Source organism: Bos taurus, chromosome 1, assembly GCF_002263795.3.
Source record: "Bos taurus isolate L1 Dominette 01449 registration number 42190680 breed Hereford chromosome 1, ARS-UCD2.0, whole genome shotgun sequence".
NCBI classification, from domain to species: domain Eukaryota; kingdom Metazoa; phylum Chordata; class Mammalia; order Artiodactyla; family Bovidae; genus Bos; species Bos taurus.
In genome coordinates this window covers 119,073,041-119,217,219 of record NC_037328.1, presented here as the reverse complement: position 1 = coordinate 119,217,219, position 144,179 = coordinate 119,073,041, and the positions used below count along the sequence as shown (strand labels likewise).

The 144,179-nt window shown below is 39.8% G+C and overlaps 2 protein-coding genes across 5 annotated transcripts; one reads left to right on the top strand and one right to left on the bottom strand.

Moving 5' to 3' along the window:
- The first annotated feature begins 25,925 nt into the window (after positions 1-25,925).
- On the top strand, positions 25,926-66,821 carry GYG1 (glycogenin 1). Of its 2 annotated transcripts, XM_059884999.1 has the most exons (8): positions 25,926-26,127; positions 28,828-28,963; positions 30,907-31,081; positions 31,371-31,533; positions 44,740-44,866; positions 62,983-63,202; positions 65,639-65,689; positions 65,965-66,821. In XM_059884999.1, the coding sequence occupies exons 1-8, from the start codon at positions 25,941-25,943 to the stop codon at positions 66,136-66,138; spliced, it is 1,233 nt and encodes a 410-aa protein (XP_059740982.1). In that variant the 5' UTR covers positions 25,926-25,940; the 3' UTR covers positions 66,139-66,821.
- A 12,748-nt stretch (positions 66,822-79,569) lies between these two features.
- HLTF (helicase like transcription factor) lies at positions 79,570-143,010 on the bottom strand. 3 transcript variants are annotated; one of them, NM_001192286.1, is made up of 26 exons: positions 142,783-142,978; positions 141,448-141,655; positions 132,178-132,344; positions 128,961-129,094; positions 128,334-128,431; positions 126,797-126,871; positions 126,446-126,637; positions 123,308-123,403; positions 117,394-117,469; positions 116,230-116,232; positions 116,100-116,190; positions 114,433-114,512; positions 114,303-114,347; positions 113,333-113,422; positions 105,924-106,021; positions 100,512-100,655; positions 99,006-99,144; positions 98,176-98,311; positions 96,478-96,657; positions 92,338-92,462; positions 91,694-91,872; positions 90,432-90,557; positions 90,004-90,116; positions 89,484-89,664; positions 83,824-83,904; positions 81,198-81,835 (listed from the first exon to the last, which is right to left on the bottom strand). In NM_001192286.1, the coding sequence occupies exons 1-26, from the start codon at positions 142,800-142,802 to the stop codon at positions 81,683-81,685; spliced, it is 3,030 nt and encodes a 1,009-aa protein (NP_001179215.1). In that variant the 5' UTR covers positions 142,803-142,978; the 3' UTR covers positions 81,198-81,682. The 3 variants fall into 3 exon arrangements, with proteins under 3 accessions (XP_005201874.1, XP_010799799.1, NP_001179215.1); XM_005201817.5 differs by lacking the exon at positions 116,230-116,232 and having other exon boundaries at positions 79,570-81,835; positions 114,433-114,515; positions 142,783-143,010; XM_010801497.4 differs by lacking the exon at positions 116,230-116,232 and having other exon boundaries at positions 79,570-81,835; positions 113,333-113,419; positions 114,433-114,515; positions 142,783-143,010.
- Positions 143,011-144,179: the final 1,169 nt, after the last annotated feature.

The following is a 144,179-nucleotide window of genomic DNA, read 5'->3' as shown; positions in this document are numbered from 1 at the left end:
TCACAAAATCTTATTTTGTTCACCTCCTATATTCACGAACTAGCTACCTAAGTAATCATATTCCTCATACATTTATATTAAGTACTAAATATATGTAATTAGAAACTCTCTAGGGAAACACTACCAACATGGTGAAACCAAATGTGAAAAATGTACACACCTACTTGGACTTCTAGCAGTTAAGCTAATAGATCTGAAGAGCTTTATAAAAGTGAGAATGAGGGATGAGGGACTTCATAAAAAAGAATGAAAATGAGGGACTCTTCTGGTGATCCAGTGGTTAAGACTCTGTGCTTCCAAAGCTAGGGGCATGGGTTCAGTCCCTGGTCAGGAAACTAAGATCCCACATGCCCCATGCCACGAAAAGAAAGTAAGAATGAGAAGTTGCATTTCTTCAATTTTCAGCACCAACATCAAAAGCTGGGCCACAGCAATATTTTGCCCACACAGAAAGCTCCCATGGGTGCCAATAAAAACAAAGACAAAGTTTAGAAAGCCTTCATTGTTATGGAGAAAATATAAAACCTCATTCTTAAATAGAAAGGCTTCCACAAGAAGCTAAAATAAAAATCCTTTTCACATTTGGATGTCTGTTGGGCTTGCACAGAGTCACCCAATGGAACTCAACTGTCAGGACGGTGTTATATGTTCGTTCTTTGAAGTTAGCACTTGCCAGCTTCCTTGAAGTTCTGTCTTTTAAAATAATAATAGTCACAATACAGTTAAAAAGAAGAGATGCATATAATCTGTATTCAATTCATATTCATATTTCACCTGGTTTTGGCAGAATGAAGCATGGACAGTAGGGCAGGTGAGATTAGGTGGCAAATCGCCAACTTCCATGGCCTCTCCTGATTCGAATTCTACCTACCTTTATCCCTGCAAAGTCAGGCTGTCCTGGCCACACCATTCATGTGAAGCTTGGGACAAACCTTGCTCACAGTGAAATGTAAGCAAAGGCCTCGCCCGACGTAAAAAGCTGAAGCCCTGATGTTCTTCATGCCTTCCCAACGGCTGAAGCCTGTAATTCCATTGTTGTTGTTCAGTCACTAAGCTGTGTCTGACTCTTTGCAACCCCATGGCCTGCAGGACACCAGGCCTCCCTGTCCCTCACCATCTTCCGAAGTTTGCCCAAGTTCATGTTCATTGCGTCGGTGAGGCCATCCAGCCATTGCTGCTGTTGCTGCTAAGTCACTTCAGTCGTGTCCAACTCTGTGTGACCCCATAGACGGCAGCCCACCAGGCTCCCCGTCCCTGGGATCCTCCAGGCAAGAACACTGGAGTGGATTGCCATTTCCTTCTCCAATGCATGAAAGTGAAAAGTGAAAGTGAAGTCACTCAGTCGTGTCCGACTCTTAGCGACCCTACGGACTCCAGCCTACCAAGCTCCTCTGTTCATGGGATTTTCCAGGCAAGAGTACTGGAGTGGGGTGCCATTGCCATCTCCGACCCAGCCATTATCACTGTATAATTACTAAAGCTTTCTTCCTTCTCAGTAAACCTGCAAGAATTTTGAGGAAAGATAATGTTTTAAGCTATCATGTATATCTTAGCACAAAGATTTGAAATTCTCCCATATTTACAGGGCCAGGCAGGGCTGGGAGGGGCTGAAGCAATGGCTCCACTCACCTCCAGCCAAATGGAGCTGTGTAATACAGCCCGGTGCTACAAAGCCTTCTGATTTTTCAAGAGAAGACAGAAATCCAGATTTTTATGTGAAACCTCCCATTTATTAAAAAAAAACGTTGGCAACTACAATAATTTCCCTATATATGAACTTTCAAGTTGCAAACTTTAAAAAACAGGAATGTACATTCTATCAATGTCAGGCATGAGTGAAACTGCAGCTTGTCCTCCTCTCCTATTGCTGACGAAGCTTCAGCTCTACCATCTCCCACCTCCTTCCCCTCCTCCAGTCAGTAACTCTTCTTGCCTGTTCGTTCAGTGCCAGCCCCTGTTTTCCAGCTGTTGTACTGTACTGCTGTGCTTTTCAAGGTTCTGTACTGTAGGATTGAAAATGTTTTCCTTATTTTTTTGTGCTTGTTTTTTATATATTATTTATGTGCTGTGCTGTGCTGTGCTGTACTCAGTCACTTTAGTTGTATCCGACTTTTTGCGACCGCATGGACTATAGCCCGCCAGGCTCCTCTGTCCATGGAATTTCCTGGGCAAGAATACTGGAGTGGGTTGCCATGCACTCCTCCAGGGGATCTTCCCAACCCAGGGATCAAATCCTCATCTCCAGTGTCTCCTGCATTGCAGGCAGATTCTTTGCTGCTGAGCCACCAAGGAAGCATATTATTTGTGTGAAAAGTATTATAAACCTATTACAGTACAGTATCATATAGCCGATTGCTTTACTTGGGTCCCTAGGCTAACTTTGTTAGAACCTACAAACAAACTGGAGTTATGAACACACTCTCGGAGCAGAACTCATTCTGATGTAGAGGGCTTACTGTATTCTGATTTGTTCAAACATTGTACAGACCAGACCAGACCCACCTGCAGGCCAGCAGTGAAACAGGCTTGCCTCAGTACAGGGCAGGAGAGAAGAGAAAAGTTCCATGTACCCAGTGACCAAGGCAGGGGCCAGGGGCAGGGGGAGTGGCACTTCCAGGAGAAACCAGAGGTTTTGATGCTGTGTTGACCAAAGATGGGCTATATGGCAGCTTTCCTGGGTACCACCCTGCAGAGAGGAGGAAGAGACCAGATGGGAAGAGCAGCTTTGTCCACGCCTATCAACTTCTACTCCAGTCAGGCCCACACTATAATGTTCCTGGGCACCTTTTAAAATATATAAAGTATAGATTATGGCAATGCTGATATAAACAAATATGATCCAGGCTAAATTATATTTGGGGTTTTTCCTTCTGATTTTGAAAGAAACTAAAACATTTTCTTGGGCCCCTGAATGTATCATGGGTCTTAGACCCTGGCCTCCTATGCCTGAGAGATAGAGCTGAGCTGCCTCCAGCTCAGCAGTGCTTGGGTTAAACACTGGTTACTCTTGGTTACTAAGTGTGTGTCACTGTGAATATGACAAATGGGTAGTCATGTTAGAAGGTAGATATGTTATTGCGGACATAAGCATGGGCGTTAAACATAGATCATACAGGTTTGAATGCCAGCTCTGTCATTTACAATTTAAGTGAAATTAAGCAAGTCATTTATTTTCTCTATGACTTAATCTCCTCATCCATGCCATAGGAGTAATAACAGTACCAACCTGAGGATTGCTGCAAAGATTAAATGAGTTAATATATGTAAGAGGTTTAGAAAAGTACCTGACAAAGGAAAGAAACAAATGCTAGATATGTCCTGTTGTACCCTGGTGGCTCCGACGGTAAAGAATCTACCTGCAATGCAGGAAACTGGGTTTGATCCCTGGATTGGGAAGATCCCCTGGAGAATGGAATGGCAACCCACTCCAGTATTCTTAACCCGGAGAATCCCATGGCAGGCTACAGTCCAGAGAGTTGCAAAGAGTCAAACAGCATGGCTGAGCAACTAACACTTTCACTTTTTTTCCCTCATGACTATAACTGACTGGCTTTAAGTTTCTGATATTAACAAAATTATTGAGTTACCATAGAAAAGCTCTTGAAGAACCAAACATTCTCAGGTCATTAAGGCAATAGCTTTATCATGATTTCCTAAAGGTAGCTTAATGATATAAAATTCAAGAGATAGAGGAATGACCATGCAAGCTTGATTAATGTTTTTTGGGGGGGGAGGGGCCACGTTTCATGGCATGCAGGATATTAAGTTCCCTGACCAGGGATCTAACTCACATCCCTTGCGGTGGAAGTACACAGTCTTAATCACTGGACTACCAGGGGAGTCCTAGGCTTGGCTAATTTTTAATATTTTATCTACCTTCTATCAGCTTCCCTTATTTATCTATGAAAGAAATTCAAAGTGGAGACTTAGGCTTAGAAACTTACCCATGAATTTGTCTTACAAACTGAAGATTTGTGATCTTGCAAGAAATATGCTTTGCATTCAAGTGCCTAGCAGCTTTCAAAGCACTTGAATATTAGACAACGGTAAAATGTCCATTCAAAGCATCTGAAAACCAGAGAATTTTGAAAACTTCATGCCCTTGGGAAGACTCAGAGTATCAATCTCTCCTATTGTGCTGGTATTATTATTATTATTAGTGATTCAACAGTGATTTATGTTGTGATTCAGACTTGTTGAGTGAGAAGGAACCTCTCAAGTTACCAATCAATTCCTCATTTGGCTGAGGACACTAATGCAGAGAGAATTCAGTTGTTTCTTTGAGGACCCATTGGTTAGTCTCAGGCTCTTTCTCTGTCCCTTCTACTTCTGTCATCATTTTGCATGTATAGTTTATTCTGAATTCTTTTGGACAAATTCCTATCTCTAGAATTGCTGTAACTAAAGACAGTTGTAGACTTTTGTGCAAATTTTACATTTCTTTCTGGGTGGAAAACAAAAACAGTCAGTGCACAAAAATACTTGTTGAATGAATGAATGAAAATTCTTAAAGCTTTTGTTTCATATCATCTTACAATCTCTTTGTTGAATTCCTAACCTTTTATAAAGTAGGAGGAGGAAATGGAGACCCTGGTGTATGATCATATCAGCCTATATATAGTCCCTATGGTTGAAACTACATGTGGTTCATGTATTGTGAAACCATGCAGGATTTCTATTTCCCAATGTTTAAAGATTATATTAAAATGAGTGTTGTTTGATTTCAAAAGAGCTGACAAAGATGTATCCAAAGCCACATGATGTTGTGATTCCTGAAGACAAGAATAAGGGTGGTCTTGTGAACTTGTGGGCTAAGCTGAGCCTGCATTCCTATACTTAACATAATGTACCCTTAACTGCTCAAAATTACCAACAAGTTATTATTCTCATCTAATCTGGAGGAAATGGCCTTTTAACTCTCTTCATCAGCCAAGGACAAATTCATTTTTCAAGATATATCTTTTATGGCATAAGTTTCCATTCCCAAAAAAACAATCAGCAAGATATCTCTTGCAGATTTGCAAAATACCTTAAAATTGGTAATTCCCTCCCATAGCACTGTTAGCTTATTTGATAGTAAAGGTGCCAAAGAAAGTTAGAGGCATATTATGGGATTTTAGGTAACTCACATTCTATTTGCTTGTCAAGTCCAGTGAGTCGTACTGTGTTCCTAATGTACAAGTAGATGTCCGAATCTTTCTTTGGGCCAAAATAAAACAATGAATTGCATCTAAAATAGCTGCTTTGTTAAAAATCAGAGTCATTTGTAAACAGAATGGTTATTTCCTTATGGCAGAAGAACAAAACCCATTCCTAACCTATGCTCACATCTGATGTTCAGCTCTATGGGCCCAAATGCAATTCTGGAACATAAGCCATGTCAGCATTAAGTGCTGAATATAGGCTAATATATTAGGTCTTTATAACTGGACTATTAAGTCCATTAACATTTAATGAAACAATTTTAACTTTACCCACAAAAACACTCACAATGAATTTCCATCAACTCCCTAAAGGCAAAACAATGTAAATTTGAAAGAAAAATAACTGTGAGGCTTTGCTAAGCATGGATGATTTCCATTGGACAGGTTAAGTCCTGGATTTCTGTTTCAATGCGGTCCACATTTGATTTTTACTGCAAAGATAAACCCAAACTGGCAATTACCCTTGGGTTACCCTACCAAGTAATCTCAGCATGAAAACTGGTGTTTTTCTTAATACAATGTCACATATAGTGAATCAACTAATGTAATTTCACTAAAAGTCTTAGTAATCCATTTCAAAATTGTGCTGTGAAACATTATCTTTTAAAATATCACGTTAATTCCTTTCCCTTCATAACCGTCTCCGAGTAAAATTACATTCACTTTGGTTTGAATGATTAATATCTAGAAACCCAAGTCCTTTATAGAGATCCAACTGTCACTCTGCCACAGAGAGATATATATGGAACACAAATAAAGTATTCATTCAGTTGTTCTTTACTCTGCTACCTTTAATGCATGTATACACTAAATTTAGGTTCATTCTGAACCTCTACTCTGAACCTTTTTATAAATATATTTTTTTCCCAAGGCCTATTTGGAAACTTCTAAGGTAGACAGAAGTGAATTTAGTCCTTTTATCAAGCTCTTAAAAAATAATAATAAACTAATCTAGTCTTCTTTTCCTAGTGTGATGCTACTACCTGGACTGTTCTATAGATTTAACAATCTGATATCCATGCGTGCCAAACTTGATCCTTTTGAAAACAGCTCTCCATCAGTTAAAAATAAAGAAAAAGCTGCAAACATCCATGACTTATAGTCATGTTTTTGGCAAACTTATTTAATAATCTAGTGATTAAAAAATAAGTCACTTTTTTAGAACATCTGTCTTGTAAAACCTCACATGGCAGCTTCAGTGATTTGAATACCTTTGAGAAACCTGAACATCTAAAGGAGTTAGTGGAACTGACGCGGTCGAGGCAGTGAACATTTGACGAGGCAATTGTAGAAGTTGTAAATGCACCGCAGTAGGAAGCAGCTTTCCCTGGACTTCAAAGCAAACGGCAGTTAATTATCTAGCTTTCAGGAGCAGTGTGGACCTACCGTGACAGCTGTTAGGCGAGGATACACGGGCATCTCCACCACTGAACATCAGCTCGTGTCATTGTTCAGCTTGGATCTCATTGGGAAGAAATGCTTAAGGTCTCAGCTTGGCTCAATTCAAATTAGTTGAAGAGTTTTCCCAGATGGTTTCTCAGCACAAGCTTATTTCTCAGCCCAGAGCCTATGCTTCACCATCATCTCAGAGCTGCCATCGACTTGCTGTTTGCATATGCTTAAGCTTCATTTTTAATGCCATGCATGGGATACATCTATTTGAACTTTCTCCACCCCATCATTATTGTGAATTCAACCTGGAGGTCTTAAAACTTTGGTTAAAGAAAAAAATACTGCTTCTTTTTAATCTCTCTCTCTCTTCCACTCCTTCCCACACACTCTCCTCATTTTTTAACTGACAGACAAGATTGATTGTTTCTGCCTGGTGCCTAACAGGTGGGGTGCCTTGGGGTGTTCTCCATGGCTGGCCAAGTATAGTGGATCCAACCATTATTTGCTTTGCAGGACTCCTGACGGTCTGGCTTGGCCGTGCATTCCCGAAACATCCACTTCTGTCTACGGCTACATCAGGCTCCAGGTCAGCCATGAGAAATGCTTAGAGCCACTGATTTCACTCTTGGCCTTTCCTAATGCCACCTCCCAATCAGGGATTGTGGTCACAGTTGTGTACTTTGCTGCATCTGGCATCTTTTTTAGATCCCAAACTCATCCTTCTTCAATAATATCGAGTGGTCCATAAGCACAAGGAGAAGGCGATGGCACCCCACTCCAGTACTCTCGCCTGGAAAATCCCATGGACGGAGGAGCCTGGTGGGCTGCAGTCCATGGGGTCGCTAAGAGTCGGGCACGACTGAGCGACTTCACTTTCACTTTTCACTTTCATGCATTGGAGAAGGAAATGGCAACCCACTCCAGTGTTCTTGCCTGGAGAATCCCAGGGACGGGGGAGCCTGGTGGGCTGCCGTCTATGGGGTCGCACAGAGTCGGACACGACTGAAGCGACTTAGCAGCAGCAGCAGCATAAGCACAAGGGATCTACCCTTGAGGAGAGAAAACAAAAAGGAAGTAAAAAATATATTCCTTTGATTAGACCCTCTCAGAGATAGGAGAGCACAGAATTTAAAGGTGGAGGGGGGCAATGAGAGGCAGAGTTATGAGGATCAAACAGCTAATTAGGAGAGTTGAGAGAAGGAAAACTTTTCTTAAAAAAAAAAGAAAAAAAATGAGGAAAATTGAAGTTCCAAACTTTTCGATATGACCTAACCTTATTATTTCATTCCTTTTAGAAAAGTTCTGTGTTTAATCATTCTAAGTTAGGGAAGTCTTGCTCTTAAACTTGAAAAAAAAAAAACTTGAACAAAAATCCTTCAGCAACTGCTGACGTCATTGGCATTTGCTTCATTCGGCCCCATACTGTTTCTTGACACGTCCAAAATCCCAATGAGGCCTCGCTGATTTCCCATGGTTGGTAGCTATGTGAGTATACGCTGAATCATCTGGGAACTTCAGAAACCCAGGATTCTTCTTCCACCTCCAGGAAATAAATATCGAATGCTTTCATCTTTCTAGCGTGCAAAATGTTTTCAAGCTGCCTGTAAGATGTGTGGTACAAGTGTTTCGACAAAACTATCATACAAACATATTATCTTTAAACATGTTTCTTTGCAGTTTTCAGTTCATCTTACAGGAAGTGCTGAGTAGAAATTGGCTTTGTATCTTAACAGCCAAATTACACAAGAGGCATGAATCTTTAATGTTCTTGGTTTCCTTTCATGACTTTGCTTTCTTCATAAAAGGGTCTAAATACCTCTGTAAAGCATGCTGGATAAATTCCCAAAGTGCCAGGCTGCTGGCCAAAAATACTCAAAGGTGAGAGGCCACAGCTGCTTCCTCCTTTCTAGGGGAAAGGGTACAAAGGTGCAGGCCGCTGGATACTGGACAAGTACGTGCTTCCCAAGTGTTCTGGCTTTGTCTTCTGAGGAGATGCTGGGTAGACTGTGTTTCAAGCAAACTGCTTTATATGGAGAATGCAGAGTTAGCCTGACCTAGGTTTTCTAGGTTAGGTAGAAAGTGAAGTCGCTCAGCCATGTCCAACTCTTTACAACCCCATGGACTGTAGCCTAGCAGGCTCTTCCGTCCATGGGATTTTCCAGGCAAGAATACTGGAGTGGATTGCCATTTCCTTCATCAATAAAGTATAAAAGATGAAATTGGAAATATACTTTAAAAGTCATATGGTCCACAGATTTGATCCAAGAATATCTGATATAAAATTCTTATCAAGGGATCTTATGTTTGAACACCACTGGGGCAGAGTATCTACTCTTTGTTAAAATAGTCTGTACATATATACACTCAATTGAAATTCATATCAGATAAATGGATAATCTTCATAATATGTGAAAAGCTACTATACCTCACAATAAAAATACCAATAGTCCAATAGAAAAATGGGCAGAGGATGTAGAAAGAAAAAGAAACATAAGTGATTCAAATATAAAAAGAGAAGATACACTCAACCTTGCTTATAGTAAGAGAAATACAAATCAAAACTAGACTGAGATACAACTTTTCAAATATTTCATATATGGTGTGAGTATAAATTGGTACAATTGCCTTGTGAAAGACACTGTCAAGAGAATGGAAACATAGGCCCCAGACTGGGAGTATGAGTATAAATTGGTAGAATCCCAGTAGAGAGTAATTTAAAATAAATTAAATTAAATAAAGTAAAATAACAAATTATTGTGTTATTCAGTTCTGTTTGATTCTTCTTTTAACTCTATTAAACTCGCTGTGTTCATCCATTCTTTTCCTGAGTTCTTTGAGCATCTTTACAATCATTTCCTTGAACTCTTTATCAGGTAAGTTGCCTATCTCCACTTAGTTCTTCTGGGGTTTTTATCTTGTTTGTTCATTTGAAATATATTCTTCTGTCCTCTCATTTTGCCTAATTTGCTGTTTTTATTTCTATATATTCAGCAGGTTGGATACATTTCCCAACCTTGGAGAAGCTGCCTTTTATAAAAGTCATGCTATGCATCCCAGAAGCATACTCCCCTCTGTCACTAGATCGACTCTAGGCGTGTCCCTTATTTAGGCTGTGAGGGTACTTCTGTTGTGGCAAGCTGACGACTATGGGCAGTCTGGAAGTTGTGGCAGGTCCTCAGTCCAGTTGGTTGCCAAGCTCTACCCTATATGGAGGCTGTCGGTTGCTGGTGGGTGGGGCTGGATCCTGGGACAAACGTAAGCCCACTGGAGAGTGGAGCTAGGTCCAGGGTCTCTAACTGCAGGGCCCTGGGGTAGGTTTTGGCCCACTGGTGGGTGGGGCTGGGGCCCAGGTGGGCCTAGAACTGGTGACCACCCCCTTGTGGGTAGAGCTGAGTCCCAGGGCTTCTGACTTCAGGGTCCTGGGGGTCAGGGACTACTTCCATGTAAGTTTGCAGACCAGGTGCTGGCCCCCTTGTGGACAGGGCCGGGTCCCAGGGCGGCTGTAGGCTCAGGGATCTTACAGTAGCAGGCCTCGTGGTAGATGGGGGTGGGTGGTTCCTCAGCTTTACTAGTCGCCTGGTCTAAAGTGTCCCAGCGCAGGTGCTGACAAGCTGGTGGGTGGGGCTGGGTCCCAGTGCTAATAAACCAGAGAGAAGGTTCCAAAGTGATGCTTGCCAGCACCAGCGTCCTCATGGTATAACACGCTCCCCAAAATGGCTGCTTCTAGCATCTACGTCCCCAGGATGAGCCCCAGCTTTTTGGTACCCCTCCAAGAGGCTCTCCAATATCAGCACAGGGTCTCACCAGGCTCCTTTTAAATCGCTTCTTTCTACCTGGGTCCAAGTGTGATGTGTGCACCCTTTAAGTGTGCAATCTATTTCCCACAGCACTCTGGTTCTCCTGAAAATAAGTCTTGCTGGCCTTCAAAGTCAAACATTCTGGGGGCTTGTCTTCCTGGTGCAGGACCCCCAGGCTATGGGACCCAATGTGGGGCTCAGACCACTTCATCTTTGGGGAAAAACATGGCAATTTCAATTATCCTCCCATTTGTAGGTTACCTACCAGTGGTATGGGTCTTGACAGAATCAAGGCTCCACCCTCTCATACCTGTCTCATTGAGGTTCCTTCTTTATATATATATATATATTTTTTCAACTGAGACAATTACACAGTGGTGTATTTATTTTTAGGGCTTCCCAGGTGCCATAGTAGTAAAGAATCTACTTGCCAATGAAGGAGACTCAAGACACTCAGGTTCTAGCCCTGGGTTAGGAAGACCTCCTGGAGTAGGAAATGACAACCCACTCTGGTATTGATGCCTGGAAAATTCCATGGACAGAGGAGCCTGGTGGGCTACAGTCCACAGAGTAGCAAAGAAACACAACTGAGCACACACACACACACACACACACAATTTATTTTAACCTTGAAAACGTGGACTCAATTTTCAATCTTCTTGAAACCAACAAAAGTATAAAGAAAATCCTATAAAGTCTCCAAAAGAGAAAAATCAAATCTTAAATCAATGGGGATTCCTGTATTAACCTCTGCGTTCCATTTTTTTCCTTACGTAAACTTCACCTTTAACATCAGCCATGTCTTGATTACTTGGCTTCCATTTTAGGCCTTAAACTTTTAAGCCTCCAATCCAAAAAGATTCTGTGAGCAGGGAATACATGGTGCTGTGTCCCAGGTCTGTCAGAAACACCCAGCTGTCCTTATCAGCTGAGCATATTTCTTGGGAACTGCAGGGCTTTCTGTGCTGTGAAACATTTTTCTCCTGACCTCGAAAAGTATCTAAACACCTTTTCTAGGTAAATACTTGGAGAAGGCAATGGCACCCCACTGCAATACTCTTGCCTGGAAAATCCCATGGACAGAGGAGCCTGGTAGGTTGCAGTCCATGGGGTCGCTAGGAGTCGGATACAACTGAGCGACTTCACTTTCACTTTTCACTTTCATGCATTGGAGAAGGAAATGGCAACCCACTCCAGTGTTCTTGCCTGGAGAATCCCAGGGACGGTGGAGCCTGGTGGGCTGCCGTCTATGGGGTAGCACAGAGTCGGACACAACTGAAGCGACTTAGCAGCGGCAACAGCAGCAGGTAAATACTATTTCTTTCAAAGTCTATTTATCTAGGTCTGTTGGTCAAATTTCGAGAACCGGTATCTTTGATACAAGCCATTCTTCTGCTTGCCCCTGGGGTGGGTACTGCCTTTCTTACAGACATCGCCTTGCGAGTTTCACTTAACAGTGGTCACACACTTTTTTCATGAATTTGATTCTAGCCTAACACACCAGAATCCTAAGCAGTATCACTTCAGGGCAGGTGCTGGGCATCTTTGCCTCATCTCCCTTTGGGAGAACCCACTGGCTTCCAGAAAGGGCTGCCCTCAGTTGACACCAACTGAACATGCCAAGCAGCTCACATGCTGATTTTCTGATATGCCCGGGGAGGTTAGATACCATCACCCCTCCTAAACTTTTGGCCAGGCCAGAAGCCGGGTGAGTCCTAATGATGTACCATGACAGAACAGGTTTTGGCTATGGGATCCTGTTTGGCACGGAGAGGTGTAGTATCAAATTCTGACGACAGCTTTTGGCTCTGTAACAGTCAAGGAAGATCCTGGGCTGCAGGAGGGATTTTCCTAATGTAAACTGGCCGAGAAAAATCTTCAGTTCAAGGTCAGTCTGTGCTGCACGGAGCCAGTTCACCCACACACCCTTCAACTACTGATTGCAAGTCTTTCTGAAATACAGATATTAGGAGACTGTGAGTCCTAAATCCTTTCCAATGAAGGTTAACATGGTGGGTACTTGAGTAAATTTTTACAGCTGTTTAATTCCAAATCAAAAATTATCTCAATCATCCAACAGAACAAAATCTGAAATGTTTGGGGAAATGTTTGCTGCAGCTGCTAAGTCACATCAGTCGTGTCCGACTCTATGTGACCCCATAGATGGCAGCCCACAAGGCTCCTCTGTCCCTGGGATTCTCCAGGCAAGAACACTGGAGTGGGTTGCCATTTCCTTCTCCAGTGCATGAAAGTGAAAAGTGAAAGTGAAGTCGTTTAGTCGTGTCCGACTCTTAGCGACCTCATGGACTGTAGCCTACCAGGCTCCTCCATCTATGGGATTTCCCAGGCAAGAGTGCTGGAGTGGGGTGCCATTGCCTTCTCTGAGGGGGAAATGTTTATCTGGTCACAAAGAACTTGAAAGTTCATCAGAAGCAAAAGTGAAAGCAGCCAGCTGCATAACTTTAAGAGCCATGGCAAACAAACCACTACAATATTGTAAAGTAATTAGCCTCCAGTTAAAATAAATTAACTTTTTAAAAATAGAAATGAGTTAGTATTTTCTAGCTCAAGGACCTTATTTTTCTGTACAAAATAATAGTAAGTCACTTTTTCCTGCCTTACTGGGAAAAAAATGTTTAAAATACATATTTGGGGGGGAAAAAAACCTTAAATAGTCCTTAAAAAGTTTTAGTACCAGGACTGAGGAGATGTCTGCTTGTACATAAACACCTTTTCAATTTGCAAATGACAACAATAGCACTAGGTATTCATGTTTCTAACAATCATGTTACTATAATTGCTCTATGTGCAAAATAGTGATACCTCAATCAATGTATCCTCTGAAAACGTGTTGCTTTACTAGGCACTTCGTTTTAAAAAATCTTCAGCAGTCATTTCAAGCCAAACCAAACGTACTCATATATGACAAAAATACCTCTGGACACAGAGTCTTCTTTACTGGCTCACAAAAGACAAAGACACACATTGAAAGTTATCAGTCTCTTAACCTCTCGGTTTCATCATTTTTGTTTACCAAATGGAGCTACTAGTCTTTTGCACAGGCTGCTAAAAAATGAAATGAGATCATATATGTAGGACTTCTTCTTTACTGTGCCTGATATTAATTAGCACTCAATATAAGTGTCTCTCCTCCATCAATCAGAATTTACTTTTCTAACTGTAGGTGACATATTTGTCATCAAAAAGAATTTCAGACTCGTGGAGGTATTTCAGGGTTTTAGGACACTCCAAGAAATCATTAAGCCTTCATTTAAATGACCCCTCCCTGGAACCAGAAATACACAACAGGATCTATTCTAGCAGCTGCTTGGGAATCATAGGGAGGGAAATCATGTATGTCCTTTAACAGCAGCTTTTCCAGCACCTTGGAGCTTGCTTTACTCTTAACTCACCCCTTCTCCTTCTCTGCCTGCCCATGGCCTGGGAGCCTCTCTCAAGCTCCTTCTTGCATTCATCCATCTTCTTTTACTTTCTACCTTTATTTTTATTCTTAGAGATCTTAGAGAGCTTCTTCAAAAATCCAGTGCCCATTCATTCCTCCACTTCCCTTACGTCAAAAGCAGCAGCAGATGGTGGGGTACTGTTGATATATTGATTGTCTTCATTGGAAATGAGTATCTCTGAGGTCCTAAATTCTGAGGAATGCTTTGCTTCCCACTTACATGGCAGTGAAGCAGCACAGCTTAAGGAGACCCAGATTTGCTACTCTCTACTAAAATAACCCTGAACAATTTCTTCTTTTCTCCATATCTGTTACGTCACTGGTCATATACATTCCACATGAGCTAAAGAAAATCATTTTCCTAATGGAAAAGAAAAAGACAGGACAGAAACCAAAAAATGAAACTTTGTTTTCAAACATTGTGCTCGATAATACATCCCTCACCCTCATCCTCACCTTAGAGGTTCAAGGTTGAGACTGAATCAGAGATACAATGAGTCTGAGGGATGAGGTATAGTTCAGTGATGTGAAGATGGCTCTGAGTTAGGTGGGGGTGCTTGTTACAGCCTTTAATATTTTTAAAACTAGAAGCTTAGTTTTTAAAAAAGAAGACTAAAACTGTTCTAGATTCCCAGAGTGGCCTTGTGAAAATGTCATGTATCCAGCTGGATTAACGATTGGCTATTTTGAGGATCAAAAGACACAATCCATGGGAGAAAACTTTCTATAATATATATTGTGACCTTGAGGTTTGGTAATGTTTTCTCTGTCTATGTTTTCTGCTCTTTGGGCAAAATCCCTGCAGTTGACAGAGCACTAAGACTTTGGATTGTAATGAACCTTGGGGTCATCTTTTCCAGTCCTTCTCAAATGAGTTCCCATGTGTACACATGCTGGACAAGTAGAAGTGAATGACACTGCCATGCTTATAAAAAAGAAATTCTGCAGTGATACACATGGGGATTTATGTCCCCTTTTCTCTCAGTGAACTATGAATGGACATATGATCATCTTAAGACATAATTGATTTGTATAAAAACAATAACTTCTGTTCTTCATGATTGTATCTAAATTTGGCAATGACCTTTGAAAGTTAACTGCCATTCCTATAAAGCTAAATGTTTCTTTATAAAATTAAATATACCATACTATACAATCCAGTAATCCCACTCCTTTGAATATTCCTGGCAGCTTTATTAATAAAACCCAAGTAGAAGCAGCTCCAATGTCCACCGGCTGAAATAATTACATTGTGGTATATGCAGGCAAAAGAATCCTACTCAGCAATAGAAAGGAATGAATCACTGATATTCAACCACATGAATAAATCTCAGAAGCATCATGCTAAGTAAAAGAAGCCATATACAAGAGCCTACATACTGTATGATTGCATTCTATGAAATTCTAGAAAAAGTAAATCTATACAGATGGAAATCAGAGCTGTGTTTGGCAGGGGAGGAGAATGGAATTGACCACAAGATGCAATAAGAAAGTTTTGGAGATAATTGTGGTGATAGTTATATGATTGTATATTTGTTAAAACTCATTGAATTGTATCCTTTTAAAAAGTGAAATCAGATCAGATCAGATCAGTCGCTCAGTCGTGTCCGACTCTTTGCGACCCCATGAATCACAGCACGCCAGGCCTCCCTGTCTATCACCAACTCCCAGAGTTCACCCAGTCTCACATCCATCGAGTCAGTGATGCCATCCAGCCATCTCATCCTCTGTTGTCCCCTTCTCCTCTTGCCCACAATCCCTCCCAGCATAAGATTCTTTTCCAATGAGTCAACTCTTCGCATGAGGTGGCCAAAGTACTGGAGTTTCAGCTTTAGCATCATTCCTTCCAAAGAAATCCCAGGGCTGATCTCCTTTAGAATGGACTGGTTGGATCTCCTTGCAGTCCAAGGGACTCGCAAGAGTCTTCTCCAACACCACAGTTCAAAAGCATCAATTCTTCAGCGCTCAGCCTTCTTCACAGTCCAACTCTCACATCCATACATGACCACAGGAAAAACCATAGCCTTGACTAGACAAACCTTTGTTGGCAAAGTAATGTCTCTGCTTTTGAATATGCTATCTAGGTTGGTCATAACTTTCCTTCCAAGGAGTAAGCGTCTTTTAATTTCATGGCTGCAGTCACCATCTGCAGTGATTCTGGAGCCCAGAAAAATAAAGTCTGACACTGTTTCCACTGTTTCCCCATCTATTTCCCATGAAGTGATGGGACCGGATGCCATGATCTCCGTTTTCTGAATGTTGAGCTTTAAGCCAACTTTTTCACTCTCCACTTTCACTTTCATCAAGAGGCTTTTTAGTTCCTCTTCACTTTCTGCCATAAGGGTGGTTATTGATATTTCTCCCGGCAGTCTTGATTCCAGCTTGTGTTTCTTCCAGTCCAGCGTTTCTCATGATGTACTCTGCGTATAAGTTAAATAAGCAGGGTGACAATATACAGCCTTGATGTACTCCTTTTCCTATTTGGAACTAGTATGTTGTTCCATGTCCAGTTCTAACTGTTGCTTCCTGACCTGCATACAAATTTCTCAAGAGGCAGGTCAGGTGGTCTGGTATTCCCATCTCTTTCAGAATTTTCCACAGTTTATTGTGATCCACACAGTCAAAGGCTTTGGCATAGTCAATAAAGCAGAAATAGATGCTTTTCTGGAACTCTCTTGCTTTTTCCATGATCCAGCAGATGTTGGCAATTTGATCTCTGGTTCCTCTGCCTTTTCTAAAACCAGCTTGAACATCAGGAAGTTCATGGTTCACATACTGCTGAAGCCTGGCTTGGAGAATTTTGAGCATTACTAGCGTGTGAAAAAGTGAAATAACTGTATATAAATTATGCCATCATAAAGCATTTTAAAGAAAACGTAACTGCCAAAGAGATTCTCCTAATTTCAGCCTGATAATTAGCTAATTTAAATGGCAATCCATCAACTAAAAGATCACAAATATGATAACTAGAACTTGAAAGGTGAAAAATATTTGAAATACATTTGAGAAACTGGACAACCTTATCCCTCCCTTTTGACCATTATCATGTTGTTATTATATTACTGGTTAGAATAGATAATAAAACTAAGGCTGACAAATCAAGCCATTACTGTGTCTTTTTAAGATTTTAAACTAATTACAGGTTATTCCCATGTCTGGATCAGTTAAGCCTGTCTATGAAATTTTCATTTTACTGACAGATCACTGCAAAAAACTCGTCACCCAAATTGAGCTGAAATGTCATCTTCCTTCTCTACTCCCACAAAAACTCTGATCACTTAATTATTTACTAATTAATTCCACATTCTTTCCCCACTTCCAAAGGATCTCAGCAACTTCAGAAATAAATCAGGCAGGGTAATAATGGAGAAAAAAGGTTAAAGCATAAATAAATGCAGGGTGAAGAGCCAAGTAACTAATGGAAAGTTACAAATTTTGCTCTAAGCCTCTTGCTGCTGCTGCCGCCAAGTCGTTTCAGTCGTGTCTGACTCTGTGTGACACCATAGACGGCAGCCCACCAGGCTCTCCCATCCCCGGGATTCTCCAAGCAAGAACACTGGAGTGGGTTGCCATTTCCTTCTCCAATGCATGAAAGTGAAAAGTGAAAGTGAAGTCACTCAGTCGTGTCCGACTCCTAACGACCCCATGGACTGCAGCCAGTGGCCTAAAAAAAGAAAAAAAGAATTAATATAACTCAAAATGTCTATTAGATAATGAAAAAAAACTAAGTATTAAGGCGTACAACACTCTTTCTGATACCAAGACCAAGGTGAAAATTTTCCCATGGAGCCTCTGAAAGAGGAAATTCTGTGACACCAAGAAACATCTACAAGAGCCCATAGGAGGGACCTATTAACCCTAGTGGTCCAGTGGTTAATATTAATAATCTGCCTTCCAAAGCAGGGGTCACAGGTTTGATCCCTGGTCTGGGAACTAAGATCCTACAAGCCTCAGGGCATCAAAGCCCACATGCAGCAACTACTGAGCACGTGTGCCCTGGGGCCCATGATTAGAAACCAGATGAAGTCACAGCAGTGAGAAGCCTGCGCACTGCAACTAGAAAAAGGACATGTGTAGCATCAAAAATAAATAAAATTAAAAAAAATAGAATCCATAGAATTAATGCTTTCAAACCGTGGTGTTGGAGAAGATTTTTGAGAGTCCCTTGGACAGTAAGGAGATCAATCCAGTCAATCCTATAAGAAATCAACCCTGAATATTCATTGGAAGGACTGACGCTGAAGCTGAAGCTCCAATACTTTGGCCTCCTGATGTGAAGAGTCGGACGTGACTAAGCAACTGAACAGCAACATAGGAAAAGTCACAACAGTGAGTTTTTTGTGACATCCTTAAAACCATGGGAAAAGTCAAGAAGATAATGCCATTCTAGGAGGGGAACATGGTAGCTGGGCTGGGGGGAAGGTAGCAGGCAAGACTTACTTTTCACGTACACATATGTTTTTTAGTAGTGCACACCTACACACATTGCCAAACATAGGTTAGTACACAGACTGGAGAGGCAAGCCATCTGATTCAAATCCTAGCTGTACAAATTACTAGCTGCAAAATGTTGGGCAAGCTCTGAGCCTCACCTCTAAAGTAGGGAGTAGAGACTACCTCATCAGATTGCTGGGAAGGTTAAATGATTTAATGTGTATAAGAAGCTTAGCATCAAGTATGTGTCAGTCATTACTAACAATAAAGCCAAAGTGAAGATTTGTCAAGGTTGTCCTATGATGAGGAGAAGGCAATGGCACCCCACTCCAGTATTCCTGCCGGGAAAATCCCATGGACGGAGGAGCCTGGTAGGCTGCAGTCCATGGGGTCGCTGAGGGTCGGACACGACTAAGCGACTTCACTTTCACTTTTCACTTTCATGCATTGGAGAAGGAAATGGCAACCCACTCCAGTGTTCTTGCCTGGAGAATCCCAGGGACGGGGGAGCCTGATGGGCTGCCGTCTATGGGGTCACACAGAGTCGGACACAACTGAAGTGACTTAGCAGCAGCAGCAGTCCTATGATGGGCCAAGATATTGTTGCTTGTATGAAGTTAAATAATAATCAGATTTTAGCCAGGAATATAAATTTAGAGTATCTAGCAGATATGAAAATCAGCTGCCATGCCTGTGGGATTTATATAGCTAACAAGCCTGAATTGTTTGAGTTTTGTTATATGTTTTAAAAGGCAATAGAATAGTAAGCATTGCTGAAAGAAATTAAAGAAGATTTAAGTAAATGAAAAGACATCCTACGTTCATAGATCAGAAAGCTTAATTGTTGTCAATACTCCCCAAATTGAGCCACAAATTCAGTGCAAGCTTATCAACATTCCAGCTTCCTTTACTGTAGAAATTAATAAATTGATCCTAAAATTTATATGAAAATGCAAAGGATTCAGAATAACCAAAACAATCTGAAAACAGAATAAAAACAGAGAACTCACCCTTCCCAATTCTAAATGTACTACAAAGCTGCAGAAATCAAGAAACCATGGAACTAGCATTAGGATAGACATATATGTCAATGGAATAGAATTGAGTCCAGAAATAGAGCTCTCACATTTACAGTCAAATGATTTTTCAAAAGGTGCCAAGACAACTCCAAAGAGAAACAATAGTATTTTCCACAGATGGTGCTGGGACAACTCAATGTTCACACTGAGAAGAAAGAGGTTGGACCTCTACTTCAGATCACACACAAAAAATGACTCAGAATGGATTACAGACCGAAATTTAAGAATTAAAACTATAAAACTCTTAGAAGAAAACTTAGGGGTAAATCTTCATGACTTTGGATTAGGCAATGGTTTCTTAGATATGACACCAAAAGCAAAAACAAACAAACAAAAAAAGAAAGAAGTTTGATTTTGTAGAAATGTCAAACTATTTGCTACAAAATATACTAGCAAGAAAAGTCAACCCATAGAATGGGAAGATATATTTGCAAATTATATACATGTAATATATATCTGAAAAGGACTTGTATCTAGTAAAGACCTCTTTTTTCCCAGATTTTTTAATTGAAATATAGTTAGTTTACAATACTGTGTTAGTTTCCAGTGTAGAGCAAAGTGATCCGGTTATTTATATATATATAGTATATATGTATACACATATGTGTGATTCAGTTTCCTTTTCAGATTCTTTTTCACTGTAGATAATTGTAAAGCATTCAGTATAGTTCCCTTTGCGATACAGTAGCTCCTGTTGTTTACCTATTTTATATACAGTAGTGTGTATAAATTGGGCTTCCCTGGTGGCTCAGCTGGTAAAGAATCCTCCTGCAAGTAGACCTGGGTTCGATTCCTGGGTTGGGAAGATCCCCTGGAGAAGGGAAAGGCTACCCATGCCAGTATTCTGGCCTGGAGAATTCCATGGACTGAACAGTGCATGGGGCTGCAGAGTTGGACACGACTGAGTGACTTTCACAGTAGATATAAGTTAATCTCAAACTCCTATCTTACAAAGAACTCTTACAAACTCAAAAGGGTTTCCCTGGTGGCTAAGTAATAAAGAATCTGCCTGCAAATTCAGGAGACTCGGGTTTGATCCCTGGGTCAGGAAGATCCCCTGGAGAAGTAAATAGCAACTGACTCCAGTATTCTTTCCTGGGAAATCCCTTGGACAGAGGAGCCTGGGGGGCTACAGTCCACAGGGTCACCAAAGAGTCAGACGTGATTTAGTAACTAAACAAAAACAGTAACTTACAACTCAAAAATAAAAAAACCAACTCCGTTAAAGGATGGGTAAAGAGTTTGAATGGACCTTTCTCCAAAGAAGATTCTCAAATGGCCAATACCACTCCAAACCCATTAGAATAGCCATAATAAAAAAAAAAAAAAAAAACAATAACGTGTATTGGCTAAAAAGTAAAGAAATTAGAACTCTCCTACTAGTGGGAATGCAAAATGATCCCTATACTTTTGAAAAGTCTAGCCGTTCTTGAAATGTTAAACACAGAGTTACTAACTGATCTAGCAATTCTACTCTTGGTATATATCCAGGAGAAAGAAAAACATATATTCACACAAAAGCTGGGAAACAAATATTCATAGGAGCATTACTCATATAGCTAAAAAACAGAAATTACTGAAATGCCCATCAACATGTTTATCCATGATATGAATAATTAAAACTGGTATATCCATATAATGAAATATTATTTGGCAATGAAAAGAAATGAAATACTAATAATGCATGCCACAAGATTGAAGAATCACAAAAACATTTTGCTAAGTGAAAGAACCCAGTTATAAAAGACTACACATAGGCAAATCTCTATAGACAAGTCTATAGAGACAAAAAATAGATTAGTAGTTGACTGAGTGCTGAGGAAAGGGGAAAGAAAAAGGAATGATTGCAACTGGTTATAGGTTTCTTTGGGGTGATGAAAATATTCTCTACTTACATTGTGGTGATGTTTACACAACTCTGTGAATATACTAAAAACTAATTGTGTGCCTTTTTTTTTTTTTTTCGGTCACACCTCATAGCACGTGGGATCTTAGTTCCCAACCAGGGATGGAACCCATGCCGCCTACAGAGTCATAACCACCAAATGCCAGGGAAGCCCCTAATTGTATACTTTAAATAGCTTGATTTCACAGTATGTGAATTATATCTCCATCAAGATATAATGATACTACTTTAATGGCAAAAGCAAGAGGAACTAAAGAGCCTCTTGATGAGGGTAAGAGAGGAGAGTGAAAAAGTCAGCTTAAAACTCAATATCTTTAAGGGGAAATGGTGGAAGTAGTGACAGATTTCCTTTCTTAGGGCTCTAAAATCACTGCGGAGGTGACTGCAGCAATGAAATTAGAAGACAACTGCTTCTTGGCAGGAAAGCTAAGACAAACCTAGACAGTGTGCTAAAAAGTGAAGACATCACTTTGCTGACAAAGGTCCGTATAATCAAAGCTATGGTCTTTCCAGCAGTCATGTACGGATGTGAGAGCTGGACCATAAAGAAGGCTGAGAACCAAAGAATTGATGCTTTTGAACTGTGGTCCTGGAGAAGACTGAGTCCCTTGGACAGCAAGGAGATCAAACCAGTCAATCTTAAAGGAACTCAACCCTGAATCTTCATCGGAAGGACTGATTCTGAAGCTCCAATATTTTGGCCACTTGATGTGAACAGCTGATTCATTAGAAAAGACCTTGATGCTGGAAAAGATTGAAGGCAGAAGAGGGTGACAGAGGATGAGATGGTTGGACGTCATCATTGACTCAATGGACATAAATTTGGGAAAACTCCAAGAGATGGTGAAGGACAGGGAAGCCTGGCATGCTGCAATCCGTGGGGTCACAAAGAGTCGGACATGACTTGGCGACTGAACAACAACAAAACTTTCTTTTAAGGTAATGTAGCTGGTCACCAAGCTCTTGCAACTTGTGGAGTTGGAACTCCAACTCTTGAGTAAAGAATGGACTCCTTTAGGCCTCCAAGGATAATATATCTTGAAACTAAGCTTCCAGTTAGATATGAACAGGGTTGTGGTCACTGGCAACAATTCCAGGAATGGATTTTATGTATTATCAATTAAGGGAAAACTTTTAGGCTGTCAGTTACCTAGTTAGTTCCTGTGTTTGGCCAGATGCGGTGTATTTATTCCATGGACTGTCTGTGGGAACTCTTTGTGTCTTAGGGCCGCACATTGCCCTCTGCTCTTGATTATATTTCCAGGTCAGTTGTTCCCACCATCAATTAGCATGTGTGCTCAAGGGAATGCAAACTGATTTCAGCATTATCTTAAACAAAACATAATCAGGAAGGTACGTATCCTGCCAAAAAAAATTACATAATGCATTCCAAGGCCAACTAAAAATTAATTTGGACCAACCATGCTGAGTATATGGATTTAGCCAAAGTTTAAATGGTTAATAGTTCTGGGTACTCTTGTAGAATACCAATTTTTTTTTTAACCTTAAATCTTCTTTTAGGAATCAGAAAATCTACAAGTTTAAATTTCACAGAAAAACAATAAACAAATGAAAGTCTCAAACATCTGTCTCGGTACATGTATTAAGGTAGTATTTGCAGGTAGTATCTATCTACCACCTGCAAAGCCTTATAAGCCAGAACGTTTGAATACCTACTTGGTCCACAGCCTGGGACATCACCTGAGAGATCCACCCCAAACCACTGAGTCAGAATCTGCATTTCAGCAAAATCCCCAGGCAATTTGTGGTCACATTAAAATTTGAGACGCTTTGATCTCATAATTCACGAAGCTCAATGTGGAATAGCGTCAGGAAAACTGGTCAGTGGGTCACTATTAGTAATCTCAATTAAGACAACATCTAAGAATAGATTGTAGCAACCTCAAAATGCCCCTATTTGACTCAATGTGGTAAAAGCTGCAAAGTCTCTGTTTCTGTAACTCTGTTTCATGTAAATGTTTTTCTCATATGAAACACAGGAAAGGAGGCTATGGTGACTGCTTTTACTGAAACACTGCGGGTTGGTGGGGTGTGGGGTGGGAAGGGGGTTGGGGGGAGTGTGGAGCCGAGAGGAGCTGTTCCTAAGGAAAGCCTGCTAGTTCTAGTTGTCCACAGCTCTTCCTCTAGGCTTTGCCCTTCTGGCCCCAGAACCACATCCTGTGGGAGCCCAGTATGAATACTTAGACTTCAAGCAGCAGGTGGTTAACTGTCGTAAGGGTAGGAGGGTTCCTGGGTGAAAGAGGAAAACCTCACTCTCTCGAGTCCACTTATCAGTATGGAAAAGAGCAATTCAAACCTGAAAGCACCACTCTGTTTTCCCTTTCCCGGTGCATATGTGTGCTAAGTCATTTCAGTCGTGTCCAACTCTTGGCAACACCGTGGACTGTAGGGTTCGAGACTCCTCTGTCCATGGGCTATTCCAAGCAAGAATACTGGGTTGCCATTTCCTCCTCCAGGGGATCTTCCTGGCCCAGGGATTGAACCTGCGTCTCTTACATGTCCTGCTTGGCTGGTGGGTTCTTTACCACTAGCGCCCCTTTCCTCTCCTCAGGTAGGTGCAACTCAGCTATAGCCTTTTATCTTCCTTGCGTGTTTGCTAAGTTGCTTCAGTTATCTCCAACTCTTTGGGATCCTATGGACAGTAGCCCACCAGGCTCCTCTGTCCATGGGATTCTCCAGGTAAGAATGCTGGAATGGATTGCCATTTCCTCCTCTAGGGGATCTTCCTGACCCAGGGATTGAATCCTCATCTTTTTTATCTCCTGCATTGGCAGGCGGGTTCTTTACAACTAGCACCACCTGGGAAGCCTTATCGTCCTTAGAGAGCTCCAACTCTTCTAAACTTGTAGGCTTTGAGTAAGTGGTAATCCACTTACTGCACCTTCTCCCCACATTTCCACTTCCTTCAAAGGAAGTTTAGAATGCCAAGTAATCAGGCGGCATTCCGAAGCAAATGAGTGGTGTCAATTGCTGTGGTCAGGATGGGGGAAAGGAGTCAAGTCTCCCAGAGATGACATTTAAAATGCTGATTCCTGGGTTCTATTATTAAGATTCTGATTCAGGGGTCTGGGCTTAGAACCAAAAATCTGCCTTTTTAGCAAGTGCCCCCAAGTGATTCTGATGTAGGAAGTCCAGGCCTACACTTGAATAAACAGTGATATAATTAGTTTGGGCTTCCCTGGTGGCACTAGTGGTAAAGGATCTGCCTGCCAAAGCAGGAGACACCAGAGACTGGGGTTCGAATACTGTGTCAGGAAGATTCCCCAGTGCGGGAAATGGCAACCTGCTCCAGTATTCTTGCTTGGAAAATTCCATGGTCAGAGAATTCCAGGGTGGGCTACAGCCTACAGGGCTGCAGAGTTGGAAGGAGTTGTGTGAGTGACTAAGCACACATACAGGATTGGTTTGAGAATAGCAATACCACCTTAACAAATAAATCACTTATTCTAAAGCATCTGTTTGGTTGTTTCAATTGATGTTGTCAACTTCCTGTTTGGTTTCCATTCAGCAGACACTGAGCAACTATTGTTTGCAGAGAATTGTTTCAATACTAGCTGCTGCTTTCCTGTGTGATTGGACTGGATGGAAGAGATGGGAGAGAAGGGTATGATCACATCAGAGAACTATTTCTCAACTTCCTAGAAAAACGACAAACTCACCTTTTCATGATTTGTGAAACAGATTAACCTAAAAGACTGTACTACCCATAGTTTACTAACCTTTTGGGCACCAGAGTACCAGAGATGCCATGGTCTTGCTTGCAAGGTCAATTCTGTAACAAAACTGCTGCTGCTGCTGCTAAGTCGCTTCAGTGTGTCCGACTCTGTGCGACCCCATAGACGGCAGCCCACCAGGCTCCCCCGTCCCTGGGATTCTCCAGGCAAGAACACTGGAATGGGTTGCCATTTCCTTCTCCAATGCATGAAAGTGAAAAGTGAAAGTGAAGTCGCTCAGTCGTGTCAGACTCTAAGCGACACCATGGCCTGCAGCCTACCCAAGCTCCTCCGTCCATGGGATTCTCCAGGCAAGAGTACTGGAGTGGGGTGCCTTTGCCTTCTCCGGATGTAACAAAACTGCTATGGTTCAAACCCTACTTTCTCCACTTACATGATACGACCATAGACAAGTGATTTTTCTGTGACTCAGCTTCTTCATCTGTAAAGACTATAGAACCTACTTCATTGAGTTAACGTTTGACAATTCAATGAAACACTGAAATATCTAATTGATGCAGAGGACTTCGAGAATCTAACGTACTGAAAATGTATTCTGTTTTTAGGTTAAGGCCACAAAACCGCTGTGAGTACACTGAGAAATGCTTCCGGAGGGTGATTTGGAATTCCAGGTGAAGAAAGTGCAGTTAAACTTTACGTTCAGATGAATTATTCTAACTGGAGTGATCTGGGGTTTTTGTTTTGTAAAGTTCCCTAATCCTTGGCTTCTTTGGGAGTTTGTCCCTGGGATGCCACACTCTGCCGCTAAAATCCCCCTCCAAAGCCCCAGCTCACGGTCTCAGGCAGGTGCCCCGCGGGAGCCGGACCAGGACTGGAGCGGCCACGGAGGTGGACGCGGAGCCCAGCCCCCCAGTGGAAAGGCTGGGTGAGGACCGGGGTCCCGCAGTCCCGGGGCCGCCTCCCCACGAGGATGCCGGCGGGCGCGGGGAGCGTGCGCGGCCACGTGACGGCCGCTATAAGAGCGCTCCGGGCGGACGCTCGGCTCCCGCCGCGCCTCCTCGCCGGCCGCGCTCGCTCCCCGCGCCCGGCGTCTCCGAGTCACGAACTTGCGGCTGCGGCTGTGGCGGCCGCCCGCGCCCCCGGCTGCACCATGACAGGTACGCGCCGCCCGCCGCTGCCGCAGCGCTTCTCCCCCCGCACCCGGCCCTCTGCCCCGGGGGAGCTCCCGGCAGGACGAAGACCGTCGCAAAGTTGCAGGCTGGCCGCAGCCGGGCGTGTCGCTTCCTGCGTCAGCCGCTGCCTCGCCGCCCCGGGGGCCCGAGCTGCCGTCCCGACCCGGAGCGCAGCCGAGGGGCCCCCGCCGGGCAGCGCCTGGGCCCTCCGCCGAAGCCCCCGTTCCTGCTTCCGTCTCCTTGCCCTTCCTCCTGCGCGCACCGTGAAGGGCGGGCGGGCGGGCGGAGCAGCTGCGGCGGGCTGCGTAGGGGCGGGGAGCCGGCTCCTCCGGGGCGCCCGGCCCGAAGCCGGAGAGCGGCGGGGTCGCGGGGCGCCGCCTCCACAGCCCACGGGTTGGAACCTCTGGAAAGGGGCGGCCGCGAGACGGGCACACCGGCGGCCCCGGCCCGGCTCCTCGGCCGTCAGTCCCGGCGCTGGCCGCCTCGCCGAGCCTATTTTTAGGCCTTTGGGGCTGGGTTGCGGGAAGCCGGAGCCCGGCGAGCGCCCCCGGGGAGCGGGATCCGCGCGGTGGGAAGGCGCCGGCCCACTTGTTGCAGGGTGTCCGGGCCGCTCGGCGAGTCTGCCCCCGAGGACCGCAGACCGTGCTGTTGAGTCTAATAGTGGGGTTATTACAGCCACTGAACTGCGGAAAGATTGCAGAAGTCACCCGGAGCTCGGCCATCTCTGGGAGGGTTTAGCCTCCTCCCCAGCTGTCATTGGTCTTTCCTTTGCTAGGTTTGCCTTGCAAACCTCAGTTCCTAAGGTTGTCCTGCTTCCCTCTTCCTTTGGGAAATCATCCATATCCTTGCTTCCTGAAAGCCTTGAATCCTACTTACCTGTAAACTTTTCTCTTTGATCCCCCGGTGTGTGTATGTGTGCTAAGTGGCTTCAGGCATGTCCTGCTCTTTGGGACCCCATAGACTGTAGCCCGTCTTGTCCAGCGATTCTCCAGGCAAGAGTACTGGGGTGGGTTGCCATGCCCTCCTGCATGGTCCTGGAATCAGGACCATCTTTGAGTTGAAACATCATTCATCTTGCCCCAGGTTAAGCGCCCCTGTGGTGGGCTGACTAAAATATTGCTATCTTATGACGGGTTGAAGAAACGAGAACAGGCAGAGGTTGATGGGTATGTCAAGGGATGGGGGCCCTGTTCCGAGCTTTCCTAGAAGCAGATGACCCTGGAGGAGGGCGAGGTGCAGGTAGAAACTCTAGACCTTCTACTGCTTAACAGAGAATCCAAGGCTATATGTGAAGGTTGCCCTCAAATCTGCGGATGGGGACTGTGCTGGCTCACTGGACAGCCTACAATTTCCTCTTACTTCTCAATGGAATTTGCCTCCAGGCTCCACTGGAAAATGGGCAAAGGGAGGAAGAGGAAACCTAAGACAGAATCTGAGTGACTTCGTTACAGTGTCCCAACTGCCCAGTTGGGTAACAGTGACCCACGTGAGCCCCAGCAGCACTGGGTCCTTTGTGTTTGTATGCCCACCAACCTGTTTTAACGTTAAAATCCCTTTCGAGAGGGAACGTGTCCCAGAATCATCCTGGGAAGGACTAAAGAAATCCTAAAGGCTTGGCTGGTGGCCTTGGAAGGGTAAGGCTTGTTCAGGAGGAAGAATAATTCATGCATTTGCAACTAAGTGATTATTGGAGATTGATATTTGAACGTGGGTGTGTGTGTGAGAGAGAGGGGATTCCCTGGTGGCCAGGTGGTAAAGAATCCACCTGCCAAGCAGATGTGAGTTTGATCCCTGGGTCGGGACAGTCCCTGGAGGAGAAAATGGCAACCCACTCCAGTGTTGTTGCCTAAAAAATTCCATGAACAGAGGAGCCTGGCGGGCTACAGCCCAGGGGGTCACAAAGAGTCAGACAGGACTGAGCGACTGAGAACAAGCATGAGTGTGAAAGAGAGGGTTGAGGGGCCCCAGGGTACTGGGTAGGATGTAATGCTTGCTTCTCCAAGGAAAGGAGGCAGGTTTGCTAGAGCTTGTGAGGTAGTCCCTAAATCCATTCAACAGTGATGGGCCACTATTTAGATGGAAGCATCAAGGAGGGAAGGCTTCTTGGGGGAAGTGATGTTTAAGAGAGACTCAAAGTGTCTCTGGAGAGATGGTTGGGTGACTGTGGAGTCTTTGCTCCAGGTTGAGGAAAGAGTTGAAAAAGCCGGAGGCTTGGCACACGTGAGCACCAGGATGAAGAATATGGGCTCTGCTTCAGATGCTCTCAGTTGAGGTTGTTGGCTGGGTTTGTTCTTGACTGAGAATACTGTCTATGATACCTTGTAGGACAAACAGAAAATGCACTTCTTGATCTCTTCTCTACTACCTGGTAATTGCCCTCTGGGTGTTAAGCTACTTTGTCGTCTGAGAATTTAGTGTGTCTGGACTCTAAGTTAGATTTAATTTTTATAGCCTCTTGAAGGTTGCCAATGATCTCCTACTAACGAATGGTATTGAGACACTCTGAAAGTGGGCACTGGGTTCTCTCTCCCATCCCCCATCCCCCAAGAGGTTCTTCCTTTATTAATCGAGCAGGTTGATCACAGAGGAGTTGATTTTGCCCAATTATTGGTTGACCAGGGTCCTGGGGTCATGTTTTCTAGTTAGAATGATGTAATGAATACCTTCTGTTTTCCTTGTTTTAAGATCAGGCCTTTGTGACACTGACCACAAACGATTCCTACGCCAAAGGAGCCCTGGTCCTGGGCTTGTCTCTGAAACAGCACAGGACCACCAGGAGGCTGGTTGTGCTCATCACCCCACAGGTCTCGGACTCTATGAGGTGAGGACCTTGCTGCCGGGCTGTTGGTTGGGCTCTGACATCACCTCCGCTGTTTCTAGCATCAGTGGACCTTAAGGCCAGACCCTTTCCAGAGATTCAGTGCTGGTGGAGAACGATGAGAGCTGCTGAGTGAAGGATTCCTGGGTCTGAAACCTCTTCCTGGCTCTTGGGAGATGTTCCACCCAAGCTCCATCTGGGAGGTGGAGTTCTGGCCCTTGGGCTTACTGATCACAACCAGGAGTTGGGCTCTCTCATAGGCAGGTCCTCTCCGGGTGATCCAAGTGAGTGATTCAGTCCAGCCGTTCCCTCTGTGTCCTCCTCCTTCACCTGCATACCTTTCCCCCAAAGGGAACAGGGGCTATTGTTCCTGTTTCCAGCCAAGCAAACCTCCCTTGCCTTTGAAAGAAAGAAAGCAGTTCTTGCCTGGAGAATCCCAGGGACGGGTGAGCCTGGTGGGCTGCCGTCTATGGGGTCGCACAGAGTCGGACACGACTGAAGTGACTTAGCAGCAGCAGCAGCAGCAGTTTTCTCCACCACATCTGACACCATCTGACCTAATGATCTTTATTTACAATTCAGCAGACTAGATATTTTCCAAAGGGCTCTCTGAATTAGGGGTCCTGCTAGGAGAGACCCTGAGGGGTACAAGCTGCTTGTTGATTGGGTTAGTGCATATTACTTTTTTGGAATTAAATTTTGAAGTATCTCAATCAACTGCCTTGATCCTCATACTAACTTATTTAAGAGTATCTTGCCACACTAGCACCTCTGTATTGCTTTATTTTTGCGTTCTTTTATCCCTTTTAGAAGTTGAAAATGCCCCTTTTGTGACTCTTTTCAAAAAATATAAGCACATGCCAAGGACCCCTGAAAAAGAGGCATTATATACGCATACGTATATCTCACACACTAACAATCTTGTTCCTAAAGGGTAATTTAGGAAAACCAAATTACCCCCAAACTGTCTCCTATGTGTATGTCCTAATCTGTAATCACTTTAGTGAGGATACTGTAAGAAAGTGGATGTAGTCTTAGAAACCAAGAAACCAAGCCCCCTTTCCTGTGGTAAGTGGTACACCAATCATTTCTTTCCAAGAAATCAAGTTTACAGTGTGAACTGGAACATATTTTTGTACAGCTTTGGAGATTACTAGCACAATACCAGTTTTGTTCTCCATGCTTGATATTGTTATAAACTTTCAGTGATGATCTGTCTTTATCCTATGTTTTTTCTTGTGCTGAGTTTAGTGTCTCATCTAAGAAGTACACCCCGACTTCTCTCACCTCTGGCTTGCTTTCTAAAGTAAGTCTTTAGTTAATTTTGGGCAGAGATAGGTGTTATACCTCACAAACCAAAGTGAGTCTCTCATGCCAGGGGTGCTAAGCATATAATACATGCTGGTTATATTTGATGCAAAAGAATGGAAACCGAGTAATTGAGTCACTCAACTTCTTTTACGACACACAGTTTCAGGCAGTTGTCAGCTGCTTTAGCAAAAATTATTAGTTATAGGCGTCAGTGCAGATATTGTATGCCTTAACTCAGCATCACTTGGAAAAGTATTCAGCGGTCAGCAAGAAGCAGTTCTAATAAAATATCGTTAAAGACAGAGGCTGTTGAAAAGACATCTGACCAAACATGAGTTACATTTTTACAGGCTGTTTCACAATTTGACTGGTAGTCAGTGGTACGGAACTTCTTCTATGATAGTGTTTAAGACAAGTAGTTCATCCTCACCATAAGTCTTGGCATTTTAGTGAAGTTAACTGCACATGCAAATTAAAAGTTTGTGCTGAAGTCAGAACATACTTAAGAGACTAACATACCAAAGTAATAGATTGCTGTAGTTGTCAATAAGCTAATAAGAATGCAGTCTTATGTTGTCTGGGTCATTTGTTCTGAAGAGATGCTAAGAGCTGTTTTCTGGATTTTATTTTGACAGGAAAGCTCTAGAGACAGTCTTCGATGAAGTCATTATGGTAGATGTCCTGGACAGCGGTGATTCAGCACATCTAACCTTAATGAAGAGGCCTGAGTTGGGTGTCACGTTGACTAAACTCCACTGCTGGTCACTTACACAGTACTCAAAATGTGTATTCATGGATGCAGATACTCTGGTGAGTATGACTTTGATGGCTGGAGAGATGGATATAGTAACTGAAAGCGGTTAGGCATGTGAAGAATGCTGTCGGGACTTGACAGTAAAGTTCAGATAAAACTGCTGTTGTGAAAAGTGTCAGGTGTTGAAGGAGAGTAGGAGCAGTCTGCCTCACAGGTGTCATCTGAAGAGTTAAAGACCAGCAACAGATTGCATCTTATGTGTTGGAGAACTTAGGAAGGGTTATGCTATAGAAGAACAGTTCTGAAATGCTTTCCCTTCTCCCCACCCCCTTACCCTTGAATCAGGTCCTAGCCAATATTGACGATCTTTTTGAGAGAGAAGAATTGTCGGCGGCACCAGACCCAGGGTGGCCTGACTGCTTCAATTCTGGAGTCTTTGTTTATCAGCCTTCAGTCGAAACATACAATCAGCTGTTGCATCTTGCTTCCGAGCAAGGTAGTTTTGATGGTACGTATCTGTTTTCCTTGTATCAGATAAGCTGTGAATAACTTCTAGGGGCTGCTCTTCTCAGGGAGTTGCTACGTTTCCTTGTGTCTACAAGATAGTGATACATGTGATAAGCGTTTTAAGTCGTGTTGTTCTGGGAAATAGTGTGTTTTGTGTGTGTGTATGCATCTTTTTCCTATAGGTACCTAGGCTGTTTTACAGACTTGCCATTCATTGATCTTCCTGTGCCTAAATTGGAGTATGATTAAAGCAACCATGATTATTCAGGAATTCAAAAGATCACGAAACAGATGAAAGAGTTTAACAGCTGTCTTAAGCCTGAGTAAACTGAAGTGCAAGAACAGGAGGACCCAGAATTGTTTCTGTGGAAATTTGAGGAATAAATTTAGGCTCTCATTCTCAGAACACAGGCTCTGTGAGTAATCTTTGTCTCCAAATTTTCACTGTCTATAAGGAAGTGCATCAGATAGAGTGCTATCTGCAAAGCTAAAGCATAGAACCTTGGCAGTCACCATCCATTTTCCGTAAGGTGTATGTGTATCTATCTATAGCTGTCAATATGTGTTTATATAGAAAGGTTATAACTGTGATTTAGGGCTTCAGATCCTTTGGAGAATTTTGGTTAAATTAATTAGTTAGGTATACTTCTATTTTGGCAACCCACTCCGGTACTCTTGCCTGGCAAATCCCATGGACGGAGGAGCCTGTTGGGCTGAAATTCATGGGGTCGCTTTTCACTTTCATGCATTGGAGAAGGCAATGGCAACCCACTCCAGTGTTCTTGCCTGGAGAATCCCAGGGACAGGGGAGCCTGGTGGGCTGCTGTCTCTGGGGTAGCACAGAGTCGGACACGACTGAAGCAACTTAGCAGCAGCAACTTCTATTTTAGGCCAGCCTCTAAAATAATAAATAATAAGTCACTTTTGTTTTTAACAGCACAAACCACAAAACTAGCAGTTAGTATGCAAAAGCAGCTTTTTTGAAAATAAATGTTGATGGATCCTTTGAATTAAGAAAAGACCCAGTTGTATCTAGGAAGAAGGATTTGTACAAGGAGACCCCCTCTCAGCAGTGACTCTCTGTCAGATACTTGACACTGTGGCAGAAGCCAGGGCCAGGAGCATGGGGGTAGTCCAGAGCCCTGAGCAGACCCCAGGCCCTACTTTCCACTCCAAGAGCAGGTATGAGATTTGCAGTGAGTAGATCTTTTGACACCAGCAGGAATGACCATCCTCAACTGACATAAAGTTCAGCCCTGGATGCAGATATGGGGGTTCATCTCCCTTAACTAGTTGTAAAGTTAAAAATCACAATTTCAAATTTAAAGTTTTTGAATTAAAAATACATCTAGACGTTCATGGGATTGCTGAAATTAAGAAATTGGAATTTAAAACATTTTTGTGTGTTAGTCACTCAGTCATGTCCAACTCTTTGTGACCCCAGGAACCTTACCCTGCCAGGCTCCTCTGTCTATGGAATTCTCTAAGCAAGAACACTGGAGTGGGTAGCCATTCCTTTTTTTCAGAGGATCTTCCTGATCCAGAGATTGAACCCAGGTCTCCTGCATTGCAGTCAGATTCTTTACCTTCCCCACTAGGGAAGCCCAAAACAGTTTTAGTTAAATATTAAATTGAAATTGGGTTTTTGTTGTTGCTGTTCACAGAAATTGAATTCTGTTTAGTCATTTGAGGATTTGGAACAGCAGCTATTTGAAATGTCAATGAAAAGGAAGGAGAAATTTAAATCTCAATCTTGTTTCACTGTTTGACTAGTTTATATTCTATACCAGTAGTGCTAAACCTGGGGCGATTTGGCCCCACCCCCTGGGGACTTTTGGCAATGTCTGGAGACATTTTTAGCTGTCACAAGTGAATGGGAAGACAGGACTGGCATCTAGTGAGTAGAAGCCAGGGATGCTGCTAAACATCCTCCAACGCACGCCCCCACACCAAAGAATCATCCGGCTCAAGAGGTCAGTAGCGCCAAGGTTGAGAAATTCTGCTCAGTGCCAAGTCATTATGTGCCCTTAAAACAGTGAGCAAAAGTATCTGAGCCGTAATAAGTGGCAGCCTCTGACAGGAAGTGCATTTTTACTTTAAGCAACCTTAAGTGAGAAATAATGCGCTGAGTGCTCACTGTGGTTATGGCCAAATGTAACTTCTTCACTTCACTGACTTATTTTGTAGCTCCTGCTATTTTCCTTTCATATAAGGAATGAAAGTTATATTGGCATTTGAGTTCAAAACATGTATTTCTCTTGCTCACACAAAAATAGTTACCTTTGCACAGAAGGAAGATAAGAGTATTTTTAGCAGAAGTCCACTGTTTGTCTTAACCTTTGCGTCAGATTGTGGCTTTCTTCACCTCCTCTCATTAAATTTAAAGGAAGTAGCATAATCCTGCCAGAAATTTCATATATATTATCAGATCTAATAAGTGAGTCGCATGCTACAGTAGATCTAGCTGCCTAAAATGCACATGATTATAATTGCGTAAAGAGAATCCACTTTCTAATTTTGAAGAATACTAGATTCTGTTGTCGCAAGATCAAAGTTTGGATGCCAGTGTGCCGTGATAAATTACTGGGTTACAATTTCAGAATATAAAATGGTTTAATTAGCTGGTAGAAACCAACCTGGATCAAGTATTTTTTCTGGAACCAAGAGGTACTAAAGGAATTGATGGTCCGTTGTTAAGAAGCAAGAACGTGTAAAGAGGGCTCAACTAGAAAGCGCTTTCTGCTCTTTCAGCTAGAATCTGAAACCGCAGGCGATTCTCTCTGTGCCTGGGAGCACATTCATTATTCAGCAGCAGGGTTTCCAGGAGCTGGCCTTTCTGGAGGGTGCTCCATTTACTGGCTCGTTGGTGGCAAAGGATTTGAATTTTTTCTGTGACTCATGGAAATACCTAGTTGAAAGAGGTGAAAATTCAACTATGTAGATAGGAGCTTATGCTTATTCTTTTTTTAAATGTTATTTATTTATTTATATTTTTGACTGTGTTAGGTCTTCACTGCTGCATGGGCTTTTCTCTAGTTGTGAAGAGAGGGGGCTACTCCCTGGTGGTCGTGAGAGGACTTCTCGTGGTGGGTTGCAGTGGCTTTTCCTATTACTGAGAGGACTTCTCGTGGTGGTGGGTTGCAGTGGCTTTTCCTATTACTGAGCACAGGTTTCAGTAGTTATGGTCCCTCGGCTCGTGGTTTCTGGGCTTAGTTGAACCAAGGAACTGACGTCAAGCTCTCAATGCAAATGTCACGCCACAGGCTCTGAGATGAGCACTTTCAGGCATTTCCTTTCACTTTACCATACATTTTCTAATACCCGCAGATATCTCCCCCCACCCCCAGCCCCCAGGTGTACTGAACAGGGGTCTTCAGTCCTAGCATTTTTAGACTGATATTAAAGAAAACCTGTTTGCAGATACCTATAGCTCTGTCTGAATGTCTTGCAAGTTCTGCTTAATCTCCTCATACGTTCAACAAAAATTGATGGGGCCTGATGTCCACTGACAAGCCGCGTGGGCTGCTGATGGCTGAGTATTTGCAGCTGCTTCTGCAGCCCTTCTCATGTGAAAGAATGTGGCTGTCAAGGCTTCTAATCACCAGTCCTCTAATCACACCACACCCTTGCCTCTGACCAAGAGGATATTCCTAATATGGCAAATCATGCTAGGGACCTTGACATCTTTTTTCTTCCCCAATATCTATAGAGTGTTAGAAATTTCGAACTAGTGACTTCATACCTAACTCATGGCTGGCGTTTAATTTCCCACAATGAGGTGTCTAACTTCCTATGCTGTTAATATTTGTGGACTGTCTTGCACTTACTTCATAACCAACATTACATGTTTTCTGAAGAGTTGTACAATAACTGTTGCAAAACACATATACAGTAATATTTTATAGACTCTGACAAGATAAGGACGACTTCAGGACTTAACAGTGAGAAGGAAAAGAGGTGATGATTTTGTAGATACTAGTCAGCAGTTTTATCTCCACACATGAGAGAGTACAGTAAGGCTGATTCACTTGACTCTTCATTTGATTAAATTAATCTGGATGCAAGTTGAGATTTTTATTTCCTTTTCTCCCATGACTCCAGAGTATCCTAAATTAAGGATGCCTGTACAGTTGAAATCATTGTATGGCATCACTGACTCGATGGACATTAGTTTGAGTAAGCTCCAGGAGTTGGTGATGGACAGGGAATCCTGGTGTGCTGCAGTCCATGGGGTCGCAAAGAGTTGGACACAACTGAGCAACTGAACTGAACTGATACAGTCGAAAAGTTTAGTGCTTGACAGTTGCTGTATATTAAATTTTGTTTCCATGTGTTACCTTCAAAAACCTAAGTGAAAAATTAGAATTGATATTTTCCAATTTCAAGTATCCATCTTTTAAAAAAAATGGAATTCTTAGTGTAATCTAAATATCCTAAGCTTTTTTTGAAGTCATGACATTTTGGTGTGTAGTTGAATTTTCAAAAAAAAAAAAAATGAACAGAGTAAATTGGTGTAGAATGTTAGGTATGGTTTTCCTTCAGCAGAATCTAAAATCTGCTGTGAGGTCATTAAACTGTGTGTTCCCTATTCTGATTTTTAAGGGGTCACTGAGACCCTTAAACTGAATTTTTTTCTGTGCTTGGAAATGTAAACTGGGAGAGTACAATGAAGTTTTTAAATAATTTTAAAAGAGTTTGTTCTAAATTCTAAATTTTAAAGTGTAAAAGTGACCCCAGTGTTCTCTAACCTTTGCGATTAGTTTGGATTCAAGCTGTCCAAAAAAAGTAGTGAAGGAGAGAGATCTTCCCAGATAGTACTTGTCTTGTTCAAACCAGAGATGCTCAGAAATTCAGATGTGCCTCACCTGGTCCCCTGACTTGAAAGGTTCCACTTTGACAGGTGCTCATGGTAGGCTTTCCCCAGTGGCCCACAGACTAGGCTACTTGTGGCTACATAGGCCTTAAGCTGTGTTGGCAGTTGCTTTGAAAATTACTCTGTTCTCTTGTGTTTATATCATTCAGTAAGTAAATTTTAATGGATAGTTTGGGTAGTATATTGAATAAAGATGAAAAGCAAAAGTCATATCATGTAGCAAAATAAATGAGTACACACAGGTTTTAAGGGCTATTTTTATCTCACTGTACCTACCCATGAGTATTTTTTTTTAACTTAGCCATCTGTTTCTAGCCTCGTAACCAGCAGAGATCATGAACTCGAATAGAGACGGAAGGAAGAACTAACGTGTTCATGTGTACAGGCTCTTAGGGAGGTCATTTTACTTCTTCATTTATTCCTTAACAGTTTTGTGAAGTAGTCATTTATTTATTCATTAGTATATTAATTCAATAGATGTTTATTGAAGGCCTGCTATATGGCTGTACTGGGCACCGGCATCGATACAGTTTGGACAGCCTCTTGCCAGACAGTCTGGCAAGGTGTGAAGCAGACAGTCTATCTTGAAGCTATGGCTGGGTTGTATGAGTGTAGTTTTATGTCTTCTCTTCCAATGGATCACCACATGCTGCAACATTCATGAAAATATATCCTGGGAATGATACAGGATGGAGGAAAATATTATACTGGCTTTATTACAGATTAATTACTTAAAATGCATTGCCCTGACTAGAGAAAGCAGTTGATATATTCCTCATTTTAGAGATGAGGACACTTAAGTCTTCTATCTCTGCAGCTACTGTTTCTCCCCTCTAAACCATAATGTCTAGAAATATTTTGTCTTTTTATTGTTAAAATAGTGGATGTGTTTTATTTGATGAATGAGATATGGTTGATTTATAATATATATAAGTTTCAGGTGTACAACATAGTGAGTCACCATTTTTAAAGGTTACACTCCTCTCATAGTTATTACAAAATATTGGCCATATCCCTTGTGCCGGACAGTCTATCCATGTGGCTTATTTTATACATAGTAGTCGGTACCTCTTAACACCCTGACCCCTATCTTGTCCCCACTTTCCTTTCCCCACCGGCAACCCTTAGTTTTCTGTGTCTATAAGTTACTTTGTGTTTTTTAATCAGCAGCACAGTTGATAGTCTCAAATTGTTTTGTGGGTTCAGAAGTATTTTTGCAAATGATTAATTTTGTCTTTGTTTCTGTAATCCATTCCTATGGTATTGAAAAAAAACCATTTGAGCTCCTCATCTGGGGAAGATACTAAGTTTAAGGGCTAGGAATATATAAGTAAATAATACAGTTTTTTTTTTTATCCCTACCTGTATAAACCTTGTACACTGTATATTTTATGAGACCTTACATTTAACACCTAATTACACAATTATGTAATCGTGAATCTGATAAATTCAGCATGCTAAAAGAATCTAGACTTAGGAGGAGCTGCCTTAAATTGAGAAAGTGAAATTTAAACCACAAATAAGTGTTCCCTTGCATCTATGTAATTATTTAATAGCTTGATTATTTAAAATATTTTTTAAAGTGAGAAACAAAAGCTGAACATGAAATGGTAAAATAAATCAATCGTTCTTCGTTTAAATGGATTGAGGCCAGCGAGATGCAGTGATGCTAAGACCAGGGCTCAAAGTACCTGGATTCCCATGAGCCACCTGGGTTAATCCGATGATCCTTAGTAAACCTAATGGAAATATCCCCAAGAGATGGAACACTCACAGACAATAACTTAGTATCCTTGGCATGCTCTCTGTCGACAAGAGTGGTAACACCTGCCGAGCATGTTATAGGAATTCAGTGTTAAGGACTGAGTCACATTTTCATTTCAGCATTTGCCTATCTCTTGCTTATGTTGTTCAGTCACTAAGTCACGTCCAGCTCTTTGTGACCCCATGGACTGTTGCCTGCCAGGATCCCCTGTCCATGAGATTTTCCATGCAAGAATACTGGAGTGGGTTTCATTTCCTTCTCCAGGGAATCTTCCTGACCCAGGGATCAAACCTGCATCTCATGTGGATTCTTTACCACTGAGCCACCTGGGAAGCCCATCCCTCTCTTATAATATTAACCATATTTTGCTTTACATTGTTTGCTTGGTTTATGCTCTTCTACTCCCTGATTAGGTTGAAAACCATTTGAAAGCTGGAGCCTATTTTAGTCATCATCCTATAGTACCTATATGTAATTTATATAACCTCAGACATTTTCTATAGAAATGACATTTCTAAGAGTTACATTCTCTAATATAATAAAATTTAAAAAGGGTCATTCTCTAAAAGACCCTAGACCAGTGCTTCTCAGATTTTAATATGCAAACAAAGCATCTAAGGATTCAGATGAGCATTCTGATTCTGTGGGTCTGGTGGGATTGGGGACTTACTATTCCGCAGTTCTGTCAAACTCTCATGTGATGCCCCTACTTCTGGATCTGTGTGTTGAGCAACATGGTTTTAGGGGAACATTTCCTTGGGGCTGAGAAATTCAGGTTCATGTTTAAACCAAAATTCATCCCCCTACTCCTGCCCTGCTATTCACAGTAGGCAAGCCGGCTGCCAACAAACTATGGGAAAACACACAAAATACTTAAGCACTGAATGCTGCTGCTGCTGCTGCTAAGTCGCTTCAGTCATATCAGACTCTGTGCGACCCCATAGAAGGCGGCCCACCAGGCTCCCCCGTCCCTGGGATTCTCCAGGCAAGAATATTGGAGTGGGTTGCTATTTCCTTCTCCAATGTATGAAAGTGAAAAGTGAAAGTGAAGTTGCTCAGTCGTGTCCAACCCCATGGACTGCAGCCTACCAGGCTCCTCCATCCATGGAATTTTCCAGGCAAGAGTACTGGAGTGGGGTGCCATTGTCTTCTCCGTAAGCATTGAATAGTGCACACATTAAAAAACATAACAGCACTCAATTCTATTTCTGTCTCATAAAATAATGGACACAGTTCTGATAAGTGCTGTGATATGTTCATGTTTATCAGGTTCATGACTCTGGTCAAAAGACCTGGAAATACTGAGTGGTTGTAACGTTATCACTAGCACTTGGCCAGCCTGGGGGAAGGAAGATACAGAATTCTGATGTTTGCTTTTGTTGCAGAACAGGTGCCATGCGTCTCTCGTTCCATTTCCTTTCTCTCTGTCTCTCACCTGTGTCACCACACCCACGCTTGCTGGATCACAGCTGCTGGCGTGTCTGCTAATCACGCTTGTTGGTTCTGAGCTGATTGAGATGAACAGTGTCTTAACCTGTCAAAATAAATAAAGTTGCCTCTGGAAGCCTGACTAGAATGTACTGGACAAAAGTCCTGGGGTTTTCATTGGGAAAATTCAGCAGCCTTCATTATATCCTTGTATGTCTTATAGCAAAGACCTGCTTAGATTTGTATTCTGCTTTAAAGTGTGCTCGAGTTTAGGGACTTCTAATGAAAGGATATTGATAGCACCAAACACAGATTTTTCTAGTGAAACTAAAACATAGTTTTGTATGATCTTGAAATGTGCAGTTGTATATTTGGGAGAAGATGGTTAGATGGCTGAATTTAAAAATTATATAAGAAGCCATAGACTTCTAGGTGGTATTTAATTGTATTTTTAATCCACAACTTCTGACTAAAGGGTCACTCTTCATAGTCACATAATGAAGGCAGTGGCCATGGAAGTTTCATGGTCTATATGTTCTGTGCCCTGAGAGGTAGGGTCCTTGTTAACGGTGTAAGGATGAACCATTTGAATGCGTACCATTGATACACACATCTGCTGCCCTGTCTCTTCCACTTGTTGCTTGTTTCCTGGTCTAGCAGTGCTTCTCAGCCCTGCCATGGCACACAGCTGAGGGACTGATGGTATTCAGAGAGTACCTGAGAGTGAACGGAAGCGGCCGTTTGTGGCTGGAGGCAGCTGGCCAGGGACTCTGAGGGATCAACAAAACTCTTGACTCCTGTTTCCCAGGCTCACCCTGTTTCCCAGGCTCACCCTGTCCTGCTTTATACTTACTCTTCTGACCTTCGTGGAATCGGATTTCTTCTCTGCGTTACAATGTCGTCAGTAGTCATTTTAAGTGGAATTGCTTAATTTAAAAAGAAAAGTCTTTAAATATGGCAGGAAAAAACAAGTAGTAGAAAAAGATATGTAGTCTGATGCCTAGTTTTATGAAGTTCAAAAACAAGTGAAAACGCATGTATTGTCTGGAGATACACACTCACGTGCTCAAGGAAATCACGATGATTACAAACAAATTTCATAATAAATAGTTCCTTCTGGGATCAGGGACAGTGAAATTGGGTAAGGGAACCCCCACAGAGAATTTAAACAGTGTTGGTAATGTATGAGTTTTTCAGTTGGATATTGGGTATATTTAGTGTTGTTGTTGGAGAAGGCAATGGCACCCCACTCCAGTAGTCTTGCCTGGAAAATCCTATGGATGGAGGAGCCTGGTAGGCTGCAGTCCATGGGATCGCTAAGAGTTGGGAACGACTGAGCGACTTCACTTTCACTTTCCACTTTCATGCATTGGAGAAGGAAATGGCAACCCACTCCAGTGTTCTTGCCTGGAGAATCCCAGGGACGGGGGAGCCTGGTGGGCTGCTGTCTCTGGGGTCGCACAGAGTCAGACACGACTGAAGCGACTTAGAAGCAGCAATGTGTTGTTGTACGCTTTATAACCTACACATATATTTTTCTTTTGATAATATACTTCATACTGAAAATAAATAAGTGAAAAATGGAAAGAAAAGGTCTTGGCACAATTCTCATTCTTCCCCAATTGTATTATTAATATGCTAGAATTACAAAAATAATGTAACAATATTAAGGAAAAGTTGGAGTGAGGGAACATCGGTAACACCAATCCCCTCACACTGCTACTGTTGTTGGATTTATGATCTTCTGGTAGGAATGTGTATGTTCTTGGGGCTTCCTCAGTGGTAAAGAATCTGCTTGCCAATACAGGAGACCCAGGAGATGAGGGTTCGATCCCTGGATTGGGAAAATCCCCCAGAAAAGGAAATGGCAACCCACTCCAGTATTCTTGCCTGGAGAATTCCATGGACAGAGGAGCCTGACGGGCTACAGTCCATGGGGTCACAGAGAGTCATACACGACTGAGCACGCACTCGCACACACACACACACACACACACATTTATGTTCTTAGTTATAATCATAATATGTCATTGTTTATTTTTATATTACACAGTATATTGATGGTCTTTATAACCACTGGTTTTAATGGCTGAATAATGTTCAGGGAGTGGTTCAGTTCAGTTCAGTCGCTCAGTCGTGTCCAACTCTTTGCGACCCCATGAATTGCAGCACGCCAGGCCTCCCTGTCCATCACCAACTCCCAGAGTTCACCCAAACTCATGTCCATCGAGTCGGTGATACCATCCAGCCATCTCATCCTCTGTCGTCCCCTTCTCCTCCTGCCCCCAATCCCTCCCAGCATCAGAGTATACTAACCACTCTTCTGTGGTAGAAAATTCAAGTTGTTTCAGCTTTTCTGCCATTTATGTCCTTCTTCATGGTTCTTTTTTTCATTCTACAAATAACTTACCCATGTGTAAGGCATTCTGCTAGCTGCTAGAATTATAATGATAAGCAGAAAGAGCCATAATCTCTGTCCATGTGGAATCTAGAATCTAATGACTAACAGTTCTTGATGGCATTTTGCATTTTAGTCACATTAATTTTTGAACTTTAAAAAAAGTTTTTTGACTGAATTGTAGATTTACATGCAGCTTTAAAAAATGTATAGAGAAACCCCACATATACTTCATTCACACAGTTTCCCCCAATGGTAACGTCTTATAGAATTGTAATTCTGCAACAGGAATTGATGCATTGACACAGTCCACCAACCTTGATTCTCTGTTGAGCTACTTGTCCCTTAAGTAATGGAGGCCTATCAGAACTTTCTGATACAGAGAGATCACTCCATGTGAGGTCACTCCAGACAGTTGCTCAATGATGCCTTTGATCCATAGAGTTGATCGAAGGCATTTGGAAAGGATGGGACACACAGGATAGGTAAGGTACATTTGGACTTTAAGCCTAATGCCCTGATCTTACTACTTAGCTCTCAATATTAAATACATCTCCAGATCTTTAAAGTCTTTTTCAGAACCAAGAAAAATCAAATAATAATGACAGCCAATTCAGGTATGTTTAGAAAGGAAACTAGGTCTTAGTGCAAAGCGAACCAGGAAGGGAAGTATCTGGGGGGTTTACCAGCCTTGCACTTTGAAAGAGCAGGATTCTGCTTGCCTGTCGCCCTCCCTCCCTCCTAAGCACACGTACACACACCTGCACACACCTATGAACACCTGTACACCTGAGCTGCTATTCTGATTCACGGGAGACTCTGGTTCTGGGTGTTTCTTAGGCTCATGAGCCTAAGGTGAGAAGCACGTGGGTTCTGTAGTTGAATGTGTTTTGAAGTGATGGAGAAGGCAATGGCACCCCACTCCAGTACTCCTGCTTGGAAAATCCCATGGATGGAGGAGCCTGTTAGGCTGCAATCCATGGGGTCGCTAAGAGTCGGACACGACTGAGCGACTTCACTTTCACGCATTGGGGAAGGAAATGGCAGCCCACCCCAGTGTTCTTGCCTGGAGAATCCCAGGGGCGGGGCAGCCTGGTGGGCTGCTGTCTATGGGGTCGCACAGAGTTGGACACGACTGAAGTGACTTAGCATAGCAATGACTTTTTGGTTACTTGTGTGTTTATGACTTAGGTCTTGCTCTTAGCTGTTGAGATTTTTATTGTTTTATTTCTTTTAAACGAATGGCATGGTCCTCACTATCTAAGCAAAGTGTGAGGTCCAGGAACCCCCAGGGTCTGAGCAGTCATCGTGCTAGGTGTCTGTGGCTGCTGTTGACGTTAGCCCAGTGAGGACTGACCTGCCTGGAGGTGTGTTTCGTGGCGGAAGGGTGCACCAGGGTGCCATGGCCTGCTGTCCATCAGCCTTCCATCAATGCTGGGGGCTTCAGAAGCAATTCTACTAAGTTTGCTCTCTTTTGCTTTTGACTTTTTCTGTACCATTTCTCTTTCTTTAAAAAAAACATGTGCCATCTGACCTTTTAAAATATTTTTATTTATTTGTTCATTTGTTTATTTTTGGCTGTGCTGGGTCCTTTTGCTGTGTGGGCTGCTCTCCAGTTGTGGTATGTGGGCTTCCCATTGTGGTGGCTTCTCTTGTTGCAGGGCATGGGCTCTGGGGTGTTCAGACTTCAGTAGTTGTGGCTCCCAGATTCTAGAGCACAGGCGTAGTAGTTGGGGTGCACGAGCTTAGTCGCTCCCCGGCATATGGGATCTTCCTGGATCAGGGTTCGAACCTGTGTCCCCAGCATTGGCAGGCGGATTTTTTTTTTTTAATCACTGAGCAACAAGGGACACCCTGTCCCATTGCTCTTTAACCTAAAGTCCAAAATCTTTAACCGAGAACAGTCTAAAATCGAAGCCTGGGGTGGTCTAGTTGTGGCCTACCCCTTGGAGGCCCACCTGGTGCCAGGTGACCCCGCCCTACTCTGCAGTCCACTTACCCAGGCCGCCTTCCAGGTCTTCTTTCCATAGCTGCACGTTTTGCCCTCCTCAGGTCTGTGGTGCTGTGTAAGTGTTCTGCTTGGATCGCCATCTGCCCACCTTCTCTCCAGCTGCAGTTGTCAGCCCGCCTGTGCATCCCTCAGACACCCTGTGTATGTAGGCAGTTCTGGCTTACATACAGCATCCGCAGCCTGTCAGACCAAGTCTCAAGCCACTGCCACGTGCCTCATAGCACTCAGAACTTTGCCTCACTGCCCTCATCCCCATTTGCGATGGTGTTGTGGATTCTTGATTTGCTGATAGTGGTGCCTCCCACCCTACCCAGACTGTCCTAGAGATGATGGCTCTGTCTCTGCCCACAGCTGATTCTCTAGTGCCTGGGCTGGTGTCTGGCACATAGTAGCTTCTCAGTGAATATTTTCTCAATTAATTAACTCAGGGAGATGGCTGCCCTCTAAAATGTCCTTTGGGAGCATGACATAGAATTTGTTATTTTAAAAATGGAATTAGTGGGAATTTCCTGGCAGTCCAGGGGTTAGGACTCTGGGCTCTCACTTCCGAGGGCCTGGGTTCAATCCCTGGTTAGGGAACTAAAATCCCACCAGCCTTGAGGCACGGCCAGAAAAAAAAGCCAAAACAAAAAAAATAGAATTAGCCTATTTATAAAGGTCCAGTTATATATTCCTGTAAAATTACTGACCTGTCCTTGAAGTCCGTGACTGTAATTTGTTTGTTTCTTTCAGGTGGGGACCAGGGTTTACTGAACACGTTTTTTAGCAGCTGGGCAACAACAGATATCAGAAAACACCTGCCATTTATTTATAACCTAAGCAGCATTTCTATATACTCCTACCTCCCAGCATTTAAAGCGTAAGTGCAAGGGGTTTAACTGTGGTGTGGGATGGTGAGGGCAGGGGGTGCGGTTCATATTTGGGGAGGGGGGGGTGCCTCAGTGTCATTCTTGGGGCAAAAACAGGTGGAGACTTTGAGGAAAGTCCTTTCTCTCATAAGAAACTTGGCTGTGATGGAGAGGGGCCTTGCTGGTATTCATCACTTTACGTTTGGAGGAACCCAGAGGGCACTTTGCTGCCTGTGGGAAAAGGTTCCCATTGGTTCCTGGAAGCCAGGCCCTCTGATGAATCATCTCTCTGACACGGTCAAGAACACTTCTGCCTTGTACAAGCTGTTGAGCCTCAGCTCTCTAAAATGAGAGTGTGAACAGCTCCCTCTGAGGTTGCGGTGGGGGTGATATAAGATGAGTGGTGTCATGGTCAAGCGCAGGGCCTGTGGAGCTGGCCTCCTTCACTTCACATCTTGGAGAAGCCACTTCCTGGATGGTTACTAGTTACTGAAGTCGCAGCTTAGTAGAAGTCGTGCTTGTTACTGAACGCTCATCCTCGGTGTCCTCCAAAGGTTATTGTGAGCACTAAGGGAGGTGGCTCGGTCAGTCAAGAGTCTGCCAGCACTGTTTATAATAGCCAGGACATGGAAGCAACCTAGATGTCCATCAGCAGATGAATGGATAAGAAAGCTATGGTACATATACACAATGGAGTATTACTCAGCCATTAAAAAGAATACATTTGAATCAGTTCTAATGAGGTGGATGAAACTGGAGCCTATTATACAGAGTGAAGTAAGCCAGAAGGAAAAACATAAATACAGTATACTAACGCATATATATGGAATTTAGAAAGATGGTAACAATAACCTGGTGTACGAGACAGCAAAAGAGACACTGATGTATAGAACAGTCTTATGGACTCTGTGGGAGAGGGAGAGGGTGGGAAGATTTGGGAGAATGACATTGAAACATGTAGAATATCATGTAAGAAACGAGTTGCCAGTCCAGGTTCGATGCGCGATACTGGATGCTTGGGGCTGGTGCACTGGGACGACCCAGAGGGATGGTGTGGGGAGGGAGGAGGGAGGAGGGTTCAGGATGGGGAACACATGTATGCCTGTGGCGGATTCATTTTGATATTTGGCAAAACTAATACAATTATGTAAAGTTTAAAAATAAAATAAAATTTAAAAGAAAAAAAAAAAAAAGAGTCTGCCTGCAATGCTGGAGACCAGGGTTTGATCCCTGGGTTGGGAGGATTCCCTGGAGAAGGAAATGGCAACCCACTACAGTATTCTTTGCCTGGGAAATCCCATGGACAGAAGAGCATGGAAGGCTGCACAGTCCATGGGGTCACAAAGAGTCAGACATGACTGAGCCACTCAGCCTACCCAAGGGAGGCAATCCTGTGAAGAGCTAAGAGAGGCTGGCCTCCCTTTGTTGTTGTGGTTCAGTCACCAAGTCGTGTCTGACTCTTTGTGACCCCGTGCACTGCAGCACACCAGAATTCCCTGTCCCTCATCAACTCCAAGAGTTTACCCAAGTTCATGTCCAGTGAATCAGTGATACCATCCAACCATCTCGTCCTCTGTCGACCCTTCTCCTCTTGCCCTCAATCTTTCCCAGCATCAGGGTATTTTCCAGTGAGTCAGTTCTTCGCATCAGGTGGCCAAGGTATTGGAGTTTCAGCTTCAGCATCCGTCCTTCCAATAAATATTCAGGGCTGATCTCCTTTAGGATGGACTGGTTGGATCTCCTTGCAGTCCAAGGGACCCTCAAGTCTTCTGCAACACCTCAGTTCCAAAGCATCGATTCTTCGGCCTCCCTTAGCATTTAGTAATAGCAGGCGATGCGTCCTCTCTGGGAGGTGATCCAGCAATGCAGGCAGTCTCCCAGCCCGAGGAGCAGCGTGTGTGTTCTCATTCTGCCATTTCCGTGCAGCGTCGGGAAGGCTCTTGGCTTCAGTCCACCATATGTAAAAGGAGGAGGGAAGTAAAAACCTCCCTCGTCAGGCTGTTGGGATAAAGCAGTTCATATACATAAAGTGCTCAGCGGACATTTGCTGTTTTTGCAACGTGCTCATTTCACACTGTTCCCTGTGTATTTCTAATTCAGCAGCTAATACAGCCCAGTTAACAGCGCTTGTCTCCCAGTGAGGGCCAGGGCGCTGTCCTTTAGGCTCTGACTCATTCGTGTGCAACCAAGATGATGATTCAGGCTTCTTGAGCAGAGGCCAAGCTGTCAGGTTGATCCTGAGACGTAGCCGTGAGCAGCGACACTCTGCTGAGTTGGGCTAGGCTCGTGATCTCTGTATCCCGCATGGGCGTTCCTGAGTGAGCAGAAAACAAAGGGTCTTTCACGCCTTGTGTTTCATTATCCAAAGTCCCCTCTAGATATCTTGCCCCACGGTAATGAGCATGCCTGGGTTTTTGAGGCCAAAATGTTTCCTTTTGTGTTCTTTTCTGGGCAAACTCTGTCAACGTTACCCAGCTAAAGATTACAAGTATTTTGTGTTCTTTCCTCCCTAACTGTTCTCTTGGAGTGTGTGTCTCTGACATATTGCAGCCTCTTCCTTTCTAGAACAAAACAGACAGCCTCTCAAACCTACCAACTGTGGTCTGAGTAAGCAAACAGAGCACAATTCACTGTCAAGGGATGAAATAGGAGATGCGTTATCTCTGCCTCTAGTCCTTGGCCTTGTGAGGTACAAGCCTGTCTTGCTTGGAAGTGTGGACTTGATTTTCTCTAGTTTTGCTTTTAGTTTCAGATATACAGCAAAGTGATTATTTTTTTCAGATTATATTCCAATAAAGGTTATTACAAGATATTGAGTATAATTACCTGTGCTTTACACTATATCCTTGTTGATTTTTTTGATGTATAGTAGTTTGTTAATCGTAAATTCCTAACTTGTTCCTTCCCCTCCCTGTTCCCCTTCAGTAACCGTAAGTTTGTTTTCCATGTCTGTGAGTCTGTTTCTGGTTTGGATATAAATTCATTTGTATTATTTTTTAGATTCTATATATGAGTGATAACATAGAATATTCGTTTTTGTCTGACTTACTTCACTAAGTATAATATTTTCTCTGTGCCTGATTCTTTGTAACCCTTATTGCCTCATAACTAAAAGTGTTCCTACAAACCGTGGTCACTTTGTTGGTCACTCAGTCATGTCCGACTCTGCAACCCCATGGACTGCAGCACACTGGGCTTCCCTATCCTTCATTGTCTCTCAGAGTTTGCTAAAACGCATGTCCACTGAGTCGGTGATGCCATCCAACCATGTCATCCTCTGTCGTCCCCTTCTCCTCCTGCCTTCTATGTTTCCCAGCGTTAGGGTCTTTTCCAGTGAGCCAGCTCTTCAAATCAGGTGGCCAAAGTATTAGAGCTTCAGCTTCAGCATTCAGTCCTTCCAATGACTATTCAGGGTTGATTTTCTTTAGGAGTGACTGGTTTGATCTTGCTGGCCAAGGGGCTCTCAAGAGTCTTCTTCAGCACTATAGTTTGAAAGCCCTCTAGAACTGAATTGCTCTATAAGAGGGCAGTTGCTTAATTTAATTGACTAGCTTCAGCTGGGCAAGCAAAGGTGCGCGTGCAAAAGAGAAAGAATCATTAGTGGTGTGAGCAATTCTGCGCCTCCTTCCACTCAAGTCTGCTCATCGAGCTTGTATCCTGAGATGACTGTACTGGGGAAACATGAATTTGACATCCTCCCAATTGGACTTGGTTCCCAAACCATGTTGATGCAGAGTTTAAAGATTCATATTTTTCATGTAACATGGCCTTATTTCCACTCTGGTTCATTCAGAGATTCCCTCTGATTTTCATTTTCCTACCAACGTTGAACTTACTGTCCTTTTAGTGATAAGCCTGGTTTGCACAGACATTGCTTGTGTTCATTTTATTTTGACAAAGAACAAGAAGCAGGTAGAGCCGAGTTAAATTATTTAGGGAGAAGACAGACTGACTTGCTGGAATCTTGGCCGCCTCTCTCAGAATCCCAGTGGTTTTTATATCCTCTAAATGAATTTCCCAGCACAACAGTTTGGGATCTAAATTACCAAAATGGTTAGGATGGTTTCTTCTTCCTGACTCTAGAAATGAGTGCTAATTTTGGACATCTGCTTGGTGTATTGCCATAACCGTAGTGTAGATGACGCACTGGGAGGTTAGGAGCAGCCCCATCACTAGCTCGACGTCAGCTGGCGTGTGACCTGACGGGAGTTAACACTGCCTCCGTGCTGCTCTCCCTGGGGGGTGTCGGCTCCACAGTTTGGTAATGAGGCTTCTCAGAGAGATGCCTTCCCTTTCCCCATTGCTAGTTATTTAGGGAAGTGGAAACCAGATCACAGAACTCATTTTCCCTTCCCTTTGCCAGAAAATTCTTTTGTTTTATTTTGCAGATATCCGTCTCCAGAGAAATTTTTCCTTACATTTTTGTTACAACTGGGAATGGCTAAAAAGGCAGGCAGTTACATTTTCTTTTTTGTTTTAAGTTAATATAAAATTGTGGCCCAAATCTTTGAAGCTTCCCTGGTAGCTCAGTGGTAAAGAATCCGCCTGCCAATCCAGGAGATGTGGGTTTGATCCCTGAGTCAGGAAGATCCCCTGGAGAAGGAAACGGCAACCTACTCTAGTATTCTTGCCTGGAAAATCCCATGGAGCTTGGAGGGCTGTGAGTCCGTGGGATTGCAAAGAGTCTGATACAGTTTAGCAACTAAACAGCAACACAGTCAGTCATGAACTCTTGGGCTGCCATCGCTACCTGACCAAGAACCCTGTGCACCGCTGAGAACTCAGCTGGGCTCAGGATAGCCTTGCTGGCCTCCAGGACCGAGTGGCTCCGTGGTGTGCTGGCCTTCCCCAGGGCAGCACAGGTGGTGGCAGGTGGGATGAAACTAAGGAGTGGTTTAGAGGCTTCATGGAAGAAGTCAAGAATTTGGCCCCCCACTCCTAGCAACCGTGTGCCTTGAGAATGCCGAGACAGTATTTAGATGCCCCAGAGTCTCAGCACCTTGGATGTCTTACAGCAATGTAGGCTTTGCTCTTCCATGAAGTTTCTGCAAAAGGACAGCCTGACATGAATCAAAATGAACGTGAATTTGAGCCACAGGGGTAGCATATCTAAAGCCTTTCTCTGCAGACTGTTTGGGCAGAACAGAGCACAAAGGAAGCAGATGTACTAGTTTTACCACTTTGAATGGATTCTCAAACATAGCTTCTGAAAAACCAAATTAATAATATTCTCTGTAACAAAAGATCCTGTTTAATACTGCATAACTTGAGAACCAAAATGCTTGGCTTAGAACTTTTCAATTAATTTGTAATGTATGTGCTGAAAAACAAGCTCATAAATGTATTTCTTAATGAAATAATATTTCTGAAAGTGCCTCGCATAATGTTTGGGAAATAGCAGGCTCCTAGTTAATATTCGTTTCTTTATGTTTTCTCCATCTGGAGGGCCTGTTTTATCCATATAGCATAGATTTTGGCTTGTACATAATGCTGGGTAAAATCTCATTAGTCTTTTTAAAATCAGCCATTTAGTTCCATTTTTACTTTCTATTAAATCCATTGACTAAAAGCTGTTTCTGTTATATTATGCTATATAAAATTGACCTAAAGCAAAGATAAAGAATTCTATGGTATTGTTTCAAACCGCCATACATTTTAATTGGTCGAATTGATTGAATAAAGAAACTTGATTTGTCAAATAATTTCCAAATAAATATTTTTAACTTACCCTTTTTCAGTTCAGTTCAGTCAGTCAGTCATCTCCGACTCTTTGCGACCCTATGAATTGCAGCACACCAGGCCTCCCTGTCCATCACCAACTCCCGGAGTTCACTCAAACTCACGTCCATCGAGTCGGTGATGCCATCCAGCCATCTCATCCTCTGTCATCCCCTTCTCCTGCCCCCAATCCCTCCCAGCATCAGTCTTTTCCAGTGAGTCAGCTCTTCGCATGAGGTGGCCAAAGTACTGGAGTTTCAGCTTTAGCATCATTCCTTCCAAAGAAATCCCAGGGCTGATCTCCTTCAGAATGGACTGGTTGGATCTCCTTGCAGTCCAAGGGACTCGCAAGAGTCTCCTCCAACACCACAGTTCAAAAGCATCAATTCTTCAGCGCTCAGCCTTCTTCAGAGTCCAACTCTCACATCCATACATGACCACTGGAAAAACCATAGCCTTGACTAGACGGACCTTTGTTGGCAAAGTAATGTCTCTGCTTTTGAATATGCTGTCTAGGATGGTCATAACTTTCCTTCCAAGGAGTAAGTGTCTTTTAATTTCATGGCTGCAGTCACATCACTTCATGGCAAATAGATGGGGAAACAGTGTCAGACTTTATTTTTGGGGGCTCCAAACTTACCCTTTAACTTGAGTTTAAATATGATCTAAGACCTGGCCTAGTGATCTAATCTCAGAAACTATATCTACAGACCCAAAATATTTCTTTCCATTTGTTTACTGCTTTAGATGTTTCGGAGGATGTTCATATCCATTATTTCTTTCCCAGAAATGTAGCTTATTCACTAAAACCTTTTCTAGCCTCTTTAAAGTCAGTATTTTCTGAAAGTGAAATTGAACCTTTGGTGTCCTCATTTCGGTTGTGTACACATATTTCTGATGTGGTTGTTTTTCCCTGATCCCTAAGAGACCCCTGGCTCCAGTTCTGCCTGGAACTGCTGTCATTGAAGATATAGACCATCTGTGTTCATTTCTTTCCACACTCCTCCATCTTCACCTAAAACCCTGAGGAGCTGTACTTGGTATGGCTCTTATTTTTTCATCCATTTGTTGTCTTCTTACTGATTATCCAGCATGGAGCATATGGAGGGTGCCTGCCTTCTGCTCACAGAGGACCAGAAGAATGAATGAGGGTACTGTAATCTAATCAATGTGGCAAATGCTTAAGCATGCAGAGCTTCCTGTACATCCCATGGTACAGTCCAGCATGGTTTGAGTGTCGAAGAATCAAGTCTGTGGTTCCACGGATGTCTTCTTTCTCCTTTCTGGGTGTCAGGGGTGCCTGCCGGGCCCCAGGTGCCCCATGTCTCAGCATAGCCATCGGGTTGTTCTGACTTCACCTCTAAGCACCTGTCGGGTGGTCTGTCCTCAGATCTTACTGCTGCAGCCCATTCTGCTACCCGGGTCCTCATCATGAAGCGGGAAGCTTCCACGACAGTCCCATTGCAGCCTTCAGAGGCTGCTCTGACAGTAGGCACAAAAGGGTCTGAGGACATGGGCAGGACTCTGAGAAATGCTGTCTCACAGGAGAGGGAGCTCGTGGGAGGGGAAGAACGTGGGGATTGAGTGGAAGATTCGGGCTCTTCAGAGGTCTCAAGCTGGTGGGCTACAGACTGTATTTGTCCCACGGATATGTTTTGTCTTCCTAACATAATCTTTTTTTTAATTTTCTCAGTTATTAATGATTAAAATTAGGGAATTTCACATGAAATGCAAATTTCCAAGTCCTTAAAAAAAAAGGTCTTTAGCAGGATGTGGAAGAAGAATGTCAAAGATATTGTTACCAGCATGGGACCTAAGCAGCTGGAGCAGAGGAGCTGCCATTTCCCAAGATGGGGAAGACTGTGAGCAAAGCCGGTTATTAGGAGCAGGGACTGACCAGAGATGTATCCAGTGTGTGAAGTTGTGGGGCAAATATTAAGTTCAGGAGAGAGGTCGGGTAAGACATTGCCACACGAGTGTCAGCATATAACTGATATTTATAGCTGGGAGACAAGATGATATCAGCAAGAGAGTGGTTATGATACAGAAGAGTCCTGGAGACTGAGCCCTGAGACGGGAAAATGTGGAGCCATAAGAACAAGAGACCAAGACCAGCAAGGCAGGAGGAAACCCTGCAAAGTGAGGTTTTGCACAAGCCAAACAAAGAAAACATTTCAGGAGAGGGGGCAGTGATCCATCCATGTCAGTGCTATGGTAAGCCAGGTAAGAGGACCGCTGAGAAGTGGTCCTGGACCTAGAACGTGGGGTCACCAGTGACTTTGGCAGGGACACGTCTGGTGGAGGGTGGAGGAGAAAACCTTACCACAGCAGATCCTAGGGAAGGGAGAATTGGAACCCTTCTGAAGCATTTAATTAAAAGAGAGAAGAGAAAGGGACTCCTAACTGGATGGGAATGATGGACCAAGAGACAGTGGTGGTGGTGGTTTTTTAAGATGGAAGCAGTTACAGCGTGTTTGTGTGTTGATGGAAATGATCCAGGAGGGGGAGAGAGCCCTGAAAAACCTGGAGGGAGACTTGCTGAGTGATGCCCTTGAGAAGGTGAAAAGGAATGTGTCTGAGTGCACAGGTGGAGAGGTTGGCTTCAGACAAGGGGAGGACGGTTGTGTGGGACGGATGCAGGTAGGTGGCTGTGGTTTTTTGATCGAGTGAATGAATGAGCAGTCAGCCAGAAGAGACTGAGAGTGACACGCTACCCCCAGGAGAGTCTCCCTAGTGACCTTACCTCATGGGGCTCCCTCTGCTACTTTGTGAAGAGTAGCCAATCAGGTAGGTGGCGGAGTTGACACGGTCCAAGTTGAGGTTTTTTTTTTTTTTTAAATATTTGTTTGTTTATTTATGGCTGCACTGGGTCTTCATTGCTGCGTGTGGTCTTTCTCTAGATTCAGTGAGCGGGAGCTATTCTTCATTGCGGTGTGTGGGCTTCTCATTGCAGCGGCTTCTGTTGTTGTGGAGCACAGACTCTAGGGTGCAACAGGCTCAGTAGCTGCAGTGCTTGGGCTCAGTTGCCCCGCAGCATGCGGGGTCTTCAGGTGGGGAACCTGTGTCCCCTGCACTGGCAGGTAGATTCTTAGCCCCTAAACCACCAGGAAGTCCCAAGTTGAGCTTATTTAAGTCTGGGTTTGAGTACTGATGTTGTTGGCATTTCCAGGGCACAGTTGGAAGGGTTATTTAATTTAGCTTGAAAGCCAAAGAAAGATTGGGTGGGTCCCTGGAGGCTGCAGTTGATTGTTGCTGGGTAGCAGCTGTCTTCTGGTGATGGGAAAGGCACTCACCCCATGACCCCCCTCACCAGCTCCACTCTCTACATGACCAGCCCACCCCATGGGCACTTGGCTTTAGAACTCTTGATCTAGATTGTGAGTGGGTAAGAGGAGGAAATTTTTGGTGAGAGAGGAGAGGTGGCTGGCTGATCGACTGTGGGAATCGGTTTGGGTTTGTGTGTGAGAGGGAATCCGAGAAGATACGAAAGTGAGTAGCCACAGATCAGAGAGCATGAGTCACTGAAATGGTCCGAGGATGATTGGCACGGCGGCCACATTTCCTAGGGAAGGATTGGGCTGGCAGTGCTGCGTGTCTCTTCCTGGAACCTGCGTGAACAGTGCACGCAAAGAGCTTCGTGAGAATTGAAATTGCTCCTGTGTGCACCGTCATGGGTTAGTTCCCATTCTGCTCTGGCCAGTCCTGTCGTCTCATCCACACCTTACCGGCTGCATTTCTCAACTGCTAAACTGGTCGTGAAAATTCTATCTGATCTTTTGGTAACACCAGGTCACAGGGATTATTTTAACGGCTAACCTAAGCAGTATTATTGCTGGCTTGGGTTCAAACTATGTCTTGTGATCTGGACGTCACTTTTGAGATTCTATCAAGTTAAAATTAGAACACTTATTTTAAGAGATGTGTGCAAGCTGAGACAAATCCCCAGTAGTGGGTCAGAATGAATGGCTCTCAGTAATTTAGAAACAATTGTGATATGTACCCATTTTTTTTTTTTCCTGGCTGGTAAAATTTGGTGGATAAATCGGGCAGTGAGTCAGTGATTCTTCTGGTTATCCTTGCACTGAATCGAGGTCAGTTGAATTTGATCTTCTGATATTAGCATGTCCCCTTCTTGTTCACTGCCTACTTTGCTTTTGACTAAAAAAGCGACCTAAATTTTGACTGTCGTACCTGTTTGGCCTTTGGTAAGGGAGAGAGATACCACCAGAAAAATACTCTGGGTTTCTCTTCTCTAAGAAACACCCCTCCCCCAAATTTGCTTTTAAGCTAAATTGTTCTTTTAAGCAGAAGTAATTTTCCCTTTTCTTATGACCTGTGCCCACTGTTATTTCATTTCACATGGTTATTTTGGACTTTTTATAAATGGCTGAAGAGTAAGTTGGTTAAAATGATAGAAAATGATTTTTAAAAACAGTCCTCAGGGAACATGATTGTGACAAACATAATTACATGAAATCCATATCTAGATGAATGGAAATTCCAGATACAAAAACTGAGACCTTTTGCTCATCTCTTTTGCCAACAGACTGTTTTATCATGAAAGCTAATAGAGCAGGCCGTTCAGGCTACTGTGTTTTGTAATTAAATACCATTCTGTTTGTGCAGTGAGACCATGGTTACATAAACTGTGTAACTGACAAACCTTCATATGTGGTGTTCAGGGTTAGGCCTAATGAGGCCGCCCCTTTCGTGGAGCCCAGGGCAGCCTCTGGTGATCTCCAGGAACATCCTTTGGGTGACTACCTTTTGCACAACTGCTGAGTCTGTCTTCACTTCCTCCCACCTTTCTGTCTGAGCCCCATGATTCCCACTCAGCAGCTGCCTCTCTCCCCACCCTCGAAGGGCCCAGGGCAGAACTTTCAGTGACTCACCAGGCCTGTTCTTCTGTTCATCCTTGCTCTGAAACTTGTTTTTCTCCCACCCCTGTTCATTCCCACAGATCTGTCAGGTAGGTGGCACTGAGGTTAAAGTAATACCTCAGCACCTAAAAAACAAGTTCTGATTCCTGACTGTGCAGAAATAGGGCTGACTGTAGAATGAACCTGTGACATCGGAAGCCTCCGCACCGTGGGCTATAAGCCCAGCATCTTCCTGTCTCGCGTATCTCTCTGCTGTCACCTCCTGGATCCTCGTGAACTCTTCCAAGTCTGCCCCCCAGTACCCTGGACCCAGTCATTTTTTTCCCAAGAAACACCTCACATTGGGCATTTTGTGACTTGTTTTGTTGCTGGAATTTGAGTAGCTGTTGAGGGAGTACATCACACTGGGCAGGCTTCCACAGTTCTGCTCACCTCTTGACCCCCACCACCGCTTACCAGCAGCCAAGGGATTCCTCTCCTTTGAGCAGAAAGAGCAGTTCACCCCACATTTAGGACCCTTTTGGAGAAGGAAACGGCAACCCACTCCAGTATTCATGCCTGGAAAATCCCATGGACCAAGGAGCCTGGTGGGCTACAATCCATGGGGTCGCAAAGAGTCGGACACAACTGAGTGACTTCTGTGTGTGTTAGGACCCTTTAAGATCTCAGTTTCTACCTCTAACAGACTTATCAAAGAACTCTCTTAAAACCAACACCGCTCTATCTAGGCAAGGACCCTCCAGTGAATAGAATTTTTCACGTTGTTAGGGTGGAATGTGAAGTCCTAGAGAAAAGAAGTCCTTCCCCTGGCCACAGAAGGTAACGGTGACTTAGCATTAAAGAAACACTCAGGCACCGTGGATTCATGAAGGAAGAGCCCAGGCCTGAACCACAGTGAAATGCAGGGTATGGACTGTCCCCAGTGGCATTCCTGTTGACTAGGAGAAGGCCATGGGCCACGTGGGCAGGAATCCAACGGGCGTGAGCCGGGTGTCCAGGGAGGTGGCAGAGGGCTCTGAGCCACCTCGGGGCACAGGCAGAACCAATGTACGCTTCTGCCTCCCACAGACAGTGGGCAGTCCTGCAGGTAGGTGGGTTTGCTGCTTTGCGGTGGCATTCTGCTGTAGAATAGACCATTGTGCCTTCCTCTGCATGTGCTCTGATGGCCCAGTTCATGGAGTGAGGTGCTGGGAAGGCCTCTAGACACTGTCAAGCACAGTCCACTTGAGAGTCCCTAAGAAGCACCATCCATTTCTTGCTCTTGTTTTCCCCTTTCCCCCTAAACTTCATGCAGACTGCATCCTTCTGAGAACAGTTTTCAGACAGTGCTAAGTTGCTTGCTCTCTAGCTTCATTTCCTGTTAATTACTTCCTGCTGCTATGTCCTTGACTATATTGGGGATATTTCCAGGGTTCGTTTCCAGCTTTGATATTGACTGACTGTTTTATTAGTTGCTCAGTAATGTCTGACTCTTTGCGATCCCACGGACTGTAGCCCGCCAGGCTTCTTTGTCCACAGAATTCTCCAGGCAAGAATACTGGAGTGGGTAGCCATTCCCTTCTCCAGGGGATGTTCCTGACCCTGGGATCAGTCGTGGGTCTTCTGCATTGCCGGCAGATTCTTTACCATCTGTGCCACCAGGGAAGCCTGACTGTCTGTAGGCAAGGGGTTAATCTGTGGAGTGATACTCTGAGATTATGTCCTTAATAATTCTGGGAATGTCTTACAGCCTGGCTGTGGTGGAGAACCTTAGCTCTAGAGCCAGACTACTTTGCTGAAATCCTAGTCCTGTTATTTACCAACCACATGATTCTAGACAAGTTAATTTCTTCCTACCTTGGTAGGAATCACAAAGTTGTTTTGGAAATTAACTGAGGTAAACCAGGCAAATGTTAACCAGTGCCTGGCACACGTGAGTACTCAGTGCATGCTCAGTCACTTAGCTATGTCCGACTCTTTACGACCCCATGGTCTGTAGCCTGCCAGGCTCCTCTGCCCATGGAATTTTCCAGGTAATACTCAAGGGAGTTGCCATTTCCTCCTCCAGGGGATCTTCCTGACCCAGGGATTGAACCTGCATCTCCTGAATTGGCAGGTGGATTCTTTACCACTGAGCCACCTAGGAAGCCCTGATAGAAGTTAGCTCTTCCAATTACTATTGCCTAAGCATGTGTGAACTATGAGGAGAGTGGGCTGGAAAGGAATAAAGTTCATGCTGTATTCATGTTTTAATATTATTTTTCTTAGTGTTGCTGTCTCTCATGTAATGACTGTACATGACATTTAAATTAGGCTCAGCAGGTCATGGGTTGAGACATTGGTTAGTTAATAAAGGAGAAGCCTTTAAGTGCTATTGCTTCAGGCAGGGAAGTCGGGGCAAGAGGGGTGGATATCAGAGGAGGTGGGAGGGGGCCCCCCTCTCACGGGTGCTCTATTCTGGTTTTAGGCTTAAGTGTACCGCTAGGCTGAGGCAGTGCCTGTTGTCCCTGCCTGGCCCCCGCTGCCCCAGAACACATGTATCAGGTCTCTGGGATGGGTTGCCCCCTCATCATTAGAACATTTGTTGAAGGCACTTCTCTTAATCCTGCTCATCTTTCTCAGGCCTTGACTGAGCCTCTTCCGAAAATCCCTACCTGCAGTAATTGCTTTGGAATGTCCATAGCACTTAATGTCAGCACTGCCCTGCTGGCTCTGATGTGTTGCCTGCTTGTTCTATTGTTTCTTATTTTTATGTGGATGACTCATCTCCATGTTTGGATAAAGGCTCTTGGGGCTGCACACTGACCATAGTAGTGGTGCCTTACATGGAAGTGTTGGTTATTTAATTGATCGCCCTGGTGGTGGTTTAGTTGCTAAATCATGTCCGACTCTTGTGACCCCATGGACTGTAGCCTGCCAGGTTCCTCTGTCCATAGGATTCTACAGGCAAGAATACTGGAGTGAGTTGCCATTTCCTTCTCCGGGGGATCTTCCCAACCCAGGGATCGAACCCAGGTCTCCTGCATTGCAGGCAGATTCATTACCTGCTGAGCTACAAGGGAAGCCTGTCTATGCACAAATTTGAGCATTATGATTTATCCCTTCAAGAATAACATTCAGAGTTCTTGTGTGTGATGTGCCCAAGTATGTGAATGCATATAAAATATACCACATGTATAAAATAAAGAATATGCTTGGGAATCTCAAGTATCTACTCCATCATCAGAAGAAATGCCTTGAGGGGAGATAGTTATCCTTAGGAGGAATTAGACAGTAGGCTCTCTTTTTGTGCTTGGTTTTGGAGTAGCAGCGTGGCAGGATGGTAAGAACTTAGGCTTAAGAGAGGGACAAGACCCCATCGCTGCCACTAAATAGCCCTATGACTCTAGACAACTCAGCTCTAGGACCTTCCATTTAACACATTAGTAAAAATCTACCTGGCAGGACTATTATTATTCCCAAATGTGTCCTGAAAGAATTTGGACCCCAGATGTTGTTGTTCAGTTGCTCAGTTGTGTCCAAGTCTTTGTGACCCCATGGACTGCAGCACCCCGGGCATCCCTGTCCTTCACCATCTCCCGGCATTTGCTTAAATTCATGTCCATTGAGTCATTGATGCCATCCACCCATCTCATCGTCTGTCATCCCCTTCTCCTGCCTTCAGTCTTTCCCAGCATCAGGGTCTTTTCTAATGAGTCAGCTGTTCGCATCAGGTGGTCAAAGTATTGGAGCTCTAGCATCAGTCCTAATGAATATTCAAGACTGTTTTCCTTTAGGATTGACTGGTTGGATCTCCTTGCAGTAGAAGGGACTCTCAAGAGTCTCCAACACCACAGCTCAGAAGCATCAATTCTTTGGTGCTCAGCCTTCTTTATGATCCAACTCTCACATCATTACATGACTACTGGGAAAACAATAGCTTTGATTAGATGGACTTTTGTCAACAAAATGTCAGATAATGATAGCTATATAGCAGGTCTCTGACATTAAAAACAAAACAAAAAAACTTTAGGAGATAAGAAAGGTTACATGAATAGAGTTTGCATTGTTTTGATCTGCCCATCATGCTCAAGTACTTCCATTGCCTACAGGATACCTCCACTAAAATCTGACACTTGAACCCAACACCCAAGGATCTGTCCCATGTTACCTTTCCCTATCAGAGCTTTCTGAAAGTGACAGTCACTCAATCATGTCCAACTCTTTGCGACCCCATGGACTATACAGTCCATGGAATTCTCCAGGCCAGAATACCGGCGTGAGTAGCCTTTCCCTTCTCCAGGGGATCTTCCCAACCCAGGAATTGAACCCAGGTCTCCCACATTGCAGGTGGACTCTTTACCAGCAGAGACATGAGGGAAGCCCTCAGATCTTCCTCAGTTCAGTTCAGTCGCTCAGTTGTGTCCGACTCTTTGTGACCCCATGAATTCCAGCACACCAGGCCTCCCTGTCCATCACCAACTCCCGGAGTTCACTCAAACTCATGTCCATCGAGTCAGTGATGCCATCCAGCCATCTCATCCTCTGTCGTCCCCTTCTCTTCCTGCCCCCAATCCCTCCCAGCATCAGAGTCTTTTCCAATGAGTCAACTCTTCACATGAGGTGGCCAAAGTATTAGAGTTTCAGCTTTAGCATCAGTCCTTCCAAAGAACACCCAGGACTGATCTCCTTTAGAATGGACTGGTTGGATCTCCTTGCAGTCCAAGACACTCTCAAGAGTCTTCTCCAACACCACAGTTCAAAAGCATCAATTCTTCAGCGCTCAGCTTTCTTCACAGTCCAACTCTCACATCCATACATGACCACAGGAAAAACCATAGCCTTGACTAGATGGACCTTTGTTGGCAAAGTAATATCTCTGCTTTTGAATATGCTATCTAGGTTGGTCATAACTTTCCTTCCAAGGAGTAAGCGTCTTTTAATTTCATGGCTGCAGTCACCATCAACAGTGACTTTGGAGCCCAAATAAATAAAGTCTGACACTGTTTCCACTGTTTGCCCATCTATTTCCCATGAAGTGATGGGACCAGATGCCATGATCTTAGTTTCCTGAATGTTGAGCTTTAAGCCAGCTTTTTCACTCTCCTCTTTCAGTTTCATCAAGAGGCTTTTTAGTTCCTCTTCACTTTCTGCCATAAGGGTGGTGTCATCTGCATATCTGAGGTTATTGATATTTCTCCCGGCAATCTTGATTCCAGCTTGTGCTTCTTCCAACCCAGGGTTTCTCATGATGTACTCTGCATAGTAGTTAAATAAGCAGGGTGACAATATACAGCCTTGATGTACTCCTTTTCCTATTTGGGACCAGTCTGTTGTTCCATGTCCAGTTCTAACTGTTGCTTCCTGACCTGCATACAGGTTTCCTGCTTGTCTCTAATTGGAGGACACTCAGTCTGGCATATACATGCTCTGCAGCCCCTGCCTAGAAGACCCTGTATTACCACCTGGACCCAATGCCCGTCTGCTGTACAAGTTTTTAAGTCACATCCTCTCTCTCACCACCACCTGCCCCACTGACCTTAGCTGTCAGTGACCTCTTTGCCTCTGAACTCCTAGGGCACTTGCTGTTCCCATCTTCCTTTTGGCACTTGTATTCACCTTTATCATTATTTCGTTTTCCATGTATAGAGTCGGACACGACTGAGCGACTTCCCTTTTACTTTTCACTTTCCTGCATTGGAGAAGGAAATGGCAACCCACTCCAATGTTCCTGCCTGGAGAATCCCAGGGATGGGGGAGCCTGGTGGGCTGCCGTCTGTGGGGTCACACAGAGTCGGACACGACTGAAGTGACTTAGCAGCAGCAGCAGCAGATTATATACATAGGACAAACAGAATAGGACCATTCTTAACTCTTCCTTTTCTTATCTTATATAGTGTGTGTGTATTGTGAAATATAGTATATACACAAGAGGGTATCAGAAATGTTCAGTTTTAAGAAACATCCACCACTCAAGTTCAGAAGTGGACTATAACCAGCATCTTAGAAGCCTCTTTTTGTCTCTTTCCTATCACAGCTTCCCCTCTCTTCTCAAGATAACCAGTATCATGAAATTTATATTGATTACGGTTTTCTGCTCTTTAAACAGTACTTTTTTTTGTTTGTCCTTATGTAAGTAGATTCATATGTATGTATCCATATTTACATACATATGAATACATACCTGTATTCATATTTCTATTTGAATTTGTATAGTTTGTTCATATTTTAAAAATCAGTCATCTGTTGGCTACAAGATGTTTATAGCTACAGTTCATTTATTTTGGTTGCTGTATTGTATTCTATGATATCAGTATACCAGAAGTTGTCCTTAAGAAAACAGAATGGATAAGTAACCATCAGATTTCAGTGACATTCAACAGTCAGCAATGTATTTCTTGCTCATATGTTAGTGACTAGATTGGGACAGCTCTGATTGTCTCAGCTGAGTTAGGAGCCAGGCCACAGGTTTTGATCCACATCTGTTGTGATCGTCTCATTCTTCTGGAACATTCTTTTGCTGGCAGAAGTTGTAGCTTCTCAGGGAGGCTGAACAGAAACAACAGTGCTTTTAGAAGGCACACTGTCCCTTCTGCGCATTTCATCAGTGAAAGCAAATCATGCAACCACACCAATATCAGGGAGGCAGGAAAGAGATTGGGCAAGAAAGTGAACGTTCGCAGAACAGTGAACTAACCTGATGTGTGGCCATTCTGGTTGTTTCCAGTTAATGACTATTTCAGACAGTGCTGTGCCTGTGAACGTTTTATGTCTCCTATGTGCACGTGTAGGAGTTTCTCTGGGGTTCATGCCTAGGAGGTGAGCTTGCTTCTGGGTTGTAAAGCGTGAGCATTTTCAGCTTTCCTGGGTGATATCAAATGGCTCTCCAGGTGGTTGTATCTTCTCTGTCCTTGCATGTGTGCTCAGTCGTTTCAGTCGTGCTGACTCTGTGCAACCCCGTGGACCGTAGCCCACCAGGCTTCTCTGTCCATGGGATTCTCCAGACAGGAATACTGGGGTGGGTTGCCACGCCCTCCTCCAGGGGATTTTCCCAACCCAGGTATCAAACCCACGTCTCCTGAGTCTCCGGCATTGCAGGCAGATTCTTTACCACTGAGCCACCGGCTCTGTCCTTGGTGGATCAGTATTTGGTTGTTGCACTGATCCACTGTTACTTTGGGACTTTTGTGTGTATTTAACATACAATTGAGGACTTCTCTGGTGGCTCAGTAGCAGAGAATCTACCTAGTGTAAGAGCTGCGCGAGACTTGGGTTCAGTCTCTGGGTCAGGAAGATCCCCTGGAGGAGCGCTTGGCAACCCACTCCAGTATACCTGCCTGGAGAATCCCATGAACAGAGGAGCCTGGCTGGCTCCAGTCTGTAGGGTTGCAAAGAGCTGGACAAGACTGAGGCAACTTAGCACTCAGGCACAATGTACAATTGAATAATTTTAGAGGTAGGTCTAAAGTTTTTTCAGTGAGCTCAACTTTTCTAACCACGACTGAAGGATGGAAGGTGCACTGTCAGTGCTCAGAGTTCACTAACTGTTTCAACTTGTGTTCACTTGGCAGATTTGGTGCAAATGCCAAAGTTGTGCATTTCCTAGGACGAACCAAACCATGGAATTATACTTACGATCCTCAAACAAAAAGTATTCAGAGTGAGTCCCACGATCCCAATATGACTCACCCAGAGTTTCTCAGCCTGTGGTGGAACATCTTCACTACCAGCGTGTTACCTGTGCTTCAGCAGTTTGGCCTTGTCAAAGACACCCGCTCATATGTACATGTGGTAGGTTCTCTTTTTTTCCTTCAGGTAATTTGGTGTTTTGTTTTTAAAAACTTGGTATACGAGTAGAGACAGACTTTTTAGGGGTATTTTGAACAGAGACATAAGCAAGACTTTGTGGAAAGAAAACAGTGTTCATCGTAGAGGGGGAGAAATATTACCAGCAAAGATTAAAGCAGAAGTAGATATTGTGGCAGATTTCATTAGACTTGGGAGCACAAGAAAGGTTTTTAGAGGTTTAGACTGATAGATGTATCTGTATATATATCCATATGTTATAACTATAAAATCCTTAGTCCATTGTCCTAAGACTGTAAGATTATTCCTAAAGTAGTGGTTTACAAAAACAAAGAATGCCCCAGTTCATGTTTTAGAAGCCGCAAAAGTTTTAAATATACCTATTTTAGTTTTGCCATTTGTGTAGAAGAATATTTTTCAAGTGAAAATTACAATAACAGGAACATACAATAAATACTTTTCTGGGATTATTTTGAGTTGCTGTGTTTTATTCCTCTGGTTATATGGGATTTTAGAAAAATCCCTTTGTAAGAAGAAGATTACATAGTAACATTTACAGTTACATCCTTAAAAGATGCTTAGCATCTTTTCTGACTTTAAAGGTCTTCCTCTGAGGTTGGTTCTTTTGGAAGAGTTGGAGGACGATTGGAAATTAAACTTTTATGTTACGTATTAAGATATAAAGAATAAAACTAAATGGGTGAATTATAATCAAGTCTAAAAGATCAGTTAATTACCTTGCTATAATATAAGAGACTATAAAGTTAGATTTTAGTCATTTCACTTATGAGCACTGGTACTGAAATATACAAAGGAGAAAGTGAAAAACAACACATTCTTAGACTATTTGCTTTATATGGACCATGAACTAATATTTATACAGTACTTGGAATATTGCCTTGTACGTAGGAAGTGCTTACAAAAAGTTATCTATTCTTATTTAACCCTTATAACCACTCTGGCAAGTAAGTATTATTTTTGTTAATATCCCCTTCTTATATATTAAAATTAACTGAGACTTGGGAGAAGGCAATGGCACCCCACTCCAGTACTCTTGCCTGGAAAATCCCATGGATGGAGGAGCCTGGTAGGCTACAGTCCAGGGGGTCGCTAAGAGTCAGACACGACACGACTGAGCGACTTCACTTTCACTTTCCACTTTCATGCATTGGAGAAGGAAATGGCAACCCACTCCAGTGTTCTTGCCTGGAGAATCCCAGGGACGGAGGAGCCTGGTGGGCTGCAGTCCATGGGGTCGCACAGAGTCGTACACGACTGAGGTGCCTTAGCAGCAGCAGCAGCAGCAAAGAAGTCCCACAGCTTCTCCTAGTTATGTAACAGACCAGGCAGTAGCAGAGCTGGGACTCACACCCAGGCCTGAGAGACTGTGGTCCTTGTGAAGAGCCTTGTGAGAGGGGGACTCTCTGAGAGGCTGCCTGTATCATTCCTGTGGCAAGTGGAAGGCAGAGGCAGGACTAATCCAGGGGAAGGACAGGCGTTGCCGCAGCTATAATAGAATCCCGTGGAATCTACCCAAATACCTTGGAATTCTAGAATATTTAAATTCATACATATATACTCATACTTACATATAGCAACAGAAATAGGTAATAACATGTTCTGCTCTCCCATTTTCTCTGTTAAAAGCAATACCTGTATGTATTCATTTGCCTTCCTTTTTCTCTACTAATGGTTCTAGTCCTGTCACACCTGAGAGCTTCATGAAGGATAACCTTAAATGTTCTCTTATGCTACCACTGAAGTTAATTGCCCGTGTGGTGTGTGCTCAGTCGTGTCCACCTCTTTGTGACCCCACAGACTGTAGCCCACCAGGCTCCTCTGCCTTTGGAATTTTCCAGGCAAGAGTACTGGAGTGGGGTGCCGTTTCCTACCCCAGGGGATCTTCCTGACCCAGGGATTGAACCCACGTCTCTTGTGTCTGCTTCATTGGCAGGCAGATACTTTACCGCTAGTGCCATCTGGGAAGCCTGAAGTTAATTCCCCACCTGTATGTAATGAGATTTGAGCTTAATACCAAGGAGGCTTGCTCCATTCCCTGCACAGTTACCTTGTTCCTTCCACACAAGCCAGGGGCTGAGGGTTATGAACCAAGGGAAGTAAAGATGGGAAATGAAGATTCATTCAAAACTAAGCAGATTAACAGAAGCTACAGGAATAGATCTGACTTGGCAATAAACTTGAACAGGAAGATAAGTTTGGTGTATAGTCTCAAACCATTTAGCTCGCTTTTATAATGTGACGGCTGTATATGTGGTGCGGCTCTCTGCTTAGGTTCTTAGCTTCTGAAGTACCATTTTGTTTAAGTTCTCAACCTTTCTGAGCCCACACAGATCAGGAACTTATCATGAGACTTCTGTTCCCTTGTTCATCCATCTTACGCTTTCTAATGAACTGTTGCAGCTTTCAGACTTGGTCTATACACTGGCTTTCTCTTGTGGCTTCTGTAGAAAGGTATGCAGAACTTAAACATTAACCCTACCCAGTTAATTTGTTCCCCCAATGTTTTCACCAAGTCAAGAAGTCTTCATTTTGTTAGGAAAAAAAAATCACATGATCCTTGTATTTCCGTGTCTTTGTTTGTTTTGTTTCATGTAATACTTTTTGGTTTTTGCTACTTTGCATGATAATTCATCCTGGTTTTACTCACCTTCCTCAATTTATTGCGTTCTTTAAAATGGTCCGACTTTAACCTCTAAAGGAGCCTCTACTTATTCTCTCCTTTCTAGGAAAATGTCTCAGGAGCCGTATCACAGCTGTCCCTTGGGGAGATCCCAGCTCCAGCACAGCCTTTTGTATCCTCAGAAGAACGGAAGGAGCGGTGGGAACAAGGCCAGGCTGACTACATGGGAGCAGATTCCTTTGACAACATCAAGAGGAAACTTGACACTTACCTCCAGTAGAAACACTGCAGTTTTCTGTGGACACATCCACGTCACAGGCACTTGTTTCTGATACTTAGTACCTAGAGCTGGGTTAAGAAAGGTCTGTTACAGTTGCTAGAGGCTTTCACTAAAATTTATCAGATGTGGGGTTTTTTGCAAGACAACTGGTGAGAACTGGGCAAAAGTTGTTTAGCAATTCTGTTATATGAACAACAGTTCTGCTTTTTAACCCTGAGCTTATATTTCAGAAATTCTCAATTAAGCTGACTGCCAATGTATATGGTAAGGGAAATTCAATCTTAAGTTGTTAAGATAGCTGTATCAACTCTTAAAATGTGCCAAGCCAGGCTTCAGATCAGTCTCCTTTCAGAATGGGACACGCATGGTACATGTCTCTTGCTTGCTTGCTGTACCCCTCACTAGACCTGCATTTTAGAGTCTCCCAGAGGCTGCCAGAGTGATTGTAATTCTGCTTTCAGATAAAGACAGCCTGTAATAGCACTGCTGAGTGATTCATAAGCGTATCAACAAATGGTGTTAACCCATTTCCTAGTCTTAGCGTCTGAAGGTGTTCACCAGTTTTCTGTGTACAGTAAGGCGGCATGCTAAAATGCTTTGTTCCGTTCTGTATATCTGAAAACAGCAGTGTGATGGTTCCCTGCAATGGCACCCTGTATGAAAAATAAACACTTACTGCCATATCTTGGTTGTTTCATTAAGGACACCCACTCCTCATGGGGAAAAAAAGTATCAGGGAATTTTTCATAATTTGTAGAATTTGTATTTTTTTTTAATTTTTTTTATTTTTAAACTTTACAATATTAGTTTTGCCAAATATCGAAATGAATCCGCCACAGGTATACCCGAGTTCCCCATCCTGAACCCTCCTCCCTCCTCCCTCCCCTACCCTCCCTCTGGGTCATCCCAGTGCACCAGCCCCAAGCATCCAGTACCGTGCATCGAACCTGGACTGGCGACTCGTTTCATACATGATATTATACATGTTTCAATGCTATTCTCCCAAATCTCCCCACCCTCTCCCTCTCCCACAGAGTCCATAAGACTGATCTATACATCGGTGTCTCTTTTGCAGTCTTGTACACAGGGTTATTGTTACCATCTTTCTAAATTCCATATATATGCGTTAGTATACTGTATTGGTGTTTTTCTTTCTGGCTTACTTCACTCTGTATAATAGGCTCCAGAAAAATAAATGACCCAATCAAAAAGTGGGCCAAAGAACTAAATAGACATTTCTCCAAAGAAGACATACAGATGGCTAACAAACACATGAAAAGATGCTCAACATCACTCATTATCAGAGAAATGCAAATCAGAACCACTATGAGGTACCATCTCACGCCAGTCAGAATGGCTGCGATCCAAAAGTCTACAAGCAATAAATGCTGGAGAGGGTGTGGAGAAAAGGGAACTCTCTTACACTGTTGGTGGGAATGCAAACTAGTACAGCCACTATGGAGAACAGTGTGGAGATTCCTTAAAAAACTGGAAATAGAACTGCCTTATGATCCAGCAATCCCACTGCTGGGCATACACACTGAGGAAACCAGAAGGGAAAGAGACACGTGTACCCCAATGTTCATCGCAGCACTGTTTATAATAGCCAGGACATGGAAGCAACCTAGATGCCCATCAGCAGATGAATGGATAAGAAAGCTGTGGTACATATACACAATGGAGTATTACTCAGCCATTAAAAAGAATACATTTGAATCAGTTCTAATGAGATAGAATTTGTATTTTAAAAACCAGTGTAAAACTTGACACTGAAAGATATGCTTTAGAAATTTTTTTCTAGATACCTAGGGAAATCTACATCTAGTGCTTTCCAGTGATGGTGATGTATCTGATATGATAGATAGAGGAAAGGAAGATCAAGTTTATCTCATCTGTCACTCACATTTCATCTCTATATTAAGTGGGTACTCAAATTTTAGAATATTGTAACCTTAATGAACCTAGGTTCATTGTCAGTGTCTAAACATACTCAATAATCTTTCAGGACTATTAGAATCAGTATCAGACTCAGTGTCTTCTAGCATTTTTATCCGTGGCTCAAAATGATAGAAGTACCAATATAAAACATACTCATTAAATGTGCAGGTCATTCCAGGTTGCACGGATGGCAAGCTAGTAAAGGGCATGATTTAAATGACCTTTTAAATCTGAAGTGAGTAATCACAAATTATTCTGTTGAAGAAAGCAAGAGGGAAAACCATGACGAGAAGAAACTTTAGAAGCTGCAGTGGCTTTTAACCTTCAAGATCAGAAATAAAGATTCCTTTATTTCCACAGTAAGGGTGTGAATGAATGTTGGAATATGGAAACTTGGAGGCAAGACTGGATTGGGGGACCACCTTGGATGTTGGCTACCAGAAGAGCTTAAGAAGAGCCTGAGGACTTACCTCAGAGTGTAAACTGTTAAATAACAAATTATTTCTGAAGGTGAAATAGGCTGGTTAGTTGGACTGGTGGAAAGTGAGTTGCTGTGGTCTTCAAATACGTGAAGCACTACCAAAGATTTAAGTGCCTCTGTGTGTCAGGTCGGAGAAGGCAATGGCACCCCACTCCAGTACTCTTGCCTGGAAAATCCCATGGACAGAGGAGCCTGGTGGGCTGGAGTCCATGGGGTCGCTAAGAGTCAGATACGACTGAGCGACTTCACTTTCACTTTTCACTTCCATGCAAATATACAAATTTACAACATTTGTTTTTCTGAGTTACTTCACTCTGTATAATAGACTCTAGGTTCATCCACCTCATTAGAATTGAGTCAAATGTGTTCCTTTTTATGGCTAAGTAATATTCCATGTACCACTGCTTCTTTATTTATTAATATGTTGATGGACATCTAGGTTGCTTCCATGTCCTAGCTATTGTAAGTAGTGCTGCAGTGGACACTGGGGTATATGTGTCTTTTTCAGTTATGGTTTCCTCAGGGTAATGCCCAGTAGTGGGATTGCTGGGTCATATGGTAGTTTCATTTCCATTTTTCTTAAGGAATCTGTGCCTAATTTTAAAGTTGGTTTCAGCCCTACGTTGCTTTCACAGTCTAAATGGTTATAAAAATGTCTGATTTCAAGGACAAACTTGAGCTTATTCCAGAAATTACATCTACCAAAGCATTTATTCAGTCATCTTATTTTCACATCAAACACAATTTGGGTTGACATATACATTTATACAACACAACTCTGAATAATTCATTCAATAAGCACTTACTAAGTAATGACCATAGCACACATGTGATGGACAGTAGATACATAGGCATGTATAAGACAGACATATTTCCTGATATTCTAGTAGCAAACAGACTGAAAGAAACTAACATATATAATTGCAAATTATATTAAATAAAATACACTGACAAATACACTTGCCCCTGAGCAAGTCCAGCCCTAGGGTCTTCAAGAAAAGCCTACAAGATGCTGATTAAGCCAGAAAGAGAGGCTCTCCAGAAGCCAAAAGGGAGTGAGGAGAAGACTATTCCATTCAGAGGAAATTGTGGGAATGGGAGAACTGGGTGGAAATACAGGCTTTCAAGACAGGATGGAGAGGAACGTATTGCCTTCATAGATGAACGTTTGGGCTTTGGATTTTAAATTCAATAATGACTGAAGTTTTACTAATGTTAATTTATATGTAATGTTTTATTAATGGGAACTTACATACCAAGGTAAGCAGAATAGTATAAAGAACTCCCATCACCTACTTTCAACAGTTGTTTCATCTATGTCCCTATATCCCCATGAACTCTTCCCCTACCAAACTATTTGGAAGCAAATCCTAGATAAAAAAAAAACTCACATGATATACACCCGCTATCTTTAAAACATAGGGACTTCATAAAATGCTCACACCAAGAAACTTAATTCTAAATGTCCTCCATTATGTTGTGTTTTACTTCCACTTGATCTTATCAGGATCCAAGTGATAGCTTAAGGTGAAGGATGTCAGATTCTTGATCTCTGAAGAAGATTGAGCTTCAGGACCAGGGGACCAGATTTGATGACTCAAGAGCTTTTGTGTGGCAGAGTTTTATTAAAGTATAAAAAGGGACAGAGGAAGCTTCTGACATAGACATCAGAAAGGGGACAGAGAGCCCCCCACTCGCTAGTCTTATCAAGTCCTTATATACTTTTGCCAGACCCATTCCCACAACATACATCTTAAATTAAGATTAGAACTAACAATAGAAAGGTCTCACCAGACCCACTCCCACAATATACCTAAGATAACAAAACTAGTCAGAAGGTTCTTCTTAAGGAGAAACATGTCCTTCAGTTCAGTTCAGTTCAGTTCAGTCGCTCAGTCGTGTCTGACTCTACGACCCCATGAATCGCAGCACGCCAGGCCTCCCTGTCCATCACAAACTCCCGGAGTTCACTCAGACTCAACGTCCATCGAGTCAGTGATGCCATCCACCCATCTCATCTTCTGTCGTCCCCTTCTCCTCCTGCCCACAATCCCTCCCAGCATCAGAGTCTTTTGCAGTGAGTCAACTCTTCGCATGAGGTGGCCAAAGTACTGGAGTTTCAGCTTTAGCATCATTCCCTCCAAAGAAATCCCAGGGCTGATCTCCTTCAGAATGGACTGGTTGGATCTCCTTGCAGTCCAAGGGACTCTCAAGAGTCTTCTCCAACACCACAGTTCAAAAGCATCAATTCTTCAGACCACCTGACCTGCCTCTTGAGAAATTTGTATGCAGGTCAGGAAGCAACAGTTAGAACTGGACATGGAACAACAGACTGGTTCCAAATAGGAAAAGGAGTACATCAAGGCTGTATATTGTCACCCTGCTTATTTAACTTATATGCAGAGTACATCATGAGAAACCCTAGGCTGGAAGAAGCACAAGCTGGAATCAAGATTGCCGGGAGAAATATCAATAACCTCAGATATGCAGATGACACCACCCTTATGGCAGAAAGTGAGGAGGAACTAAAAAGCCTCTTGATGAAGGTGAAAGAGGAGAGTGAAAAAGTTTGCTTAAAATTCAACATTCAGAAAACTAAGATCATGGCATCTCGTCCCATCACTTCACGGGAATAGATGGGGAAACAGTGGAAACAGTGTCAGACTTTATTTTGGGGGGCTACAAAATCACTGCAGATGGTGACTACAGCCATGAAATTAAAAGACGTTTACTCCTTGGAAGAAAAGTTATGACCAACCTAGATAGCATATTGAAAAGCAGAAACATGTCCTTACATTGTTTATATTGACTAAGACAAAGCAATGTAGAATAAAAAGTTCGTCCTTTTCTCCCCCTTGAGAACTCCAGACCCCTATCTCCTCCTCGAGAGCCCCAGACCCCTTTATCCTCCTCGGGGACCCCAGACTTCCTATCAACCTGCCTAGGAATTGACTCTATCACAAGTAAGGCCCTTACAGTGCAACTGGTTGATATCTCTGATTCAGCTGTGTTTCCTTACACTCCCTTGTTTTGTTGTTGCCTTGCAATTTACTGAAGAAACCAGATTAGTTGTCCTTTAGTCTCTCCCACATTCTACACTTTACTGATGGCAGTTTGTTTCCTTGTATTCTGTATTTCTCATAAACTGATTCAGAGGACCAGATTAAGGTGTGATTTAATCTCGTTATGATATTAACTGCCATTAATGATCATTGCCTAGATACATTATCTCACTGGGGTTACAAAATGGTAATACTCTTCACTAGCTGAAATATTTCTATATACTTCCATTCATCAACAATCTGGTTATCCTGAGTTTTTCCTATTAAAGAGGCAGGATAAATGCTTTATTCCTTCCCTTTACTCACTAGTCAGTATATAAAATATGCAACTGGTTTCATAGCATCCTCCAAAGGTGGTTTTGAGGGGGTTGGTTCTAGTATCATTATGAATGAATTAATTTTAATATAGTTTGTTTCAGTCCAATGCCAGTCATCTTAAAGAAGGTCTAATTGTCTTACCTTTGTGATTTACATTTTAAGAACACTGCTTCTGAAGCTGGTGGAAAACAGCTTAAATGAGAACAAGAGTTGATTAGAAGGCAAATTAGTTCACTGTGGTGATCCTGGAGGGAGACAGTGGTATTCCAACACACCTTCCACCAGGCTGAAGGCATAAAGCTGCTGATGGATTGGATATGAAGAGAGAGGAAGGAGTAAATAAAAACTAGAGGCTTAAGCAACAGTCTCCAACCTGGCTGCTCCTGAAAGACACTGGAGTTGTAAGTACAGTCTCTCAGGCTTATCACTATAGATTATGATTCAGTAGACCTTGATTGAGGTTGAGGCCATAGTATTTCTATTCCAAGTACTATCAAGCAGTGACTGTGACCCAAGGGACATTTGAGAACCATTTGATACATTAAGAAGGTATTTACACTAAATAGGGAGTCAGAGCTTTCAGAAGATGCATGGTGCAATGTTGTTATATAGCAGGGGATTCAACTTGTATTTAGTAAAGGCTTTCCAGAAGACAAACTTGGCCCCTTGAGTGAATAGGCAATATTATCATAAATAACATCTATAAATGAATTGTAATATTTACCTCTTTAATGTCACTGAAATGTATGGAATTAAGCTAAGGAAGCGGAGAAGGCAATGGCACCCCACTCCAGTACTCTTGCTGGAAAATCCCATGGACAGAGGAGCCTGATAGGCTACACAGTCCATGGGGTCGCTAAGAGTTGGACACGACTGAGCGACTTCACTTTCATTTTTCACTCTCATGCATTGGAGAAGGAAATGGCAACCCACTCCAGTGTTCTTGCCTGGAGAATCCCAGGGACGGGGGAGCCTGGTGGGCTGCCATCTATGGGGTCGCACAGAGTCGGACACGACTGAAGTGACTTAGCAGCAGTAGCAGCTGCAAGCTAAGGAAGACTTGGTTTCCCCTTAAATAAAAGTCTGCCACAGTCTGCTTTTTTCCTACTACAAATGGATTATTAACTTTTTTACACTTGGATATGTTATGTGATGGGCTTCCCTGCTGGCTCAGCCTTTGATAATTTATTTCTGAGTTTCTGATGCTGAAATTTAATCTTCTTTAAGAGAAAACAATCTGTAAGAAAGCAATGAGGAAAGACAATATTTACTAGGTACTTATAGCTCAATTCTCATATCAGCCCTATAATGTATATATAGATTTCTCATTTCTCTGGTAATCAGAGAATAAGAAAGGTTAAAAACTTTGATTCAGATCTGTGTATGTTCTAAATCTAAAGCTATGCTCTGCATTAAACAAATGAATGATGAATACAGACAATGAGATCAGGGAAATGGGCCAAGAGATCAAGAGTATTCTCTGTATATACCCATAAATGCCAGAAACAAATAATGGAAAAGCTTTCATTTTGCTTGCTATGAAGATAAGGACAATGGCCTTGAAATAGGACTTGGAAAATACTTTTTACAAAAAGGCATTCCTAAATAGGCTGCCTGAAATTTTATAAAAATGAGTGGGTAAGAAAATTCAAGGATAGGGTTAAGTCATAAATTTTGGCTTGGACACAATTCAGCTTCACAATGTATAGACTTTGTATCTTAAAAGCCTATATAGAATTATCCTGTTTTCACAGTTGTTTTATTGGCCCAGAAGAGAGAAAACTTCTATGATATGACTATATAATACTGTGGTGTATTCAGGGTCGGCATCCTTTTAGAGATAAGGGCTGCGCAGAAGGAACCCTGGGGCCCGGTGTCACCCCTTCCGACCCCCCTGGCAGGAACCCGACGCTAGACCATCCAACACTTGCTAAAAGGTCATCCTTGTGTCTCCTTTGCCTCCTCCAAGGTAATTCCCAGCCATCCCTGCCCTTTCCCATTCACAACATGGACGCTCAGCCCCGTCTTGGTGCAGGGAGTCAGTTATTGCCCTCAGGCTTATCTTTTCTCTGTCTCCTGTCCACCTACCCTCAACACTTATCCTCCGCATTCCTTTCAGGCCAGTTGGTTCCTTCTTTTGTCCATACCCCCCACCTAGGCTCCCTTTCAGACTGTCCTCTACCTCAGCTCCCCCCACCCCACCATCAGTCGTGCAGGTCTGCCAGAAATAGGAAGATCTGTAATCCATTGCTCAAAGAGATGGGCCTTCCTAGCCATCCCCTCCCGGTGTGCAGGACCCTCCCAGCCCAAGTGGTTGTGCGTCTTTCCTGTGCTGCAGAAACCCCTCCTTTACCCACCTCCGTTCATCCACAGCAGGACATTACACCTGGAGTTGAGCTTTTCCTGGTGCTTAGGCGACTGAATCAAGAGCCAGAGAAGGCACGGGACCTTGATCTTGAGAGTTATCAGAGAATGAAGACATGCAGGCTTTTTTTTTTTTCTTCCTCAAAATTCAGATGCTTTTTTTTTCCTTCCAGATTTATTGGGATATGAATGACATGTAACACTGGGTAAGCGTAAGGCGTACAGCATAGTGATTTGCCTGGAAAATCCCATGGATGGAGGAGCCTGGTAGGCTTCAGTCCATGGGGTCGCTAAGAGTCGGATACAACTGAGCGGCTTCACTTTCACTTTTCACTTTCATGCATTGGAGAAGGAAATGGCAACCCACTCCAGTGTTCTTGCCTGGAGAATCCCAGGGGCAGGAGAGCCTGGTGGGCTGCCATCTATGGGGTCACACAGAGTCAGACACAACTGAAGTTACTTAGCAGCTGCAGCAGCAGTGAACATTATCTCCTACAGATACAAAATTGAAGAAATAGAAAAAAATACATCCTGCTTTCCTTGTGATGAGAACTCTTAGGATTTACTCTTGTAACAGCTTTCATATATAACATATGGTGGTATTAATTAGGTTTATTGTATATTGCATCCCTAATACAGGCTACTCTTTCGTACAGGAAGTCCTTCTTGGGATCCGACCACATTCCCTTAGAGTACTTTATCCACTCTGCCAGTATTTGAGCTCTTGCCCTATAGGGGCCATGTTTTTTACTGAGGCAACAGAATAATGGTTAAGAGCATGGACTCTGGAGCCAAGTTGTTAGATTCAACCCCTGACTACACCCCACTTAACTAGCTTACTGGCAATTTCCCTTCCATGTGTCTTGCTTTCCATTAATAGTTCCAGAATCAAATATGGAGTTAATAGAAATGTGCTGATGGCCAACGTATGTGGCCATCGACAGTACCTATTTCTTAGTATTGTTTTGAGGATTAAATGAATTCACGTCAGGTGCCCTTGGACTAGTGCCTGGCACAGAGTAAGGTGTTACATAAGGTATTCATTGTTATTATTAAGGTGGATGTTTTATCTCCAGTGCCCAGCAGTAGTGCTTCTAAAGGTCTTTTAAGTAAGGACTGACTTCCACTCCTCAGTGATGAGTACTAGCAGGTGGGGTTAGGGGAGACCACTGGACAGGCTGCTGGCAGGGAGGAAGCACAGTCACCCCCCAGTCTTCTCTTCTAGATTATAACTGGTGGATTAGGTGGAGTATTTTTCTTTAAATAAACTTTTTATTGTGGAATAACTGTAGATTGACCACAAAGCTGCAAAGACAGTAGAGTTCCCGAGGAACCCCTCAGTCTCCCCCCTCCCTGTGGGCATCTTGTGTTATACTGGTGTTTGTCACAACTCGGGGGCAGTGTCAGTCTGTTTCTGTGACCTCCCCCTCGCCCACCCTATCTTCTGATTTCACCTGTTGTTCCCTAACCCCTTCCTCTGTTTCAGGATCCCCCCAGGATGCCGAGTTACACTTAGTTTTCACGTCTCCTCAGCAACCTCTGGTCTGTGGAGGCTTTTCAGACTTTTCTTGTCTCCTGTGACTTTGATGTTTTGAAGAGTGCAGGTTGGATATTCTGTGAACTGTTTCTGTTTGGTTTTGTCTCATAGACTGAAACTTGGAGAAGGAAATGGCAACCCACTCCAGTATTCGTGGCTAGAGAATCCTGTGGATGGAGGAGCCTGGTGGGCTGCTATCCATAGGGCTGCACAGAGTCGGACACGACTGAAGCGACTTAGCATGCATCACTTAGCATACACCTATACTAAGCCACTCAACTCTTGTGATTTACTTATTCTGTGTTCACTTTGAAGTTTCCTTCTATAATGTCCAGTCTTCCAGCTACCACTTCTCACTACTGTTTGCCTAGAACAAAAATAGGAAGAGTTAAATGTTCAATAACAGAGCCTTTGAACACTAGGTCCTTTTCTATTAAGTATATGGATTTATTGAACTTTATTTTAGGTGGTTAGAAGCCTTTTTTGGTTTCTGTGCTCCTAGTTGGGATGAACAGAAACCTAGTCTTCAGATAACTAATACTGCCTTATTGTTGTGACCATGTAATATGCAATCCAAATAATTTGGAGCTCTCCACCTGTATCACGAGATCACAAGACTCAAGTCCTTTTTTTATAAAATTGAGGATATCAAAGCATCTTAACTAGGGAGTGAGGAGAATGAAATATATCATCTAGTATAGACTTTCTGTGTTTACTTATTCCCTTTGGTTCCCAATTGTTTTTACACTGCATAAGAGAAGAGCTCTAAACGTAAAAGGCTGACGTAACTTTTCTTTGGCTGTGCTGGGTCCTTGTTGCTGCACACGGGCTTTCTCTACTTGCAGAGAGTGGGGGCTGCTCTCTAGTTGTGGCGTGCAGGCTCCTCACTGCAGTGGTTTTAAAATCCTATGATGTACTATTAGGGAATAGCCCTTCCCTACCCTAACAAAAAGGGTAAAATAGTTTAAACATTCAGCAAACTGTAGCCTAGTTAATTTTATCTGCCTTTCTAAGACACTATTGACAGAATGCTGAAAAGATGGCAAACTTACTGAAAACATTTCAAAACATTAGTCCTGTCTCTGCTTTAGCAAATGGCCCACATATTTTAATAATATATAATCTCTCTGATGACCTTTAATATCACATTTATCACATTAAATACCCTCTTGGAATACTAGACTGGGTTTCAACTGTGCAAAGACATGCCCTAGAATTTATCTACCAATTTAAGAAATCATTTTGACATTTGCTGTTCTTCTAAGTGAAGTCCCAGTGTAGCCTAGTTATTATATCTTGGTTCAGATTAATAGAGGTGTCCTGTTCGATGTACATTTGAATCATATGCATTATTAAAATTATATTTTCATGTAAAAATTAATTTTCATATTTAAAAGTAGAAGCAGGTTTAAATCTGTCAGAAAATTCTTGATCAAGAAGGTTCAACACGGAGCTGGAAAAGAGATTTTTTAAAATCCCATCTTAACCTTTTGAAAGATCTGACTGGAAATAAGAAATCATCTGCCCTTTCAAAAGCAGCATATTATTATGGCTTCATCTAGAAGACTGTTCTCCCTTATTACCACACAGTAAGTGTAAATACATTAACATGGAAGAAAACATTATGTCTGCTAACAGGGTTTCTAATCAACACAGTTTCTCCCTCTGAAGTAGACATTACTGCAGGGAAGCCTCCCAACCATTATTCACAGCTATCAGTATCTTAAGATCTTTTTATTTAGAAGTAACATAAAAATGAGGTACTGAATTCCAGAATGTAGAACTTGTAAGGAAGGTTATACATACTTATTGGTGAATTAAATGAAGGAAAGCTGTTGTATTTCACCTTTTGAAAATATTTTCAAGTTTAATATGCTGCTGCTGCTAAGTCACTTCAGTCATTTCCGACTCTATGTGACCCCACAGACTGCAGCCTACCAGGCTCTTCCACCCATGGGATTTTCCAGGCAAGCGTACTGGAGTGGGTTGCCATTGCCTTCTCCACAAGTTTAATATAGTTGAAAACCTAAGGTTAAGCATTTGAATTCTTATTAATAAGCCAAACATATCATTGTCCTCATGTTTTTGATGAATCTTCTTTCCAAATACTAATGAACAGACCTTTGTTAAGGAATAAAAAACACACCAGTGAGTGGGAATGCAAACTACTACAGCCACTATGGAGAACAGTATGCTGCTGCTGCTGCTGCTAAGTCACTTCAGTCGTGTCCAACTCTGTGTGACCCCATAGACGGCAGCCCACCAGGCTGCCCCGTCACTGGGATTCTTCAGGCAAGAACACTGGAGTGGGTTGCCATTTCCTTCTCCAGTGCATGAAAGTGAAAAGTGAAAGGGAAGTCGCTCAGTCGTGTCCGACTCTTCGAGACCCCATGGACTGCAGCCTTCCAGGCTCCTCTGTCCATGGGATTTTCCAGGCAAGAGTACTGGAGTGGGGTGCCATCGCCTTCTCTGTGAGAAAAGCTGCTGCTGCTGCTACGTCACTTCAGTCGTGTCCGACTCAGTGTGGAGATGCCTTAAAAAACTGGAAACAGAACTGCCATACAACCCAGCAATCCCACTGCTGGGCATACACACCAAGGAAACCAGAACTGAAAGAGACACGTGTACCCCAATGTTCATCGCAGCACTGTTTACAATAGCTAGGGCCTGGAAGCAACCCAGATGTCCATCGGCAGACGAATGGATCAGAAAGCTATGGTAAACATATACACAATGGAATATTACTCAGCTATTAAAAGGAATGCATTTGAATCAGTTCTAATGAGGTGGATGAAACTGGAGCCTATTATACAGAGTGAAGTAAGTCAGAAAGAAAAACACCGATGCATATTAATTAACGCATATATATGGAATTTAGAAAGATGGTAATGATGACACTATATGCGAGACAGCAAAAGAAACACAGATGTAAAGAACAGACTTTTGGACTCTGTGGGAGAAGGCAAGAGGGTGGGATGATTTAAGAGGAGAGCATTGAAACATGTATATTACCATATGTAAAATAGATCGCCAGTCCAGGTTTGATGCATGAGACAGGGTGTTCAGGGCCGGTGCACTGGGATGACCCTGAGGGATAGGATGGGAGTGTAGTTGGGGGGGCGGAGGGTTCAGGATGGGGAACACATGTACACCCATGGCTGATTCATGTCAATGTATGACAAAAACCACTACAATATTGTAATTAGCCTCCAATTAAAATTAATTTAAAAAACCACACCAGTGAATGCCTTTGATATCCCCCAAAAGAAAATATGCATTACCTGAGTATAATTTTATTGGTACTTAACTGGTTTTAAACATAAGACGATTATTTTCTTGATATTCCCAATCGTGGAGCTGTAAAAAGGGCAAAGTCTATAATCCATAGTGGTATCTAGTATACCACTATACATAGCTGTTATCACAGCTCCTTTTTTTCTGCCTGATGGGAAAATAAAAATAACTGAAACCAATGTTTAAGATCAAGATACTTAAAATTTTAAAATATATACACTGAGTTCTAAACAAGAAAGTCAGTTAAACTGAAATTTAGTAAAATTAAAAAAGGGCAGGAATATGAGTCAATTTTTCTCAGCTACTTGTACTTTTTATGTACTGTCAGTAAAAAATAATTATATAAAATAGACATCTTAACAGAAATATGAGATTTATAAAGATTAAACATTCTTTAAAGAAAAGGTACTCATTAAAATATGGCACTGAGAAAGTAATAATTTTTGAAACTTTTATTAATTTTAAATTTAAAACAAAATCCAGTTTGAACCACAAATGGAAACACAGTATTTTCAATATATTTCTAAAGCTATTACTCTACATAATAATGAAACAGAGTTAACAGCATAAACATAATGTGAACTTTTCATTCCAGTAGTTTATATATTCTCATAGGACGAATTTGTTTTTTATTTAACACCACTTAATGGAACTATATAAAACCAAAAAGGTATTTTTTAAATGACTTGTCACATCAATGTGTTTAAAAACACAAGTCTGTAAATGCTTGGGTAAAGAAGCAGTCTTCACTTTACAGTGAGTTTGTAAGGTTTTGCCTTTGTAAGCAAGGAGAGTAGAGTGTGTTTTTTGCTGCAAACTCTTTTTATACTTAATCTTACAAGAGTACTGGTATATTGAGAACCCGTATATCTATCATGTTTTATGAGATCCTGATCAACTTGATTCTTTGTGCTGGTTCCTCTCTATCACTCCTTATGCTAGTGGACCAACCTCAAATTGTAATTCCATCTCATCGTCGCAGCAAGGTCTATTGGTCCTTTTCATCACCTGCTGCTGAAGAGAAAAAGGCCTGGGAAGATTCTTGCTGTCTAATCCACTGTTCCCTTAGAGCAAAGGATAGGGCTCAGAGAAGGGAAGGATTTAGCTGGTGATAAAATATGTGTTAAATCTAAGATGTGTGCCCTAGAAGACAACCCTGCCTCCAATCTCCTCTTATCTTTCAGTCAAGTCACTTCCAACACTGTAAGTAAAATATAAGGTGTTCTTAAATTTGTGTCATCAAACATGAAGCTTCTCCTGTTACAGTTATCAATTTCTTCCTTCTTTGGATTAAAAATAAAGTTTCCCTTAAGGAAAAAACACCACTTACTACCTAACCTGATTGATAAAGTTATAGATTGTTTTAAATATGACTAAAAGAGTTATCAAGAATTCTGTGGCAGCCACTGTTTGATTATTAACAAAAAAGTAGGAAAATGATGACTGATTCTATAAGTAGGTGTAAGGGTGAATTACTCAAGTTCCAAAATCAAACTCTGATTCTAAACATAATACCAAAGAGAATTCTCCATTTAGGGATTAAGATGTCTTTAAAAGTCGAAATAATTTTGGAGGTCATCCAACCCAACTTCCATCCAGATATCATGCCTCTCACATATAGTAGTCTTCTGAATTATAAAAATTTATAAAGTTTTTTTTTTAAAGCACATAAATAATATTATCTATATATAGAAATATCTATTCAGCAACTCCATAATTTAAATAGTCAAATCAAACTGGGCAGAACTGGTTCCTTCTCATCCCCACAGACTGTATTTACACACTAACACATCAAGTTACATTTAAATAAAAAGAATAGTACCACCTGACTAAATGGAGAGAATTCTGCTCTAACACAAACCCTAATTTTTTTTCATGAACATAAAATTGTAAGTCTTATTTGAATTTTTGAATTTTCTTATTTGAATTTCTCTCAATGATACTGTGAAAGAAAAATAAACCAAAACACACACACATATATGAACAAAACCAAACAAAAACCAGGTAACTTGCTAACCTGGACTTTGGTCTCTCATGTAATGTTCTGGAATGCATATATGGTTTTCAAAGGTCCAATAAAATCAATCTCTTGTCTAGTCTGTGTACATATTAATCGTTTACAAGGATTGTGAATCCACAGCATCACAAATGGGAGGCTTTGGTGACTAACCAAATGTGTCAACATAGAAAATAACTCTCTATTTGGTCAAAGTATAAAAGGTTTGACTTTTTTGGAAATATGAAAAAGCTGAGTACTTGGGAGATACATGAAAATACTCAGCATAGATAATATGAAAAGTTGAATAAAAGTAACTTTTTCTCCCAAAAAAATTATTTTAGGCCACGGCATATAACAGAACTTATTGCTATTTGAAATATCATTAAAAATAGGTTCATATATAGAAGGCGATTAGTAATACCTCTTCACTAATATAAAATATGCCCCTTTTAGCAGACATACTCTAGATATAATTTCTAGAACTGCATTTTTCTCATTTCTAAAACTTGTGTATGTATCTGATTAAACTGAGCTTACCAAATTCCACCAATTTATAAATCAATTAAAGTTCTGATTTCATTGATTTTAGCTTGTTTCATTTCACTCGCATTTGTTTTCTTAGTTCCAAAGGCTCCAGCTGCAAGTTCTCTCTTCGTGTTTTGTATTTTCAGCATGTTTTCTTCAACAGAATCCTTCACAATGAACTGTAAAAAGAAAAACAAAGTTAAATTGGTTAGGTACTTTATAGGTCACAATACTTAAATTCTTTAATTAAAAAACTGAGACCTAATGAAAATAATGCCCTACTCTAAAGGAATCTGCTTCCTTATAGTATTATGTAGCTGTCAAAAATGATCAATAGTAATCTATTACAAACTGTTTCACTATCCCTCTTTTCCTCAATATACAGTGGTAATATTAGAATATGGTATGATAGCTAGAGATGAGTGCCATTTTCCCCTATTACTCAGTGTATTTCTCCTGTATAAAGAATATAGCTGTAAGGACATGTTATAACTCTATCATCAGATAAGAGCAACATATAAAAAAAGCAAACTTTATGGACAACACTGTAGCTGGAATATTAGCAAAATAAATTCAGCATATTTAAAAAGCCAAGTAAGATTTTCCCAGAAAGAATATACCTTCATCTGGTATAATTCAGAAAATTAAAAGAGAAAAAATGTGATCATCTCAATAAATACCAAAGAAGAATGTGATAAAGTTCAACATTTATTCCTGATTAAAAACTTTGATTTTAAAAAGAATCCTCATTAACCTAGAAATAAATGTCCTCAATATTATTAAGGACATCTACTAGAAACTTACCAAGAACACCATACTTAATGTAAAACAATAAAAGTATTTCCAACAAAGATAGGAACAAGTCAAGAATGATTACTATCACTACTACTATTTAACACTGTACAAGAGGTCCCAGTTACTGTAATGACAAATTGTGTTATAAAATGTTACTAAGTTCTTATATGGGAACACTCCTGATTTATAAAGAATACAGTTTTCAAATTAATCATAAATTTAGTAAATCCCAAACAAGATTTTTTAAATGGGATTCGGTAATCCAAATCCAAAGTTCAATTCATGACTAAATCATAAAAACCAACACAATTTTCAAAAAGAAGGGTAGTGAGAGCACTATGCTCTATTAGATATCAGGGCATACTTTATAAAACCATAGAAATTATTAAAGTAACATTGTCCTGGGAACAGGAAAAGAGATCAATGAAATGGAACAGAGTCCAGAAAGAGACCCATGTAATATATATGAATTTATGAAGACGTGACATTTCAAATTGGTAGGAAAAAAAAGATGGACTTAAAAATGGTAATGTAACAAATGATTCTTCATTTGAAAACAAGAAAGTTAGATCCATATCATGAATCATAAACAAAAAGTAAAATATTTCAAAAGAATCAGAACTACATGAGATTTGGGGGGGTAACATTTTCCAAATTTTGAATATGACAATTTTTATTGATATTTTTATAAAACACTACTTCCAGTGGTAGATCAGATGATAAAGAATCCACCTGCAATGCAGGAGACCTGGGTTCGATCCCTGGGTTGGGAAGATCCCCTGTAGGAGGGCATGGCAACCCACTCCAGTATTCTTGCCTGGAATATCCCCATGGACAGAGGAGCCTGGCAGACTACAGTCCATGGGGTTGCACAGAGTCAGACACAACTGAGAGACTAAGCACAGCACCCCTCCAGTTCATATAACTTACAGAAGATTCATTTTTAAAATTTGAAGATAAAAGTCTTCTGTTCTAAGCAAGACCTCAAAAATCCAGGAGATATAAAGAAAAAGGCTGCCATATTTTAAATCATAAAAATTTCTAAACTTTCATGACAAAAAAACACAAAGTTCAAAGATAAACAAGAGCCTGGGATAAAAAATTTTCAATACATACAACAAAACATTTACAACCAGAATTTATAAAGTCCTTTATACTATAAAACTGTATTTGTCTTTATGAAAACTTGGCAAAAGATATAAGCAAGCAATTCACATAAAAACAAAATTAACAAGACCAAAATAAAGATGTCCCTCATAGTTTGCTCCGCATAATTCTATTTCAATATTTTATAACAATAAACTCACACACTATTTATGTAGTTTTTAAAATCTTACAACCTAATTTTAAAATAGGTATCTTAAAAACTCACTTTTGTGATAATAACTTCTTGCTTCTGGCCAAGTCTATGGCATCTGTCAAAGCACTGATCTTCAGCAGCTGGATTCCAGGCCTAGTAAGAACATGAATTGCATCACTACCACCTAGTCTGTATGTGTTCTATACAAGTCCTTTTGTTGCAGTATTATTCATTCACCTTTTACTGACTGAAATCTTTCTGAATGAATTCAGATAATGACAATACTAATAAATGTTCTGGGAACAAAACAATCCACACACACCCCTGACTGCCTCCCCCAATCACTACTATGATAGGCAGGTGTTCTCTCCCCTGTCATTTCACTCCACTGCCTCCAGTACCTAAGTAAGGGTCTGAAAAATAGAAATCACACAGTATAAATGATTGTTGAGTAGTCAACTAATATCTTTCCAGTTTCTTATCAACCCACTTTCAAGTCAAACTATATTTGCTTAACAGAGGAAGGTTATACACGCTCCGAAATAATTTACATCAGAAAAGACAGGTGAGTCCATTTAATGAAAAAGTTTTCTCCCTTTTTGCTGGTCTTTGTTCTTTTTCTTTCATTTTCCTCCACTCATTATGTAAAAAGTACAAAAAAAGATTTCAGGAGTAGTCAAAAGTCCTAAAAATTATTTAAGACTTTGCAATATAATTTTCAGTATATATATTTGAAATCAGTTTGACTTCAAAACTGATCTAAGAAAGTAACATTAGCTAATTAACATAAGCATTATCATAGGGACTCTCTTATGGTAAAGAATAAAACAATGAAGCACTGAAAAGGGAAGAATAAGCAAGAAGGATATCGAAGAACTTTTCAGTCTAGAAGATAGGAGTCAAGTGGTTTTGAAATAATATGAATTGTCAGGGTGGGATCATTAAATTTTAAACTAAACTATGGAATGATTCTTGAAGCTGAAAATAGGGTTTTTGGAGAAAAGGAAAATTTATACAACAAAGTACCAACGGAAAACAGAAACAGAATCATAAATGACTAAGTAGATGACAAGTTCACAGTACAATTTATACTTAGGAAGTTATTTTCTTCTTTTTAAAGTTCCCTTGAGATCACGGAGTGGGGTGCCATTGCCTTCTCTTGAGATCACAGTAATCCAAGTCTATGCCCCAACCAGTAAAGGTGAAGAAGCTGAAGTTGAATGGTTCTATGAAGACCTGCAAGACCTTTTAGAACTAACACCCAAAAAAGATGTCCTTCTCATTATAGGGAACTGGAATGCAAAAGTAGGAAGTCAAGAAACACCTGGAGTAACAGGCAAATTTCGCCTTGAAATACGGAATGAAGCAGGGCAAAGACTAATAGAGTTTTGCAAAGAAAATGCACTGGTCATAGCAAACACCCTCTTCCAACAACACAAGAGAAGACTCTACACATGGACATCACCAGATGGTCAACACCGAAATCAGACTGATTATATTCTTTGCAGCCAAAGATGGAGAAGCTCTATACAGTCAACAAAAACAAGACAAGGAGCTGACTGTGGCTCAGATCATGAACTTATTGCCAAATTCAGACTTAAATTGAAGAAAGTAGGGAAAAACCACTAGACCATTCAGGTATGACCTAAATCAAATCCTTTATGATTATACAGTGGAAGTGAGAAATAGATTTAAGGGACTAGATCTGATAGATAGAGTGCCTGATGAACTATGGACTGAGGTTCATGACATTGTACAGGAGACAGGAATCAAGACCATCCCCATGGAAAAGAAATGCAAAAAAGCAAAATGGTTGTCTGGGGAGGCCTTACAAATAGCTGTGAAAAGAAGAGAAGTGAAAAGCAAAGGAGAAAAGGAAAGATATAAGCATCTGAATGCAGAGTTTTAAAGAATAGCAGGAAGAGATAAGAGAGCCTTCCTCAGCAATCAATGCAAAGAAATAGAGGAAAACAACAGAATGGGAAAGACTAGAGATCTCTTCAAGAAAATTATAGAGATACCAAGGGAACATTTCATGCAAAGATGGGCTCAATAGAGGACAGAAATGGTAGGGACCTAACAGAAGCAGAAGATATTAAGAAGAGGTGGCAGGAATACACAGAAGAACTATACAAAAAAGATTTTCATGACCAAGATAATCACGATGGTGTGATCACTCACCTAGAGCCAGACATCCTGGAATGTGAAGTCAAGTGGGCCTTAGAAAGCATCACTATGAACAAAGCTAGTGGAGGGGATGGAATTCCAGTTGAGCTATTTCAAATCCTGAAACATGATGCTGTGAAAGTGCTGCACTCAATATGCCAGCAAATTTGGAAAACTCAGCAGTGGCCACAGGACTGGAAAAGGTCAGTTTTAATTCCAATCCCAAAGAAAGGCAATGCCAAAGAAGGCTCAAACTACCGCACAATTGCACTCATCTCACACACTAGTAAAGTAATGCTCAAAATTCTCCAAGCCAGGCTTCAACAATACGTGAACCGTGAACTTCCAGATGCTCAAGCTGGTTTTAGAAACAGCAGAGGAACCAGAGATAAAATTGCCAACATCCGCTGGATCATGGAAAAAGCAAGAGAGTTCCAGAAAAACATCTATTTCTGCTTTATTGACTATGCCAAAGCCTCTGACTGTGTGGATCACAATAAACTGTGGAAAATTCTGAAAGAGATGGGAATACCAGACCACCTGACCTGCCTCTTGAGAAACCTATATGCAGGTCAGGAAGCAACAGTTAGAACTGGACATGGAACAACAGACTGGTTCCAAATAGGGAAAGGAGGATGTCAAGGCTGTATATTGTCACTCTGCTTATTTAACTTATATGCAGAGTACATCATGAGAAACGCTGTACTGGAAGAAGCACAAGCTGCAATCAAGATTGCCGGGAGAAATATTAATAACCTCAGATATGCAGATGACACCACCCTTAATGGCAGAAAAGTGAAGAGGAACTAAAAAGTCTCTTGATGAAAGTGAAAGTGGAGAGTGAAAAAGTTGGCTTAAAGCTCAACATTCAGAAAACGAAGATTATGGCATCTGGTCCCATCACTTTATGGGAAATAGATGAGGAATCAGTGGAAACGGTGTCAGACTTTATTTTTTGGGGCTCCAAAATCACTGCAGATGGTGACTGCAGCCATGAAATTAAAAGATGCTTACTCCTTGGAAGAAAAGTTATGACCAACCTAGATAGCATATTCAAAAGCAGAGACATTACTTTGCCAACAAAGGTCCGTCTAGTCAAGGCTATGGTTTTTCCTGTGGTCATGTATGGATGTGAGAGTTGGACTGTGAAGAAGGCTGAGCGCCGAAGAATTGATGCTTTTGAACTGTGGTGTTGGAGAAGACTCTTGAGAGTCCCTTGGACTGCAAGGAGATCCAACCAATCCATTCTGAAGGAGATCAGCCCTGGGAGTTCTTTGGAAGGAATGATGCTAAAGCTGAAACTCCAGTACTTTGGCCACCTCATGCGAAGAGTTGACTCATTGGAAAAGACTCTGATGCTGGGAGGGATTGAGGGCAGAAGAAGGGGACGACAGAGGATTTGATGGCTGGATGGCATCACTGACTCGATGGACATCTCAGTGAACTCCGGAAGTTGGTGATGGACAGGGAGGCCTGGCGTGCTGCGATTCATGGGGTCGCAAAGAGTCAGACACGACTGAGCGATTGAACTGAACTGAACTGAACTGAACTGAGATCTAGAGAAAATGAGATTTTTTTAACTATTAACTTGCTATAATTTGATTTTGGGATTGTTTTTTGGTATAGAAGTTAGATTTAAAGGACTTATGTAGCTTATGATTTTCTAAAACTGAGAGTCATATTCTGTGAATATTTTGTAGTTTGCAACTGGACACACTTTAAAATCATTATACTAAAGGCCAGATAAAATGTTCCTTTCTGCTGTCTGTATTTTGTCTAGAAACCTCATGGTGAAATGGCAGTATATAACAAGTATGACTAAGATGTATAATAAAATTTACCTCATGGTAATAGAAAACTGACAGCTCCCATTCTCATAGGCAGTGATGAAGGAAGCAATTAACTTTATCAAAAGTTCATAATGAAATATCAAAATTTATCTTATCTTTTATATAATACTCCATAAAGATGTAAAACATTTTCATGAGCAATTTTTTTCCCACTGAATCTTATTTTTTGGGGACCTGGCTTTTGTTTTAAAGTTAGAAACAATATTTGAAACTTAAAATGTTCAATGAAAAACAATCAACTTACTATGAAACTATTAACATTCTGTAAGTTTTCTAAAAGTATAACAGTTCAAAGAGTTTAGTCTCTGGTCAACTTTATAATAATAATTAAATTACTGTATTTGGTATTAACAACCTCTTTCTTATCAAGTACTAAGATTATAACCAAAGAAAAAAAAATTGGGAATTTGTTCCAAAAATCAGCTTCTAGAATTATTATCTATAGTTACAATGCATAGTTTATATAATAACCATAATACCAGAACTCCAGCAGATATTTAAAACTTCATCCACAGAACTAAGTCAAGAAAATACAATACACTGCCATCCCCATGGCATTAACATGAAATCCATGAATGCCTGAGTATGGCTTACGGCTGTGATATTACTGGAAAGGTTACCCTCAGGTGAGAAAAAAAAAAAACCTTGGTAACAGGTATATGCTTCAACTAGATTGTGTATCCAGAATAATTCAAAATTTGGATCTTAGTAAAATTTCTTTATGTTATGAATTTTCTGAGTTTCAGGCAGCAAGTTAAAACTACAAACCTTAATTAAGTCTGTGGTTACACAGAAATAGAACAGGGTTTCCTCTAGGCAAAACAGAACACAATACAAATTAGAAACTGAATTAGTTCAGAGGGTTTCCAGTCCAAAAAAGCCCTTTGTACAATCAAGAAAAAGTGCTCCTATGGGGATGCAACTCTAAGTCACACAGTTTGATGAGTCAAGTTCAGAGTGAATTTTAGCTCCCACTCTATCCCTAGGCCTGTTTCACACACAGTGACTGAACTGTATCAGACATTAAAATTTACCCAAAACATTCCATTAATGTTATTTGTTTCTAAATTGTGATGCTGGACCACCTGCACCCATATAAAAATGCAGTTTCCTGGGTCTCATCTAGGAACTCCTAAATTTGAAGACAGAGGTCAAGCTGTATTTCTTAATTCTTATGCACATTAAAGCTTGAGACTATTAGTACCATGATGGTGGCTACTTTGTCTATTCTGTTTATAGTCAGATTCCACATCTGGAAGATTCCCTGATACAAAATAGGATCTCATTATTCATGGGCCAAATCAATGAAAACACTTCCCTAAAGCATTAGACATAACAGAACATATTCTGTATATAGAAGAACAGTAGAAAAGCACAGCACAGTATTTATGAACATGGACTCAGATCCTGATTTGTGTATTACTAGCTGTGTGATAGGGCAAGTTATTTCACATCTCGGTTTCAGTTTCCTCACCTGTAAAATAGGGATAAGTAACAAGATCTACTCACAGAGATGTTGTGAGAATTTCAGTTGATTTATGTGAAGCACTTAAAGAGAAAGCCCTCAAAACACATTTCCTAGTTGTTATCTATTTCTAAAGTTTGCCTAAGCATTTTCACAATCAGTTACAACTATAAAGGTCTTTTAAAAAAATAAACAAAAAACTATTTGGTAAAGAGGTAGTAACAGATCAAAAAGTCTATAAAATTACTTACTGGATCCATTAAAAAAACTCGAGAAGCTGCAGAAAGATTCAAACCAACTCCACCTGCTTTTAAGGACAGAAGCATTATAGTTGGAGACCCTGCTTCAGTGTTTTGAAAACACTGAATTGATTCAACTCTTTTTTTTTGGGCCATGGAACCATCCAAACGAGTAAATACAAATCCAGAGGCTCTAATGGAGGGGACAAAAGAGACAAGTAAGTTACTACACTATAAAAACATGTTAAGTAATTGTAATCTTTTCATTAAACCCATTTTTTCATTCATTTCTTCTGACAAATAGGTACTAATCATCTACTAATATGTCAGGCTCTACAGTCAACGTTTTTTCCTATAAATTCAAGACTTAATTTAAAATTCTAAGTTCTCAGGAATATTCTTTATTGTTACTGTTATTTTAGATAGATGAATAAAACTGCTAAAACAGAAATAATGTGTTTTTTTTGCGATTCAAACTAAAACATTTATATAAAATCCTTTTGCTCAAAGTGAAAAACACTGTTTAACTTACCTGAGGGGTGTTTCTATTAAAGACAGAAATGTTGTAAACTGAGAAACAACTAAACTTTTTATGTTGGGGTTCTTCTTTCTTAAATCGATCAATGCATGCATTAGAGCATTAATCTGAAAAAAATTAGGACACCCATTAGGTTCCATTTTAAATGGGAAGAGAAAGGTTCTGACATATTATAACCTCCCCAAAATGCAAATGTAAAAGATCACTAATTTTTTTAAAAAATTGAGACTATCATATTTTTCATAATCTGAACCCTTTCTCTCTCCCCTTAAATTCACCACTAGATATAAACAAAAAGCCAGTAACCACCAACAAAGTATAATGCTCAAGTGACAAGATTAAAAGCAGAATTATTATTTTTAAATATGATTATTTATATAAACATAAAACAAATATTGAAATATTTGCACATGTATATCTACCTTCGAACTGGATGTCCATTCCATATTAGACTTTTTCTCAGTGTTGCATGCCAATTCTTCTGGAGGACATTCTATTAAACTGTCTCCATGTATATCATTTCTGCATAAAGGGCATTTAGCATGAGGCTATATAAGAAAGAACAAAGTACGAGTGACACTTAACAAAGGAACAGAAATGTAAATTTACCTAAAACGTTTAAAAGGCAAGGTAAATTCCATATCCCTAATAGTCAGCATTTTATTAAACCTTTTATTAGATTCATCCATTTGAGATAAATCTGTACATGCTGAACTCCAGGCAGATATAATGTTCTAATGTAGGAAGTGGGATTGGTAAGAGAGCAAAAGTAGGTAATCCTGACAAGCAGCAAGAGCTTGAAACAATAAATATTATTTTCAGCCAAATAAAGAAACTATGAGTAACAGTTTCTTGAGCTAATTAAAATTCAGCATACTAATTGAAACTATTCTTTAGAAGAAAAACAATTTCTTCTTAATAGCTTATAAAGTAGTTCAGATGTGTTAAGTCCTAGCAGGTTCATTCAAAGCAGTTGTCTGGCACACTAATAAGATTATCTCTAAAAGAACTACATACCAAATACCATTACAATACAAAAGATTCTGAAAATATGTACAATCAAGAGGTGCATTTTCCCCTGTATGTATATTACCTCTCAATAAAAATGTTTAAAAAAATTATACTTTAAAAGGATTGCTTAAAGGATTATTCCACTTCATATAAATTTAGAGCTACCTAGACATAACAGTCCAATAGCCATGGCATGGCAACTAAGCTGTTTGAATATGGCAAAGACAAATTGAGATGTGCTTTAAGTGCACAATACCACTGAATTTTGAACTCCTAAGTTAAAAAAAAATCATATAAGGCATCTCATTAATAATTTTTATATTTTAGATATAGTGGATAAATAAAAATGCATTATAAAAATTGATCTGTTTTACTAGAAAATTTTAAATTACCTTTGTGTCTCATATTATAAGTCTATTTCTTAGAAATGATCTGAAGAGTCAGTAGAATTAAAACACTGACTGTGAAATATACCTCCAAAGCTATGTCTTTTTATATGACAAGAGTTTAGTTACATGAAATATAAACACTGATAAAATTAACTATAAAAGGTGCACTAGCAAACCCAAATGAAAAACTCCTTATAGTCTTTGTTGGGCTTGGGTTTTCATTATACTCATCACTGGAACTCCACACCATCAAACACGGAATTTGTACTAGGCATAAAACTCACCTGCTCATTCTGAATGACTTGGCAAATACAAGGTTTACAGAAGACATGTGCACAATGTGTTATGACAGGGGCCATTAAAGAATCCAAGCAAATTGCACATTCTTCATCAGAACCTGAGCTCAGAATTAACTTCATCTTCTTTATTAACTTCTTTCGTAGTTCTTCAGGTGTATCATTCCCTAGAGAAAAGGCTGAATAATTAATTTCAGAGGAAGACTTGTAATACGACTAGACAATCTTAATCCTCCTTATATAGGGTAAAGTTTTGCTTGGGTAGTTCTTAGTCTTTTATTTTTTTATCATAGGTAAAAAGCATGACTTAAATTTGAATTTTTAAGAAAAATTCAGAAGTTCCACATAACATACCTTACACAGAAACAATATTATAACACAATCTGCAGGTACTACCATAGAATAAAAGGCAATTTGATCCTTTCTTCTAAGACTATCATTGGGAAACCTGGAAAACCTCATTAATATTCCATTTCATTGTTAAAGAGGTTTTTGAGTATATTTCCAGTTCAGTCCTATACTAAAAATCAATGTTCATCTGACAAACCAAATTTAGGCCACATGAACAATTTCTTATTTTGACCTAAATCTCTCTAATAAATATAATGTGTAAACCAATCACATTTACCTACCTGAAGGACCACTGGAAGACACTGCATTTGCAAGAAGGTGTGTATGACAACAAATCTGCCGCAATCTAAGCAAAAGACCCAGGACATCTGCATAGTGTGCAAGGACAGTCCCTTCATTAAAATACCTAGAGGTAAAAATGTTAAATACTATGAAGGCCTCTAAAAACAGTATTTCCTATTCTAAAACAGCACACACACACACACACAAATAGCATTGTTCTCTTCTTCCCTAGAAATCACTTCAAAACAAGAATGGAAAACAGAAAAGTAAACTCTTACCTTTAATGAAACCATGAGATTTACACCAATAAAGCAAAGTGTATGAGAAAAGGCTGCAAACTACAGGTAATGTCAAATAGGAAGATAATTAGAGAGATGACTGCAGATCTCAAGCAGACCTGCCAGAGCACAATTCTTCAAAATAGACAGCATGCCCTAAGGAGAAAACCACCATCTCTTACATGCAGAAACAAAAATAGGGTGCATGGCTCATGACTTGAACATCCCAGGACAAGTTTATACCAGGACAGAGGGAAGACAAACTGAATAAGGAAACACACTGACCTAGTGTGTGTGTTTGTTTTTTTTCCAGAAAATACTACAAGCACAGCATTCCATATCATAGGGAACCCTAAAGCTTCTGATCTCTGTTGAAAGAACTCACATGTAACACCCTGAGTCATAATTAAATAGGATATATTTCCTACCAAAGATACAGCTATGATTCCTATCCCTTTGTATGATGAATCTCTTGCAAAAAGCTAGTCCAGAAAGAACTCAGGACATTCATACAAGAGTAATAATCAGCACAGATCAAGGGAGAAAGAAAACTCACCAGAAAAAAGTTTCCATAGAACAAATTAAAAATTATAACCAAGAATTCTGCCATGATAATACCACTCGATAAAACAGTTCCTCCTAAAAAAACACCAATAGCTTAAGGCAGAGACAAAACTTTGAAAAGGTATGGCAAAACAAAACAGAAATCAAAAACGAGCCTGGTACAGCTAGTGAGAAAGAGAAAAGTGAACTATCAGAGAAAGCCACAGCAAAGCCAGCATAAAAGAGACTGTGTGGGTATGTGCTCAGTCGCTTCAGTTATGTCTGACTCTTCGTGACCATATGGACAGTAGCCCACCAGGCTCCTCTGTCCATGGGATTCTCCAGGCAAGAATACTGGAGTGGGTTACCATGGCCCCCTCCAGGGATTCTTCCCCATACAGGTATCAAACCCCTGTCTCCTGCATTGCAGGTGGATTCTTTACCACTGAGCCACTGGACTAGCCATTGATAAAAACACAGGAAAGAATGTGGGAAACAGGATTGAAAAAAAGCAAAATTAAACAGAAAGATATAAAAGATTAGAGTAAAATGATACCTATGAAAAAACAAAGACTATCCAACCTACACAGAGAGAAATAAAATGATGGAGCAGAAAGCAATATTTAAGAAAACTTTCCCAAAGTGGGGTACAGGGGTACCTGGACTCTACATATTTAAATGGTACCATCTGTTCCAGGGGAAAAAAAAAAATCAACAGAGAGGTCCTCGTGAAATTGCTGGACTTTTCTTAAAAATAAAATCAAGGTTTTCAAGGGAAAGATTCAATATAAAATATAGAAAAAAGACAATAAAGTTTCTGAAGGAAGAATGAGTGATCCAAAAATTATATACCATTATATAACAAGGCAATCTGATATTTAAGTATTAAGGCAATAGAAGAAATATAGCCTAAGGGTTAAGAGGACAGACTTCAGAGCTAAACTATCTGAATTCAAAACCTGACTCTCAGTTTAACTGTGAAACCTTGGGCAGGTTTCTCAACCTGTGCCTTGAGCTTCCTCAGTTGTAACAGTGGCATAATACATACCTAATAGGATTGCTATATTAAAAAAGTTACCACATGCAAAGCATTTACAATGGTGCGGAACTACAATGAACGATATATATGTGCTAATATTATTTGTAAGGGTAGTATTATGGCAACAAATGCTTCTCAGTATTCAGGAATACAGGCTTCCCAGGTGGCACAGTAGTAAAGAATCCACCCGCCAATGCAGGAGACGCAGGAAACTTGGGTTTGATCTCTGGGTCGGGAAGAACCCCTGGAGCAGGAGATGGCTACCCACTCCAGTATTCTTGCCTGGGCGTTCTACACAGTCCATGGAGTCACAAAGAGTCAAATGCAACTGAGCACGCACACAACAACAACAATGCAAGAACAGGCAATATAAAGATTAAACTTACAAATTCTAGAATCAAACTGCCTGAGTTTAAGCACCAGCTCTGTCACTAGCTGTGTGACACAAGGTAAGTCAACTAACTGCCTCCATGCCTCAGATTCTTCCTCAGTACAATGTAGGTAATCTTTGTACTGACTTAATAGAACTGCTGTGAATTAATACACATAAAGCACTCTCAGATGCATTAACACCTAGTAACTGCTCAATGTTTGTAAATGTATTACCTATTAAGATATTTTTAAAATACTTATTTAAGAACAGTTTCAATAAAGTTATTTTTTTTTTCAATCTTTCAAACACAATAACATTTACCAATAGTCTAACTACTTCCTGGCATCACTTCTTACACTGAAAATCATTATTTCAGTTTAAGAAATTCCTTTTGAGTGCCAGATACTGAAGTAGAAGCCTCCTCCTACCTCACCAGCTACTTCTGTCTTGTTAGAACTCTTCTCTAACTTCACTCACTCTCTTGGTGACCTTATCCAGTCCCGTGGCTTTAATTATCATTTACACACAGGTGACTTTCAAATGTGTATCAAACCAAGATAATTCCTATGAACTCTAACCTCATATTCAACTGAGTATGTGACATCTCCACTTGGAAAACACACAGGGATCACAGAATCAATGTGTCCAAAGTGGAGTTTCTCATTTTCCCTGAAAAAATTCTGCTCCTCCCATAGATATATTCTGCAAATGGCAATTTCATCCTTCTAGTCACTCACGTGAAAAACTTTGCAGTAATCTTCCACTTCTCTCACACCCCACACTATATAAATCAGCAAGTTCTGTTGGCTCTCCCTTCAAAATATAACAAAACCTAGGCATTTCTCACCCTCCTCATCACTACTACTGCAGTAAAAAAACACCATCATCTCTTACTTTGATTACTGCCACTGTTCTCCCTGTGCTCACTCGCTTCAGTCATGTCTGACTCTTTGCAACCCTATGGACGGTAGCCCACCAGGCTCCTCTGTTCATGCGGATTCTTCAGGCAAGAATACTGGAGTGAGTTGCCGTGCCCTCCTCCAGGGGATCTTCCCAACCCAGGGACCGAACCTGCAGTTCTTATGTCTCCTGCACTGGCAGGCAGTTTCTTTACCACTAGCGCCACCTGAGACCTGAGAAGTCCCAACTGTTCTATTTATGCCTTATTACTAAATAACACAACAGCCAGTGATACTTTAAAATAAAATTAAAATTAAGTCACTCTTGCAGTTCAAAACACTTGAGAGGTTCCTAAATCTCATAAACAGTAAAAGCCAAAGTTCCTGAAATATGCCACAATGCCTTACATAAGTGTCACCCGCCCCTACTCCAACAGCTCTCTAGCATCATTACTATTTTCCACCTTGCTCACAGTCTCCAGCCACAGTTGCCTCTTTGTTGCTCAAGTTTCTCTAGTTTGCTCCCAATTCAGGACCTTTACACTTGCTGTTCCCCTCTGCCAGAAATGTCCCCTAGCCCCAATCTTCTCTAAATCCTTTGCCACATATTACCTTCTTGGTGAAATGATCTTCCCTGAGCACTATAAAAATTTCAAGTTTTAGTCTTTAATAGGTTTATTTTCCCTATGTATACTTTTTTCAATGCTTTTAATCTTCTTCCATGTCACAAAAACAGGAATAGAAGCAAGCAAGGTCTTCTGACTAGCAATTCAAAACTTGCCATTTCACATAAACTTTTTTGCCTAACTGTAGGAGTTACTTACCTGGTGAATTATAATACTATTTCACTCCAACTATTAATTTGTAAAAAAGTAGTTTGAATACTTAAAAACAAATTATACTTCAGTGTACTGAAGGCTTTTATAACTTACATTTTTAAAAAGGCTCTTCAATTAAAGTTAACAAAGAAAAAAACTAATTTCTAAAATGACTTTCTTTCTCCATACCTTCCAATAGTAGCTTTGCCTTCATTTTTCACAGACTGGTAAATCTTTCTCTCTTCATCTGAAAGTGTAATGTGCTGAATAAATACTTTACGTTCTGGTAACTCCAAAACAGGTTTTCCTTTAATTTTGCTTGTCTTTGTTCTTCTAAGTGTAATATTTTTAATTAGGGACTGCAAACGCCTAGTCAAAATAAAACAAATAATTATATAACTTTTTATTCCTACATAAGTTGATTCAATGAGAACAAAAATAAATATATTAATCTGTTAGTTTTATAAACTTAGTAAAGATTTGGGAAAAAAAAATGTTTAGGGATTTTTATCCAATCTGATAATGACAAACATATTCTACAGGGAAAATTATTAGAGCAACAAAACGCATCTAAATTTGCTCTCAATTCAGTACCTGTCACAGTTTAATCTTTTATTCTGTCCTTATTTTTCTTATACTCGTCTCCCCATTTTTCTAATCACTAACCCTTTTTACTTAAGTCTCAATTCTGTCAGCTATATCACCCAATGTTTGACACTCAAATTCTTAATAAGCATCTATTACGCACAAGGCATTATAGTAAGTATCGTAAGTTCATAAATATGAGTAAGATCTTATCTTCAAAAAGGCTCTCCAGTAATATGAAAATCAAGGTACGTAAATAATTTTTATAAAATAATGAATACCAAAAATAAAAACATGATGTGACAATTCAGAAGAGGGATAAATGCCTTTTTAGATTCTACAACCTTTACACTCTCTTTTCTCAGTATCAGGGAAAAAAGGAAGCATATCAACTCTTTAAAAAAAGATATTTTCCTAACACTGAAATATAAATACAATTTCTTAAATTAGAATTCAAACAGTTGATTCTAAGGAATCAAGTAGATAATACTGCAAGCTACGTTAGTGGCTTTTGAACCTTTTTCACTGTAACTCACAGTAAGAAGTTTATTTTACTCTATCCAACAAACACATACACAAACACACACATGAGAGAAATGAATACTTCACAAAATGATACTGTGTGATACACTCTGTTTTATTAAATCTTCTACTCTATTTCATTTTATGTAATGAACAGCTATAATGCTAGTTGCCATCTTTATGATTTTACAAACTGCTAATGAATCCTAAACCCTGTCTGAAACCCACCACTGTAGCAAAATATCTGAACCACGTTAGCCGAATACCTTGCTTTTAAAATGGCTATCACCAAGTTGACTTTTACGTTCTCAACTTTTACCTATCTCCACCAGAAACAACTTTCTCTTTTGTAGAAACTCTTGGTGATGCCACTGTATTATCACATCATTCAATTATCACTATCTAAAACGATCTAAAGCTTATCACTCAGTTATGAAAATTTAGTGCATATTGGATTCTCTGAGCATATAATGTTTTTCCTATTACTGTTTATTAATGGTGGTTTTGAGGGTAAGAGCAACACACAAAGACCATATAGCTCTGCTCTTTCTTCACAGTTTTGACTAAAATCAGTGGAAAGTCTGGTTAACCTTTTAGTGATAGTTAGAAATTTTCATCTCCATAAACAAGAATACTTAGATTTTGAGAGTCAAATGCATTAAGCTGTGAACATGTTTTGGAGAGGAAAGCCACAACAGTCAGGTTAAAGGGGTAATGAAAGTGGCAACCGGTTCAAGCTGCTAACAATTGCTTACAGCTATCAGCTGTGGAATTACTTACCTAAGTCCAGCTTCATCTCCCATTGTGACAGGACGCTGTATTGTTCTATGCCACCATTCTCTATCAACAAATGGTTTAAGTTTTAAAAAGGAAAGAAGAGACCACAAGTCCTTTAAAGAATTCTGAATTGGAGTGCCTAAAGAGAACAGAAAACTCTTATAATTCTACAGCAAGAGTACACAGTCAAAATATCCACATGGCCCAATTAACTGAGACAACACTTGACAATGGGCACTTAGTTCTAAGCATACCCACGATTAAGCTGTGACTATAATGCTTTGTTAAACATACAGACAATCTCAAAATCCAGTCTGGCTCTAACTTTTAGCTCTCACTTGCCATACTAACAAAAAGAACACAGATCCCGTAAACTTAACTTTCCCCTTATCAAGAACATTTGTTTATCAGATTTTTAAATCAGCAGCACTAGAAAGAAGAAAAAAAATAATTTTTGAGTTTATATTCTTGTCCCCATCTTCCAGTACAGTTCACATGTAGCAAACAAGCTCCAAGATGGGAAACAGAGAAATCAAGATTCTGATTGGAGAATTAAAGTGTCAAATCCAATGTTGAAAAATTATGCTGGTGACTGTTCTATAAATAAACTATAATTCAAATGTTGCTGTATCATGGGCAGTTATGAAAAAAAGTCAGTTTTATAAAATTATTTCTGTAATTAATTTTTGGAAAGACTTTATATCCACTTCAAATTTACAAGTTACCTCATAACTTACTTAACAATATGTATTTTGGAATTAACTTTTCTAAAGTAAATGCTATCTCAAAATCCAGTGAGATAGTATATGTTATCTCAAAATCCGTATCATTACCTGTCAAAACCCATCTTCTTTCTGCTTCTAAATCAAGTACAGCTTTTGTTTGCTGAGCATTTGGATTCCGTATGGCATGGCCTTCATCCAGGATCACTCTTAGCCACCTTATGCTATGTAATGGACTGTCACCCTTAGTCTAAAATAAATATTTCATATGAATTAAAAACATGGGAAATTAAAATAATATTTTATGTAATTTGATAATAACATGAGTTCTTATCTTTTAATATCATCACTTACTATGTGGTAGGTACTTCTTTAAGCATTACATACATTAAATTATTGAATGTTCACCAACTTATAAAGTATTATTATTCCTATTTTACAAATGAGAAAACTGAAGCACCAAGGTATGGTATATGTTGCTCAAAGTACCACAGCTAGGAAGTGCTGAGCTAGCATTCAAATCCAGGTTGTCTAGCTTTCTGCTTAGATCATGGTTCAAAACACTAAGTTATCATGCCTCAGAGTCAAACATATGACATATGATGTCAGCTATAAGAATTACTTGAATATAACACAATGACTTTTTTATGTAAAAATCAACGTTCTTACCTGAAGACTAAAATTTTTATAATAAAGTATTTTGGAGAACATTTTCACTTAACAACTGGAACTAGACAATTGAAATCCTAAATGAATTGGGAAACTCCTAAGTTTCAGATATTAAAAAAGCTTATTTTTAAATAGAGATAAACAATTATTAAATCACTGTGACAGAAAACAATATTCCAAATTAGAAAAAGAATTCATTGACCAATTGCTGGATACACGTAAATTCAAATTTAAAAATTTAAGTGGTCTAAATATAAAATATTCCTAAATTATCTAAAGGAAGTTGAACCTTCTTTTTTTTGGCAAAATATTAAAAAAACAATTTTCTCTTGTGGCAACTAGAGAGGCAGAACAGCAGCATCACCCTCTAAGAGGTGACACCCAGGGCCTGCCCTCCACACCTGTTCATGAGGGCAAGGCAACCCCACACCCCAGAAGATCAGAGGACGGGGTCCCCACACTAGCTGTGATCACAGCTGGAAGGACAGCTTGATGCTCAAGTTTCTCCATCTGTGCAGTGATGATGTGGCAAATTCCACATCTAAAGAAACCCAACAACTCCTGAAACAGAGATCCTTAATTTGGAAGTAGAGCCCACAGAGGGATTCAGGGCACTCCCACCAGTTCCTGAAATTATATGCTAAATTATGTGGATAGGTATGCACATAAATGGTTCTGAAAAAAGGGTCTAGAGTAGCACTGTCCAACAGGAATGTTGTGCAAGCACATATGTCATATTCAATTTTCTAGTAGCCACACTTAAGTAACAAGATATAGGTGAAATTAATTTTAATAAAATATTTTACTAAAAAATTTCCTATTTATTTCTTATATATTCAGAAAGAAAAAAGGGAAGAATATAAAGCCTAAATTTTAGAACATTTTAGAAACCTGAAGCAATTTCTTAAATTCAACTTCTGAAAATCTCTTGAGTATCAACACACTTACACCATAGTCATGAGTTAAAATATTGTATGTAGTCAAAACAATATCCTGTTTTGAAAGCAATGTTGGGTCTCTAACACGATCAGGACCATAATAAACATAAAAATTCAAGTGCACATCTGATTTTATGTGTTGTCCAAACTGGTCCTAAAAGAAAATTAGAAATATTTTAATAATGAGAAGATTAGTATCAGGTTTAATATGTATATAAAATATACTGTCTTGGCAGTTTCACAAGTCAAACTACTAAAATCCCATAAAAACAAGTTTCACGAAATCTAAACTAAAACAACAATAACAATACTAATATTTTATTGCCAGAGAAACTGACATATTTACAGTCATAATAAGTTATATAAATTTTGCCTGGCCCTATCAGTGAGCGGCTGCTTCATCTTTAGAAGTTAAAAGCAACCACGCTCTTTTAAGATAGTAATTAGGTTTTTTTAAATTTAGTATTCTACAAAAAGGATCTTTAATGATTCCAGTTTAATCTTTAAAAATTAAATAATAAAAGAACAGTAAGGAATATTTTCATGAATGTAGGTAGAGTTTCAAGCACAGTATCCACTTTCATTCATTTATTATAAGACTACTATTTGTCAGGTATAAACTAGAAAGATGGTACAGCTAAAGAAAAAAATAAGACCAGGTTGCTGCTCTCCTGGTTGATGTAAGAGTTGGACTGTGAAGAAAGCTGAGTGCCGAAGAACTGTTGCTCTTGAACTGTGGTGTTGGAGAAGACACTTGAGAGTCCCTTGGACTGCAAGGAGATCCAACCAGTCCATTCTGAAGGAGATCAGCCCTGGGATTTCTTTGGAAGGAATGATGCTAAAGCTGAAACTCCAGTACTTTGGCCACCTCATGCAAAGAGTTGACTCACTGGAAAAGACTCTGATGCTGGGAGGGATTGGGGGCAGGAGGAAAAGGGGATGACAGAGGATGAGATGGCTGGATGGCATCACTGACTCGATGGACGTGAGTTTGAGTGAACTCCGGGAGTTGGTGATGGACAGGGAGGCCTGGCGCGCTGCGATTCATGAGGTCGCAAAGAATCGGACACGACTGACTGACTGACTGAACTGAACTGCTGCTCTCCTTAACAATACGATCAGTTTTTAAAACTTAAAAGAGTTTTTTGTTTGGGTTTTTTTAACTTATGAAAACAACAAAGCTGAGAGATTCTGAGCAGAAAAAAAAAAAAGATGAGAAAGAGAAGACACTAAGGAGACATAGCTGGGAAACTATTAGATGAAAAATGATGAAAGATGAAGACCTAAACCAGAATGGCAAAAGTAAGTCCAGAATTGAAAGGACTGTTATGTACATGGACTGATGGGGACTTGAGAACTAAGTAAATAAGGAATATGAAGAAAAGGGAGAAAACAAAAGAAGACTCTGAAACTTAAAACACTACTAGAAGAACTGTGTGATAATGATACAGAGAAGTTTCAAAAAATAAGGAAAAACAGGCATAAAGATGAGAAAGAGGTAATGAGTACTACTATTTTAGACATTTTAAAATTTTGGTCACCTTAAAATATCTAACTGGAGAAATACACCACAAAAATTTAAATATTGACCTATAATGCAAGTGTAGATATAGACTTCAAAGATATCAGTATCAGTACATGAAACCACTGGAATAAATAAGATTCTCTAAGGAAAACAAACACAATGATAAAGGTAGGATTAGGGAAAGAGAGCAGTATTTAAAGAGCAAAGCTTATGCTTCTATTGGGAGATAAGGTCATGAGGTCTGAGGTACAATTTAAAATATTTTAGTAAAGAAAAATATAAAGCAAATGTGGCGAACTTTTGGTTCTTAAATCTAGAGGATTAATACGAAAGAGAATGAAAAAGTTGGCTTAAAGCTCAACATTCAAAAACTAAGATCACGGCATCCAATCCCATCACTTCATGGCAAATAGATGGGGAAACAGTCACAGACTTTATTTTTTGGGGCTCCAAAATCACTGCAGATGGTGACTGAAGCCAAGAAATTAAAAGACGCTTACACCTGGGAAGGAAAGTTATGACCAACCTAGACAGCATATTAAAAAGCAGAGACATTACTTTGCCAACAAAGGTCCATCTAGTCAAGGCTATGGTTTTTCCAGTAGTCATGGATGGATGTGAGAGTTGGACTATAAAGAAAGCTGAGCACCAAAGAATTGATGCTTTTGAACTGTGGTGCTGGAGAAGACTCTTGAGAGTTCCTTGGACTGCAAGGAGATCTAACCATTCCATACTAAAGGAGATCAGTCCTGGGTGTTCATTGGAAGGACTGACATTGAAGCTGAAACTCCAATACTTTGGCCACCTGATGCGAAGAACTGACTCATTTGAAAATACCCTGATGCTGGGAAAGACCGAAGGCGGGAAGAGAAGGGGACGACAGAGGATGAGATGGTTGGATGGCATCACCAACTCGATGGACATGAGTTTGGGTAAACTCCGGGAGTTGGTGATGGACAGGGTAGCCTGGCGTGCTGCAGTCCATGGAGTCACAAAGAGTCAGACATGACTAAGCGCCTGAACTGAACTGAACATGGATCTCATTACAAATTTTTATAATACTAAAAAAAAAAAGCTTAGGAGAAAAAAGGCAGACTACGTATGATGTATGGAAGAGGTGGAGAAAAACAATGGTCACTAGGACAGCAAACAAAATCTTGAGTGAAGGACCAAAGAATACCAAAGTTTCAAGAACAAATACAAGATTAATTTTTAATTTGTAATTTATGTTCATTCCCTCTATTTACCAAAACGGTTAAAGACGATTTACAAAATAACACATACCAAAAAGTAATAAAAGGAAAACAAAGTCAGCGCAGGGGAAAAGATAAAGGGAATTCATTGGACATGGCAACAATGAAGTCTTTGACGAGACTAAGGAAGATGGGAGCAAAACCCAGACTTACTGTGGGCTAAAGAGAGAATGAAATCTGAAACAGCAAAGGCAAAAATATAAAGAAGATAAAACATGAAACATTAAAGGCGAAATGCAGAAATTTTATCAGAAATCTTTATCAATTATCACAAGAATTTTATCAAGTGGAAAAGGAAAGGAGAAAGAGAACAGTATGAGAAAAGTCAATCAGTGTGTTAGCCTTGAAATGGAACAGATAATATTTGTGGAAAGATTAGACTTGACATAAAAGAAAATTAACTCTTTTGATGAAAGAGAACCTATAGTATTGAGTTGGTAGTCACTGTGGTAGGTTGTATGTGTGTGTCTGTCTACATGAATGAAATAGGAGTTACTACTTAATTTTCCACTGGGAGGATAGGTAACCTAAATACCCAAAAAAATTATGTGGTGTATGTGGGATTGGTATGTTACTCCTTCAACTGGATTCTTTCCCACATCTGAAGACCAAGAAGGGAACGAAAGGTTACTTCTAGCCTGCTTATTACAGTACTGTACAGTTATATCACTGGGGGTCTTGGAAGAGAGCCACTTGCAGAGATTGCAAAATTCTAATTCTTATATCCCTATATGCTCAACCATCACTCCTTTAAAATGAGACATAATCATTAAATGTGAGACATAATCAAGAGAAAGCATTTGAAAATCAAAAGGATCTGAGTATGTTTCATGAAAGAGCCAGTGGAGAGAGACTGGATAACCAGGTAAGAGGAAGAATAACAAAATGCAAAAGCAGAAAGAGATGGAACCTAATGTAGAGACTAATGTACTGATCTTACAAAGAGTAAGAACTCTTCCACGTCTGAGATAAAAGGAGGCAAGTTGAGGACAGATGCAGATAACCTTGCAGGTGGCAAGAATGGAAGTTCAAATCCAGTGGTCTTTATGTTCACAATGCTTCCAACAGTCATTATTTCATTATAGCAGGCAGCTTGAAGGTCAAACTAGAAAGGAAATAGAACCAAGCTGCTTCTACACAAAAAAAGGCTCCATTCCAATGTAATGTTTTACAACAGAAAAGCAATCTCAAAGGAAAAAAAAAAAGACTATATTTTTCTGGCGAGTCAAAAGTATAGGCTCTATACCATCTCACACCAGTCAGAATGGCTGCAATCCAAAAGTCTACAAATAATAAATGCTGGAGAGGGTGTGGAGAAAAGGGAACCCTCTTACACTTGGTGGGAATGCAAACTAGTACAGCCACTATGGAGAACAGTGTGGAGATTCCTTAAAAAACTGGAAATAGAACTGCCTTATGATCCAGCAATCCCACTGCTGGGCATACACACTGAGGAAACCAGAAGGGAAAGAGACACGTGTACCCCAATGTTCATCGCAGCATTGTTTATAATAGCCAGGACATGGAAGCAACCTAGATGTCCATCAGCAGATGAATGGATAAGAAAGCTGTGGTACATATACACAATGGAGTATTACTCAGCCATTAAAAAGAATACATTTGAATCAGTTCTAATGAGGTGGATGAAACTGGAGCCTATTATACAGAGTGAAGTAAGCCAGAAAGAAAAACACCAATACAGTATACTAACGCATATATATGGAATTTAGAAAGATGGTAACAATAACCCTGTGTACGAGATAGCAAAAGAGACACTGATGTATAGAACAATCTTATGGACTCTGTGGGAGAGGGAGAGGGTGGGAAGATTTGGGAGAATGGCATTAAAACATGTAAAATATCATGTATGAAACGAGTTGCCAGTCCAGGTTCGATGCACAATACTGGATGCTTGGGGCTAGCGCACTGGGACGACCCAGAGGGATGGTATGGCGAGGGAGGAGGGTGGAGGGTTCAGGATGGGGAACACATGTATACCTGTGGCGGATTCATTTTGATATTTGGCGAAACTAATACAATTATGTAAAGTTTAAAAATAAAATAAAATTAAAAAAAAAAAAAAAGTATAGGCTCTAGAGTCAGAATGTTGGATACTATCTCCTTGCTCCGTCATTTATTGGCTGGATGACCTCAGGCAAGTTATTTAATTTCTCTGTGTTTTAATTCAGTCACTTGGAAAATGAGAATACTAGTTGTGAGGATTCATTGAGAAAATCTATGAAAAGAGTTTAGGAAAAACTGAGCACATAAGAGCTCATTAAATGTTTGTAATAAGGTGTTAAAATAAACAAGTTATCATTAGTGGTGTGCTTAAGAAAGAGATTTCAACAGTTCATAAATATGATGTGGTATTAAATTATACACCTTTCCTACTTCAGGAGACAGAAAGAAAAGAGGCGGAAATACAAGTCAAATCTTACAATAGCAACTGACAATGTTTCTTTCTCTACTATACATTTTCAGAGAAAAATTACTTCAATTCAGTAAAAATAACCCCAAGTCAATTAACAATTATTTGAATTTAACTATAAAGTGCTGACCAACCATATTTCTCCCAATGAATGACTCTCTTATAGTGTAAGACAAATATAAATTATATTTTTAAAGGGCTGTAAAGACTTACCATCCAGTTGCTTAATACAGAAAGTGGACAGATGATCAGTGTCGTTCTTGGTTTATCTTCAACATCAGTTTTCTTTGAACTCTCCACTGCAGACGCTCCTGAAAGAATGAATCAGTGACACATCCTTCAGCAGTTTTTTCTCAAACATACATGAAGTCAATAAAGATATGTCAAAAATGTGCCTCTATGAAGAGAAATTAGGAGTAATTAAAAAGAAACCAAAAAAACTTCTGTTTCTAACCATAATGAAGTATCAGGAACTAGATTTTATCTTGCCACTTTATACAACTAAAAATCTGAATAGTGATTGTTTATGGGGAATGTAGAGAATGATGACTGAGAAAGGGTATAGGGAGGAAGTATGGAATATCTCCTAATACTTTTTAGGTTATTCATAGTTATTAAATTTTGTTTTATGCAGTTTTCTGAATTTGTACTATAGTTAATGTGGTATCAGACTCCAAGATGGGCCCAAATGGTATCTACTTCCCCAAAGTCACAATCTTGTATAGCCCCCTTCCACATTCAACTAGACTTGGTGTATATGATCCCCTGGAGAAGGAAATGCCAACCCACTCTAGTATTCTTGCCCGGAAAATCCCATGGACAGAGGAGCCTGGTGCGCCACAGTCCATGGGGTTGCGAAGAGTCAGACACAACTTAGCGACTAAACAACAACAATATGACCAACAGGATATGGTAGAAATGATAGTGTATCACTTCTGAGATTGTTATAAAAGACACAACTTCTGACTCAGATGCCCTCTCCCTCTGTCTAGTCAGCTTCTCTCTCTGATCACTCTGTCTGGGAGAGGCCAGCTGCCACATGAGGACATTTAAGACACCCTATGGGAGGACACACTATAATTTTATTTTCCACTTCCCTACTGGACAGTACTGACATTTTTTCTAATATGTTGCTAAAATAATGTGACAAAACTATTTTTTCATATCTCCCAGTAGATATCAAGAGTTCTAAGTCATGTATCTTTGGGTTCACTGTATGGCTTACTTGTTCTCCAAGGTAATTTACACTTCCATACACTGTGTGTTCCTGTTCCTTGCCTATAAACTGAGATTTGGTGGGGGGGAGGGGCGCGGGGTAGGCTGTGCCCCACAGCTTCTGGGATCTTGGTTTCCAGGGATCTAATCCTTGCTACCTGCATTAGGAGCAGAGTCTTAACCACTGAAATGCCAGAGAAGTCCCACATTCTTAAAATTTCTAAAGTTAGGGTCAACAGTAATCTAAAAAGAATTTTCTATTTCTAATTTTAGACAAAACTTAACTCTTTCTCATCATTCTTTGCTAGTTCAAATATCACCTTCTTAAACAGGTTGTTGTTGTTTAGTTGCTCAATTGTATCCGACTCTTTGTGACCCCATGGACGACAGCACACCAGGCTTCCCTGTCCTTTACCATCTCCCAGAGTTTGCTCAAATTCATGTCCTTTGAACCAGTGATGCCATCCAACCATCTTGTCCTCGCTCATTCCCTTTCCCTCCTGCCTTCAATCTTTCCCAGCATCAGACTCTTTTCCAATAAGTCAGCTCTTCCCATCAGGTGGCCAAAGTACTGGAGTTTCAACTTCAGCATCAGTCCTTCCAATGAATATTCAGGACTGATTTCCTTTAGGATTAACTGGTTGGATCTCCTTGCAGTCCAAGGGACTCTCAAGAGTCTTCTCCAACACCACAATTCGAAAGCATCAATTCTTCAGTGCTCCATCTTCCTTATGGACCAACTCTCACATCTTGTACATGACTACTGGAAAAACCATAGCTTTGACTAGATGGACCTTCATTGGCAAAGTAATATCTCTAATTTTTAATATATTGTCTAGGTCTGTCACAGCTTTTCATCCAAGGAGCAAGTGTCTTAATTTCATGGCTGCAGTCACCATGCACAATAATTTTGGAGCCAAGAAAATAGTCTGTCACTGTTTCCATTGTTTCCTCATCTATTTCCAGATGGGACCAGATGCCAAGATCTTTGTTTTCTGAATGCTGAGTTTTAAGCCAGCTTTTTCACCCTCCTCTTTCACCTTCATCAAAAGGGTCTTTAGTTCCTCTTTGCTTTCTGCCATAAGGGTGGTGTCATCTGTGTATCTGAGCTTATTGACACTTCTCCAGAAATCTTGATTCCAGTTTGTGCTTCATCCAGCCTGGCATTTCACAGGATGTAATCTGAATATAAGTTAAATGAGCAGGGTGATAATACACAGCCTTGATGTACTCCTTTCATAATTTTTAACCAGGAACCTTAGGTCATATTTATTTCACTATTTTCCTTTATTTTCTTAATGTTTGCTGCTTGCTAAGTCATTTCAGTTGTGTCTGATTCTTTGCCACCCTATGGACTATAGCCCACCAGGTTCCTCTGTCCATGGGATTCTCTAAGTAAGAATAATGGAGTGGATGGCCATGCATCCCTCCAGGGGATCTTCCTGACCAAGGGATCAAACCAGAGTCTCTTGTGTCTCTTGCATTGTAGGTGGACTCTTTACCAACTGAGCTACCAGGGAAGCTCCATTTTTAAAGTCCTTATTGAATTTGTTAAAATAATGATCATGCTTTACATTTTGGGTTTTTTGGCCCCTAAATATGTAGGATCTTAGCTCCCTGACCAGGGATTGACCTGAACCCCCTGAATTGGAAGGCAAAGTCTTAACCACTGCCCATAAGGAAAAGTCCCATTCTATGTCTTTTGACTGGAACATTTGGTCCATAATTATTGATATATATCTATTTTATCTATCTTCGTATTGCCATTTTGGTAGTTATTTTGGATTTCCTTTTGTAGGTCTTTTTTCCCCTTCTCTTATTATTTGATGACTATCTTTAGTGTTAAACTTGCACTCCTTTTTCTTTTTTGTATGCAAATTTTTTATAGATTTTGGTTTGCAGTTACCAGGAGGTTTTGTAAATCCCAAAGGAAATCAGTCCTGAATATTCTTTGGAAGGACTCATGCTGAAGCTGAAGCCCCAATACTCTGGCCACCTGATGCAAAGGACTAATGCACTGGAAAAGACCCTGACGCTGAGAAAGACTGAAGGGAGGAGGAGAAAGGGACGACTGAGGATGAGATCGCATCACCATCATTGGATGGCATCACTGACTCACTGCACGAGTTTGAATAAGCTCTGGGAGGTGGTGATGGACAGAGAAGCCTGGCATGCTGCAGTTCATGGGTCACAAAGAGTCGGACACGAATGAATGACTGAACTAATGAGGTTTTTGTACAGCAGTCTCTATACATACATAATTATTTTAAGTTGCTGATCTCTTAATTTCAAATGTATTTTAAAACTCCCTTATGATAACTACTTTTGAGATATTTTACATCTAATTGTTTTGTGTATTCCTTAACTGTTTGTTGTGGACATAGATGATTTTACTACTTTTGTCTTTTAACCTCCATAACTAGCTTTGTATGAGGATGATTTCTACTTTAACTGTACGTTTGCCCTTTACTGGTGAGTTTTTTCTTTCCGTAATTTTGTTCCTAGTTGTGGCCTTTCCTTCTTTGCCTAGAGAAGTTCCTTTAACAACTGTCGTAAACCTGGTTTTGTAGTGCTGAACTCTTTCATCTTTTGCTTGTCTGTAAAGCTTTTGATTTCTCCATCAAATCTTTAGAAGACTCTTGCTAGGTATAGTATTCTTGGTTGTAGGTTGTTCTCTTTCATTACTTTAAATTTATCAAGCCACTCCCTTCTGGGCTGCAGAGTTTCTGCTGAAAAATCAACTGATATCCTTAAGGGAGTTCCCTTGTATGTTATTTGCTGCTTTTTCCTTGCTGCATTAAATATTTACTCTTTAATTTTTGCCATTTTAATTACAATGTATCTTAGCATGTTCCTCCCTGGATTCATCCTGTATGGAACTCAGTTGTTCCTCAATTTGGGTGACTGTTTCCCAAGTTAGTGAAGTTTTCAGCTATTACATCTCAGGCTTTTTCTTTTCCTCTTCTCCTTCTGGGACTACTATAATGCAAATATTAGTGAGCTTGCTGCTTTCCCAGAAGTCTCTTAAAGTGTCCTCATTTCTTTTCATTCATTTTTTATTTTTCTTTTAATTATTTTTAATTGGAGGATAACTGCTTTACATTAGTAGGCTGGTTTCTGCCATGGATCAACATGAACCAACCACAGGTATCAATATGTCCCCTCCCTCTTGAACCTCCCTCCCACCCCACCCCTAGGTTGTCTCAGCACACCAGAATTGAGCTCCCTGTGTCATACAGCAAACTCCCACTGGCTATCTAATTTTACATAAGGTAATGTATATGTTTCGATGCTACTCTCTCAATTTGTCCCACCCTCTCCTCCTCGCACTGTGTCCACAAATCTGTTTTCTATGTCTGCATCTACACGGCTGTCCTGTAAATAGGTTCACTTTTTTTTTTCTTTTTTCTGTTTAGTAGCAGTGATTTTTACAGAGCTGGAGGAATCATGCTCTCTGACTTCAAACTATACCATAAAGCTACAGTAATCAAAACAGTATGGCTGTGGCAAACAGATCAATGGAACAGTACAGAGAGCTCAGAAATAAACCTACACATTTATCAACAATTAACCTACAACAAAAAAGACAAGAATATACAATGGAAAACAGCCTCTTCAATAAGCGGTGATGGGAAATCTGGACAGCTACATGTAAAAAAATGAAAGCAGAACATTCTCTACCACCACATATGAAAATAAACTCAAAATAGACTAAAGACCTAAATGTAAGACCAGATACTATAAAACTCCTACGGGAAAACAGAACACTCTTTGATATGAATCACTGCAATATTTTTTGGATCCATCTCCTAAAGAAAATAAAAGCAAAGATAAACAAATGGGACCTGATTAAACTTAAAAGCTTTTGCACAGCAAAGGAAACCACTGATAAAACAAATAAGCTAAATGGGAGGCCTACTAAATGGGAGGATATATTTGCAAATGATATGACTAATAAGGGATTAATATCCAACATATGCAATCAGCTCATATAACTCAACATCAAAAACACAACCCAATTAAAAAATGGGCAGAAGACCTGAAGAGACATTGATTCAAAGAGGAAATATAGATGGCCAACAGGCACATGAAAATATGTTCAACATCACTAACCATTGGGGAAATGCAAATCAAAACCACAATGAGGTATCAAATACCTCATACCTGTCAGAATGGCTGTCATCAAAAAGAATGCAAATAACAAATGTTAGTGAGGCTGTAGAGAAAATGGAACCCTCATATACTATTAGTGGAAATAAAAATTGGTACAGCAACTGAAAAAAACAGTAAGGTAGTTTCTCAAAGAACCATATGACCCAGCAGGTCTACACTTGGATACACACAAAAAGATAAAAACACTAATTCTAAAAAAACACGCTCACCCCAATGTTCACAACAGCGTTATTTACAACTGCCAAGATACAGAGCAACCTAAGTGTCCATCAGCAGATGAATGGAAAAAAAAAAATGTCTCACATACACACACAATGGAATATTATTCAGCCATTAAAAAAGAATGAAATTTGGGGAATTCACTGGTAGTCCAGTGGTTAGAACTCAGCACTTTCACTGCTAAGGCCCATGTTCAATCCCTGGTCTGGGAACAAAGATTTCACAAGCCATGTGGTACAGCCAAAAGAAAAAGTTAAAAACAAATAATGGCAGAAAGTGAAGAGGAACTAAAGAGCCTCTTGATAAAGGTTAAAGAGAAGAGTGAAAAAGTTGGCTTAAAAACTCAACAATCAAAAAACGAAGATCATGGTATCCGTTTCCATCACTTCATGGCAAACAGATAGGGAAACAACAAAAATAGTGACAGACTATTTTCTTGGGCTCCAAAATCACTGCAGATGGCGACCACAGCCACAAAATTAAAAGACTCCTGCTCCTTGGAAGAAAACCTATGAAAAACCTAGATAGCACAGTAAAAAGCAAAGACACTACTTTGCTGACAAAGGTCCATCTAGTCAAAGCTATGGTTTTTCCAGTAGTCATGGACATCTGTGAGAGTTGGACCATAAAGAAGGCTGAACACTGAAGATGGATGCTTTCGAACTGTGGTGTTCAAGAAGACTCTTGAGAGTTCCTTGGACAGCAAGGAGATCAAACAAGTTAATCCTAAAGGAAAGTAACTCTGAATATTCATTGGAAGGACAGATGCTGAAGTTCCAATACTTTGGCCACTTGAGAAAAGCTGACTCACTGGAAAAGACCCTGATGCTGGGAAAGACTGAGGGCATGAGAAGAAGGGAACAACAGAGGATGAGATGGTTGGATTGCATCACCAACTCAATGGACATGAGTTTGAGCAAACTCCAGGAGATAATGAAGGACAAGGAAGCCTAGCATCCTGTGGTCCATGGGGTCTCAAAGAATCGGACACAACTGAGTGACTGAACAACAACAAAAATAAATAAAACAAATAATATTTTCAAAAAGAAAAATAAAATTTTACTATTTGAAACAACATGACTGGACTTGAAGAGCATTATGCTAAATGAAATAAGTCAGACAGAGAAGACAAATATTGTATGATATCACTTATAAGGAGAATCTAACAAATACTACCAACTAGTGAATATAACAAAAAAGTAGACTCACAGATATGGAGAACTAGTGGTCAACAGTAGGGAGAAGGAATAGGGGAGCCGCAAAGGAGAGATAGGGGAGTAAGTACAAAATATTAGGTATGAGCTACAAGGATATATTGTACAACATGGGGAATATAGCTAATATTTTATAATAACTATAAGTGGAGTAGTACCTTTAAAAACTGTACACCTGTAACATATAATACTGTAAAGCAACTACACTTAAGTAAAAAATAAATTAAAAACATTTTAAATTATGTTTACATGTTTATGTTTCCACCTCATCATTAGACATAAGCCCCATGAAAATAGACTTGTCTGCTGCATCTTCAATATGTAAAATGGAAGATACTAAGGTACAGAGATAAAATAATTTGTTAGATCTCCTTAACCACAGTCCAATCTCTTTCCATTTCAAATATTTAGACTCTTTTTTCTTACGAATTACAAATTATAAAGTAGTAATAAATATCACTCACATTTTTAATTGAAAAACAAATTCTTCTCATACCAATAATAAATATTTACAATTCTAATTAATCCAAATTAAGTTTTAAAACAGCCATAAATTGCTCTGTGCCTTTACTGGAAACAGTATCTCTGCTACTCAGATGAGTTAAGAGACCTCTGCCCATCATATTTTTAGCCTAACTAAAACAAACAGAATAGGAAAATACATAAAATTGTACTTTTAAAAATGAGATTATCTTTTTTTCTCTACTTTTTTCTTATAATATGGTTTTATACTTTTGTCATTTAAAATTTTTTTATTTGAGAAACAGAAAAAATAAACCAAACAAAAGCAGATTTACTTACCCCTTTTCAACATTTTCTTTTTTGTTACAGGGGTAGATGAAGTAAGTGCACATGCAAATTCTGCATCCTCTTGAACCTTAGAAGATCCTGCTAAAGTACAAACCACAGAATCATTAAGATATTTGAAAACTAATTCTCTCCTGTACTTAAGTACAGATAACTTTCTAAGGATAGGAAACATAATACCACTTACACACTTCAAGAGTTTGTATTATTTAATAAATATAAAATAATTTCTAGTAACCAAAACTGCCTCTTTTGACACTAAGCATCTTTCTAGCTCAGAGAAGAAACAGTCATTCATGATAAATTGAAGCTTCTCCTAAGGAAGAAATGTGAAAGTAGAAGCAGTCAAATGCAAAGTGATTCAGCTCCTAGGTGGAAGGAGAATATGTTCAATGAAACAGGTGTTTAACGTTTAATGAAGATGCTGCCAAATTTTCAGATCAGTCAAATGGTGATAAGTTATTATCCAAATGCAACACAATTTCTTAACCTAGGAATATGATACAATTAGATTAGGAGATAAACAAAGTAAATTATGTTTTAAAGACACAGGAAAAAGTAAAGATACTCAACATTTATAAATTTGTATAATGCTAAATATAATAGCTAAGCTATATTGACGAAAAGGCAGTCTCACCCTACTTCTGTAACTACAATTTATACATATACAAAACAGGTTTTATTGAAGTCATTTTATAAGTAGCAGAAAGATTTTCATTTTGTCTAAAGTCGGTTTAAATATTTTCTCTTAGATTTTAATTTGAAACTATTCTTTCAATTTGCTTCATTCATTTAACACCCTTGGTAAGCTCCATAAATAGTTTAAATGTAAAAAGTAGTCAAGTTTAAGAACTATTACTAAAGAATTCCAAGCTTGATAGATACAAATCAATGAGATACAAATCAGTGATTACTTTAATAATCTTTAAGTATAGATAGTGGATATTGATATGTATATACATACCTTTTACTCTGATTTTAGTCTCTGATTGTGTTCTTTTCAGTTTGCCTAAAAATAAAACCAAATATAACATGGTCACACTAGGAAATTAAAATATAGGACACGTTATCAAATCAAACTCATTTCATATTACCTTTCATTTTCTGCGGCAATTCACTTGGTTCAACTTCCTCTGAATCACTACTTTCAGTGTACTGTACAGCAGCAGGTTTTCTCCTAAAATTAAGTATACACAATTTTTTAATCAACCCAAAATAAAATGGGATGCAAAATCTATGCTTAATAAATTTAATACAAATGCTTTTTTCTTACCCTGGTTTATTTTTTGAGAAAATTTCAAGGGAAAAAAATTTTTATTTGACAAATGAAAGCCAAATTTGCTAAAAGCATTTTGTTTTCACAGCCAGATGCATTTAACTGTACAAAATACAGTATCATGATTATTAAAATAAATTTGAGAAAGTAAACCTTCTAGAATACTAATCTCTTCAACACTTAATAATTCAGTATTTGGTAATTCAATTAAAATACTTGTATAAAACTAGAACAAAAAAGAAGTGATTCTGATTATCAAAGAGAACCCTCCAATACAAAGTAAGCAGCTAAGAGGCAAAAATATAATTCTTTCATAATGGAAACTTTTATAAATTCCGTGTAGAAGTAGTTCAGTACTATGTTTAAGTGCCTAGAAACAACAGACTGTGGAATGAGACTGCCTAGATTCAAATCTCCATTCCACCATTTATTTGCTATGTGACTTTTGGCTAATATTCTTCTAAGTTTCAGTTTCCTCACTCGGAAAATAGGAATAAAGATACAATTCACTCTGTACGATAAAATGTGTTACCACATGTAAAGCCTCTAAAATAGTACCTGCCATACACTAAGTATATATCTACTTTTTAATTAATAGTTTAATTAATAGTTTGTGTGTTGGTTGTTGTTTTTCCCATGTCATTATTTCCGCACCCTTGAACCTAATCTTGTCCAGCTGATAGTGCTCTGTTACCCAGACTCATGGTCAGTTCAGAGTTATATAGATTTGAGATCTAGATAAAAGGGAAACTGATGAGTCCTGGTTTTATACTCAGTTCAGACAGGTATTAAAGACAGAACAATTAACAAAGCCCCAGATTTGAAATCTCTATTTCAAATAGAATAGCTAAGAGGGACTAAGATTTGGGGTCATACCTGCAGGTATTGATAGTGAACAACAAAACACAAAAGCCAAGTATTTAGATCTACCTCAGAGAATAAATAAAATTTATAAACTTAACAATTCAAGGGGAAATCAGAGGGGCATTATGGGTTTTATTCAAATTCTCCTTCCAGTCTACATGAATATAATACTGTCCATAAATAACTTTATCATGTTTTATTTCTACTAAAGGTGAATTGAGAAACAACTCAGATAAGCAAACAATGCTTTTGTCAAGTCGTCCAATAAATATACATCAGTTCTCAACTCCTTAAATTCACAAAGAAAACTCTTCTAAAGTCTCAATTGAAAACAAAAAACCCAAGAGATCTCAGTTCCTATGTGAAACAAATAGGAAAATAATAGAAAGATAGTGATATTAAAAATTACCAATTACTTCTTTTATATATTAATGTTACTTTTAACCTATAAAATAAGAACAGTCTACCTCCCTAAGTCACAATGATTTTAGCAGTTTCAAATTAAAGAATGTATTTGAAAGAACTATGCTGTGGAGATAATGGTCATATCTTTCTTGTATATGTAAGAAAATAGAGAAAGAGTTTAAACATATTACATAAAATCAAACCATAAAAGTTTACCTTTTGGAGCGGGAGCTAGAGAATTCTGACTTGGGATATTTATTCTGTGTCTTGACATCTGAAATACTGGGTTCTCCACTACATCTAGATCCTTCCATTTCAAAGAAAAGGATAAAGAGTATTAGTAAACTGTCTCAGACAAGAAGCATCTTTCTTAAAACACTGGTTTTATAACTCAATAGCTACAATTTCCTAATCTAGTATTTTCTCACAAAAGTAACTTCAACTTTTTTGTAACCTAGTCGTTTCCCCTAAAGCCATCCAGTCAGTCCCCACACTGACTGTATTTCCTGCTATACCAAGGCAGCTGAGAGCTGCTGCAGAAAAAAATGGACAACAAACAAGTGGGATAATAAATGTACACTTCCCAATCTCAGTTGTCAACCTTGCATCACTTAGCAACTATTCTACCTATCACAGCGCCTCCCTACCCACTACTATCATACACTGGATCCTCTGCCCAGATTTTAAACTCCTTTTACTCCCAGCAGATGACCTACTTCACTTTGTAAAGAAAATCAGATGTCATCTTCTATAATCAATGTTCCTTTTTTTAAATTTTTTAATTCTCTCAATTAACTATATTTTTCCTCAGCATTACTTCCTTTCCTTCTAATGCTAACTCATCTACCTATTTTCTTGATCACATTTCCTCATAAAGGCCAACAAATTATTCTTTCCATTACATACAAAATTTTTTCCTAAACCCTGCCGCCACAACGAAGCCCTCAATTCTGCCTCTCTCCATTTTGCCCCTGTCTTAAACATGGCAAAATTCGTAACAGAACACAGATGTTATTTCTTTCTTCATCTACTAGTCTTCTTTTAAAATATTTCAGTCTTGCTCTACTCTAACCAATCTTCAGAAATTAATTTTATGAAAGTCACTAACTGCTAAATGCAACCTATTATAACTGCATCCCTTTTCATTTCTCCTCTAATTTGGCTCTAATCTATCTATCTTAATCTGCTGCTATTCATGCCTATTTATTCATATACAGTTATTTATTTATATTATAAATAGCACAAATTATTCTGAGGTCCCATAGCAAGATACTCTGTTTTGTTTTGCTTTTAGCTGCCCTTTCCTGGGGCTTTTTTTCTCAACCAAAAATGTTCTTCCTCAGGTTCTTTAATGTGCTACCACACAATTTCATCATGGCCTCCTTCATGAAATTTTTCTTGACTACTAGTTTCCATGAGATTCTTTAGAAAAAAGTATCTAAAGCCAGAGGTGGAATTACATCATTAAACTGGAAAAATCTATGGGGTCATGTCCAAAATTAAGGTTTACCTTTGATTAGTCCAGCTGCCTTTTCACTGGTATTGTTTCCTCCAAGTTCCATAGATTCATCGTAAACATTACATTCCTAGATGAAAAGGCATATTTCTTACATAGTACTGCTATCAGTTTTAAGTAAACTTAGAAATATATCCTATTTTACACTGCTTTACTTTACACAATAAAGACTACTAAAATGGCTACCCTATTCTGGAGCAATGTAAGGAGGTACATTAAGAGGAAAAATGTACAAATTGAAAAAAATTTTTAACAGGGATCTAAAAAAAGAAAACTAGTCTGTCTCAATCTTTTCAAAAGAAATAACAAAAGAGCAAACTTCAATTATAAATGGCATATTACTGTGAGAAACAGTCACGAATGAAATTTACTTCAAAATTAAAAGGAATTCTAACACCAGAAACTTTCAAACCAAGAGTCCCTTCTCAATAGTTAATAGATCTATAATGAAGCTAAGCTACCATTGACATCCTTATTTTCTCTGTAATTCCTAGAGTGGGTAGATCCAATAGTCAGGTATCAGAGTACCTCCTCCCTTGCTCTATCAGGGATTTTCCTGCCAACTCTCTGTTCTCTTCCCTTCCTGTTTCTTTGTTTCAAAAATGCATCTATGTGAGCACAAGAACTTCTATAAAAGCAAGCTTTTATTCTTCTCTATGAAAGTATTTTCAACTGAGTCTACTAGAGCAGGGTTCCTCCAATCTTAATTCTAGACTTGATTCTGTATGAAGGAATGACAAATAAAATTGGGTTTAATTAAATGAATTATTTCAGTTTAAAAAGAAAGGTAGGTATATTGTGAAAGGAAGATCATTATTTTGAATCAAAACCTCAGAGTGGGTTCAAGATTGGACAGCAGGAGTACAATGTAATTTTTACCTAGAATTAAGGCCAATAAAAGATTTTATTTTATTTTTTAAAAGACAATTTTCAACATTTTATAAAACCCCACTAGAGTTTACATTTTTCCAAAAATGTGGCTGAAAAGAAAATCCATCCCCTTCCAATAGTATGAGTCTAAATAAATTAAAAATCCAAGATATACCATATTTAGAAATATGTGACTAGAAATTAGATAATTAATTTTTAAAAGCATTAGCTCCAAGAAGCAGATGTTAAAAATGCCTTTAGTCAAGACATCCCACCCAGTCTTCCTCAGTAATCAGCACAATCACTTATATTAAATAGCATGCAGAAATAATTTAAAAATTTATCTATAAAATAAAGGATGTCCTTTACATTATTCTTTTCACATTCAATGACTTTGCTCAGCAAGCCTTTTCTTCATGAAGTTCAAAAAAATGTACATATAAAGTCTAACCTATCAAATACGATGTTCCAATCTCATGGAATTTAACATTTCACTCTGTAAGTATGCAATATCCAAATCTATCTGACATAATGAAATTTCTGTTGCAGTAAATGCCTTGCTGGAAATCACATTCTTAGTCTCAATTTCAACTAATGTAGCAAACAAAATATCCTAAAGCCTTTCTACCACATAACACGTTAAATGCATGGCTGATCGTAAAGGGAAAAAAGAATGCCTTACTGTTAAAAAGGTAATTAACAATGAAGTTCTAAGTAGTCTTAGGTACTACTTTTCAGTTTTAATAACTAAAATGTAGGGGGGGAATAAAAGGTAAAAAGCACTGGAATATTCAGGGTAGGGGACTGAATCTTACATATTATTACCATAGTTAAACTCCCAATAAAAGTATAAAGAGGAAATGCAACTAAGCTTAGAAATTAGGAAAATGGAAAATTAATAAACAGCGGTAGGAAACTGATATGCAGCATCTTTGAAAGCTAAAAAATCAGAACAGCAGCAATAGAAAAGTCGAAAAGAAAAAATATTTTGCATATACATTGTACTTAAATTATTACCTATTTTAAGTTTTTTGGGCTTTCACCTGAGAATGAAGAACAACCATTTCATTCTAATAGCACTTATTTGCTTTATAAACTAATTATTTATTAATTCTTCAGTTCAGTTCAGTCACTCAGTTGTCTCCGACTCTTGCAACCCCATGGGCCGCAGCACGCCAGGCCTCCCTGTCCAACACCAACTACCAGGGTTTACCCAAACTCATGTCCATTGAGTCGGTGATGCCATCCAACCATCTCATCCTCTGTCGTCCCCTTCTCCTGCCCTCAATCTTTCCCAGCATCAGGGTCTTTTCAAATGAGTCAGCTTTTTGCATCAGGTGGCCAAAGTATTGGAGTTTCAGCTTCAACATCAGTCCTTCCAATGAACACCCAGGACTGATCTCCTTTAATAAGGACTGGTGGGATCTTCTTGCAGTCCAAGGGACTCTCAAGAGTCTTCTCCAACACCACATTTCAAAAGCATCAATTCTTCAGCACTCAGCTTTCTTCACAGTCCAACTCTCATATCCATACATGACTACTGGAAAAACCATAGCCTTGACTAGATGGAACTTTGTTGGCAAAGTAATGTCTCTGCTTTTTAATATGCTGCCTAGGTTGGTCATAACTTTCTTTCCAAGAAGTTAAGCGTCTTTTAATTTCATAGCTGCAATCACCATCTGCAGTGATTTTGGAGCCCAAGAAAATAAAGTCAGCCACTGTCTCCACTGTTTCCCCACTGATTTGCTATGAAGTGATAGGACTGGATGCCATGATCTTAGTTTTCTGAATGTTGAGATTTAAGCCAACTTTTTCACTCTCCTCTTTCACTTTCATCAAGAGGCTCTTTAGTTCTTCACTTTCTGCCATAAGAGTTGTTATCATCTGCATATCTGAGGTTATTGATATTTCTCCTGGCAATCTTGATTCCAGCTTGTGCTTCATTCAGCCCAGCATTTCGCATGATGTACTCTGCATATAAGTTAAATAAACAGGGTGACAATATACAGCCTTGACGTACTCCTTTTCCAATTTGGAACCAGTCTGTTGTTCCATGTTCAGTTCTAACTGTTGCTTCCTGACCTGCATACAGATTTCTCAAGAGGCAGGTCAGGTGGTCTGGTATTCCCATCTCTTTCAGAATTTTCCACGGTTTATTGTGATCCACAGTCAAAGGCTTTGGCATAGTCAATAAAGCAGAAATAGATGTTTTTCTGGAACTCTTGCTTTTTCAATGATTCAGCGGATGTTGGTAATTTTATCTCTGGTTCCTCTGCCTTTTCTAAAACCAGCTTGAACATCTGCAAGTTCACAGTTCACGTATTGCTGAAGTCTGGCCTGCAGAATTTTAAGCATTACTTTACTAGTGTGTGAGATGAGTGAAATTGTGCAGTAGTGTGAGCATTCTTTGGCATTGCCCTTCTTTGGGATTGGAATGAAAACTGACCTTTTCCAGTCCTGTGGCCACTGCTGAGTTTTCCAAATTTGCTGGCATACTGAGTGCAGCACTTTCACAGCATCATATTTCAGAATTTGAACTAGCTCAACTGGAATTCCATCACCTCCACTAGCTTTGTTTGTAGTGATGTTTCCTAAGGATCACTTGACTTCACGTTCCAGGATGTCTGGCTCTAGGTGAGTGATCACACCATTGTGATTATCTGGGTTGTGAAGATCTTTTTTGTACAGTTCTTCTGTGTATTCTTGCCATCTCTTCTTAATATCTTCTGCTTCTGTTAGGTCCATACCATTTCTGTCCTTTATTGAGCCCATCTTTCATGAAATGTTCCCTTGGTATCTCTAATTTTTTTGAAGAGATCTCTAGTCTTTCCCATTCTATTGTTTTCTTATATTTCTTTGCATTGATTGCAGAGGAAGGCTTTCTTATCTCTTCTTGGTATTCTTTGAAACTCTGCATTCAGCTGGGTATATCTTTCCTTTTCTTTTCCTTTGCTTTTCACTTCTCTTCTTTTCACAGCTATTTGTAAGGCCTCCTCAGACAGCCATTTTGCTTTTTTTGCATTTCTTTTTCTTGGGGATGGTCTTGCTCCTATAGAATGTCATGAACCTCCATCCATAGTTCATCAGGCACTCTGTCTATCAGATCTAGTCCCTTAAATCTATTTCTCACTTCCCCTGTATAATCATAAAGGATTTGATTTAGGCCATACCTGAATGGTCTAGTGGTTTTCCCCCACTGTCTTCAATTTTAGTCTGAATTTGGCAATAAGGAGTTCATGATCTGAGCCACAGTCAGCTCTCAGTCTTGTTTTTGCTGACTGTATAGAGCTTCTCCATCTTTGGTTGCAAAGAATATAATCAATATGATATTGGTGTCGACCATCTGGTGATGTCCATGTGTCGAGTCTTCTCTTGTGTTGTTGGCAGTGTGCTCTCTTAGCAGAATGTATTAGCCTTTGCCCTGCTTCATTCTGTACTCCAAGGCCAAATCTGCCTGTTATTCCAGGTGTTTCTTGACTTCCTACTTTTGCATTCCAGTCTCCTATAATGAAAAGGACATCTTTTTTGGGTGTTAGTTCTAAAAGGTCTTGTAGGTCTTCATAGAACCATTCAGCTTCAGCTTCTTCAGCGTTACTGGTTGGGGCATAGACTTGGATTACCGTGATATTTGCCTTGGAAACGAACAAGATCATTCTGTCGTTTTTTAGATTGCATCCAAGCACTGCAATGGCACCCCACTCCAGTACTCTTGCCTGGAAAATCCCATGGACGGAGGAGCCTGGTAGGCTGCAGTCCATGGGGTCGCTAAGAGTCAGACACAACTGAGCGACTTCACTTTCACTTTTCACTTTCATGCATTGGAGGAGGAAATGGCAACCCACTCCAGTGTTCTTGCCTGGAGAATCCCAGGGACAGCGGGGCCTGGTGGGCTGCCGTCTATGGGGTCGCACAGAGTCGGACACGACTGAAGCAACTTAGCAGCAGCAGCAAGTACTGCATTTCGGACTCTTTTGTTGACTTTGAGGGTACTCCATTTCTTCTAAGGGATTCCTTCCCACAGTAGTAGATATAATGGTCATCTGAGTTAAATTCACCCATTCCAGTCCATCTTAGTTCGCTGATTCCTAGAACGTTGACATTCACTCTTGCCATCTCCTGTTTGACCACTTCCAATTTGCCTTGGTTCATGGACCTAACATTCCAGGTTCCTATGCAATATTGCTCTTTACAGCAACAGACCTTGCTTCTATCACCAGTCACATCCACAAACAGGTTTTGTTTTTGCTTTGGCTCCATCTCTTCATTCTTTCTGGAGTTATTTCTCCACTGATATCCAGTAGCATATTGGGCACCTACCGACCTGGGGAGTTCATCTTTCAGTGTCCTATCTTTTTGGCTTTTCATACTGTTCATGGGTTCTCAAGGCAAGAATACTGAAGTGGTTCTGAATATAAATATATTATGTGTATACACACTATATATAAAAACATACATAAGTTAAGTATCAAGAATAGTCACCCATATGCTCATCAATAGGACAGAATTATCACTATTAACATTTTGGCACATACAGTATGTGTGACTACACTTAAGACATATACAAATATGTATTTACAAATGAAGATTCAAATTCTATAGAAGATGTACCTGGCCTCTTTTTTTTAACTAAAAAAGACCATGAAAGTATTCTTCAAAAATAGGATTTTATAGTTGGATAATAAGTTAATTCTCATCTTATTGAAAGGTATTGCTTTTCTGTGTTTAAAATAATGCTGTGGCAATAAAGCTGTATTTTTCTCTTTGGAATAAATACATTTCTGATAACTTCTTCAGACAGTTTTTTTGAAATGGCATTACTGAGTCAAAGATTATAAATGCTTTTAATGCTTCTGATACATATTACAAACTGACTTCAAATGTAGTATCAACTTTCACTCTCATCAGCAATATACAAGGCCATTTCATCATACCTCTAAAAACTGGGTATTATCAACTTTTTACCAATAATTTTTTAATGACAAAATTTAAGTTTTACAATAAACCAGAGAGTTTAGAAAAAAAAACACTAATACTTTACCTTCTTCAGTTGATTTTTCTTAATTCTTTCAACAGGAAGAGACTTGCCATCATGGAAGTTGGTAAGAATCACAGCAATGGCTGTCAGAGTTTTGCCCTATAAAATGTTTTACAAAGAAAACAGGTAAGATTCTGAAACCCAGATGACCAGAAAACATTTCAAAACCAATTTTTAAATAAAGTAAGAAAATATCAAACAGCATTCAGGGCCAAAGAAGTGTGCTGATTATTATGCTAAATAATGTACATATTAATGAAGTTATTTCACTGATTACATTAGCAAATGTCTTACCATTCTGTATTACTGGGAGTTATTAAATAATTTACTCTAAAACACTATAAGCATCTTTGAGAAATGTTATTTTATTGAACTGCCATTTAAAATTTCACATTTAACCCTGAACTAATAACTTTATCATGACACCACAACTATTTGCCTGCCATATAATTCAAAGCTAACTTAAAATGATTAGTAATTCCAGTATGAACATAAGGTCATTATTTTATTAAACTTAATTTAATTTCAAAAGTTAAAGGCTACATCTTACCAATAGAGCATAAAGGACAAGATACTTCTTTTGTATTTTTTAAAAGTAGAAATATAAAAATTTTCATTATTTTCCACTATTTAGCTGAATTTATAGTGAGCAACACAGAAATAAATCTCTTTCAAGTTGGAAGCAGTGTAAAGCAGCCATTTTCAAAGTGTGGTCCATAGCTCCTAGAAGTTCCCCCTAGGACTCTTTCAGGAGTGTGTACAGTCAAAAATATTTTGATATTACTCAAATTTTGTGTTGGATATTTGTAGTAATACCACAAAATGCAATGGTGGGCAAAGCTGCTGCTGCCGCCTTAGCATAAAACAAAGCAGTTGACACTGTACTATACCAGGAGTCAACGTATTTCTAACTAACACATACAGTAAAAAGAAAAAAAATGTTTTACTTGAAGAATGCTCTTGATAAAGCAGTACACATTCATTTTACCAAATCTCACCTCTTAAGTATGGATCTTTTAACTATTCTTGTAATAAGATGGGAAGAACACAAAATACTTCTTTTCCATACCAAAACATGAATGTTATCTAGAGAAAAATCACTTGAGACTGAATTGCAACTCAGCTAATTACCGTACATCATCATTTTCAAGTATCACCATTTTAACTTGAAAGAATGACTGACAACTAGTTATTTATGATTGAGCGCAGACATTTTCTTGAAAAATGAATAAAGTGAGCCTACGAACAAAGTGAGCCTATCAATTCCAAAGGAAAAAACTGACAATGTTTGTGGTTAATGATAAAATTTGAGCTTTTAAGCAAAATTTATATTAGAAAACTTGTATCAACACCATAAGCACAGAAGCTTCCCAAATGTAAATGCCTTTCTAATAAGATCAGAAGTAATACCCACGAACATAAAATTTTTTATATTATATAGTGAAATGTATCAACATTTGGCAGATCTGTGTAACTCAGTGAACCAATATATTCCAAATGAGCAATACCTAATGTTAAAAAATCATGCATGGGTAAAATATCCACGCAATGTTCAAGCTACACCAATGAATTTTAACAGAACAGACTATAAAAAGTTCACTGACATGATATTTAATTTTTACATTATCGGAATTTCCCTGGCAGTCTAGGGGTTAAGACTCTGCACTCCCAGTGTAGTGAGCACAGGTTCAATCCCTGGGTGGGGAACTAAGATCCTGCATGTCACATGGCACAGCCAAAAAGAAAAGTTCCACATTCTAACTATTAACCTTTAATAGGGATTTCACTGGTGGTCTGGTGGTTAAGAATCCACTTTCCAATGCAGTGGATGTGGATTCGAGCCCTGGCTGAGGAACTAAGATCCCAAATGCTCAGGGGGATCTAGGCCCATGCCCCACAACTACAGAGCCCATATATATATAGAAATTATACATATGCCACAGCTACCACTTGTGGCATATATATAATGCCACAACTACCACTACTAGACAGAAGCCCACAAGCTGTAACACTGGAGTGGGTAGCCTATCCCTTCTCCAGTGGATCTTCCCGACACAAGAATCAAACCGGGGTCTCCTGCATTGCACGTGGATTCTTTACCTGCTGAGCTACCAGGGAGGCCCTTTAATAAACTAACACTTGCTTAATTTTGATGTTCTGGCAAAGAAGATCTAGTTATCCAAAAAAACTGCATAAGTATACCTCTTTCAAATACTTATCTATGTGAGGACTAATCTTCTCTGTATATCTCAATGAAAACAACAGAATGAATGAAAAAACAGGTATAAGAAATCAGCTATCAACTATTAAGCTACACATTAAAGAGACTTGCAAAAATGTAAAACAATGCCAGTTTTCTCATCAAAACTGTTCTTGTTTTGGAGTGCACTTTTCACTGAAAAATATGCTAGTTCTATTAGCAAGTAATGAGTTAAAATTAAAAATTTATTATCAAAACCAAAAAGTATAAAAACTGCTGATGTAACAAATCATGTCTTTCCTTTAATAAAACCTATAAAAGATAAGCAATCTTAAATTTCAAAAGAAATTGAGAAACATGTTTATATCATTACTGCCAATTATTTTAATTGTACCTTGGGCAAACAAGCCAAAAGAAAGAAAAAGAAGAAAAATTCAGCATTATTTTAAGTGAAAAGAAAAACTACATTCTACACTTATAGTGATATCTATTCCCATACTGGCACCAATATATTCCCATCTCTATCTACTTTAAGATTACTTCATATAAATCTTAAGTTACTGAACTTCCCTTATGCCCAGAGGAGAAGAGCCTGCCTGGAAATGCAGGGGACACAGGTTCAGTCCCTGGACCAGAAAGATGGCACAGGCAGCAGGCTTAGCTAAGCACTACTAAGTCTGTGCTCTGAAGTCCACAAGCTGCAACTACGTAGCCTGTGTGCTGCAATTACTGAAGCCCGTGAGCTCTGGAGCCTGGGTTCCACTACAAGAGAAGCCACTACAATGAGAAGCCTGCTCACTTCAACTGGAGAGTAGCCCTTGCTTGCCACAAGAGAAAGCCTGTGTGCAGCAATAAAGAACCAGTGAAGTCAAATAAATAAAGTTAAAAAAAATCTTAGTTAAAAAATAAAATGTTATTAACTTAATAAAAAATGTAATTACCAAACCCATATCATCAGCTAAAATTCCTCCATGAACATTTTCTGGTCGGTCCTTTTCAGAAAAATTTGTTATTGTGTTATAGTATAAGTCACTTCGCTGTTCCCAGAATGGCGGAAGTTCTTCACTGTTTTCCCGTGAAACCATCCAAGCTAAAGCTTGTTTTTGATGTGGAAGCAATGGTGTTTCAATAGCCTATAAGAAATGCCATAAACAGAAATATAGTAAGTCCTTTCTTATAATAAACCCCACAAAGAATCTGGAAAACAGTTTATCTGATAAAAAAAAAAGTATATATTAATGCTACATTTTAAAATTTCAAATAGTTTTAGATATAAAATACTGGCTCAGTACCTCAGCTGGTTCCATTTCCTGAGTTTTATCATCTTCTTTTAAATCTTCAAACAATTTGTCAAACTCGGTCTTAAGCTACCATAAACAGCAACAAGAAACATAGTGAAACAAACCAATTAATAACTGCACTTAATTCAGAGACTTCTAGTCATTTAACTAAAAGAGTTGCATACCAAAGGTACATAAAATATATTAATTCTTTGAGATACTACACTGCTCTATTACAGTTGAAAAAATATGGGCTGTAGTTTGAAGTCCTGGGTTTCAGTCACAGCTCTGTCACAAATAAACCTTTATATAACTTTGGGCAAGACATTTAACTTATATGGCCCTGTATCTTATTACAGCAAAACAAACAGAATGAACTAGATTTAGAGTGTATCTAAGGTTCCTTCTGCCATTGAAATTCTATGATTCTACTAGCTGTATTCAAACCATTTTAGCAGATCCTATCAGGTATATTTGACTTTTTCAAGTAAATGACATTACATTGATTAATACTATGATCAGAAACTTGCTATGTGCAACAAAATATTACAATAATTTCAATCTTAATGCTAATTTAGTTGGTTCTTTAAACTGATCCTGTCCCAATTTTATAGTAACATATATGTGTTATAATTACTTCTGTAAATTAGCAAATAAATACAGAGCATCAGTCCAGAAGAAACCATGCCAAGTCTAAAAGTAAGGAGAAGTAATCTGGGGTTTACCCACCAGACACAGGCTCAAGCCCTTCTAACAATGAACAGAGAAAACACACTAGCTACCTTAGAATATAAAAAGGCTAACACTGGTGAGTAGAGACAAAAATTTTTTTTAATGTAATTGTGTAATTGGAAGATTGATTTCACTATTTTATATCCATTTTCCCCCAAACTGCTGCTGCTGCTGCTAAGTCGCTTCAGTCGTGTCCGACTCTGTGCGACCCCAGAGACTGCAGCCCACCAGGTTCCGCCGTCCCTGGGATTCTCCAGACAAGAACACTGGAGTGGGTTGCCATTGCCTTCTCCAGTTCCCCCAAACTAAACCAATATAATTCCCTGGTGGCTTAGACGGTAAAGCGTCTGCCTGCAATGTGGGAGATCCAGGTTCGATCCCTGGGTTGGGAAGATCCCCTGGAGAAGGAAATGGCAACCCACTCCAAGTACTCTTGCCTAGAAAATTCCATGGATGGAGGAGCCTGCTGGGCTACAGTCCATGGGGTCACAAAGAGTCAGACTGAGTGACTTCACATACTTCACATAACCCAATGTAATAGTATCCTGGATCACAAAGTAGACAAAAGTAAGAAAAAGACTAAGGCCTAAGATTTGGAACTAGTTTTTTGTAGCATTGAATTTGCAATCTTACTGAAGGAATAAGTTTCAAGCTTCAATTTTTTAAAAATTATGGACACTTAAAATTTTTCAAGTAATACAAAAACATCAAAGCATAAATCACTAACACTAGCACATGCATACTTATCTCATTTTTAAACATCAATCTTCAACATTTAAAATTCACTTTCAGGTTACAAAATTTTAAAAAAGAACACCTGTTCAGTTGTCATCTGTACTGCAGCATGAACTGGCATACTGTAGCTTGGTCCAGCTCTTCCAGAGCCCCAACCACTTTCCAAACTGAACCCTAAAGCTGTAATTTACAAAATGAAAAGAATACAAAATTATATTTTAGTAAATTGTTTTTAAAGCTTGTCTAATAAGCTAAATTAAAACTTTCCTTAATACACGTTTTAAACATTTTAAAGGTAAATTTCCTAGGTCATTCAAAAAATACATTAAAAGAATTGCACATGATTTGAACTTCTGAAACACAAATAATACTTTTTCATTCTCTATTAGGAAATTCTTTTTGTCTATTACTTATTAAAAAGAATGTTTAAAATCGGGGATTTCCAGGTATTATCACTGGGGGAAATCTGGGGAGGGCCCTCCCTGTACATTCTTCTGTGTATGTGTGCAACCTCCTATGAATCTATTGTTACTTCAAAATAAAGAAAAAAAATTCAGGGATGTCCTTAAAAATAGTCCTAAAAAAGAACTTGGAGGCTTCAGCAATAATTAGTCAACCAAACTCAAAACTATTACTTAAGAAAATAAATGTTTTATAATTCTGGCATCTTACAGTATCAAAATAATAGTATATTAAACCCTAAACTTACATTTTGGTGCAGGTCCCAATTTAAATCCATGTTTCTTTAACTCATCTAAAACTGCTTTTCTATTTTCTTCTTTTCCCCAAAATGTCATTTGCAGAGGCATGGTAAAAGTATTGTTTGCACCAAAAGGAACTACCCTATTATAATTAAGGGAAAAAAACGAGAAGTTAGTAGAGTTATTTTTTTACATTTAATTTTAAGTCCTATTAAGAACCATGTTAAATAACTGTCACATGCAAATTTTACATGGAAGTAAAACAGAAAGAGATTGTGAAGGACAGAGAAGCCTGGAGTGCTACAGTCCACGGGGTTGCAGAGTCGGACATGATAGCAACTGATCAACCACAACAAAAAGGAACTAACTGGGCAGACTAGCAAGAAAAAGAACATGGAGGAGGACCAACAATGAGAAGGAAAGGGCAGTTTTTAGGATCAGAATGCCAGAAGAAACTAAGATGGGATAAAAGTGTTTAAATACATAAGATAACCTATTACCAAGGTTGTAAGATAAGTAAAATAGTAAGTTTACTTGAGAAGGTAGAGCTTTCACTAACAGAACCACTGTGTGTAGCAACTCAATCTGAGAAAATGGGGAATGATTTCAAAGAATTATTTCTGATTCAGGATTCACTGAAAGTTTACTCTCAACATCTGAAAAACTTGAGAAAGGAAATGAATTGAAAAAGGAGAAAACAAGTAAACAAGTGAGAAGACACTGCTAAGTATTTATCTTCCAAACTCACCTTTAAATATTCTAAACAATCTACACTAAAATTTAGATCACAAATACAAATGCATATAAAATATAACCAAGGACACTGAATTTTAAAAAAGGAACAGGTGGTAAAACTAAGAAGGGATATGCCTAATTAATGCAACAGCTACTACCTGCTGCTGCTAAGTCGCTTCAGTCGTGTCCGACTCTGTGCGACCCCATAGACGGCATCTCACCAGCTCCCCCGCCCCTGGGATTCTCCAGGCAAGGACACTGGAGTGGGTTGCCATTTCTTTCTCCAATGCATGAAAGTGAAAGGTGAAAGTGAAGTCGCTCAGTCGTATCCAACTCTTAGCGACCCCATGGACTGCAGCCTACCGGGCTCCTCCGTCCATGGGATTTTCCAGGCAAGAGTACTGGAGTGGGGTGCCATTGCCTTCTCCAACTACCTAGCTCCAGTCAAATGATGTCAAGTGGAAATGAGTATCCTGCATTACCAGATCTTCCATTTATCAAGAGAAAATTTTGTAAATAATGTTTTATAATTAGGGAAAAAATAATATGCATAAAATGCAGAATGTCCAGATATTTTAATACTGGAAATAACTGAAAAAATTTAAACACTGTGCAGGCAAAATCAAACTCATCTGGAACTGATCACAGCCTATCAGCTTACAACCAGATTTAAACAAACATTCCCAAACTTCTAAAACCAATACACTAAAAGGCTTTTTTTTCTCCTCAAAAAAATTAGAGATACCAAGGGAACATTTCATGCAAAGATGGGCACAATAAAGAACAGAAATGGTACGGACCTAACAGAAGCAGAAGATATTAAGAAGAGGTGGCAAGAATACACAAAAGAACTATACAAAGAAGATAACCACCAAAGATAACAAAGAAGATAAACCCAGATAAGCACAATGGTGTGATCAGTCACCTAGAGCAAGACATGGTGGGCAAAGTCAGGTGGGCCTTAGGAAGCATCACTACAAACAAAGGTAGTAGAAGTGATGGAATTCCAGCTGAGCTATTTCAAAGACTAAAAGATGATGCTGTGAAAGTGCTGCACTCAATATGCCAGCAAATTTGGAAAACTCAGCAGTGGCCACAAGACTGGAAAAGGTCAGTTTACACTCCAATCCCAAAGAAGGGCAATGCCAAATAATGTTCAAATTACTGCACAATTAAACTCATTTCACACATTAGCATGGTCATGCTCAAAATGTTCCAAGCTAAGCTTCAACAGTATGTGAACCAAAAACTTCTGGATATACAAGCTGGATTTAGAAAAGGCAGAGGAACCAGAGATCAAATTGCCAAGATCCACTGGATCATAGAAAAAGCAAGAGAATTCCAGAAAAACATCTGCTTCATTGACTATGCTAAAGCTTGTATGGATCACAACAAACTAGAAAATTCTTCAAGAGATGAGAATACCAGACCACCTTACCTGCCTCCTGAGAAATATGTACACAGGTCAAGAACCAACACTCAGAACAGGACATGAAACAATCGACTGGTTCCAAACTGGGAAAGGAGTATATCAAGGCTGTATATTGTCACCCTGTTTATTTAACTTATATGCAGAGTACATCATGCAAAATGCCAGGCTGGATGAAGCACAAGCTGGAATCAAGACTGCTGGGAGAAATATGAATAACCTTACACATGCAGATAATACCATCCTTATGGCAGAAAGCAAAGAGAAACAAAAGAGCCTCTTGATGAAAGTGAAAGAGGAGTGAAAAAGCTGGCTTAAAACTCAACATTCAAAAAACTAAAATCATGGCAGATAAAAGTCCATCTAGTTAAAGCTATGGGTTTTTCCAGTAGTCACATATGGATGTGAAAGTTGGACCATAAAGAAGGCTGAGTGCTGAAGAACTGATGCTTTTGCACTGTGGTGTTGGAGAAGACTCAAGAGAGTCCCTTGGAGAGCAAGAAGATCAAACCAGTCAATCGTAAAGAAAATCAACCCTGAATATTCACACTGGATGAACTCATGCCAAAGCTGAAGCTCCAATACTTTGGCCAACTGATACAAAGAGCCCACTCATTGGAAAAGACCCTGATGCTGGGAAAGATAGAAGCCAGGAGGAGAAGGAAACAGCAGAGGATGAGATGGTTGGATGGCATCACTGACTCAATGGACATGAGTTTGAGCAAGCTCTGGGAGGTGGTAAAGGACAGGGAAGCCTGGCATGCTGCAGTCCATGGGGTCGCAAAGAGTCAGACATGACTGAGTGACTGAACAACAACAAAAAGGCTTTTTTCTTAAAAGATTGTGTGGACTTTCTAATATTTGAGCCAAATTTACCAGGAAAGTGAGGGAATAGCTATTTGATGGCTAGGGTACTGCAGGCAGATGATAAAATTAAAATATTTACTGAACATATACTAAAAGTATGGTGACAGAAGTTGTCAGAGCAACTATACATATCCTTAAATTCCAAGATCACCACAATTCACAATTATTAAAACTAAACTCCAAAAGTGCATTACCCTTCAATTTGTGCCAATTTGTTGTCCATGATATAGGCCAAGGCAGCTGCAAGATCTTTCTTTATATGACCAACCTGATTTCCATTCACATTGTTTACTTTAATTGCATTCTTATCATAGGGGTTAGTCGGCTCTCGTTGTAATGCAACCATTTCATTATTATTAACCTAATAAAAATAAACAGATATGTTATAAATAATATATGATAGATTTCTTCATTGTACTTTATCTGGGATTTCCATTCATTTTTTTAATGCTTGCTGAATAACACCACACATAAGAAATGTACATTTTCTTAGACTCAAATTTCTATAGAAATATTAGAGAATATATTTTAAAATAACTCTTTTGCAGTATTTTCCTAATTTACATTAATTGGAAAGTTAACAAATCCTTGATATATAAAAGGTATAATCAAAACTAACAGATACACATTATATAAAATTCCCAACATAACTTCAAAAACAGATAATCTCTTGAATGCTTATTACATACCAAACACTGTTCTAAGTACCTTATACGGATTGGCTTTCAAAATTGTCACAACCCTACTGATAGATCTTATCATTATCTCCATCTTGCAGATGAAGACACTAAAGCACAGGAAAGCTAAGTAACTTGTCCAAGGTCATAAAGTTAGTAAGTAGCAGAGCTTAGAATTTGAATCCAGCAGGCTGGTTCCTAAGCCTAAGTTCTCCAGAATCTGAAAGGGGAAAAAGGTATTAATTGTAAGTCCGATTGGAAGTGGATCAAGAAAACACATCCAGCCTTCAACTCCTGCCATTATCTGATCCCACTTAATTAAAAACTACCAATTTTCTAATTGAAAGATTTCCAAAAATTGTCTCTTCCATAAAAGCAATAAAAAATCTGGCAAAAACTGAATCAACTTTTTCAGAACTCTGGAAACTAACCTAAGTGTCACAGAAACCTGGGGAGTCTTAATTCAAGAAAACAGCTGAATATGAATGCCCTAGTCTCATCTCCAGCTCTCAGTTCATGACAGCCTTTTAAAGTAGAACAACCTGCCAGAATTCTCAGTACAGCCTGGTAGTTACCAGAGTAAGCATACTGAAGCAGAATCTTTCAAAGACTCATTTCTATAGAATTGTCATTTGACCGGTATGGTGGTTCTCTAGAAGACTTTCACTTACAAAGCTGTTTCTGCTTGACCTCTGAACTCATCCAATACATAAAACCTTCTTCCTTGGGTGGGTGTTTATAAAAAACAATTTTACAGGGACCTCCCTGGTGGTCCAGTGGTTAAGACTCCACACTCCCAACACAGGGGCCCAAGTTCAATCCCTGGTTAGGGAACTACATCCAACATGCCACAACTAAGAACTAGTACAGCCACGTAAATAAATAAAAATATTTTTTTTTTAAATTTATAAGCAATGATTAATAGCTGAGGCAAACAAAACAATAACCAAAGAGTTTAAAAGGAAAAAGCGGAAAATAAGATGTCCATAGGGGCTTTGAAAAGCTCCAGCATATTCCTGGAAATCTAGAAGGGCAAAAGCAAGCACATGGCTATTTGCATGCCCAGCATTGTGCACATGTTCAAGAAAGACCTGAGAGGCCCTAAACTCTTACCTCTGGCTAAACTTGAAGATCTCAACAGGCAGAAAATAAAGGCTAAGGCACAGTTGTCGACTATCAGTCTGAGTGTCGAAGGAGTGCCCCAAATGCACACAGGTCCTCTCAGTAAAGACTGGGAAATTTACTGGTTCTAATTCAATCATTAGCTGACCACTAAGCTAACCAAATACAGCTATCAGTCGCCACAGACAGCAAAAACTTTTACAAGGTTAATTTAGAAAAGTTACTAAACAAACAACAATTACTAAAATCAATAACCACCAGCAACTATGGGGAGAAGGAAGAATGTGATTTTGAAAGTTGCCACATTATTTTTGTTGTTGTTCACATTCTTTATCTCACGTAGATTATTCTTTTAACTGAAGTATAGTTGATTTACACTGCTGTGGTAGTTTCAGGTGTAGAGCAGTGATTCAGTTATACATATATATTTGTGTGTATATATATATACATACCGGAGAAGGCAATGGCACCCCACTCCAGTACTCTTGCCTGGAAAATCCCATGGACAGAGGAGCCTGGTAGGCTGCAGTCCATGGAGTCGCTAGGAGTCAGACACAACTAAGCGACTTCACTTTCACTTTTCACTTTCATGCATTGGAGAAGGAAATGGCAACCCACTCCAGTGTTCTTGCCTGGAGAATCCCAGGGACGAGGGAGCCTGATGGGCTGCCGTCAATGGGGTCGCACAGAGTCAGACACGACTGAAGTGACTTACCATAGCATAGCATAGCATATATACATACACACATATTTATATGTATAAAATCTATTATTTTTCATATTCTTTTCACTTAAAAGTCATTACAAAATATTGTGTACCGTTCCCTGTGCTATATGGTAGGTCCTTCTTGGTTCTATAGTAGTGTGTACATTTTAATCCCAAACTCCTAATTTCTCTCTCCCCAAACTTCCCCTTTGGTAACTATGTCTTTGGACCTATTTCTGTTTTGTAAATAAGTTCATTTTTATCTTTTTTTTTTAGATTCCATGTATAAGTGATATCATATGATACTTGTCTTTCTCTGTCAGGTTTACTTCACTTAGCATGATAATCTTTAGGTCCATCCATGTTGCTGCAAATGGCCTTATTTCATTCTTTCTTATGGCTGCGTAATATTGCATTGTACAGATATACTACATTTTCTTTATCCATCCATTTGTTGATTGACATTTAGGTTGCTTCCATGTCCTGGCTATTGAACATACCGCTGCGATGAACATTAGGTTGCACAAATCTTTTCAAATTATAGTTTTCCTCAGATATATGTCCAGGAGTGGGACTGCAGGATATGATTTACAGTTGTCACATTATGCAAAGTGTCTAATTTTCAACAACCAAAAAAAACATGAGACATGCAAAGAAATGAGAAAGTATATCCACACATAGGAGAAATGCTATCAATTACCTATCCCCCAGGAAGTACAGATAACAACTAGAAAAAACTTAAAGTTTTAATTTTAAATATGTTCAAAGACCTAAAGCAAACCATTTCTAAATAACTAAAGGAAAGCATGAGAAATTTCCTGACATACAGAAATCTGGAGTCAAAAAAGTATATAGTTAACGAAGTTTAAAATTCACTAGAGAGGACCAAACAGCAGATATGAGCAGGCAGAAGAAAGAATCAGTAAAGCTGATGATAGGTCAATTGAGACTATAATGTCTGAGGAAAAGTTAGAGGAACAGAAAGAAAAAAGAATGAAGAAACATGAACAGATCCTATGGGACAACAGCAGCATACCAACACACACAGAATCTCAGAAGGAGAGAAGAAAAAAAGGTAGAGAATACATGTGAAGAAGTCATAGCCAAAAACTTCCCAAATTTGATGAGAAAAACATTAATCTACATATTTAAGAAACTGAACAAATTCCAGGTAGAAAACACTTAGACTTCAAACCCAGACACATCATAATCAAACTGTGGAAAGAACACTGAAAACAACAGAAAGAAGCAACTCGTCACATACAGGGGCTCCTCAAGAAGATTAACAATTGATTTCTCACCAGAAACCATAGAGGCCAGAATACAGTGGGATAACTTCTCAAAGTGCTAAAAGGAAAAAACTCAACCAAGAATTCTTTATCTGGCAAAACTATCCTTCAAAAATAAAGAAGAAATTAAGACTTCCCAGACAAACAAAAACTGAGAGAATCTATCACTTGCTGACTGCTCCACAAGAAATATTAAAAGACCTTCAGGCTGAAATCAAAGCCACTAGACAGTAACATTTGTGAATATATGAAGAAATAAAAAGCACAAGTAAAGGTAAAAGTAAACACAGGTAAATGTAAAAGACAGTATGAAATTTCTGGTTGTAACTTTTTTCACCTCACTGATTTAAAAGGACATATAACAATCATTTTAAACCTGTACTGATGAATATACAATGTATATAAAGATTTAATTTGTATGATAACAGCACAGAAGAGTGGGGAAGAAGACAATGGAACTATTTTAAAGCAAAGTTTTTATAAACAATTAAAAGTAAGTTAGCACAAATCCAAACTGATGAATTAAGATAACTACAATTCCCATGGGCATTAGTAGTTAGTAGTAGTTTCTTAGTAGTGCGAAACAACTCAAAATATAGAACAAAAGAAACAAGAAGGGAACTATTATATATTTAATACAAAAGAAGACAGTAATGGAGGCCAGACCCAAGGGTTATATATTGCATGATTCTTTTTATATGAAATGTCTAAAGTAAGTAAATCCACAGAAACAGAACATAAATTAATGGATGCCATGGGCTAAGAGAAGAGAGAAATAAGGAGTGATTACTTATAATAGTAATGCTGCTGCTGCTAAGTCACTTCAGTAGTGTCTGACTCTGTGCGACCCCATAGACAGCAGCCCACCAGGCTCCCCCGTCCCTGGGATTCTCCAGGCAAGAACACTGGAGTGGGTTGCCATTTCCTTCTCCAATGCATGAAAGTGAAAAGTGAAAGGGAAGTCGCTCAGTCGTGTTCGACTCTGTGTGACCCCATGGACTACCACCTACCAGGCTCCTCCGTCCATGGGATTTTCCAGGTAAGAGTACTGGAGTGGGGTGCCATTGCCTTCTCTATAATAGTATACTATAAAAGTAATAGTATAAAGTTTTTTGGAATGATGAAAATATTTTGGAATCAGACAGTGGGGATTCAACCTTGTGAATATCTAAAAACCACTGAATTGTATACTTAAAAATGATAAATTTTATGGTATGTGAATTACCTCAATTCTTTAAATTGCCTGAAAAATATGCAGGAAAGCTGCTTAAATCTCCCAGTATCTGTCTACTGACTTAAGAGACTACAGTCTAACTATCCAGATTATCAGACAAATATTACTCCTTCAAGATATTCTGTGAGGCATAACTCTGTTTTCTACCACCCCACCTTCCCCATGCCACTATTAAAGCATGATCTTCTTTAAACCATATTAATGCAAATTACAGGAAATATATAACCAAAAAGTAGGGCAAAATGTGGAGACTATAAAAACGAAGAAAATATGATCCAAGCACAAGACAAAAAAGGCTATATTAAAACAAGATTAAGACAACAAAAAGAATAAGGACTAATTATAACAGTATTTTTAGACAAGAAATAATCTACTTTATTATAAAGACTTTGAAGGGTCAAGAAATTAAAAATGTAAACATAAGCAAATGGAAAACATTTTTAAAGTTAAAAATGTATAATGTCAATATTAAATAACAAAACCTAGGAGATACAGCCAATGCAGTACTTTGAAGAAAATTTAAAAGATTAAAAGCTTTTATTATTAAAATTAAGCATTCAAATCAAGAATCCAAAAATAAAATAAAATGAACCTAAGGAAAATAGGATAACAGAATATATAAATCAATGAAGAAAAATGATAATCATTAAAAAAATTCAAGAAAGATTACAGGAAAAGATGAAACAGACAAATCTCTATTGAGGCTAATCAATAAAAAATAAGAATAGACACAAATACATAACACAAACAATGAAAACAGGAATACAACCATAAACATACTCAAAATATTTTTAAGTATAAATGACTATTATGCAAATTTTGTGGCAATAAATTTGAAAATATAAATGGACGCTTTTCAATAAAAATATAAATTGCTGAAACTGACTCAAGAAGTATCTTAATTATGTTGTTTGAATGAAACCAGACTTAAAAAGTACATATTGTATGATTCAACGCATATGAAGCTCTTGAGAATTCCCTGGCAGTCTAGTGGTTAGGACTCCATGCTTCCACTGCAGGGGTCACAGGTTTGACCCCTGGGCATGGAACTAAGATCCTACATGACTCAGGGAACACCACAAAAAAACAAAAAATAAAATAATGTATGTGAAGTTCTAGAACAGGCTAAACCATCTACAGTGATAGAAATCAGACTGGTGGTTCTTAGGGCAAAGGCAGGGATGAATGACTGCAACAGAATACAAGGGAACTTTCAGAGGTAATGGAAATGATCTATATGTTGATGGGGTAATGATTATTAGGTATATATATTTGTTTAAAACTCAGAATCATGTATTTACAATGTTTGCATTTAAAAAATATATATAAATCACATCTCAATAAAGCATAAAAAAGTTGAAAATAATAAATAATAAAAAAGTATACAAAGATAAATACCTCAATTTTTATTTCAATATTTTTATCAGTGATCAACTCCAAAATGTCCATCAAGAAAATAAAAGATACAATAAATATTTGTATTGAAAAGACATTATTCCTAATATTTTACTTTAAAAAAGGTGATAATATATATAATACAACCCTCATTTTTGTTAATATATAATAAGGTTGCAATTTATATGCATATGCTCTCAAATTAAAGTGTGGAAGACATAACAAAGTAAGTTGTGGTTCTGGACTGAGGGAGACTCACTACTTTTTTTTTTTAGCCATTTTAAAATAATAAATGTGTAGTACTTATAAAATAATACACACTTTATGAAATTAAAAAATTAAGCAATAATAAATTTTAGTCAGTCCAAATCAGCCCATCACATTTTTAATAGCTTACCAGTGTCACAGAAATTATTCTAAGATCAACAAATAGTGATTGTTCTATAATAAAAAACAACCATGATTTAATGGTTGTTTAAATTTAAAAACAATATTTAGTTTGGAAAAATTTCACAAATCTAAAATAGGAAAGTTCTGAAATGAGTATGAGAGCTGGAGAACAGATGGGATACATGAACTGAGAACTGATAGACTTCAGGAAAAAAACAGAAAAGAAAAACTACTTCAGAATTAAAGAATAGGGACTCCCCTGGTGGTCCAATGGTTATGACTCTGTGCTTCCATTGAAGGAGCACAAGTTCAAAGCCTGGTTGGGGAACTAAGATTCTGCCTGTCACACAGTGTAGTCAAAAAAAAAAAAGTAGTATACAGAATTAAAGAATAAAGTAGAAAGAACACAAAAGTGAACACATCTTGTTAAAAAAAAAATGGTAAGGGAAATAAATGATGAAAAGAGCAAAGTGAAAAAACATGATAAAAATGACCTCAGAGGAAGTAATTGGCATATGTATATGCACAGAAGATCTAATACAGAAAGAGTAGAATGGAGTACTCTGAAGAAAAAAACAAGCTTTGAAACAAAAACCATTTAAAACTATAATTAGGACTTTCCTAGTGGTCCAGTGGTTAAGAATCTGCCAATGCAAGGAACACAGGTTTGATTTCTGGTCTGCGAAGATCCCACTTGTTGAGGGGCAACTAGGCCTGTATGCCACAATTACTGAGATTGCACTCTAGAGACTGTGCTCCGAAACAAGAAAAGTCACCGCAGTGAGAAGCCCAGGTACCACAACTACATAAAGTCCATGCACAGCAACGAAGATCCAGGGCAGCCAAAAAAAGAAAAACTATAATTAAAGTTTTCTGAAATAGAAGAAAACAGTTACAGAACAATCAACACTAAGACATTCCCTAATGAAAATTACGGGACTTCTAATTCACTTATATAGGAGAGAAATTATATTGGCATTTCACCAACAATATCTTATACAACGTCAAGATAGCATGGGCTTCCCTGGTGGCTTGTAGTGAAGAGTCCACCTCCAATGCAGGAGACATAAGTTCAATCCTTGATATCAGAGCCCAGGAACCACAACTCCTGAGCCCACTTGCCCCAGCAATTGAAGCTCATGCATCCCAGAGCACATGCTCTGCAATAAGAGAAGCCACCACAATGAGAAACCTGTGCACCACAACTAAAAAGTTGCCCCCACTCTCTGCAAATAGAGAAAAGTCCATGCAGCAACAAAGATACTTCACAGGCAAAAATAAATACAATTTTTTTTAAAAAGATATCATGGATAGAAAATATGAGTCAAGGATTTTATATTCAACCAAACTGTCCTTGAAGCGTATCACAATTACAAATATACAAAATCTCAGGAAATATTGTTGCTTCTTAAGGAATCTCCTAGACAACACACTTCAACACATTTCAGACAACCACAAAATGATTTGAGAAGCTCTAATATTATAAAGAAAATACGAGAGGACAAAACACTAGACAAATGGAATTCTTCCCCAAGGAATCTCCTGCAGAACATACTTTACACAACCAAAAAATGATTTGAGAAGCTTCAACATAAGAAAAATATGGGAGAATGAAAGAACTGGTAAATCAAATTTCCATAGAACAATATAAGCAGCTTATGCAATAAATCAATGACATAAAACAAAGAGTAGGGAGGTGATTTACATAACAACCAAAGATACTATTATTAACTTGTTTTGATCCTAATTCAAAAAAAATTAATTATAAAAAGACATTTTAACCAATTAAGAAAACTGGTCATGTATTAGCTATTGGATATAACAGGGAATTATTATTAATTTTACTAAGTACAACAATGATGTAAGAAAATGTCTGCCATTTTTTAGAGATACACACTTAAATGTGTAAAGTGATACAGTTGGAATTTTTAGTACCAAAGGAAAAAAGTGATGAAGCAAATGTGCAAAAAAATTGTTAACTACTGAATCTGGATCATGGGTACATGGAAGTTTACTGTATTATTCTACTTTTATGCCTATCTGAAATTTTTCAAAATTAAAAAAACTAGAGATATACCATGCAGATAACACAGAGGCATACTAGGCAACCATAACAAAGACAACTGTTTTCTCTGTCTTTGTCTCTGTTCTCTCACTCACACACACACACAAAGCAGAGAATAGAGACACAAAAAGAGAAACACAGGAAGAAAGAAAAGGACCTAAAAAAGACAAGTCCCATATGTAGCATGAAATGATCTTCCTAACTTAAAAAAAAAAGTGTAGAAATGGGCTCAGGGACAGGAGAAGAGAAAACAATTAACTGATTTAGAAGTCACTTTGCAAACAATTATCTATGCTTTTTGGGCAAATCATTTAACCTTCCTGAGCTTTAGTTCTTCAGTTCCTGAAATGGGATAATAAGTGTTCCATCCACCACAGAGACAGTGTAGTGATCAAATGAGACTACACAGGAAACAGTGCTTTGTATACTGTAACCATGATATAAAAGAAATAGAACATTAATAATTATTTGTTATCTCTTGCCCAGATATATTTCAATTATTTAAATATTTACTGCACATATCACCTAATTCTTCTTTTCTAGGTTAATAACATCACATCAACTTAATATCTAATACTATACTCACTACTCCTGTGTAGTAGCGTAGTCCAACAACATGGCCTCTCAAAGTTCCAAATAAAACTGAATCTAACTCTTCATCACTTGTTAGGAAGTCATCTGGAGGAATAATATCTTGAAATTCAAAACGAGGAAAGAAAGTTGGATATGAGAGGCGTGGAAAATTTCCATGGACTCCATACTGGACAGTCTGCAAGTACTTCCAAACAGGATCTCTATTAAAAAAAGGGGGGGGGGCACAAAAATATAATATTTAACCAAACAGTCCTCAAAGACCATACCATATTTAAAAGCCAATTGCTTTCTCACACTTTATTTCAACAAAAAAAATCTAATATGGGAAGTGCTGTACAGAGATGAATCTGCTCTGGCTAAAGCAAGGATTGGAGTGAGTGGGGGAGGTTTCTAGAAACCCTACCTGTTCAATAATGCGTCTTCTACCCACAGGTATTCAAAGTGAAAACACCAATAAGGGTTCACAAACCTTTCTTAGTCACAATCACTTACTTAAACTGAAAAATTATGTGATGTCTGTAATTAATTTTACACCAAAATTTCAATATTGAGCTAGAAGAAACTCGAAAATATAGAACTATTTTTTACATGAAGCCACTTACAGCTTTACAAATAATACATTCAGCATCCATTACTCGAATTCCCTTCGAAGAGAACCCTTCTTTTATTCAGGTATCTAAACCGTGCCATCATGGGAAGCTTACCCCAAGCCTCCCACTCCCGTTGGTTAAAGGGTAACCTCAACCCTTAGATCGAGAACTGTTTCCGGAACGAATATGTAAACCGAATCGGACAATGAAAACTAACAGGCAGTTGGCTGGGGCCTTCCAGAAAGCTTCCACTTTTCTGGAATGGATAGAAGCTATTTCCCCTGCGTTTTCCTCGAACGTCGCGAACACCGCTTTTGGCTCCTCTGCAGATAGATATTTGCACGTCTGTGCATACACATCAACTGCGAGGTGCTTGGGGAGAAGCTGTCTTACCCAGCCCTTTCTGCCGAGCACAATGCCCAGCGCACAGTGGGTACCTGATAGGTGTTTCGTGGAATAAAGCACAGGTTGAGACCCCGGGTAAGGAGTGAGCTTAGAGCCCCAGGTTCCCCAAATCCCTTGACAGATATTTCCCCAAGGCTCTAGCAGGAGACTCGCCCGAGGATCCTCCCCTCTGCATTTATTTCTCCCGCGGCTATACGAGCCGCCAGCAGGACGAACAACAGTTGCACAGCTCGCACCCCGAAGGAGAAGGAAACGCTGGGAAGGTCAGGTTCATTTCAGAACTCCGCTAGACGGTTACCGCCGGCGCCCCACCCCCCCTCCGCCCCCTTCACCTCTTGAACATCCAGGACATGGCGCTGAGTGCGTGACGAGCGGAACACTCAGACGCCCAGGATCGTTCTCAAGCCGCCTAAATAAGCCTCCTTCCAGGCCTCGCGGCCGAAAAGCCGGTGACAAGTTCCGAGCGCCGGAGCGACAGCCTACTCCACGAGAGTAAGACGCCCCGAAATCTGGTCAGACGTCTACAGTACCGTCTGCTTCCAGCAACAATTTGAGTGACTAGCGACGCATTGTGACTGGCATCCGGAAAGTCCAATCCCAAGGAGGGACCTACGGAGGTAAACCAATCAAAGCAAAGGAGGGAGGGTAACTCCGCCCCGCGCAGCGATTCAAAGACTGGGGGGTGGTCCCAGCTGCAAGGGTGGTTCCATCCGGGTTCTTCCCCGCCTGCAAGACAGGGCGCGGGAAAGCCACGCGGGCCCAGTAGCACGAGTGTGGTGTTCAAGGCATCCGCGGTTCGTCTGATTAGCCACCTCAAACAGAGGGCGACAACTCCCCTTTCCGCTATTTTCCTCAAGCCATAAGCCTCGGCCCCATTTTTCAGGCCTTACCTCATCCTCATCCTAATTTTCTCTTCATCTGATGGCATCACTGACGCGATGGACGTGAATTTGAATGAACTCCGGGAGCTGGTGATAGACAGGGAGGCCTGGCGTGCTGCAATTCATGGGGTCGCAAAGAGTCGGACACGACTGAGCGACTGAACTGAACTGAACTGAACTGAATGTGACATGTGGTAGGGACTTCCAGTCAATAAGCTCCGCACTTTACGAACCCTACCAGCCAGATCCTTCACTTCGTTTTCTGTGGTGAATCCGGGTAGTTGCCCTCAAAATATGCCTTTTAAGCCCCACGAGCGAATCAGTGAGACACACCGGGTTCAGAGAGTTTAATTTCAATTTAGATTTATGGAGTTTCCATTTCTCTCTCGCTATCGCATTTTTTTTCTTTTAGGGAAAATTTTCACTTCTACTAGAGGAAAATCATAGAACGCGATGAGAGCAAAAGAAGCTCGTGGGTGACTGCTGGAAGTATCCCTGCTTCCCTTGAAGGCACGTGACAATCCCTGCAGTAAGGGAAGAAGCTGATTTTCCTCAGGGAACTGTAGGAAGAGCTCCCACGTGCCCAGTAGCCAGCTTTTGAGAGTCTGAGGAGACTCGGTAGAATTCAGCTTTGAATAGATGGGCGAGTGGGCCGGTGCAGCCCAGGTACTGGCTGGACTGGTCTCTGCGCCTTGTCAGCCTTTTAACTGGTGCAGCAGCAGCACCAGGGTAAGAAGCTGGCCTGACCTGCCCTTCGGATTAGGTGTAAATGTCAAGACAAGTGCAGGATTAAAAAGGAAAAATATTTGAGAAAGTTATTACTATTGACCGTCACCCTTCAAAGAGTG

What these genes read in the sequence shown, in the direction of transcription:
- HLTF (XM_005201817.5), bottom strand. Translation starts at nt 142,802, where the DNA reads ATGTCCTGGATGTTCAAGAG. An exon ending in TTTTAACTCATGACTATGGT is followed by an intron (nt 99,145 to 100,511) that starts GTAAGTGTGTTG and finishes TATTTATTTTAG; the next exon opens with ACTAAGGGTGACAGTCCATT. An exon ending in GGAGATGAAGCTGGACTTAG is followed by an intron (nt 96,658 to 98,175) that starts GTAAGTAATTCC and finishes TATTTTGACTAG; the next exon opens with GCGTTTGCAGTCCCTAATTA.
- GYG1 (XM_059884999.1), top strand. Translation starts at nt 25,941, where the DNA reads ATGCCGGCGGGCGCGGGGAGCGTGCGCGGCCACGTGACGGCCGCTATA. An exon ending in CAGGTCTCGGACTCTATGAG is followed by an intron (nt 28,964 to 30,906) that starts GTGAGGACCTTG and finishes TTATTTTGACAG; the next exon opens with GAAAGCTCTAGAGACAGTCT. An exon ending in CTTGTGGCTTCTGTAGAAAG is followed by an intron (nt 65,690 to 65,964) that starts GTATGCAGAACT and finishes TCTCCTTTCTAG; the next exon opens with GAAAATGTCTCAGGAGCCGT.